Source organism: Tamandua tetradactyla, chromosome 16, assembly GCF_023851605.1.
Source record: "Tamandua tetradactyla isolate mTamTet1 chromosome 16, mTamTet1.pri, whole genome shotgun sequence".
NCBI classification, from domain to species: domain Eukaryota; kingdom Metazoa; phylum Chordata; class Mammalia; order Pilosa; family Myrmecophagidae; genus Tamandua; species Tamandua tetradactyla.
In genome coordinates this window covers 80,988,099-81,130,117 of record NC_135342.1, presented here as the reverse complement: position 1 = coordinate 81,130,117, position 142,019 = coordinate 80,988,099, and the positions used below count along the sequence as shown (strand labels likewise).

Sequence of the window (142,019 nt, the reverse complement as noted above, 5' to 3'; positions counted from 1 at the left end):
GGCGCAGTGAGACGAGCCTGACCTTTGCCCCCCTGCCGTCCTGCCGTCTGGGCTGAGTCTGAGAAGCAAGAGGACAGAGGATGGCCCTCTGGGACCTTAGCTGAGAATGTCCACTCCCATCCACGCACGCTGGCCCTGGGTCTCTGCAGGAAAGACAAGGAAGGTGGGGAACAGAGAAATGCTAGCGTTTAAATGGTGGGGGCTGTTGACCTCAACGGCGAAGTAACCTCAAAGGACGGCTTCCCTTGAAACCAGCATTACTAGGCCCCTTTCTCAGGGATTTGGGAAAAGTGCAGAGTACCACAACAATTAAGCAAGGGATTTAAAGGGTCAGAGGGTTGTCCTCGGAGACTGCTCAGTGCCCTCAGTCCACCTGGGGTCATGGGCAGAGAGTTCCCACACATGCCTGGGGCTCCCTCTAAGTCCTAGACCTGCTGTCTCCTGGACCAGCCCTCCACCAGCTTCTGGGCTGGGCAGTGTTCTGGAAAGCACTCTCCACCCCTGCCCACAGCACCCCAGCGGGGCCTCACAGCCCTGAGCCCCTCAACAGCACATCCTTTCTCACCTGTCTCCCTTTCCTGCCTCCCCCTCAGCACTCTGTCACCTCCCCAACAAACCATGGGCACCAAGTCTCGAGCTCTGCTGCTGGGACAGCCGCTGAGCCAGCGCCTGCTCTGCCACCACCAGGCCTGGCTTCCGGCCTCAGAGGAGCAAATGGCTCTGGGCAGGGGAGCCCCTTTCCTTCCCAGCTCCCCAGCTTCTTTATTGGCTGAGTAATTCTAACAATGGCAGCTGCCCCAAAGTGCTGCCCTCAGGGTTGACTGCTGTGCTAAGGAAGTGAAAGGGCTGTGCCGCAGGGACCGGGCAGCACAGGCTTAGGCCAGTTTCTCAGGCAGCTGAAGCCTCTCTTTCCCCAGCTGTAGGGTAGGAGCGCAATCACAGCATCACCAGAATTTGCTGAGGGCCTGTGCATATGCGATGACTCAATAAATGTCACTTGTAGTTATAATAATGCTTATCAGTAATATTACTAATCACTGTCTCCCCAGCAATTGCTGTATCAGTGTCCTGTAATGTGGGATGAATAACAAGAAGCTGATAGCACCGGAGTCTAGAGGAGCAGCTGGGCGGCGGTGGGGACAGCTACAAGAGCAGTTTAATGTGGCCCAGACCCCAAGCCAAGTGATTTGCAAACATGGTCTCATGGACTCCCAGCCAGAACTGAAGGTGGGTGCTTTCAGGTGCATTTTGCAGATGTGGAAACTGAGGCAGGCTCAGTAGATGAACTCACTTGCCCAAGTCCACACAGCTAATGAAGAAGCAGATCTGGGGGTAAGAATCCAGCCTGTCTGACTCCATCGTTACCCTCTACTTATTGCATCATCTTTACCTTTTTTCTAAATAAACCTCACGGCACTTCCAAAGTTAAGACCTGGCCAGCCTGTGCGTCTGTTCTCGGGGAAGCACTGACTTCCGTGACAGCCGGGTGAGAGAAAACCCATTTGTCCTCCGTTGGGTTCCTCATCTCTTCAGCTCCCTGACTTCTGGAGGAAACTCTTAGACATCCTTCAAACCCAATTTAAATAGCCCTTCTTCCATGCAGCCCTCCATGACTTTCATATATTCTCTGGTTCCCATAACTGGTGGCACTTCCTTCAATTAAAGCGCCTCCCTGTCCTGTAAGACTGAGTCTGCAGCAACCCTTCTTCCATCCATCCATCAGTACCAGATAGTACATGGGATAAAAAGATGCTCTCCGCAGGCCCTGTCCTTTAGGAGCTCACCACCTAAGGAAGGTTCTGAGACATACACTGTGGCAGCACACAGAGCAGCCCGCGAATCTGCTCCACTCTTTTCACCTGCAGCTCCAAGTCGTTCTTGGGACATGACTCCCCTCCGACAGGCTCTGCGGCCACTCTGCCTGGGGTGATCTGGCTGTGTGCCGCTTCTGCTTCCTCAGAAGGGGCCGGGAAATTTAAGATTCCTTGGGACGCAAGCTGGAGGAACCAAACTGAGCAGGCTTAAGAGAAAAGTGGAGAAGTTACTAGAAAGGAACGGGGAGTCTCCTGGGCCCTCAGGCAGGAAGATGGCAGGCCGTCAGGGAGAACTGGAATTGGGAGCAGTAGACACAGGCTGCATTCTCTATGCCGCATGTCTTGGCCTCTTCTCTGCCCTCTTTCCCTCTCCACACAGACCTCCCGTCCACATGGCAGAAAACACGGTGTCTCTACAGCTTCCAAACACATTCTGCAGGCCCAGCAAAATGGAAGCTCCACCCTCCTCCCTCTTCCAAATTCCCAGGGAATGGATGCGACTAACCAGGCTTCTGTGTCATATCAAGTCCTTGTCAAGGGAGCCTTGGGCACTGGATGGAAGCTGCACACATTTCCTGCCTGCCCTACTCCCCACAGGTGCAAGGACAGGGTCTGTGGTGTGAGCGTCCACTCACAAACGTGCCCCACAGGGGAGGGCTGCAGCCAGCGCTCAGAGCCCCTTGAATGGAAGCCCTTTGAATGGCACATTCATCTGGAGACTCTGGGGACAGTGGGGGCCCTGCCACTGGCTGCTGCTGCCTCACACTGTTCTGGAGACAGCCACGGATGCTGCGTGGGTGAGGCCCTGGCAGAGGCCGTGCTACCAGGGGTACCAGTGGAGTGTCTCCACCTGGAGGCACAGACCATGGGAAAGCGGGACATTTCACGATGCCAAAACTGCACCTGCAGGTTGGGTCTGGCGAACATGTCAAAGTCGGGTCCACGGCATGAGTTCCGTAGCAAAGACCCATCCACTACCGATGGGCTGTCCCAGGACCCCTGGGGCATCGGCCACCTTGCTGACCTTTACCCCTGCCTCTTTCCATCCATTAGGTTTTGCAAACGGAGAGAAGTGTATAGAGGCATTGGTTACACAGGAAGTGGAAGGGCTAAGAAGCCACAAGAGGGATTGTGAGGCAGTTAGAAATTAGCAGGAGCAGAAAGCTGTCACCACCTGTAAGGAGTGGTGTCCCTGTGGCCCAGAAATCAGGGCCATCAGCTGGCCACGGAGGAACGGTGACCCGAGGGGAGCTGGAAGAAGGAGACTCAGCATGAGGCAGGTGAGATGGGGAAAGGCGCACATCCCCCCCGCCCTCCACTGTCTAGTCTCAGCTAGGGTTTCCTCCTGACCCAACCTACACACTGGCCAGTATGCAAAGGAGCCTGGCGAGTATTTTCCGAGAAGAGCCGGGCCGGGGTCTGAGGACAGACTGGCAAATGCTCTCTTCCCTGGTGTTGCCCCCCTGCCCCACCCCCAGCCAAAAGGAGGAGGCGCCCTCTTCCCCCCCCCACGCCCCCCCACGCCCCCGCCCCTGGGCAGCCAGGGCCTCTCCTCTGTACCCTCCCTCCCAAGTGAAGCTGCCACCTCCGTGCTCCCTCTCTGGGGCAGGCTGCTTGTTCTCGGGGGTGCAAGATCTCGTTTCTGTCCCTGCCTACTCCATGGCGGAGCTGGCAACTTTCCTCTCTCAAGAAAAGAAGAGAAAATACGTGAACACATGTAATCACTCCACCTGATCGAACACGTTATTTTCTTTCCATGTGATAAGTTCCTTTATATCCTATGAGGTCACTCCCTTCTCCCATAAAGTTCAGCCACTTATCAGCGAGAAAAATAAGGGGACGTTAAGCCATATACAAATCTAGATGGTAATGCCACGACCCCGAGATCATGCTGCAGTAGTCAAGCACGTGCCAAAAATGGGACCACCAGCCCGCCCAGGACGCTGGGCGCGCAGCAGGCACGGGACCACGCTGCTGTTTGACCTCACTCTGTGGCTGACTCTGCAGTCTAACCCACTCAGCCACTGCCACGTCCCCCTGCTTTGTGCATGGCTCAGAAGTTGGCTTTTCTGGACGGGGTTCAAACATCTATACATTTTTATCAGCTTTTTAAAAATGGAAGTTAAAAGTCTAATGGGATTGCGAAGTAGAGAGTGAATGGTCCCAGGGGAGGAAGTAATATAGGATAAAAAGGGGGTGTTTGGTTTCAAAGTCTTCTTAGTAGAAAGTTAGAGAATGCCTCGAATAGAGAGCACTTGTCCCCGGAATGCCAGTTTTTATTATGGATATCTGGTCAGAAAAAGAAGTGAAAATGTCAAGTAGAAAGAGAAATTAGGGTGGCTGAGGACTTCCATCCTGGGAGGAAATATTTAACTAAATTCATTTTTCACTGGTTTAAGAGCAGTGGGCTTTTAGTTCAGACCACGGGGCTGGCTGTCGTGCACAGACCATCTTCTGTAATCTTAGTTAAAGAATTCTGGTCCTTTGCAGGCTCTTGGCTGAGAGCAAATATTCTGTCTTCTCTAGGGAATTTTTGCCTTCATTTGACAGAAAAATGGAAATGGAAACCTAGTAGAACTCGCGTATCTCTGGTTACCAGGACATGGTGTGCCTTTAATCTCCACTGAGTGACTGATTCCCCTGGATTGGGTGGGAGGTCTTTGAGTCAGAGAAAGGCTCAGGGTGGTTTTGACGTGTGCCTGCTATTTCTTGCATTCCATCAGGGACCCTGAGAGTGGGCCATTCTGGAAAGGAGACATAAATGGCTTACTTTTCCTTTCTGACAGTGACATACAACAGCGATTTCTCCTTCTTATTTGATGTGTTTCAAAATGTAGTAGTTACTGCAAACTATTTTCCTAATTGACCTGGAATGCAGACTAATTCCTGAGCCCTGAATTGTTTCATGTATCCCAAATTTAGAAATGCTTCATACATTCAAAACTAACTTTGCTAGGATTGCAATTTAGAACTTTGTTTAACAAACAGGAAAAAAAAAAAAAGTGAAAGACTCTGAACTCTGACCCAATTATAAATGCGTTTTAAAAAATCCTGCAAACATGGTGATAATAATCACAAAAATAGAAGTGAGCACTGACTGAGACACTTCTCACCGGCGGGGCCCCGTGCTAAGGTTGCCGCCGCTCACAGAAATGAAGTCTACAGGGGGCAATAAGAGGGGCCCTGGGATGAAACTCTTCTCTTTGATTGGAGCTCGTGGTATACTCAGGGTCCTTCACAGGTGTAAACTTTATAGATAGTTAGATGAACTCTGATATGAGTCGCTTTCATGTAATACTAATCCCACAATTTTGGCCCAAGGGACCACCACAGAAGTTTCTAATTCAATGAAAAATAGAAATCAGCACCCAACTTGTTCTTCCCGCTTATCCATCCCAGAGGCAAACACAACCTCAGGCACATGATCAAGGTCAAAGTAAACGATAAATTGTGTTGATGGTATGTAATCTCTGCAGGGTGTGGTGAGAAGGGCACATCCCTCGGTGGGCTTCCTCCCAAAACCCGGAGCCCCTGTCTAATCATGAGAAAAGCATCAAACAAACCCACACTGAGGGACAGTTCACAAACTACCTGGCCAGTGTGCCTCAAAGCTGTCAAGGTCATGAAAGATAAGGCAAGTCTGAGAAACTGTCCCAGACAGGAGGAGACTAAAGAGACATGAAAACTAAATGTAATGAGGGATCCTGGATGGGTTCCTGGAACAGAAAAAAGACATTACTGGAATAATTGATGAAATCCATATATAGTCTATAGTTAAGTTAACAGCGACATACCAAAGTTGACTCCTTACTTTTGAAAAATGTGCCTTTGCTATGTAAGCAATTAACATTAGGGTAGCTGGGTGACCGATGCATGGGAACTCTCTGTCCTGTCATTGCAACTTTTCTGTAAATTTACAATTATTCCAGAATAAGAAAAAAAAAAACTTACCCAGTATTGCTTGCAGCAAGGGCTGGCCAAGTGACCCCATTCTGGCCAATGAGGTAGAGGCAGATCGCTGCTCATGGGTCGGGTTTTTGGAAAAGCTGTTACTGTTTTCATAAAGTCTTGGCACACAACTCTTCCCCTGTGTCTTGGCACCTTCTCCACGGCTGCAGCGCAGACGGAATGCATGGACCAAGGACGGCGGGAGGCCAGAGGGAGGTCGGGTTGCTGACGAGTTCCTTTGGCTGCTGAACGGGCCCTGGACAGCCCGTCTTTGGGATTCTCATCCCATGAGAAAATCCAACCTACTTCAGCTAAGCCTGGGTCAACTTTCTACATTAGGCAGCCAAGGCTAACCGTTATTTGTATTAAGTTGATCCTTATGAAGTTGCCAATAGTTGATTGTTTTGACCCACAAAAATGGCAGTTTCGTAAGACTCAACCTAACATGGGTAATTTATTTTTCTAAATGTCATTGAACCATATTCATCGACTCTAAGGCTAAATAATTAGGAATAGCAAACTTTCTCTCTCCATATTTCTTTTTCCTTGGGGAAAAGATTTGTCCTCTGAAGAACCATAGTAATGATTTTTAAAGTTTGTGCTTTACCAAGCAGTCTAGTTGATTCAGATTCAGTGAGTCTCTCAACCTCCCACTATTGCATGCTTTAGATGCCATTGAAAAATCTGTTCTTATTGGTGTTTAAAAAACAAAAGTTCCTTCCAAGCAATTCCTCTCCTAGGTACATGCCCCAAAGAACTGAAAGCAGGGCTAACACAAATACCTGTGCATCAATGTCCCTGGCAGCTATTCACAAAAGCCAACATGTGGAAACAACCCACATGCCCATCAAATGCTGAGTGGATGAACGAGGTGAGGTCTAGCCAAACAATGGAATATTCTTCAGTCATAAGAAGGAATGAAGCACTGATATGTGCTACAATGTGGATGAATCTCAAAAACATCATGTAAGTGAAAGAAGCCAAGCACAAAAGGTCACAGGCAGCATGATACAATTTACATGAAAGGTACAGAATGGACAAATCCAGAGACAAAGGAAGTATTTGGTGGTTGTCAGGACTGAGGGAAGAAGAACAGGGAGTGACTGCTAATAGGTTTGGGGCTTTCTCGTGGGGTGGTGAAAATGCTTGGGTACTAGGCTGAGCTGATGGTTACACTGCATCGCAGGTGCACTACATACCATGGGATTGTATGCTGTAAAATGGTTAGTTTTGTGTTATATGCATTTCAACCTCAATGAAAAAATGCTTTTCTTTAATGCCTTTAAATCCATCATATATACTGACCAATGGAATCGAATAGAGTGCTCAGATATAGACCCTCTCATCTATGGACATTTGATCTTTGATAAGGCAGTCAAGCCAACTCACCTGGGACAGAGCAGTCTCTTCAATAAATGGTGCCTAGAGAACTGGATATCCATATGCAAAAGAATGAAAGAGGACCCATATCTCACACCCTATACAAAAACTCAAAATGGATCAAAGACCTAAACATTAGATCTAAGGCCATAAAACTGTTAGAAGAAAATGTAGGGAAATATCTTATAAATCTTATACTAGGAGGCAGTTTCCTAGACCTTACATCCAAAGCACGAGCAGTGAATAAAGGAATAAATAAATGGGAACTCCTCAAAATTAAACACTTTTGAGTATCAAAGAGCTTCATCAAGAAAGTAAAAAGACAGCCTGTACAATGGGAGACAATATTTGGAAACGACATATCAGATAAAGGTCTAGTATCCAGAATTTATAAAGAGATTGTTCAACTTAATAACAAAAAGATAGCCAACCCAATTACAAAATGGGCAAAAGACTTGAACAGACACTTCTCAGAAGAGGAAATACAAATGGCCAAAAGGCACATGAAAAGATGCTCAACTTCCCTGGCTGTTAGGGAAATGCAAATCAAAACCACCATGAGATATTACCTCACACCCACCAGAATGGCCATTATCAATAAAACAGATAATGACAAGTGCTGGAGAGGATGCAGAGAAAGAGGCACACTTATCCACTGTTGGTGGGAATGTCAAATGGTACAATCACTGTGGAAGGCAGTTTGGCGGTTCCTCAAAAAGCTAAATATAGAATTACCATATGACTCAGCAATACCATTGCTAGGTATCTACTCAGAGGACATGAGGGCAAGGACACAAACAGACATTTGCACACCAATGTTTATAGCAGCATTATTTACAATTGCGAAGAGATGGAAACAGCCAAGATGTCCATCAACAGACAAGTGGCTAAACAAACTGTGGTATATACATACAAAGGAATATTATGCAGCCATAAGACAGAATAAAGTTATGAAGTATGTAACAACATGGATGGACCTTAAGGACATTATGCTGAGTGAGATTAGCCAGAAACAAAAGGACAAATACTTTATGGTCTCACTGATATGAACTGACATTAGTGAATAAACTTGGAGAATTTTATTTGTCACAGAGACCACCAGGAGATAGAAATAGGGTAAGATATTGGGTAATTGGAGCTGAAGGGATACAGACTGTGCAACAGGACTGAATGTAAAAACTCAGAAATGGACAGCACAATACTACCTAACTGTAATACAATTATGTTAAAACACTGAATGAAGCTGAATGTGAGAATGATAGAGGGAGGAGGGCTGGGGGCACAAATGAAATCAGAAAGAAAGATAGATGATAAAAACTGAGATGGTATAATCTAGGAGTGCCTAGAGTGTATAATGATAGTGACTAAATGTAGAAATTTTAAAAATGTTTTGCATGAGGAAGAACAAAGGAATGTCATTCCTGCAGGGTGCTGAAAATAGATGGTAATTAATATTTTAAAATTTTAACTTATGTGTGAGACTAAAGCAAAAAATGTTTATTTGGTACAAAATTTATAATTTGAGTAGTGCATTTCCTAATATAACTTATGTAGACAGCTTAATTGAACACCACAAGTACATGGAACCTTCAGTAGGACATGAGATTTTATTGGTTTTCCAGAGTGATGCCCAATGAATCCCAGAGTGATTTGAACAGTGAATAAAAAAGTATTTGCAAAGTCCCCTTCAGGGAATGGTGAGAAAGGGGGAAAATTCAGCTTCCCCAAATTGAATTCTCGATATTCTCACAAGCAATGCAGACAATCAAAGCTGTAGGCTGAGCCCCCAATCTTGGGGTTTGTTCATATGAAACTTAACCCCACAAAGGATAAGTCAAGCCTACTTAAAATTAGGCCTAAGAGTCACCCCCAAGAGAACCTCTTTTGTTGCTCAGATGTGGCCCCTCTCTCCAGCCAACACAACAAGCAAATTCACCACCCTTCCCCTGTTTACGTGGGACATGATTCCCAGGGGTGTGGACCTTCCTGGCAACGTGGAACAGAAATCCTGGAATGAACTGAGACTCAGCATCAAGGGATTGAGAAAAACCCTAGAATGAACTGAGACTCAACATCAGGGGATTGAGAAAACCTTCTCAACCAAAAAGGGGAAGAGTGAAATGAGACAAAATAAAATGTCAATGGCTGAGATATTCCAAACAGAGTCAAGAGGTTATCCTGGAGGTTATTCTTATGCATTAAATAGATATCACCTTGTTAGTCAAGATGTAGTGGAGAGACTGGAGGGAACTGTCTGAAAATGTGGAGCTGTGTTCCAGTAGCCATATTTCTTAAAGAAGATTGAATAATGATATAGCTTTCACAATGTTACTGTGTGATTGTGAAAACCTTGTGTCTGATGCTCCTTTTATCTACCTTGTCAACAGACAAGTAGAACATATGAAATAAAGGTGAATAATAGGGGGAACATATGTTAAAATAAATTTAGATTGAAATGCTGGTGATCGGTGAGGAGGAGGGGTGGGGATATGGTATGTATGAATCTTTTTCTGTTTTCTTTTTACTTCTTTTTCTGAATAGATGCAAATGTTCTGAGAAATGATGATAAATATGCAACTATGTGATGATATTGTGAATTACTGATTATATATGTAGAACGGAATTATCAAAAGTTAGAATGTTTATGTTTGGTGTTTCTTGGTCTTTTAAAAAAAATTTAAAAATTAAAAAAAAATCCATCATAAATACATCATAATCCTACATATGTCTTAGAATTGAGATTAAGCAAAATAAGGCCAAGCTGGCCAAGGAAAGAAAGGTCTTAACATGTAGATTTTTGCACCATCAGTGCTCCAGTTACCGACTGCTGCATAATAAACCCCAAACTTTAGTGCCTTACAACAATAGCAACTCTTGACTTGGCTTTAACAGTTGGTCAGTCCTCCACTTGGCGTCACTGGGATTCCTTAAGGCTGGAGGCTGGACTCCTCGGAAGGTCTTGTCCCCCACCTCTCAGTGTTGGATGTTGGCCCGGACCTCGGGTGGGGTTGGGGCCACCTGTGCATGGCCCTTCCCGAGGCCGGGCTCCCTCACAGCATGGCAGCTGGGCTCCAAAGACGAGCATCCCGAGAAAGCCAGGCCGAAGCTGAGCCGCCCTTCACGATGCAGCCACGGCTGTTGCCAGCATCACTTCCACTGTAGACCTGCCCAGCCATGAGTGTGGAGGGCCACGGCTCCCCTAAAGGAGAGCGAGTGGCCGTCGGACGCTGCACGTGCCTGGGCAATGCAGTCCAGCACATCTGGATGCAGCAGGGGTCTGCAGTCTTGCAGTGAGAGGATGGAGACACGAAGTATGGTGCAAAGGTCTCGTGACTCACATATCACTGGGAATCTACCAGTAGTTTGGGATTGACGAAGGAGATTGTCCCTGGGTTTTCACCATAGAACTTGGGAGTCAATTCCCTGCACTGTCATTTGTGTCAAAGCATCACAGAGAAGCATTCAACAAAGGTCCCACTCCTCAGGGTTCCGTCATCGCAATGCCAAAAGCCTCTCGCCAGTCTCCTCCCACTCACACTGAAATGAGCCTCTGGGTGATTAGTGCCCAGAGACTCATTTACTTAACCACGTGCACTGCAAACGGAGTTAAAACATTAAACACATCTGTGTTTACCCAATCAATAACTTTTCCCTTCCAAACAAAAGAGAAGGAGAGAGAAAGAGAAAGAAGGAAAATATCTATCCAATGTTCTTTGGGTTAAATGCCAGCATTTTAGCCTTAGGATGGAAACCACTTCCTCCTAAGGCCAGAGCAAACGTGCCCACAAATACGTGGTCTCCTCAGGCAAAAGCAAGAGCCCGTTTTTCACGGCCCTAGAAGCCTTGACCTTTTAGCTCCCTGTGGCCATCGGGGTGCCGCATGCAGTCGGTCGGTGAATGATGACAGAGGACAGGGTTGCACCCAGAACTCAGCACCGTACGAGGCTCCCCCTGCACAGGACAGGATGGATTTCTTCCTCAGAAGCCCCCCGGATTTCTGTAATCCCACCTGAGCGGTCTCCTCTCCCGAGGCCTGGGCAAGACAAGAATCTGGGTGTTCCCCCGAGCCGCCAGCACGGAAACCTTGATAAATTCCACCCACCCTCTCACTTTTCTGTTCGCTTTAAATTTCAGCATATACGTGGTGTGACTGGATTGTGCATCCCTCCCAAATGCGTCAAGCTAACCCCTGGTGTCTGTGAATGTGGCCTTATTCGGAAATAAGGTCCCTGCAGATGTCAGAGTAGTGGTCAAAAGTTGAGAAGGGACGAGGGCCCACCCCGATCCAATGATCAGTGGCCTCCTAAAGAGAGAAAACAGGCACAGACACAGAGAGCGGGGAGGTGGGGAGCCCCAGGGCGGCCAGCTGCCCCGGGAGGAGGCAGGAGGGAGCCCCCAGGAGCCTTCGGAGGGAGCACGGCCCTGCCGGGCGCGTCATTTCCACTTCCCCCCTCCGGGGCTGTGTGAGAATCAACTTCTGGTGCCTTTAGGCACCCGTCTGTAGGACCCTGTTACGGCCGCCCCCGGAAACCAGCTCAGTGCACTGACAGAGCTCAGGGTGAAGGCCCATGGATGTTTAAAAACAGGAAAAACAGGAGAGAAAAAGAAAAGCCCGCTGCTGCTCAGAGCTGCCTGCGGAACACATGATCCATCTGGTTGACCAGTGGGCAGGTCAGAGGGCCCTGGGCCCCAGCCCTGGTGCACCCCTCTAGCCCACTCCTTTAGCCCTGAAACGCACGAGCGGATGGGCCCACTCGCCTGTGCCAAGGGAGACATTAATGTGTGCCTGCTGTTTACTCCTTCGTGGGATGTAAGGGCTGCTGGAGCGCTGCCTGTTGGTGATTTGCATCCCTACGTTCGCATTTCATCTTTGTTGGAGGGGCAGCTTTCAAACCTGTAAGACCAAAGCTTAAAGATGAAAGAGTGGCCACGGCCGGTGGTGTTCGGCCGTGCTGGGCGTCGCCCGTGTCCCCGGCAGATGGGGCCGACCGCAGGTTGTGCCTCCTGGGCCAGGCGAAAGCCACTTGCAGGTTAGAAACCCTGTGTGGGCCTTGGCTCCGCCTCCTGGCCGCCCCCACTGAGCTGGCCCCACCTCCTGCGGCAGGAACCTCTCCCAGGCGGGGGCTCTGCCTTTGGGACTTAGCCCGTTTTCAGGAAGACAAAATAAATGGGGGCTCGTTGGCTTCCATTTCCTGCTTCTGCCTCCATGGCACCTCACAGCCGAGGAGCTGCCATTTCATGGGTTCCCCCAGGAAGTGAATTTGGCTACCTGCAGCCTAGTCTGCTCCCCAACCTGAGCTCAAGACCCCAGACTCTGCAGGCCCCACAGCTCCAGGCTCACCTGAAAATTGCTGGGCTGTTTTGTTTATTCATTGGGAATTCCCGCCCAACCACGCCGTGCAGAGCCTCAGCTCACGCTACCTCGCATAGAAGGCAAGTGACGCGGGTGTGGCACAGGTGTCGGGCCTGCTTTGCGCTGGGGAGTTCGTGGGTCATCTGGCGCGGGACTAATGAGGTTATGTGAGATGTTTCCAGCAGCCCTTCCTGGAGCAGAGTTCTAGAGCAATTCCGATGATGTCAGTCGCAGTGTGGTGATGTGTTCTTCCAGCAGAAATCAGTATCTGCACTGGGCAGAGAAATATCCCTTTGCACTGCTCTGAGCCCCGAGGAGAGGGTCCAAGAGCCCAGCCACTTGGGAACTGTCCATCCTCGCCCGATAACCTTGCTGGCCTGCACTCCCACCTTTGGTGGTCAGTGGGTCCGTCCAGGCTTGTGGCGGAGCCGGCTCCTTCCTGCTTAGGACAGCTGGGCGGGTACCTCTCTTCTGGCTCCACACTCGGGGACGTCACGCTGCAGCCCAGAGTCAGCCACAGGGGTGTATTTATACCACAGAAATAAGCAAATGCTACAAAATCAAGCTTTCTACTTCCAGAGAGCCATTGTTAGATCTTCACGGCAGCCCACCAAGCCCCACCAGCCCTGGGTCTCCTTTTGTGTTAGTTTTACTCTACACCTATGACATCCCTCCACGTTAGCATCTCACTGGGAGTGCTTGTGAAATGCTGGCTGTGATCCCTCAGACGGGCAGGGCTGGGAGTGCTGCAGGGCACCTAGCTCATGGCAAAGCGCTTTCTCAAAAGAGGGGATTTGAGGAGAGGGCAATGCTTAGCACAGAACAGCGCTCAGAAGTAGACAGATTTTAGGCATCATAGATCAGGGAAGGCAGTTTATAAATCTGAAACTTTAAAAACTCATTTAAAATAGAACACAGAGAAATTTTGAAAGCAGCCGCGGTTCCAGGGGCTTCAGTGCCCGGCTCTGAAGAATTGGCTGCACGGCACTCGTCAGCTAGGGGGGAGTTCCTGGCAGCCTTTCCATGTCACCAGCCATGGGCAGCACGTGTCTGGGCAGCTGCAAGCTCTGAGCCTTGCTCCCGTCAACTCTGATAGAGAGATCAAGGCCAATTTCAGAGGGACACTGTCTCCGTGGGAGTGGCGCAGTTTCCGAAGGACAGCGAGCGCTCGGGGACTGTCCTCTGCCCACCCTGGAGCCCGGAAGGGGCTCCGTGTTGCTGGGAGTTTCCCACACAGCTCGCGGGCCTCCCTCAGGGACTTAGTCCCTTCCTGTCCCCAACAGCTCCGTCCTGCTGCTGCGGTGGGATCCTCAGACGCCTTATCAGATCACCGAGCTCAGCCCTGCTTGGACGGAGCCTCAGAGCCCACGCTCCCCGTGGAGCAGATAGGAAGCTGTGATGATCTGGGCCCAGGTGCTCTGCCGCTGGGGACACTGACTTTGCAGCACTCAGAGCACAAAAGCTGGGGCTGGCACTCGCCCTGGACACCATCCCCAGAGCCATCCCCAGACACCGCGTCTCTGTTCCATTCCGGAAAGTGCCGCAGAGTTTGGCTGAGCTGTGTCATCCGAGTAGGGGCAAGAAGTAGACACAAATGGAAGAGGGAAGAAGAAGTGGACACAAAAGGAAGAGGGAAGTTGGCTCGATTTGAGCAGCCTGAGCTGGGTCTGACCCAGACTGTGGACCTGTCATTGGTTTTCTCTCCTCTCTGTTTTAAATCTCAGAAATCCAGCTGGCACAAAATAACTTGTTTCAAATAAGCAGCTGCTGACCTCTGACATGCCAGGTGCATTCCACCTTCACACAGAGGTATCCTCAGTCCCATTTTTCAGATGAGGCTCCGAGACCTTAGGGATTTTCCTGAGATCATAAGGCTGGTCAGAGGCAAAGCTGGGGCCAAACTGCAGGCTGAAGCCAAGTGATTAGTTTGCCCGGGACACTGAAACCAAGCATTGCAGGCTGGGGGCTGCAACAGCAGACTCTACCCTCTCACAGCCCTGGAGGCCAGATGTCCAGAATCACAGTGCTGGCAGCCATGCTGCCTGTCTCCTGGCCTCTGGCACTTTCTGGCAATCCCTGGTGTCCCTGGGCATGTGTCAGCATCGCTCCATCTCTGCTCTGCCATTTGGCCCTCTCCTCTTTTAGTGTCTCTGCCAGGGTCCATATCCCATCTTGTAAGTGGCCCGGTCACTGGACTTAGGACCACCCCACTCCAGGATGACCTTGTCTTAATTTGCCCGTTTCCCATCTGCAGCAAACCTTTTTCTAGGCAGGGCCCCATCCTGGCATACTGGGGAGGAGGATTTCAAAGTCGCCACGCCGTGCCGAGCTGCACGGTCACCTTGAATGTGCGCACAGAGGGCCGCCTCCTCCCCTGGCCCCTCGCGCAGAGGCGCCACAGAGCCTGCGACCCCAGCATGCTCCAGGTCCGCCGTGAGTGCCGATAATGCCGTGGTGTAAACAGAAACGGGCACTTTACTGGGCACAGCTCTAACCCTCCCATGCCCGGCCTGGAGAGGGCCCAGCTTGTCGTTTAACTCACCACCCAGGCCTGGGCACTGCCCTGGGGGCAGCTGCTGAGTCCGTATGGTTGGAAGAGGCGGCAAATAATGCAGGCCCGCAGCTTCCTGTTACTAACAGTTTGCATCAGTGAGGTGCCTCTGTCACAGTCGATGACCCAATATTACTAGGATTCTACTGTAACTCCAGTCCACAGTCTGCATCACCTCGCTGCTGTTGGAGTGAAATGGCCGAGAGTCAGACCTCGAGGGCGGACTGCACTTCACCCGGTTCCAGGGTCAGAGGGCCTCGCCGGGGCTCACTGCGGAAAGCGGGGTCCCGGTCGGAAGAGGGCACAAAGGGGTCGTGGGGGTGTGTGGGAGACTCAGGGAACCCCAGTCCCCAGTCCCAGAAGAGCTGGAGCGGGGGCCCCCCCACCCCTACCCCCAACGCAGATACTCTTATGCCTCCCACAGCCCACCCGTGGGCCCGAGAGCAGGGCGTCCCGCACACAGGGCTGCCCTGCTAAAGCCATTCCAAGACATCTTTGTCCCTTTGGAGTCCACCCTCCCCATTGCGGCTCCAACTAAATGCCCCACTTTGGCTAAAAATCCATCCTTTTCTTCCCCCACTGAATCTGTGAGGCTGGAAGTGGCATAAAAGTTTTATGCATATCACTGTCTGTGTCATTCATACAACGTTCCACTCGTTTGATTTTTAAAAATGCAACTATCTCTTCCTCTAGAAACTAGAAGTCCTGTCTATTAGAAAACTAATTAATTAGATGGTAGATTAATATAAATAGCTGATAAATTAGATAGCGATGATAGAGATAGAAAGAGAGACATGATTAGATAGATAGACAGACGTTCTACTTTTAAAACTGTATATCAGAACTGAGCCCACCCAGATCTTGGTTTCTAATATTCTCCAGTAAAAGGAACGAGGGCTCCTTGGAGCAATGGCTGATGCTGGGGCAGGTGAGTAAATATCCAGGATGCAGCTGCAGCATCTTGTAGTGTCTGAAAGTAAGGAAGGGATCAAAAGGGAAAAAAATGACAAAGATGGGGGCCAATTGAAAGAGCTCCCACTGGCCAAAGCTGGAATGATTTGAACAATAAGATAAATAAAATAATATTGGATTATAACCTAAAGTATAAAATAAATATCCATGAGTTCATACTGGTATAAATAAATGATTGAACAAATAAATAAGTCAGGGGAAGAGACGATTCCCATGCAGAAGAATTCCAAATAGCCTGTGTGGCTGTTCCGCCCTCAGGGGGCTGGAGCTGTGCTCAGGCTGCACATGGTGTGCGGGGCGCCGAGGGGGTCGCCTTCCCGCGGGAAGTCCGGCCGACACGGCCTCTGCCAGGTGCTCAAGGTCACCCTCGACAGGGATCAGGTGTGTCGACAGGCTGGGATGAGCAGGGCATGTTCCCGCTGCGGGCGTCCTCTCAGAAACCCCCAGCCCCCGTCTAGCCAGGAGCAAAACAACGGACAAATGCCAGTGGAGGGGCATCCTGCAAGATGCCCGACCCGCCCTCCCCAAACTGGCCAAGGCCATCCAAAATAAGGAGAGCCTGAGATATGTCACAGCCAAGAGAGGTGAAGGAGAGGTGACAATTAACTGTCAGGTGGGGTCCTGGGAGAAAGGATGTTAGGGGGAAACTGTGGGAATTAGAGTTAATAAGAACGTATCACACCAGCCCGCCAGCCGTAACAGGTGTGCTGCACTGATGAGGATGCCCAGGCAGAGGACACTGGGTGGGCCGGAGGGAAGTCTGTACCACCTGCACAGCGTCTCTGTAAATCTAAAGCTATCCTAAGAGTAAAAGTTTTAGAAAACCATATCCGAGCTTAGAAAATCCTACATTTTAAATACATATGACTAAGTCTGTGTCCATCAAACCTCAGCCAGCCTGTTTCTTTTAAAACTCTCAGAGCTCATGGTCGTGGACCCCCTTCTCCCTCCCTCCTCCCGCACCCGGCAAAGGGGATCCCTGATCTAAGTCCCTTCCTAAGACCCTCCTTTCCAACAACTCAAACTTCCCTTTGGCACCTTGTGATTAAATTAACACCTGCAACCAAAAGTTCCTGCTGGTCTCCACGGAAAAATCTTCCAGGAAGCACAAATATTTTACATACAGAGGTTTGCATTTACTGTCTGGTCTGTAGGTGAAGCTGCGGCACGTCTTGCCGAGGGCAGCTGTCTGGTTGGCTCCTGTAACTCAGGCGTGGAATTGCCAACCTGGAGACTGCAGGGACAGAACCTCCGCGGGAGGGAATGTGGACCAGAGGTGCACGAAGCAGAGAGCCTGTGGGGGGCTGACGTGAAGACAGAGCTGGCAGCTTTGGTGACGAAATCATCCTATTGGGGACTCCACTAAAGCTGAGCAGAGACAATTCATCCATGCTGAGACCTGCTAAAACTGCAGATTCATAAGCAAAATAAACAATTGTTTTAAGCCACTAAGTTTTGGGGGTCATTTGTTACGCAGCAATGAGTAACCATAATGCCTGCCACATAAACGACCTGTCCGTCCTCAAATCCTTACCTTGGACCTGGTCTCAGGGGGCCCACACCCAAGGCAGTTGTGAGAATCAAAGGGATTGTGCAGCCTGTGTCTGTGCTCATGCACACAGGCATCGGTGACCATTTTGTTTACAGCACCAGGAAGCTTTGTGGAGAAGTTCAACAGCGCGCAGAGCAGTGCACCATCAGGCGAGTGTTCAGAGGCCAAAGGGAGTAGGGAGACTGGCAACGGTTAGGAAGTGGGGAGAGTGGAGAAAGTGGCTCGAACCAGACCTTTGCAAGATGCACACTGTTTCTCTTGGACTAGAGTCAGTAATTAAAATGTAACCGGAGGTACATATTATTCACATGAAATGATGCTTTACGCCAGGTCACGGCAAATTGAAATCACCTGGCGGGAGGACTGGGTGGCTGTGAGACCGTGGGTTGGGGCTCTGGCTCGGCCCACCCACCCCAGCAGTCACAGCCGCTGTGGAAGTGAGCTGCAGATGTGGGGAGTAGGGGACCCACAACTTTAAAAGACAAGGGCAGCTCGGGATTTCAACCCAGGTCTCAACCAGAGTGAGAAGACACACCTCAGGGGAGCTGCCAAAGATGGAGTGGTCTGGCCCCTGAACAGGAGCCCCGAAAGGAGGGGCCCCCTAAAGCAAGATCAGAGGAGGCCCTGGGAGCCTCGGGGGGCATGGCTGGGAGAGCCAGCAGAGCGCTCGGACAGTCCCTTCTCCCACAGCAGGGGTCTGTCCACGACAGTGCAGGGCAGCTAGGGTGTGGGATCTTCCTGCCCCATAACTAACTCTTCTCAGAACCTTCTGGTGACCCAGACACCACTCCCCACCACCCTGACCACTGCAGTCAGGCACCAACCCAGCCTCGAGCTCAGCGTTTTCCGTGAATCATCTCATTCCATCCCACCACACCCTACGGAGAAAGCATCATCACCCCCATTCTCCAAAAGAGCAAACTCAGCCCCAAGAGGGAGACACAGCCAGCTGTACAAGGAGGGCCACAGGTCTGGGGAGCTCTGCATTCGCACCCATCTCTGAGGCCAAAGCCCACGTTTTCAAACCCATTCTTAAGATGTACTTTACATACACTACACTGGGCCCGTTTGAAGTGTAGTTTGGTGAATTCAGACAGAATTTTACAGCCACGGAGCCACCCCACAATTGAATATAGAGCATTTCCATCTCTCAGGAGCATTCCCCACCAAGGGCCCCGGGCGTCACTGCAGGTTAGCTTGCCTTTTCTAGGATGTCATATAAATAAATCGTACAGTATATCGGCTGTCTTGGCTTTTTTCATTCAGGGTGGTATTTTGTTACTATTCATCTGAGTTGTGTTCATTAATAGCTCATTCCTCTTTATTACTGAGTACAGTTTTGTTGTATGGATATACCAGACTCTGTTGGCGTTTTCAGCCATGGTTAGACACTTGGGCTTTTTTCTGGTTCTCACATTGTGAATACAGTGGCCATGGACAGCTGAATGCAAGTCTCTGTGTGGACATAAGCTTTCATTTCTCTTGAGTAAATATCTAGGAGTGAAATGGCCGGATGGCATGATACATGCATATTTAACTTTAAGGGACATTGTCAAACTGTTTTTCCAAAGTGGTTGTGCCCTCACTCCCGCGTCTGTGTGTTTAATCATGCTGGATGCCGATGTGAGGAGCTGGCCACCCCGTCCGTGAGCCGGCTGAACTCGGGATAACGATTTGATTTCTCTGTCTTCTGCAAGATGACACACTGAACCATTTGATCTTAGTCGCCGGAAGTCCAAGGACTCTTTTTTTTTTTTAATTAAAAAAATTAACTAACACAACATTTAGAAATCATTCCATTCTACATATACAATCAGTAATTCTTAATATCATCACATAGATGCATATTCATCGTTTCTTAGTACATTCGCATCGATTTAGAAAAAGAAATAGAAAGACAACAGATAATAGAAAAAAATTTAAAAAGAAAAAAACTATACCTCAGATGCAGCTTCATTCAGTATTTTAACATAATTACATTACAATTAGGTAGTATTGTGCTGTCCATTTCTGAGTTTTTGTATCCAGTCTTGTTGCACAGTCTGTATCCCTTCAGCTCCAATTACCCATTATCTTACCCTATTTCTATCTCCTGATGGTCTCTGTTACCAATGACATATTCCAAGTTTATTCTCTAATGTCGGTTCACATCAGTGGGACCATATAGTATTTGTCCTTTAGTTTTTGGCTAGTCTCACTCAGCATAATGTTCTCTAGGTCCATCCATGTTATTACATGCTTCATAAGTTTATTCTGTCTTAAAGCTGCATAATATTCCATCATATGTATATACCACAGTTTGTTTAGCCACTCTTCTGTTGATGGAGATTTTGGCTGTTTCCATCTCTTTGCAATTGTAAATAATGCTGCTATAAACATTGGTGTGCAAATGTCTGTTTGTGTCTTCGCCCTTAAGTCCTCTGAGTAGATACCTAGCAATGGTATTGCTGGGTCCAAGGACTCTTTTAACGATCTTGCAGCTGTGGCGTCTAGAATCTTTCACCAAATGGGCCACAAGCTCATGGGCGCTTTGCTTTTGAGCCAGGCAAGGAGCTTGAAAAATGGTGTGGTCTGGAGGAAAGCATGCAGACTGGCATAGGCAGGACCTGGGCTCAAATCCCTCCTTTTCCAGAAATTGGCTGTGTGACCTTAGGTGGGTCACTTGTCTCTCTGGGCTTTGATTCCTCTCTGTAAATGGGATTAATACCAGCTGGGCAGGATTATTGAGGAAGAAAAGCAAAAACATATGGAAAGACTTTGATGCACAGTATATATTCAATAAATTGTGTTTATATTTGTTAATAGATAGCATTTCTCTTCTAATTAGTTTCCTAATTAACGTATGAAATATGCCTTTACTTTATCATTCCAGATGTCACTTCTACTAAATGAGGCTGCACATTATTGGTTAATAAAAGACTGTGTTTTAATCCTTCGACATGGTCTCAGATTGTCCTAGGTCCCTGGAGTTGGGGGAGCCTAGGCTAAAACCCCTTTGAGGGGAAAGGTCCCACTTAATTAGTGGCTAGGGAGGGAGTCAGGATACCGTCTGCAGTGGGTGGGTAAGCCCCACAGCTGTCAAGAGCTCTGGCTCTTCCAGCAGGGTGGCACCGCCTCACCCAGCCCAGCTCCTTCCTGCCCATGGCCCACATGCTACAGATGAGATCTTGCCCTCCTCACTAAGGGGCACCCAGGAACTCTGAGATGTCCCTGGCCCATGAGGACAGGCTCAACAGGGTTTGGGATTGGATCATCTGCAAGAGTGCCCAAGCCCCAGGCCTTGGGAGTTGGGTCTCCTGAGACATGGTGTTTGGTGCATGGCATCTACTGAGTGGGTGCTGTTAGGAGAAACCTGTAAGGAAGTGGGGAAGGTGGGAGAGGGCAGCGGGAGCTCAGCAGGCATGTGGGTAAAGCCCACCCCCACCTGATCTCCTGGGAGCTAAGGAGGATGAGCTGCATGGCTGTCCTTGAGATGGGGAGCTGGGCTGTGGCCTCCCCATGCCAGTCAGCTGTTACTGCAGGCTACCCTGTGATTTGGGCTGGAGACACAAGCTCCCAGGCCCCTCCAGGCAAGGGGGCTTCTGTCAGTCCAAGGCAAACCTCTGGAGAAGGTTGCATCAGCTAGGGGACAGCTAGTCCCAAGGCATCTGGGCAGGCCACCAACAGCCCCCACTGCAAGGCTTCACAGACCCTACTACAATAGGATCACAAAAGCACAGGATTTGTATGAGCTTCCCATTACTACAACTCTGTGACTACAAACAACACTAATGCGTCATCTCACACACAGCTCTTGAGGTCAAAAGTTGGAAATGGGTCTCGCTGGGCTAAAATCAAGATGCTGACAGGACTGCATTTTTTTTCTAGATGTTTTAGAAGAGAATCCATGTCCTTGCATTTTCCAGCTTCTAGAGATGGCCTGCATTCCTTGGCCTGTGGCCCCTTTTTCCATCTTCAAAGTCAGTGTCTTGGTTTCCCAGCTGCTAAGACGAACACCGTAACAGGATGGCTCATGGTTTTGAGGCTGGAAGTCCCAGCCTGGGTGTCAGCAAGGCGGTGTTGTTCCCCGAAGAGCCTGGTGGTCTGGGCCTTGGCTTTTCCATCACCTGGAGAAGTCGTCTCTCTTCCAGGTTCTGCTGACTTCAGGCTTCCGTGAGTTTGTTTAGGGTTTTTTTGTTTTGTTTTGTTTTTGTCTCCAATTTCCTCTGCTTATAAGGATTTCAACTGCATTGGATTAAAGCCACCCCTGCCCCCCAACCTTATGCGGTTTGGACACACCTTCAATAACAACAGCTCTAAAGGTGCTGGTTACAATGGGGTCACACCACGTGTAAGCAGGCGCTGGGACGTAACATGCCTTTTGTGGGGACACGATTCGTCCCCGCCTCCCGCCGCGGCTCCCTGATTCGGGGCCGCCCACATCTGCGGACAGTGGGGCTGACGCTGGGCCCGCCAGGCCACCCAGGACAACCTCGCTTTAAGGTCAGCTGGTCAGCAGACCTAACTTACTGCGACCTTGAGTCCCCACACCACAGTCACAGGTCCGGAGTCAGGGCGTGGACGTCCCGGGAGGCACCATTTTGCTGACCACAGGCCCCGTTTATTGATGGACAACTGGGTGCCAGGACACCTGCTAGTCAGTGCGGCCCTGGCAGGGGTGGGGGGCAGAGCTCCTGCCAAATCAGAGCTGATTAATGTCCATTGAGAAGACAAACATGCAGACTGCAGGGTGACAAGACCAGTGTTGGCTCAGGTCGCCTGCCCCTGACATGGGGACGGTCAAGGAAGGTTTTTGGGAGAGGCTTTTGGGGGAGCACTGCCTGAGCATGGGGCCAGGCTCCTGGGTGGAAACAGGGCCCCTCACTGAGGTGGGACCCCAAGATGACCCGCAGGGCTCAGAGGGACTGGAAAAGAGAGACGGCACTGGCTGCCCCGATGCTGGGGTGTCTGTGGGTGCCCCGGGGAGTGTGTCCCACGAGCAGGCGCAGCATGGCCTGGGCTGGGGAGAAGCATTCCAGCAGCCTGCAGGCCCATCAACAACTGCAGCTGGATGGGCTCACTCAGGGCGAGCAGAGTGGGATGGGAAGGAAGGAGCCTGGACCTGGGCCTGGGCCTGGAAGAAGTGCAATGTCCACAGGGGAGGGGGTGCTGCACCAGCCAAGGAGGCTGAGAAAGAGCCAGCAGAGGTGAAGGGGAGGCGGGACAGTGGGGAGCAGCATGTCCTTCCAGGAGTCTCCAGGAAGGGGGCAGGGGCACACGCGGCAAACAACACAGAAGAGAGTACCACCCGGAGGCCACTGGGCCAGGAGTGTCGTGATCTCGGCAGAGAAGTGTCAGTAACAGGGGATGGGAAGGGCAGAATTCAGCTGGCCCCAGTGAACTACTGACTGGTGAGGCCAAGCCTCCCGGGAGTGGGAAAGGTGACGAGGCAGGGGGCTGCTGGGGTGCCAGCATGGAGACCCCTGTGAGGAGCTGAGTCCAGGCCCAGCTCTCTGAGATCTCAGCCCAGCTGGCCACCATCAAGCGCGAGAAGGGGGCGAGGACACTAACCGGCAGTGCAGACTGCTCTAAATGACTGGCAGTGAAAACGGGGCGCAATAGACGGAGGGGTGTGGGATCCAAGCGAATTTCTTTTTCTTTTTTAAATGGGCGAAAAGTGCGGGATTTCAAATCAGATGGGGTGCTACCGTGATGCAAACTGGGCGACCCTTGAAAATACGATTTTACTTGAAAGTCCATCACAGAGATGCCCAGGGTAGGCAAATCCTTGAAGAGAGAAGATCCTCAGTCGCTGGGAGCTGTGGGAGGAGCGAAGGGGGAGCAGCTGCTAAGAGTTTGGGAATCTTTGAGGGGTGATGAAAATGATCGAAAATTGATTCTGAAAGTGGTATAGCTGTGAATACATAGAGGCCATGACATGTATACTTGATATGGGTGAATTATGTCGCATGTGAGTAATTTTAATACAAGTGCTTTTCAAGGGGGGTGGGCAGCAAGTAGGAAGGTCCATGTGACAACAGGACATACAATCAAGCCCCTGCCCCATGCCAGCCACTGTTCTGACCTTGAGAGACCCCTGCCACCCTTTCAAAACAGCATCAAGAGGTCGGGAGTCCTGTGCTAACAATCACATTTCACAGATGAGGACGCGGAGTCCAGAAAGGCTGAATAATTTGCCTGGGAGGACACAGCTGATTCCTGGCCCGCTGGGGACCTACAGTTGTGAGTCTGACGAGAAGCCATGCTTTGTTCCACCGCCTTCCACGGTAAAAAGGAAGGGGATGATCTGGCCAAAAGAAGTAACGTCGAGCAGGGCGGGCCCGTCAACAGAGCGGGACTGTGAGATCCAGAGCGCCCGTGGCTTGTGTATCAGAGCCAGGGGCAAAAGGCGGGCAGGAAACGTTACCGGTGAGCTGCCTAGAGGTCAAGTGTTCTTGTGGAACGGCATGATTTCTCTCTGGGAAGTAGGAGACAGGGTCACCTGCCTCGCGTCAAGGAGGTAGAGCACAGGGAAGACTGCAGAGAAAGCAAGAAGGGAGCCCCGACAGGCCATGGGCAGGGAGCTGGCCACGGGAGAGGACAGGACTGCCTGAATGCGTGGCGCATCCAGCTGAGGGTGACCACCAAGAATTTATTTGTAGTGGCGCCGTCTACCCAGACGTGGGGTCTTCCTTGGTAACCCTCCTGCCACACAGAAAAGGTAAGTGATTGAGTCTGCTTGGAGCTGGAACTTTCCAGACAGATGGGGCTGGAGTATGGACAAGCAAGTGATTGAAGCGATAGACCAGGGGACCAGGTTAAGGGTAAGAAAAGGAAGGGAAAGAGGTGACTGACTTGGGGGAGAAAGTTGAGAAATCAAGACACTGAGGGGCCCCAGTGAGGATGAGGAATTATTGCATTGGGGGTGAGTAAGGTAAAAGAAGAGGAGCCTGTGACCCAAGTGGGGTGTTGGAACTGATGATTGCAGATCTGGGGTTGATCAATGGTGACAAGTCCCAGGACACGGACACAGGGTTGGGTGGCTTTGGTGGAGTGAAGGTCAAGTCACCACAAAGAGGAGACCAAGGAACCGAGAGTCAGGGAGGTGGGTGGGCTTCCCACAAAGCTGCTGACGTCCCAGCTTGGGCTCTTGGATGAATACATACATGCACATTCATTTAAAAGGGTTACTTCCAAATGTATAGAAGCTCGTGTGTTTCCTCAATAACTGGATACTAAAAGCATAATTCCTAAAATGGGGGGGGGGGGGGGGGCATGAATGGGATATTCTGAAAGTGGAAGGGAGGTTCGTGTTCCGTGTGGTCACCTGAGCTTATTTACCTGGTTCTTGGCAACAGAGGGATAGGCAGGACAGACTTCGCAAAAGTCAGGTGAGCAGGGCCTCGACAACTCCCACTTCCAGCAGTGTGGCCTTGTAAGAAGCACATAGCCCCTCTCATTTCTCATCCTCCTCTGGCAGATGAAGATAAGAATGCCCACTGGGTAGGAAAATTACGCCATTAACCAAGAATGTGTGATACAGAAGTCCTGAAAACCCGGATTTCAATTCATTCTTGTACGACACCTGTGATGAGACATCTTACATCTCACCCCATTATAACCAAAATAGCACCCTTACTCCCGCTGACGTCACCTGGTCTACTCTTTCTAGTCTAGCCTTGTTATTCTAGCCTATTTCATTGAGAATACAAATGTGGTTATGAGCCACTAGATCGATCTCACAGTCCATGAGTTGTAGGTGCTCAAAACTAGGGTCTCGAAAGTGGACATTGATAACACTCACTTCTCCCGAGGTTTGGCCTTCCTGAGCCCCTTCCTTATCCTTCTCAAGCTGGCAGGTAGGGACGTCCCATCTCCATGAAAACAGGTCACAGTTGATGGCTCTTTGAGGGCAGCAGCTTTTTGTTATATTTTTTCATTAGCTTAATCAATAAATAAAAATATTTTTACTCTTTAAAAAACGGGCCCCCCACCCCCCCAACTGTCAGAAGGACCCAGTTCCCTAAAGTCTGATGAGCAGGTGACTCTGAGCTGGCTGCTCTCCAGCCTCATGGCACCCCCAAACCGCCCACAGCGCCTGCAGACTCTCCTCCTCCAGGCTGCCTCCCAGACCCAAGAAGTCAGAATCTCACCTCCGGCCTCAGGGCAAGCGCAGCTCCAATGAGAAGCAGGGGTGCCCAGCCGGCCAAGGAGAGCAGGGCTGCTGTCCTCACCGCCAGCCCCAGCCCCGACCCTCCTGCAGCTATGCCTCCACAGACTCCCTGCAGCTGCAGCCACCAGCCCAGAGCTGGCCCTTCCCCAGGACCGGCGAGTGGACAGAATGTCCCCTCAAATGCCACACGTACAGGAGGAGAACTGATAAAACCGTGCCAATGGCAGATGTTACGTGCATTATCTCTGGTGCTTTCGAAAATGAATAATGAAAGAAAATTAATATGAAATAAATTAATAGAAAAAACCAAAATACTGAATGAAGTCGTAATTCCCAACTCACAGGGCTAGCCTGAGGTCCCAGCAGGGTCAAGATTCAAATCCAAACTGAGACCTACCCCGGCCTTCCTACCTAGCACCTACAGAGTCCTGTCACTGCCTAATTTTAGCCCCGTGACCACCCTGCAGGGTCAGGTTTGGATTGAGGGAAAACTAAAGCTCAGAGAGGTCAGTTGACTTGCCCAAGATCCCACAGCAAGCAAGAGGCCTGACTGGGATGCAAACCCAGGACTAAACCCTGCCCATAAAGAATCCACTCTGCCAGCATGGAGGATTCTGTACAACTCTGTATTCCCAGTACCCACAGCATAGAGCAAAGTGGGGTCCTAAAGGATCCGGGGCTTGGGAAAACCCTCCGTTCTGGAGCGCTGCTACCCCTCCTGTCCTAGCTCCACTTCCGTTTCCTTGGAATCCGTGAGATGTGACCCAACTGAACTTTTTATTTTCTGTACACTTGGTCCTCGTCATGCTTCTTTGCCCTCTCTGGACAGGCACTTATTTCCCACGTGATGTGAGAGGGATTGTAAACTGGCTCTTGCAGAGTCCACATCCCAATCCACACAGGCAGAAAATAGGCCCATCAGACATCAGTTCCTCCCAAGTTTTAGAATTAGAAGACTTAGGCTCACACTCAGCCCTGCAGTGTGACTTTGGGCAAGTGCCTTAGCCTCTCTGGGCTCCCTTCTTAATCTGTGTGGCACTGGAGTAATAAGAAAGCCTCTCAGGTCGCAGTGAGGATGAAATGAGGCATAGCAAGCCCCCCATAAATACTGTTGTTATTTTGAATTGGGCTGGCTTTAGCCAAAGATGTGAAGGATCCGTTGAGACTGGGAGAGGGGGAGGCTGGGAAATGGAGAAATTAAAAGGAAAAATAGCCTTGACTCTTCAGAAAGGCACACACAGGCTCTGTGAGCACCTCTTTCCCAGCTGGGACAGCCCCGCTCCTGTCCGTGTCCTGCGCTCAGGGGAACCGGCCGCTTTCTGAGCAGCGAGCCATGAACGCAGGGCCTGGGGCCCTCGTGCCAGCCTGAACCCCTGGCCTCCCAGCCGGGCTCGATCCAGTCTGACCAGAACTGGGGTATTTTCCCGGGGCACGCAGCATTGTCTCGGCGTGGCCCGGCCGTGTCCGAGCTTGCGGACCGCGGCTGTTGAACTGACAGCTCCGCCTGGCAGCAGGCTGGGCCCGTGATTGGCGCCAGGGTTGGGAGGATGACGAAGTGCTGAAATCTGCCCGAGACAGGCGTCATATCAGATTGTGTGGCTGCCAGAGCCGGCTTCCATGCACGCAGGCGCATCCTCAGCCACCGATGGAGAGATAGGAGGTAGACATGCGGCCATCAGCCCCGGGAGCTGAGCCTGCGTGGGCAGCAGGAAGGAGACCCCGGGCTGGGAGGGAAGGCACCCCAATTCTGCTCCTGCACTGATCAGGTGATGAGAGATGAAACAGCCAGATAATTAACAGTGGGGGTGAGGCTGTCCTGTGAAAGCAGATGGAGCTGGTTTGTATCCTGACTTAAATGGATAATAGATGGATGGACAGACAGATACTATAAATGTTAGACAGATGGACAGATGGATGGATTAGATTAGACAGAGAGATGAAGGGGTGATAGGTAGAGAGAGGGAAACTGGATGGTTGGATGTATAACAGGTAGAAAGGTAGAGAAGTAAGTAGGTAGATAGATTACGGATAAGAGAGAGCAGATGGATGGATAGGTTAGATAGATGGGTAGATTATAGGTAGGCAGGTAGGAAGGTAGATAGATAAATAAATTAATAGATGATAGATATGAGTGGATGAACTTATAGACAGATACACAGATAGGAATGCAAATAGGAGGTACAGCTGTAGACGTAGATGTAGATACAGATACATAGATGTGCCAGTCAAGAAAGTATGAGCAGCAACTAGATGTCTGATTATTTTAAAGAATTACCATTCACTTCTTAGATGTGATAATGACACTGCCAGAGTCAGCTCCGGCCCAGGCCTGGCCGGGCAGCGCCCTCCTGCATTCAGTGTGCAGATCCTGTGGACAGAGGCTGCCACTCACCTCTCGGATCTCTAGGAATGGACAAAGTTGGCATGAAAAAAAGAGGAATACATTCAATCTTCCTTTCGGCGGGGGGGGCACTTTTTTTCTGTCAGATACTGGCCTTGGCTTTGGGGAGGAAAACATGAGCAGGGAGGCATTGATAGTTGCAGGTCCCCCTGGTCACATGCAGTCATTTCAATTTACTAAGTACAAATATGCAGAAGTAGATGACGTTAAGACGTTAGCTCTCTGGGCGGGCTGTGGTGGTGCAGTGGCAGAGTTCTCGCCTGCCATGTAGGAGACCCGGGTTTGATTCCCAGTGCCCGCCAATGCATAACAAACAAACGAAAAGAAAAAAAAATTAGCTCTCAGTGGCACTGGTCACACTTCAAGCACTCAATAACCACAAGTGGCAGTGGTGACCACATGAGCCAGTGCAGTTCTAGAATATATCCATTGTCATAGAAAGCTCTGCTGGGTAGCGGGGGTGCTGGGAAGTGAGGGTCTGAGCATAAAATCAGCTAGGGCAGTGGCCCAAGAGAGGCGCAAGGCAGAGTGCGATTAGCTGCTGAGTCGTGGGTAAGGGTGCCATGAGCCTGTGCGCCGTGTGGGAGAGGGGGGCAGTGGAGGCAGTCTTTCTTAGGGGGAGCCTCCTTCTCCATTGCCCTGTGCTGGTGGAACTAACTGCCTCGTGCAGAAAATATGCATTCATCAACTAATCTATTTTGTTACTTTACATTTGAGGCAGTTTCTTGTTAGCTTGTCCCCTGGAGTCTACTCTTTCTTTACTTGCCTTCCAATTAAGAGTCACTATGTCATAGGCAGGAGCGCCAGGGTTTGCATTTGACATTTCTACTTGAATCCTAGTCTAAACTGACATCCCAATGCAAGTTCCCATTCCCAGACTGCCGGCAGACAAAGCAGAGGGACACTGCCATGAACTGAATTTCCCTGGGCACTTGACACCTAAATAGCCTGAGCCCACAACCCAGGGGTGGCTGACCTAGTCACAACTCAAAACCTTCCCCCCACCCAGCTAGACCAGAGCTTGGCATCCCAATGGCCTGTTTTCTGTCGACTCTTCCAAATTCCAGATGACCTGGAGCTAAACCATATCATTTAGTTGTTTGGGTATTTGTTGGTGACAGAAGGAAACTGAGAGTGGTCCTTCTCCAATGAGCCACTGTCGCCCTCCAGCTGAAATGGCACATTTGGTGCCAAGAACATCTCCCCTCTGGAAGGAGGGAGGGTTACTTGTCCTCCACTAGGACCTACTGCCCTTGTCTCAGGTTTCAGATCAAATCCAAAACTTCTGAGATTTGAAGCAATTTTCTTTGGTGCCAAACGTACCTTTTGAAGATGGTGGAAGCCAGCTAGCTGAAATGCTGTGTAAGGAGCCTGAGGCCCCGGTGACCATCATTGAAAGATTTATTGGAATGTGGTATGGCTTGGGAAAACTCAGATGCTCTGTGACTCAGTTTCCCCACTCACCTGGTTGCTGTGGTGCTGGGAGGAGTGATATAAAAATGCGTGTCCAGGTACTAACACAGCTGGACAGGGGAGGCCTGGGCTGGATGGGGCTGGAGCTGGTGGTAACACACAGCCTCTGGGGCAGGATTAGCTTTGGGGACCGGGGACATTTGGGGTGCAGCTAACTCTGAGAGCATGGCTCTGGGCAGCAGGTGGTCAGCAGGGACAGGCAGCTCTAGTAGGTGGACAGGACCCCAAGCCAGGAGGGGAGAGGACCAAAGCCAAAAGCAGGAGGTTGGATGCAGCGCCCAGGGTCCCCTACGAAGCTGGGCTCAGGGACAGAAGTCCAGTCCCCAGAAGGAGTGAGAAAAGCTGAACAGAGCCCCGAGCTTGGACACACTGGCGAGTCCGGCCAGGGCGTGGCTGACTAACAAGGCAGCAAGAGATAAACTCAGACTGAGACCCTGGTGGAGCCTTGGCTCAAAGGAAAAAGCTAAGAGTCTAGCACGTAGAACTTGCTCGCCATATAAAAATTATGCAAAGATTGTGGCTGCTTAGCAAAGCTGGACGTGTGCCAGGCACTCCACCAAGTGTGGCTATTACACACGCCCGAGAGGCCCCGATAACAGTCAGCACACACCCGATCACTCCCCCCAGAGCCAGTCCAGACCAAACGCTCCGTAGGCGGGGGCCTGTCCGTCCTGTTTGACTGTGTATTCAGGGACTTAGGTCTCCAGAAAGGATCTGTGGGGAGGCGGAGTAGAGGAAGAAGAAAAAGGAGGAAAGCAATGAAAACGGGAGGAAAGGAAAGACAGAGGAAAGGAGAGCAGGAAGAAGAGAAGAAAGAGGGAAAGGAGGGAAAAAGGGAGATTTCAAATCCTTAAAGCCACATGGCAAACCATGTCGCATTTACCAGGCTAATGGGGAAATCGAGGGTCAGAGACTTGCTCATCGGAGCTGCTTCTCCTGCAGGTCTGTCTGGTCACCAAGTGATGCCGCTTCCCCTGAGACCGCCGTGCAGTTAACCAGCCGCAGGCCAGCTGTGAAGGAGCCCTGCTGCCCAGCCCCTGGGCTGGAGGCCATGAGTTGAATTACATCATCAGTAGATTCAAATGCTGGGACCCAGCCCCCGCCCCACAGTAACAGTAGCTTAAACAGTTTAGAAGTTATTTCTTCCTCCTCTACTGCTGGAACAGGGGCCGTGCTCTTTCCATCCCGTGGCTGCAGCAACACTAAGCACTGTTCTCGGCCACGGGGCCACCCGGCTGCGCCCCCCACAGCCACACTCCAGCCTAAAGGGAGAGAGGAGAGGAGAAGGGCACGGCACCCCTTCCTTGGCGGGCAGAGCCCAGAAGCTGTACACACCACTTCCCCTCCCATCCCATGGCCAGAGCTTGGTGGCACTGGTGACAATGGGGCTGGGAAATGCAGTCAGTTCTGGGTGCCCCTGGGCCCTGCTAAAACAAGAGGTCCTCTTTCTGCACAGGAGAACGGAAGGGCTGGGGGCCAGCCGGCCTCCCGCGCCGCAGCTCCCCATAGGGCACCCGGGAGAGGTGAAGGCAGGAACGGGCTGAAGAGGCTAAAGAAAAGGAGGAGGCAGGACTTTCTAAAAAGCCACTGCACCCACTCCATCTTCTAGCCTATTTGGGAGGTGAGACCCAGTGACGTTTCAAGGAGGCGTTATCTGTACCACGTGGAGCCGGCTCTGAGGGCGCAGTGCGTTCTAAAGACGCTGGTGTTGGATTTGTTCAATGATGACAACAGCAGCTAACGTCAAAATTTCTGTTAAATTTTTTTCCAATTATGATTCTTAATGCCTGTAAAGAAAAAAATGTGATTCTAGGCATCTCTAAAGTATACGGAAGAAGATAATTCATTTTTGGAAGTGTGGACTGGTTGAAACAACCTTTATGAAAGGCATATGGTCATATCTAATAAATCTTTTCTTAAAGAATGTGACTTAAAATTCTTCTTTGAGAAATTTATCCTGAGAATCACTGTCATAAATGTGCCAAAATAACCGTACAAGGGTTTTTACTGTAGCAGCATTTATCATAGCAAATAATTGGAAGAGACCCAAATATTCACCCAAAGGAGATTCGTTAAGTAAACTACAAACCCACAGAAAGCCATGCAGTCATTAAAAAGTAAGAAGACCCACGCACAAAATAAAGGGGAATGCCCAAAGTCTATCATTAAGTGAAATAGAACTTATAAAACAGGAAGTAAGACCAAGTCCCAGTTTTTATTTAAAAGAAATAAAAATAATAGAGTGATCTTCCTGGATGTACATGGAAATGCACACAAACATCTCTTACCGTGGTTATTCCTGGGGAATGAGAACGGACATTCCCCACTTTATACACTTCAGTGCGATTTGAATTTTTTAAATAACTGAATGTCACCTGTTTATTTAAAAAATGGTAAGTAAAACATAAGTGGACAAAAATAATTAGAATAAAATTATACTTTCAGATTCCAGCAAATGGAGTTGAATGAAAATTTAAAATAGGTGATCAAATGTGCTATACCACCATAATGCTTGAATTTTTTACAAACAAATATTATTTTGCTTTCAGGGGGAAACTACTTTAAATAAAGTAAACTGCCAACAAAATTTTTGAAGCTCAACTCCTGGTACTTTGCTGTCTTTAGAGACATTATATTATTACTATTATCAATAACAATATAATAATAATAATAAGTTTTGGTGTCTGGATGCAGTCTCCCTGTCTGCCAACAGTAAGGCATAGTGAATAATTACATTCTCTTCATTTTGGAGAGAGCACAAAGAATTTCCAGATGCCCTCTCTGCTTTGAATCCAATTTAAATAGAGAAATGTACTAAATATTACCAGTTGATAATCTGTGTCTAAACTGCTTTCTAATGACTTCGATAGAAAAAAATGAATAAATGACTCAGTATAAGCAAAACTGGGGTGGGGGAGGAGATATAAAGAAGAAAACCAACCACTGACCATCATCATCTGGATTTTTATTTGTAAGTACTAAGGAGACTTAATACACTCCCTCTCCCACTCCCCACCCCCCACTCACCCACCCTTTACAAGATCATCAGCTCTTACTTCCTGAAAGAATTGTTTTCTTCTGGAATCAGCACACCTCATTTAGAAAAATAAGTGCATTCCAAATTATAGTAACAAATCATATCCACAGCCCACTCCAAAAAAGATCTCCTATCAACATGTCAAGAGCTTCAGTGCATACAAAGAAATCAAACTGAAGATGCTCTGAGACATGAGAAAAGGCAGCAGTCACAGGCATCAATCCCAGCCCGCTGGAACTGCTGCAGGAGCAAGGCTGGTGGTGGTCACCGGGGCTCCCGCCTACTGTCCAAGCGGCCCGGGAGTGCTTCCCACGGAAGCGATGTTTTTGCAGGCATGCCTGGGGAGCCACCCGGCACAGCAGAAAAGGATTCGGAATCAACTCTTAGAACTGCCGTCAAGTCACCTATGTGACCTTGAGAAAGGCTCTGAACCGCTCTTACCCCTCACCTGCAAAGCTGCATCAGCACATGTGCTGCTGTACCAAGCTCTAGAGAGACAGAGCAAAACTGCTCAGGAGTGCCCTGACAGAGCGTGTGGGAAAGGAGGAGACATGGGATTGGAAGGTGGTCAAAGCTGGGCACCGTTGGCTGTTTGTTATCAGAGCACACTTGCCAGCTTCACCAACCATGAGAAGCACATGGTAGGGTTTAGCACCGAGCACGGAACAGGTCCCCACCTACCACACCTGACATCCCGGCTCCCGCCCAGCCCAGCCTGGTCACGTGACTTGCTTCGGCTAACAAGACGTGAGTGGAAATGCCTCCTGTCACTTGGGGAATGAGCCTGTGCTGCTTCGTGTCCTTTGTCCTCTCTCCAAAGTCGTGGTGCTCCACAGAGAGGGCGCATCCTTGACCGAAGCCCCGGGTGAAGAGCAGGCAGAGCACATCTGCGGCTGGACCCCAGGGATGTTCCGGATAAGCGAGAGACTGCTCAAAAACCACAGAGAGGATAAGGCCATTTGCTGCTGCGGTACGAGCTGGCCTGGCTAACAAGTACGAAAACGGAAATCAGGGCAAACAACTACAATAAACGTGTGTTGGCTTTTACAGCCTTCCCAATGGCTATGCATTCTCGCAGGACTTTTTCCCCAGGCAGAGACCCCTCGCGGGGGCACCTCACACCGGGCTCCCTGGTGATGGGGCATCTCAGGAGGCCATGCTTGGTACAAACGTGTCAGAGACATTTTTTTAGAAAAGTAGATTGACACATTCATGCAACAGCTGATGAAATCCTTTGACAGCTTGCACAGATTTATCTGTTAGAGTCAACTCCAATTCTAAAGCACAAGTTACATACTTCAGAGCATTTTATAAAATTCAAAAGCATCATTTAGGGCAATGACCTTTCAAGCTGGACCTCCACATAAAATTCACAAGGAAGCCTGGACAGAGTCATGCAGATAATGAAAACTCTACGCCTCTAAACGAGGCCGTGCAAATCCCCAGGGCATCGTGGCGACACGATGAGAGCATGCAGCCTCTGTGTGAAGGGGCCTGACTCCCCAAAGCATCATTTTTACTTACTTAAAGATTTGTTACAGAGAGCCTTATTGTTACAAGTCTTTAGTTGTGCTTTTTTTTTTTTCTTGTCTTGTTCAGGAGATCCTTCTCTACATCAAAGTCCAAAATAAACTCACCTATATTTTGAACTATAAGTTGTATAGTTTTGCTTATAACATTTATGTTCTTAATCAGTTTGGACTTGTGTCTGTGAGTCTGCGTGTGGTGCATGTGTCTGTGAGTGGTGTGTGTATCTGTCTGTGTGTGTGAGCGTGTGGGGGGGGCTATGTGGTAAGTTCAGGGATCCAATTCCACTTTTATTTTGTATGGATGACCTAACTCACCAGTTCACTTACTAGACAATCCCTGCCACCCTGCCATATAGAACGGCTACTTGGACATAATATGAAAATAGATGATGTGAGCAAATGCAACATTTGCATGAATTTTCATAGGTAAATTATTAGTTTTTGGTAATAGTCAGAACTCTTCTGGTTACAAAAGAGGAAACCTAACTCAGAGTGGCTCAAACCAAAAGGGGTTATATTGACTCACATGACTAAAAACATCCAGAAATAGAACTAGTTCCAGGCATGGCTGGATAAAGAGGTCAGGCCAAGCCCTCAGGATTTAGTCTTGCTCTCTCCATCTGTTAATTCTGCTTTCCTCTGTGTTGGCTCTATCTTCAGGCAGGAACTGACCTCATGGAGGCATGAGGGCTGCCTGTGCTCCTGGCTTACATCTCATCCCTCAGCGATCCCAACATCACAGACATTCTTTTTCCAGTGGTCCCATGGCTGCTGGGCCTCATTAGCTCCTATGGGCCTCTGTCCATCCCTGACCCCATCACTGGGAAGATAGGGGGATGTGAGGTAATGATCCGATTGGCTAGCCTGAATCCCAAGAACACTCCCTGACACAGAAATAAAGTTGGTTGCAGAGGGGTGGTCCCCATGGAAAATCATAGGGTTGTTGCCAGGAGACAAGAAAATGGATACTGAGCAGGCGAAACAACTGATGTCAACTTTATCACTGAGGCAGGGTCACACTACACGGGTCTCCCTTAGAAACCCCAAATGGGTGGAGACAGGCAGCTATTCATTTGCATGTGTTGTTAAAGCATCTCCTGTACACTGTTTTGTGGAAAGCAACACTTATTTCTGATGCCCTATACCACAGCGCTAGCAGGCAGGGAACTACAACTACACCTTTTGTAGTCTCCTGGCCTGCAAAGTTCTAGATACAATGTACATCCCACCAGTGAGAAACACTCAGGCAAGGTTTGGAAGGCAGAGCCCTTCTTGTTTCTCTGGCAACCACTGCGGATGTGTGGGCTTGGCAAACAGAAGTGTTTGTAGCTGTCCCTATGTTCTCTCGCCAGCCACCCATCTCAGGGCTGGAAGGCAGCCGTACCTGTCAGCATTGGTTTCCCATCATTTCCTGATTGGTTGACCCTATGAAGTGTAGCTATGGTGATAAAGCAGAAAGCTGCATGCAACCTCCTCTCACTTCCACTCCCCCAGACTTGTTGATGACTTTGCAAACACCTAATTCTCTAAATTCAGTCTCTTTCTTTTGATACACCTCAAGTGGCATCTGTCTTCCTAACTGAACTCTGACTCATGCGTTGCACTCTGGTGGAAAATTTTAAGAAACCCTGATCTATCCAAACTTCTTTTTTCTGTTGAGGAAACTGAAGCCCAGAGGGGAAAACAATTTGCCATGGTCACCAATTTGCAGACTTCTTCTCTAAGGAATCACCACCAGCTACATGTGGCTATTGAGATTTAAGTTTGTTATGTAACATTAAATACATTCAAAATTTGGTTCCTCAGGCATATGCACGGCAAGTGGCTGCAGTAGGGAGGAGGCCTGTCCCACATTAGAGAACGTTTCCCCCATTGCAGAAGGTTCCACTGGACAGAGCTAACTTCACGCAGCCACAGAATAAGTATCCATCCCTATTGACACTGAGTTTCTTCTTATTGGGTAGTCCAAATGATTCGGTCCAAATCCTTCGTGTCGAAAATGGAGACGCTAAGACCCAGCGCTACCGACTCGCGACTGCCCGTGTCCACCACCACGAGAAGCGACGGCTGCAGCCGCCCTGGCCGGGCCACCCGCCCTACCGGGCTGAGCCGCGTGGGCATCCAAACCAAGCACCTACACTCACCCCAAACAACACCCACCTCGAAAAGGAAGGTAAAAAAAAAAAAGGAAAGAAGAGGATGGGGGGGGGGGGAGGCAGATAAGTAGTTATTCTTTAGAATAACCTGTTAGCACCGATTTTCAGTGAATTTAACCAGCAGTATTTTAAAAAATGTGGCATTTGATTTGTTTGGGAGGTTTTAAATTCCTCAACTACAACAGATTTTGCATTGGACTCCGAGGATTCCAAGATTTCAAGATTAAATAGAACTTAAACAGGCTCAGTGGGGACGTGTTCCACAGCAGCCCAGTCATCCCGGCCGGGTCCACTCTGTGAGTCAGGGAACACGTCTGTGCTCCACCAGTTGGTCGCTGGGGGACAGTACCCCCTCCTGACAAAGACGTGCCAGAGAAGAGCCTTCCAAGCACTTGGGAATGAGCTTTCTTGCAAGGAGCCATGAGAGTTCTGGAAGGAGGAGTAATTCCTCCTTAGAGAACTGTTTCCTGTCTATGCTCTCCTTGAAAGACTGCCCACTGTCTCCCCATCAGGGTGTCCAGGGACTGCCCCCCTTCCAGGCTGCCACAAAGGTTATGAGGAACAGTGTTTCATGGACTCTGAAACGAAAGCTACAGAAAGAGCAAATCTAACACTGGACAAAAGCAGCATGCTTTTCTTCAACGAAAGATTTCCTCCCCTAAAACGGCATCGGAGACTGTCAGAAGCTGGGCACCACTCCAAAGGTTAGAGACGGGGCCAGAACATATAATTTTAGCCTTTTCTGATGGTCATTTCTGTCTCTGAAATGTTAAATACTGTCTCACCACAGTTGCAAAATCCAGCCTGCATCACAGCACATAAGCCCTAGCTTTGGGTCTCCCATCGTAGGAGACTATCAGAGACAGAAACAGCTCTCAAGCACCTCCCTGGGCCGGGAGCTCAGTGGCGCTCACAGAAAAGGCATGTGGCATGGGAGGCAGGAGGTCTGGGTTCAAGAGGCAGCTTTGCATCCAAAGCTGTGAAATCCTGGCTCAGCCCTCCACGGACCCCGGCCTCAAGTCCTGGGCTGCAAAAGAGGGAGGCTGGACCAGCTGGAGGGCAGAGAGGCTTTCTCACAGGCACCAAATCTTATCTCCTGGGTGGAAGCCCACAGTTCTCTGTGGAGGGGGCCGAGGCTGGGCCCGGGCTGCATGAGGAGCAGGGCTGGGAGGCAAAGAAAGAGAGGAGGTGGCGCAGAGGCTGCTATTTGCCATCGCCGGGATAAGTGACTGCTGTGTCTTTTTAGTGTTTGGTGCTAGCCCTTGGCTGCCTCTCCTTCTCTATAACAAGGAGCAAGTCCACATCCTTGACTCCAGCCCAACCCATGGGAGCTGACGCCAGGCTCCAGTCCGGGTTCGGCAGCTGAAGGGTCCCTGGTCTTGGGCGAGAGTTGAGCTGAGTGCAGCTCTCTGAGGGCTCTGGTGGCCAGGTTGCTAGGCCTGCCCGTGCACCCTCACCCTGCCCGTGCAGCCGTGGGCCAGAGGCTTTCCCCCAGGAGCTCCTGGCCTGTATCCTGCCTGAGGGCAGCCACTGACCACAGACATCCAGCCCTCCTCACCCCAGGAAGTGCCCAGGAGCGGCCCTGGGCCAATGAAGAGCCAGAGTCAGTGTGAGATGCCAGCTTCTTCGCCCGTGCCTGGGACAATGCCTAGGCCTGTTCCCTGGTCTCACCCAGTCGCTCGGTGGGCCTGAACCCAGACACCCTCAGGGATTTTCTCCTTGTCTTAGTGTCCTGTGGCTGCCATAACAAAGCACCACAAACTCAGGAGCTGGAAATAACAGTCATGTCTTCCCTCGCAGCTTTGGAGGCCACAAGTCTAAATCCGGGGTGGACAGGGCTCCAGGGAAGCTCCTTTCCGGACTCTCCCAGCACCTGTGTCCGCGGCCACCCAGGGAGTCCCTCGACTTCTGGCAGCAGTGCCCAAGGCCTGCCTCTGTCTTCTCGTGGTCATTTTTCTTCTCTGGGTCTCTGTCCAAATTTCCCTCTTCCTGTAAGGGTTCAGGGCGCACCCCAGTCTGATGACCTCATCTCAACCTGATGGCACCTGCAAGAACCTGTCTCCAGTCAGGCCGCCTTCCACGGCACCGGGGCGGGGACTTGGACTTAGCTTTGTTGGGGGGGGTTCACAGCACACCCCACTACACTCCTGATTTCTTGGATCCCCCCTTCCCCATCTCACTGCCCCAACCCTCACCTCCAGATAAACTGCCCGCGCTCAAATCTCTGTCCCAGCCTCCGCTTCTGGGGAAGTGTAACTTAGACCTGCATTTCGTGATTGAAGGGGTGCTGGGAAAATTCTTGTTTCTCTGAACTATCTGCCTTCAGAGGCTGGTTGTGTACCCCTGAATTCTGTCATTAAAGATTAGCCTGCAGGGTTTAAAGGTTGAGTTCCGGAAACAGGCAAAACCTGGGGGAAACTTTATGCCAGCACTTCCAACCTGCTCCCCAGGGAGTGTGTCCCAGGCAGCCCGGCACCAGGACCCAGTGCTGGGGACATCCCGACTCCCTCCTCTTCCTTCCCCAGCCCTTCCCCTCACCCTCATCTTGCCCCAGTCAACTAGGAATCAGGCCAAGCCTTCTCCCGCTACTCTCCCAGCCCCACCCACGCCCTCTCCCGCGGCCGCGAGACCCCTGGCCCGAATGCCCCACTCACAGACTTCCATGGGACCCCCGTGTCTGGCCTTCACATTCTGCCTTCAGAATTCCAGCCCTACCCAAGCCCCACTGCAGACCCTCCTCATGAGCTCAGACCCCTCACTTCATACCTGCACTGTTATTTACTTAATAATCTCCCCTAAATTCGTCCTCCCTTAGCTACAAAACTTATAAGAAAACTTTCTGTCATTAGTAGAACTGGAAAACCAATATTGGGGGCCATTAGGAGAAAATACCCTTGAAAATAAATGCAATGAAAACCGAACAATGCATAGTAGCATCTCACAATATTGTGAGCCACTGATTGTACACCGTGTATGGAATGTTTGTATGTTAAGATTTAGCAATAAAAATATATATATTTTAAATGGTGTTTAGCAAGTGTTCAGGGAGGAGTTATAAGCAAAACAGGGTCAAAGAGAGGGCTTTCCCATCATATAAACAGAAGTCTTGGATGAGAAGTGAAAGAAAGTAAACTCCATCTTTTAACTCAAATACATTTCATATAAGACCCAAGGTCCCACCTAAATCACCTTAAGAATGCCCGCAGAAGGGGGCTCTTGATTTGGGAAACCATGGTCTTCAGCAAGAACTGCAAATAGGTTCTAATTCCCTTCATCCATCAGGTTTTAACTCTGATCAATGATTGTGGCTGCCTGGGCTACTTCCTGAGAAGTCCAAAGCAGCGCTCTCCAGCCCCAAGCAAAAAGAGTATCGAGAGCGATTAGCAATGTCTGCCAAGGACACAGGCTGGGGGGCAGCAGAATGCACACTGCACCCTGAAAGGCCTCTGTGGTCTCTCCACGACCCACATCTCCAGGCTCCCATTGGGCCAATTCCTGTCTCAAATGTCCACTCGGGCAATTTGCTTGAAATTGTGTTTGTACCCACCATTACTGGATCTTTCTAACAACCCTGGGAGGCAGGATTTATGATTCTCATTTTACAGCTGAGAGTGGAGAAGACTCAGGGAGGTTAGGTGACTTGCCCAGGGTGGCATGGCCAGAAAGTAACAGCTGCAGCACTAACCCCGGACTCTGCCACGTTGCTGAAACACGGAAGGAACTTTCCTGGCACCCTGCGGACCTCGTCACCAGGACCTAGAACATATGTCCAGGACTGAGTCAGGAGAGGAAGTGTGCATCTATATTTATCTTACAGTCAGGCTGCTGCCCCATCTTAGGGCAGTGGCTGCACCATCTGAGTAGACACAACAAACTTGTAATAACTCCACACGGCCCTAAACCAGAAGAATATTTTTACTCTGGTGAGTCAGCCCTTTATTTGTCAATAGAGGCCAGTAAAGGACAGACTCGGGGGGCATTTATAAACATTCGGACAGCAGCCCCTGAGATATCTTAGGGAAGGCAAGCTGTCTGGAAACCCGCCTGTCCCTGAAAACGCCGCCGCCAGGACAGGCCTGCTGGACGAGCCGTCAGGGCCATGGGCTGCTGGGTGGGCCGGGGTCAGAGGGGTGTCCGGAGTGGGCAGGAGGGTGGCCCCGCACGAGGGCTCTGGGCATTCCTGCATCCCAGCTCCACCAAGCACTACGTGCAGGCAGGGTGATGGCCTCTGCTGGACCTGTGACATGGGCGTGGCAGGGACAACCTCGCCAGCTTTGCAAGATTAGAGGAGACGGTGCTCCCAGTGAGCCATCCATGATGGTGACCAGGCTGCGGGTGGGGCACGGATGGTGTGGGCGGCAGGTGTGGATTCCTTCGGTACTCATTCCCCAAGCAGGAGCCAAATGCTCGACGTGCCAGGCCCTTTGCTGGGTGTTGAGAGAGGATGCTGATGAAGTAGGTATTTAGAGAGCCCTACTGGAAAGAAGAAGGAGAGGAGGGACAGAAGTGCTGCCTTACTGCTGAGCACATCTGGGTGTGTCTACCAAAATGAAAGATACATGCACCTAGGACCCAGCAGTCCCTTTTCTGGGTATGTGCCCAAGAGAAAAGAAGGTTTTTGTCTCCCAGGAAGGGAGGTGTAAGAGTGCTCACCGCAGCTGTACTCGTAGCAGGAACTGCAAACAGCCAAACGCCGCTCGGTAGCAGGGTGAATAAGCTGAGTGCCTTATCGAAGGGTGCATGACGCAGCAAGGAAAAGAGAGTGACACATTGCTGCGTGCAAGATAGAGGGCAACACTGAGGGAAGACGCCAGAAACAGAAAAGTATGCTCTATGTGGTCCCATAGAACAAGTAAAACCAATCAATGGTGACAGCAGTCAGAAAAGTGGATATCCTTGGGGAGGATGTGGGCTGGGCACTGATCAGGAGCACAAGGGAACTCTCTGGGGCAGTGGAATATTTAATATCATGATCTGAGTGTAGATCACCGTGGTGAACAGAAATGTAAACACTGATGAACATTGGCCCTCAAGTTGAAAAAAGAGTAAGGTGCAATCACAGAAACATCAGCTCTTCAAAGTGTCTAGGGGTCCGCCTAAAGACCAGGCAGCTGCAAACTCAAAAGAGCCAGGAAGATCCGAAAAACAACCAAAGTAGGCCAGATAGAAGGCAACAGTTTGCCACCAAGCAGAACATCTGCCCAGATAGAATGTCTTTTACAATATTGATGGCCCAAGAAAACAGCCAAGGGCTGCTTGCTCCTGGTCTACAGCAAGCTTGAGTCCTCTCCATTCAGGGTCTTTGTTTCCCTAGCGGGGATGCTGGGGCCCAGAGATGCAAAGAAATTGCCCAAAGTGGCACAAATACTGGTCCAAAGCAGATCACAGGGAGTTTCCAGGATGGGCATCTTTTCCCTGTAGAATCAGCAGCAGGCTGAAGTGGAGGGACTCCTGGCCTGGTCCTATGTGCAGCCCAACAAAAAGCCCTGAGACCTCCTGGGCCCGTCACTGAACCCCGCTCAGGGCTTCGGTTTCCCTCCCAGATGGTAATGACTGTTGAGTGCTACCTCCCTGGGGACAAAGCTCCATCATCATATCTGTTCCATATCCCAGGACACCCTGCTCATGGTTGGCATGGAGCAAAGGTGGGCTCATTGAATCAAGTAATTAATCACTCATTCTTGACCACATCAAAGGCATGCTGTGAGAATGAAATGGGAACAAATATGAAAACACTTACTAAGTTTACAGAAATGCAAAGCACTCACTGGAATAGTTTATCCCAGGAAGCCAGCTGTTAGCATCAATGCAGAGGGACTTTAAGATTCAGTTACCTGAATGGGGAATGTGATTCCTCTCTTCAAGGCACTTCAGGTAGGTCACCACAAAGCAGTCAGATGGCTCTGAAATCTCTGTTTACAGACACTCTATTTTGTAGGCACCAACTAATTGTCTATATGAACTTTTACATGTAATTTTAACAAATGTATTAGTCAGGACTCTAAAAATCCAACGCAAATTGGCTTAAGCAAAAAGTATTTATCAGCTCCTTTAGCCAAACATCAGGAGCAAAATGGGCCTTGGGAACTAAAATGTTCTTTTTTCTTCTCTTCTCTTCTCCTTTCTCCCTCTCCCTCTAGCTTTCTCCCCTTCTCTTCCTCTCTATCCCTGCAGGTGTTTTTCTGCCAAGTTGCTTCTCCAAGGTCAATTCCACCCCTCCACCAAGAAGGCTGGAACCATCATTATTTTACAGGCATCGCCAGGTTTCCATTCTTTAAAAAGAGAGGCTTCACCTACCACCTCCGGGAAGAAAACTCCCAAGGTGGGCTCTGGTTGGCCCTGCACGAGTCACATGCCCGAAGCTAGGCCAATCCCCGCCGCCCGGGGCGAGGTCTACGCTGCACGTGGCTCCTGGAGGAAGCCCTGGGCTGACTGTCCAGATGGCTGGAACTTGTACGGATGTTCACTCTCTTTTTATTCTCTACCCAGCCGCCTGCATTACATCCATTTACATTTCCAGAAAGACACTGAGTGAGTGGGGGGATCAAGAAGAGAACATAAAGACTGTATTTTAAAGAAGAAGAGTGGGCGGAAGAGAAGAACAGAGAGATAAGCAGTGGGGAAGCCTCTGAACCATGTGCGGTAATCACTGTTCACCAGGCCGGCTCACATCCTCACGGCTCGCTGCCTCCGGCAGATGAGAAAACAGATTCCAGAGGGGTCAAGTGATTTGTCCAAGGCCCTGTATCTTGTTGGATTATGAAGAAGAAAAAGTCCCAAACTTGCCCACTGTCTGTCCCAGAGCGCCCCCTCCCCAGCCTGCCTCCCCGACATCAGTGGGGCACACTACGTTTCCTCTGGGTAGTTACTATTTTCCTTCAAGCTGACTCACGTTTTTTACTTTAATACTTTTTGAAAATAGACTTTGAAGCACTACCATAAATGGGAAACCAGTATCTCTTGATAAAATAAGATGTAACCCAAAGTAAATACAAGGAAAACAGAGCAGTGTCATTCTATTCTAGCTACATATTGTTACCTGCCCAGGCTCCAAGCAGAAGCCTTGAGCTATCTTTGTTAAAGGCAAAGAGGAGCAGGTGTTAGAAGTTAAAAATGGCTGGCGCCAAGTGGTTGCTGTCCTGTAATCAGGGGTGGAAGGGAATTGAGGAGGGAAAACGGTTCTCACTAGGTGACTATGTCACATGCAGTGTTGCGTCTGGGCGCCACTAATCCAAGTATGGAAATGCACATTCCCTTGAGTTGTGTTCATATTCAAGGGCTCCCTTTTCTTTACTGCCAGAGTTTCTAGTTTCCCAATTCACCAGGGATGTAACATTTCCTTCTGAAGTTGGTGTTTTGACTTCTGGTTTTAAGATGGCAGAATAGAATTATTACCCTTCCTTCTTTTGGAAAATTATCTCCACCGAAGTAGGGGCTGGGAGAGAAAGGGAAAAACAAGCCCCAGCCATCTCCACTGAAATGACGAGGCATGTGAATGGCACTGAGGGGTGGCTGGGAAGCCAAAAGGCAGCCCAAGGGGACACGCAGAGCTAAGCATCTGAGGAGGGGTGTCTGCACAGGCCCCAAGCCCTCCCGCCGCTTTCCCCAACACTGCAGAACCCCGGGAAGGCTGGGGAACTGGAGCTCCGGGGATGTTGCAAGGTGGCACTGGATGCACCCAGGGCCCTACTCCATGCAGGATAGGATATTAGCCCCCCACCATCCCTTCTGGGGATCATGATTATTTCCTCTGGAGAAATTAGAGAGGATTCCAGCTCAGGGTCCCCAGAACTGTGAAGCAATTACTGGACTGAAAGTATAAAGGTGAAAGTCAGCAGACTCGAGAGTAAGACCTGCCACCTTCTCCCCTGCTGTACCCAGCTTGCCAGCAGCCAGGCTGATAGCCCTGAACAGGGAGGGCAGGGTCTTCCCAGGAGAGACTGAGTGCAGAGAGAACCTCCAGAGTCTCCATATCCCTTGGTCATCCAACAGGGAAGCCTCTCTGTGCACAAACCTCACTCAACTTCCAAGACTACATGTGCCTGATGGCTTTTTTTTTTTTTTTTTTTTTGGCATGGACAGGCTCCGGGAATCGAACCCAGTTCTCTGGCATGGCAAGCGAGAATTCTGCCACTGAGTCACCATTGCACTGCCCCATGTGCCTGATTTTTAAAAAAAGTGACAATCGAGGAATTCTCCAATGAGAAAGACAGGGAGTAAAACAAGCAAAACAGAAAAAAAGAGAAGAATCTGCGAGGATAGAGACAATGCAGAGAGCAGGAAAAATAAATAACCCCCTTCAGAGATATTAAAATGCCCTTAAAACTGATGTGAAGCAAATTGGCCCATGAGCTGAGAATGGTTTTTACATTTTTAAATGGTTAAAAAAAATCATATAGTGAATTATATTTTGCAGCATGTGAAAATTGTAAGAAATTTAAATATCAGTGTCAATAAATAAAGTTTTATTAGAATATATCCCCAAACCACTCATTTATAACCTGACTGCTTTTGCACTATCGTGGCAGAGTCAATTAGCTATAATAGAAACTTATCGCCCACAAAGCAAAAAATACTTACTATCTGGCCCTTTACAGAAAAGGTTTGCTGATTTCTGCCTTTGAGGGTCTTAGAGGAGTCTCTTAGAGAAAGACGTCAGAGTACCCATCAAACAAGAACAGAATGTTAGTTTTAAAACTCACCCAGAATGAAAACAAGCTCTTCGGAATAAAAAGGTTTAGAATATAAAGTTCTGAAAAATCTTCCAGAGAGAAGGGCTTAAAATCTAAAGAGATGAATAATGGGAGGAGTGAAAAAAAAGAGAGAGAAATTTAGAGAAACAATCTTTGAGGTCAAGTTTCTATTAATGAGCTGTACGACGGTGGCTCAGTGACAGAATTCTCGCCTGCCATGCCGGAGCCCCAGGTTTGATTCCCAGTGCCTGCCCATGCCAAAACACAAAAACAAAAACAAAAAAATTTTTATCAGTAAGGGCTCCAGGAAGACAAAACAAGAAAACCATGGAAAGGAAATTGTCAAAGAAACAAGACAAGAAAACTTTCCACAGTAAAGGACATGCATCTCCAGATTGAAAGGGTCCACATGTTTCTCAGCACAAAGGAGAAAAAGAGCATACCAAACACATCACATATAAAATTTTAAAGGATCAGTCCCTGGTGCCACAGCCCACCTCCTCAAACTCTACCCTGCTCTTCAGCAGCACCCACAAACCCAATCAAAGACCTGAACAAAGAGGACACAGCATATTCATGGATTTGAAGATTAAATATTGTTAAAATAGCAGTCCTACCCAAAATGATTTAAAGATTCAACACAACCCTAATCATAATCCCAACAGCTTTCCTTGCAGAATTGGAAAAGCCAGTTATCAAATTTATTTGGAAGGATGGGGGGTGCAAATAGTCAAAAGCACTTTGAAAAAGCACGAAGTTGGAAGACTCACACTTCCGGGCTTTAAAGCATATTATAAAACTACAGTGGTCAAAATAGTATGTTATTGGTACAAGGATAGAAGTATTGACCAATGGAATAAAAAATGAGAGCTCAGAATAGACCCTCACATCTACAGACAATTGATTTTTGACAAGGCTGGCAAATCCACTCAACTGGGAAAGAATAGTCTCTTCAACAAATGATGCTGGGAGAACTGGATATTCTATGCAAAAGAATGTAAAAGGACCCCTATGTCATGCCATATAAAAAAATTAACTCAAAATGAATCAGAGACCTAAATATAAGAATCAGGACTATAAAACTCCTAGAAAATATAGGGGACCATTTTCAGGGTCTTGTGTGGTGTGATGGTTTCTTAGGCTTTACACCCAGAGCACAAGCAACAAAAGGAAAAGTAGATAAATGGGACCTCCTCGAAATTAAAAGTTTACATGGGCAGGCACCAGAAATCGAACCCAGGTCCTCTGGCATCGCAGGCAAACATTCCTGCCTGCTGAGCTACCATGGCCCGGCCTCAAAATTAAAAATTTGTATGCATCAAAAGATTTTGTCACAAAAGTGAAAAGACAGCATATTCAGTGGGAAATCACATATTTGATAAGGGTTTAAAAAAGAAATTCTACAACTCAACAATAAAAAGACAACCCAATTTTAAAATGGGCAAAGGCAAATACCTCTAAAGAAAGGGATAGAAAGATCAAAGGTGATGGTGGATTTATACAAATGAATATGAATGCTGAATCATTGAATTGATATTTCTTTTAGTCTCCAGTATCTTAGAGCAGCTAGAAGTAAAAACCTAAAATTGTGGAATTGTAACCCATACAAAGTCTAAAATCTCTTCTACAACGAATTGTGGTGCTGTGCTTTGAAATTTGTTGCTTTTTTGTGTATATGCTATTTTTCATAAAAAAGAAAAAAATAGGGAGGGGCAGGGTCTGTTGTATTCAAATCTGAAATACCATCATTTAAAAGATGAATCATTTTTAAAAATATTTTTATTGAAAAAACAACACACAAACACAAACATCTGAGCATACAAACCTTCCATACAGGTGTATAATCAATGGCTCACGATATCATCACATAGTTGTATATTCGTCACCATGATCATTTTTTAGAACATTTGCATCACTCCAGAAAAAGAAATAAAAAGAAGAAAAAACTCATACATACCATACCCCTTAGCCCTTCCTCTCATTACACCTGGTATTTCCATCCAACCAATATATTTTAACCTTTGTTCCCCCATTATTTGTTTATTTTTTATCCATATTTTTCACTCATCTGTCCATACCCTAGATAAAAAGAACAATTTTAACCATTTTTAAAATATGTATATCACTGATCTCTCTGGAATATATTTTGATCTTAAGAGGGAGGTTGGGAATTTTTTTCCTAAATGGCCGTCCAGTTATTCTGACTTCTTTTATTACACAACCCATAGTTTTCTGACTAATTTGAAATGCTGCCATTATTAGAAATTAAACTTCAATGTAGATTGAGGTCTAATCTAGATTCTCCATTCAGTTTCACTCATTTGTCTCTCTCTTTATACAACAATACCACATCGTTTGACTAATACAGCATATAATGCATATCAATAACTAGTGGGAAAAATCTCCCTCCATTGTTTTTTTTTAACTTTTTTATTGTATAGTATAACATATATACAAAGCAGAGAAATCAAAAGCAATAGTTTTCAAAGCACTCTTCAACAAGTAGTTACAGAACAGATCCCAGAGTTTGTCATGGGCTAACATACCATCATTTCAAATTTTTCCTTCTAGTTGCTCCAGAATATAGGAGGCTAGGAGTCTTCAATATTTTTCTATCACCACAATCAACTTTTTTTTCTTTCTTTTTTTGTGAAAAATAACATATATACAAAAAAAGCAATGAATTTCAGAGCACAGTGCAACAATTAGTTGTGGAACAGCTTTGTACAACAAAAGATTTTGTCACAAAAGTACAAAGACAACATATTCAACAGGAAATCACAGATCTGATGTAGGTTTAATATCCAGAAAATATAAAGAAACCCTACAACTCAACAATAAAAAGACACTCCAATTTAAAAATGGGCAAAGGCAAATACCCCTAAAGACAGGGATAGAAAGATCAAAAGAGATGGTGGAGTTATGAGAGAAGATAGGTTTCAACAAATGAATGTGATTGCTAAATCATTAAATTGATATTTCTTTTAGTCTCCAGTATCTTAGAGCAGCTAGAAGTAAAAACCTAAAACTGTGGAATCGTAACCCATACCAAGCTCTGAAATTGTTCTACAAGTAATTGTGGTGCTGTGCTTTGAAATTTATTGCTTTTTGTATATATGTTATTTTTCATAAAAAAAGAAAAAAATGGGGGGCGGGGTCTGTTGTATTTCATCAAATCTGAGATACCATCATCTAAAAAATGCATCGTTGTTTAATACTAAGAAAAAAGTATACTCCTAATTAAATGGCACAATGCTTTCTTGTTGCCTAGGAAAAAAATGGGCAAAGGACTTGAATAGACATTTTTCCAAAGAGGATATACAAATGGCTAAAAAGCACATGGAAAGATGCTCAACATCACTAGCTAATAGGGAAATACAAATCAAACCAAAATGAGATATTTCACACCCACTAGAATGACTACTTCAAAAAAACAACAGAAAACTGTATGTTCTAGAGAGGCTATGAAGAGAGAGGAGCACTCATTCACTGCTGGGAAAGGGAAACAGTGCAGCTGCTGTGGAGGACAGTTTGGCAGTTCCTCAGAAAACTAATTATAGAATTACCATATGACCCAGAGATCCCGCTTCTAGGTATATACCCTGAAGAGTTGAAAGCAGGGACCTGAACAGATATTTGCACACACCAATGTTCATAGTGTCATTATTCACAATTGACAAAAGATGGTAGTAGCCCAAGGGTCCATTAACCGAAGAATGGATAAACAAAATTTTGTATATACATACAATGGAATATTATTTAGCTGTAAAAAGGAATGGAGTCCTGATGCCTGTGACAACGTGGATAAACTTTGAGGACATTATGTTGAATGAAATAAGCCAGATATAAAAGGACAAACATTGTATGATCCCACCGATAAGAGCTAATTATAGTAAGCAAACTCATAGAGTTAGAATCTAGAATACGGGTTACCAGCAGATAGAGTGGGGTTAGAGAATGGGGAGTGGCTGCTTAAAACGTATGGGATTTCTATTAAAAGGTATGGGATTTCTGACTGTAAAGGTTTGGAAATGGATGGGGGTGATGGTAGCATATTTTTATGGGTGTAATTAATAGCACTGAATTACATAGGTGAATGTGGCTAAAGAGGGAAACTTTGGGCTGTATATGTTACTAGAATAAAAATTAAAAGACAAAACATATGATGGCATAACACAGTGAACCCTATTATATATGATAGACTGTAGCTAACAGTACAAGAAAGTTCTTTCATGAATTACAACAAATGTATGACACTAATACAGGTGTTAATAATAGGATGTTAGTTAATAGCATTATTGTAAGAGTTTTTCATCAATTATAACAAAAGTAACTACTGTTTAATAAAATTGGCAGTACAATTACAAAAAAGTGCTATCATCAACTTGAATAAAGTGCTGCATGAAGGCAGGGTGTCGGCGGTTCGTGACGAACAGGCATCCTGTATTTTAGGCACGACTGGTCTGTAAACCCACAACTTCTCTAATAAAAAAAAAAAATTTCAGGTTGCCTTTCCCTGGGTAGCATCCTACTGGTGAAGTCAGTGGGCTGCATTCTTTCCCTCTGCACCCCGGGCCCATGGACAGGAACACTGTGGAGCCCACCCTGGGCTCTGGGGGGTGGGGGGTGGGGGGCAGACAGGTCTTGAAGGGACAGCAGGGCAAGTTTTCTGCACTTCACAGCCCATTGAGAATTCACTGCTCACTAATTGTGAACCAAACATGAACTTTTTCAGCATGGGAGCTCATTTATACTTGGCAAAAGGCAACGTCTCATTTCAGAGCTGGGAAGGGAAGAATTTAAAGATTTAAAACACAACTCCGAAAACTCCTTGGACATCAAATAGCTTTTTCAAAAACAAGGTTTTGATGAGTTAAGAGCAAATGAATCAGAAACATATGGATTAAATTCCCCTTAAAATCCGCGTGGGTTTATAAATGAGAAGGGAAAGGGACTTGGCAAATATCTTTTTGGTTTTATCAAACCCTAAGCATTTTAAAAAGAGTGTGAGGTGGTTGGCAAATCCAAAATGCAGCTGAATTCATCCATTGCTAATAGCAAGGCTAAGAAAAGGATACCACTGGACAAGTTGGAAAAGCCATGCCAGGGTGGGTACTGATTTCTCCTCTACCCCACAAACACAGGTCTCCTTTCAACATGCCCGAGAGCTGCCAGCTGAAGACTGCAGCCAACGGTGCCACAGCTGTCCTGGGCTTTGTAATCACCCTTTTTCTTCTCGAAGGCACAGAACTGCATTAAAAGAAACTGCTAAAGGCAGCACTTCCATTTTGTTCTGGTCTCCACCCCCAATTAGGGGCGCCCTCCAAAATTTCCCCTGCAACCCATTTCTTGGAAACCAAAATGGCTCCCCTCAAAACAAAACCATATAGCTTTGTTCTCTGGGCCTAAGATGGGGCCCTGCCTTGGGCTCTGAACAGAAGCAAGCCCGTGTTCTTTTAGAATCAAAAGTCGGAACCCCAGAGGGGGTCCTGTGGCCAGCATAGTGGGGGCCCCTCTGCGCTCAAATGGCAGAACCACAGCAGGTTAGAACCGAACCGACACCAGCCGTCCCTGAAGCCAGACTTCCTCTTGGTTGAGACAGGAAATACACCCCGGACACAGGAGCCAGCTGGAGTCACATATCCAGAAGGGATGGTGCCCAAGGCCCCTCATGCCCAGACTGCACAGGCTGCACCTAGGATCGCATGCTGTGCACAAGAACATTCTAGAACGGCTGCTAGACTCCCCATGCAAGGTGTCCCCTGGCACTGTGCAAAAAAAAAGAAAAAGAAAGAAAAACACTGGTGGTCGACACGTTCCCAGAATAAACAACACACCATACCTTGGCCATGTCAGTGCTGCCCTAAAGGGCAGGGCTCGTTCCAGCATATTTACCGGACACCTCAGGAGAGGTGGATGCTGGCAGCTGTAAGAGAATGGACGCTGCAGCCCAGTCACTTAGAGCTGTGTGATGCCAGGTAAGTTATCTGACCTCTTCGTGGTCCTGCCCGTTTACCTGTGGCGGGAAGAGAATGACAGCTCCCAGGTCGAGGGGCTGCTGGGGGGATTCCAGGAGTTGGTGCCTGTCAGGCCCTTCTCGCAGGCCTGGCCTCAACCGGTGCTCACTGCAGCCATTACCACCCGGAGCCGGTCACTGCAGACAATGACCTCATTCCGTCCCCTCTCCACCGCTCCCTGAGTATCATTAGCCCTTTGAGAGATGAGAAATCTGAGGCTCCAAGAGGCTGAATAATTTGCTAACAAGTGGCAAAGCCAGATTTCCAATCCAGATAGGGCTGCCTCCTGGGCCATCCGTAGCCCAGAAGGCGCCTATTCTTCTAAGCAGACACCGCTCAGTGCCAGGCACACATCTGGGCAAGCGTCTCGGGCAGGCTGATGTACAGTCTTGGCTGGCCCACTCAGCCGATGCCTGGCACAAGCTGAGGCCCTTCTGAATCCGGGGCCTCGAGTTCCTGCGAGCTGAGTGTGGGGATAAAAATGCAGAGGGCTCCCACTCCAGTGCCGTGACAAGGGCTCCGTTCCAAGGTCTGGTCCCAGCTGGGCCACCTCGAGCCTGCAAATTCCCTGAGCCTCAGCTCTCTCATCTGCTAAATAGGCTTTATGTGAGTACGCACAGCACAGAGCTGGGAAAGTAAGTGACAGAAGGCAGCAGTGCTCTCACTTGGCAGCATTCCCAGTACATGCTAATTGACCGATAATTGTGAGCGTTTGTGATTCTGTTGTCACTTGCTGAAGCCCCAGCTTCTGCCTCCAGAAGTACAAAGTGTTTCCACCGCACATGGCTTCCTTTCCACAACCTATCTCCATCACACACGGGGGACAGGGAATCCTGCCTTCCAGAACCTTCCCAGCAGCCAGGCACGGAGCTGCCGAGAAGCACCTGCATTCCTCTGCCCTGGCTTCCCTAGGTGAGCCAGGTGTGTAGCTGCTGTCAAGTCAAAATGCTCTTGGCTACATCTGGTCACACTTCAAAATTTGGTACCGAATAAGTCACTGTGATTCCCAGATTTCACCAAAGTCAGGGTCCCATATGCGGATAATGTTTTCAGCTCAATGGGATGGATAGTAACCTCCCTGAACTTCAATTTTTCATCTGCAAAGCGGAGCTAGTAATACTGCTTCTAAAGGGTACTGCCAAGAACATAGCGAATGCTCAGTAAATAGGACTGGTATTATCAGCACTGGCTCTCTGCTCCAATCCCCAGTCCAGGTTCACATTAAAAGCCGATAAAACCGTAGGTCCAACCGTAAGCGATGGACAAAAGGATGCTTCCCTCCTTGCTCGCCTAAGATGACGAGAATAGCTTTACCGTGTCAAGATCACAAATCTACTACATTTTTAAAACCCAAAGAGGGGGCCTAGGCCCTTTGAAGCCAATGTAAATACAAATGTTTAACAGTTTATTTTAACCATCCAATGGGAACTGCGTTGCCTAAATGGATTCACATTGCCAGCAATCTCTTTTCAGGACGTGGTATTTGTTAGAAATCAGGATTTTACTTAACTAAATGTCTTGTGGTTGCCTCTGCTTTGTTTCTTAACAGGGTTGTCTTTATGTGAGTTTTCTTTGGCTTACCAATAGAAGGGTAACAGATTCCTTTTGAAGTTTTTTATTGATGAATGAGCCACTATAAATAACTCTGCGTGGCAGCCGCCCACCCGATCTCTGAAGTTTACTCTGAAATAATAGTAGCAGTGGGCAGGCAGCGTGTCATGAAATAGTTTAATGGGCTTCATACTGTTTAACGTAATCTTTACAGATGTAAAAACAGAAATACAATTACTTTAACAACTATTATTACATATTGCTTTGCTAATGAAAGCAACTTCGTGGGAAGCACTCAGGAGACAATGATTCAAGAATTTAAGGAATCATTATGAAACAGAGCGGGGAGAGGGTGCTGAGAGGCTGAAGGCCTGTTTGGTTTGAGGATAGATGGAGAGTCAGCGATGGAGCTTTTTAATTTCCCCCAAAAGTTCCTTTCTGCTGCCCAGCTTTGCCACACACACACACACACACACACACACACACACACACACACACACACACACACACACATCATAATCATGTAGCTTCTCTGGGCCGATCTCAAGCGCAGCCCTGCATATGAATTATGAGGCCCATGGAGAGTTTCTGTTGCTGGGAAAGACAACTGGTTGCTCTTAATGGAGCTCAAAGCATTTTCCCTGTTTCTCACAGTCTCTGGCCATGGCCACTGCCTCGGCTCTTTGTTCCCATCCCCCCACCACCCCCCACCCCCAATGACCACAAGTCCGGCTTCCAGTGAGCATCCTTCCAGCTTCAACTCACTTGAAAACCTATAAATCCAGAGGTCGAGGCTGCAGTTTGAAAGTTCTCCCTGTCCCTCTGGGAAGTGGCCGGTATTAAAAACTGAACCCCTGGGTCTCGTCCGCAGGGGTATAAAGACTGTCCTTCTCTTTGATTCTTCTGGGAGGTCCTTGCCTACAGAGACTCATCCAGAGTCAAGAAATGCCATTTGCTTTAGGATTTTTCTCATGAGCTGGAGCCTAAACCCACTGCACTCTGGACTGAGAGATGGGAACTCCCACTCAACCCTGAACTATATAATTTCATGCCTTGGGGCCCTCAGTAGCATTCCCACCAGTGAGATGAGGAGGTGCTGTGAATTCTAAATCTTTTGAGAAATGGCAGGATTGGACAGAGAGAAGCCAAAACCTTTATTTTAAAAGCTCAGTTGGAGACTGTGGCTTTCATGCGTGGGACGGGAGCAATGGGCGAGGCCCCCAGGGAGCAGCAGCCCTGCGTCCCCCTCCCCTCAACACGGTGGTGAGGCAGAGCCTTATAAAACCACTGCGAGGAGGAGCGAGAGAGATGTGTGTGCCAGCTGTGGGCAGCTCACTCCCAAGGGGAACGTGGGCAGGGCTCGACCCAGGAAGCCCAGATACTTCCACCCAAATGTCCTCGTCAGATACCCCCGCCACCCCCTGGGCCAAATGACTAAAGGGGGGACATAGAAGGAAACACCAGGAATAGGTAAGTGTCTTCATCAGATTATGCACCCATTCCACAAATATTTCCCGAGCCTCTGTTTTGTACCAAACACTCGGCAATAACAAGCAGGAGGGACTTTCACTTTGGCAAGAGAGTCAGGCACTAAGGAATGTTGAATCCGGCCACAAATATTTTTAGGGTGCTTACTACATGGCAGACACTATGCTGGGCACTGTAGGAACAAAAAGGGGGGCCATGAAAATGAGATCATCATAGAACTCATTGCATCATGGTTGTAGACAGATGTGACACCCATTATTGGGTCAATGATCGTTTCATTGCAGCTGTAATAAGCACTGTAAAGAGCTTCCGGCTTCCATAAAAGTGTGCGGAGGGGAAACCAAAGGCGGTTGGAAGCTGCACTGCTCGGCGCAATAGTTACTTGGTGCAGGTCACTCTTGAATCGAGATGTGCTGTCAGTGCCAAATACATACCAGACTTCTAAGACTCAGGACCAAAACAATGCAAAATATCGCATTAATAACTTTTATGTTGATTACATGTTAAAACGATAATATTTTGGATGTGTGGTGTTAAATAAAACATATTAAAATTAGCTTCACCTGTTTTGTTCTACTTTTTGAAATGCTGCTACAAAAAAAAAGTGTTAACTTGGTTGTAATGACCTGTGATTGTACAAAGAGTGTTTAAGTTCAGCCTATAAGGGAAAAACTGCTGTTGCATGCTATGGGCTATGTGTAACAGGAAAACATCAGTAATGCCACAGTAACACCAGGAGTAAATAATGGGAGGAGAGACAAGAGGTAAGGGGAGGTTTAGATTTCCTGTTTGGTGAGGGTGTGTTTACTGGTTATCTTTCTCTTGGGACCAGTGAAATTATCTAATATTGAGAGTGTTGATGCACCGTGGACTTTGGACGTTATACATGATGCCTAATGAAAGCAAGTGGCTGAAGGATGCCCTGACTGAGAAGATTGGTAAATGATGGTGCACACATACGATCGGAGTTGTGCTGCTACAAAAAGGAACAAAGTCGTGAGTCATGCCATGGTGTGAATGAACATGTGGACGTTTGGTGAGGCAAAATAAGCCAGAAACAAAAGAGCAATAATTGTATGGGCTCATTCAGAAAATGCCTATAAGAAAACAGGGGCCTGGGTTGTTGTAAGGTCTTGTAGCAGTCACATTTTTTCCGGAGTGGTAATTATTATTTCCAAATTTTGAGAGGCTGTTTTGTATATGCATAACCTGGTACTCAGAGATAATAACAGAGGCGATCAGGTCGGGATTAAGGTAATTCAGAACACAGGGGTAAGGAAGACATTGTCTGTATTTTAGAATCTCACCTACTCTTTGAAACCAAAAAAAGAAAGGTTTATTTTGTCTAGAAACTAAATTTTCTGTAGCACATAATCTAACTCAACCTGTCTGGATAGCTCATTAAATATCAAAACACGGGGAGCCCAGAATAAGAATGAGAGCCTTTAATCCTGTGTAGCTTAATACAATGCCTGGATACAACCCAGAGTATATGAAGCAGATGATCACAAAGAATTTGCAAAGTTCCTTGAGGCATGGGAGAAAAAATACGGAACTATTAAACTTTACCAGGGGGGAAACCCCCGTTACTGCGTCAAACATTAGGGGCACCCAAATCAACAGGCCAAGACCTCGATCCTGAGGCTCACTCTTGGAAGCTTATGTAGGTAGCGGAGAAGCTGAGCCTACCTATAGCTGTGCCTGAGAGTCACTTCTGGGGGACCTCTTGTTGCTCAGATGTGGCCTCACTCTCTCTAATGCCCAACTCTGCAAGTGACATCATTGCCCTTACACCTGTGTGGGACACGACATGCAGGGGTGAAAGTCTCCCTGGCAGTGTGGAAGATGACTCCCAGGGATGAGTCTGGCCCTGACACTGTGGGATCAACAATGCCATACAGATCAAAAGGGGGGAAAGAAGCTTAACAATAAGGTATCAGTGGCTGAGAGAGTTTGAATAGAGTAGAGAGGTTACCCTGGAGGTCACCTTACGTGAATTTCAGTTAGACATTGCTACCTATCATAATTAGTCAAACCTCAACCAAAACCATTCCAGCCAACCCTAAAGAACACCTGGGGTAATAGATAAGATTCTACAAAGGTTCCATGCACTAGAGTAACTGTCCAGAAACCTACAACTCCAGATGGGTCCCTGGACCTGAAAAGTCCTGAAACCTAGAAGGCCCAGCCTCTCCAGAACATCAGCCTATTCCATCTCCCTACTCCTTATAACTGATAGTCCCTTCCAACATGAAAAAGTTAGAATAGGCATAACCCAAATACCCTTAAAAAGTGGGAGAAAGATCAAAGGTGATGGTGGAGTTATACAGAGCACATAGGGTTTAACAAATGAGTGTGATCACTGAATCATTATATTGATATTCCTTTTAGTCTCCAGTATTTTAGAGCAACTAGAAGCAAAAACCTAAAATTGTGGAATTGTCACCCATACCAAACTCTGAAATCTGTTCTACAATTAATTGTGCTATGCTTTGAAATTCATTGCTTTTTTGTGTATATGTTATTTTACACACAAAAAAAGAAAACAAAGTGATGATAAAAATATATATACATTCCTTCAAGCCTCCAATGTTCTGAAGCAGCTAGAAGGAAAAATCTGAGATGATGGCATGGTAGCCCATGACAAACTCTGGGACCTGTCCTAACTACTTGTTGAAGAATGCTTTGAAAACTATTGTTTGTTTCTTTGCTTTGCACATATGTTATACTATACAATAAAAAAAGTTAAAAACTAAAAGAAACAAAATGTTAACTTACCTTTTGTAGGCAGTTCACATTATATTTCAACTGGGCAATGCTGGTCTAGAGGGTCAAAAAAGGCACCCCTGATTAAGAGGCATAATAGGGTGCTTAAGTTTAATAATTCCAAGCAATCTTGTCACAGGGAGATGAGAAAATGAAGGAAATATGACTTATAACATTAGCTCCATTCTTTTGGTTTTGAGATCTCACACAGAGGGATTATATAGGGTTTCCCAACCTCAGCACTTCTGAATTTTGGGTTAGGTAATTCTTTGTGGTAGGGGCTGCACTGTGTATTGCAGGGTGCTTAGCAGCATCCCTAGTCTATACACACTAGATACCAGTAGCACCCTACACAGTTCCAACAACCAAAACTCTATCCAAGCATTGCCAAGTGTTCCTGGGGAGCAACAACGTCTCCAGTCACACTAGGCTGAAGCTGGAATCTGTGGGGTTAGTAGCTCTCAACAATGACTGTGCTTTAGAGTCACTGGGTGAGCAGGGAGCCCAGCTCAGACTAAAGCCATCAGGGTCTCTGAGGGGAGGGTCCAAGCATGATATTTTTTAAGTTCCTGAGATGGTGCTGATGTGTAGCCTGGACCAGGGACCACCACGTGGGATAGATTTGATAGGAAGGTGAGTTTCCTTGCTTGTCTCTTTCACTTTATTATGTGAACAGATAAGTATTTGCCCTGCGCACCCACTGGTCTGATGATACAGAAGACTAAGAGCTTTTATGTCAGGTACACGTGGGTGTGCTACTTTGCTAAGGACTAGCTATGTAATCTAGGCAACCCACCAGCAAAATTTCATTAGTAAAATGATATACTACCCACTTCCTAGGCTTGTTTAAACATTAAAGAGATTGTGAATATATAGGCCTCAGCACACTTGACACATGGCAAGTACTCAATAATTGTTATCGGTCAACATCATCCTCACCATCACCATCACTATCACCATCATTATACCACCACCACCATTGTCACCATCACCATCATCATCATCATCACCGCTACCACCATCTCCACCATCATCACCATCATCACTGCCATCACCACCACCATCACCATCATCACCATCATCATCACCATCTCCACCATCATCATCACTGCCATCACCATCATCATCACCATCACCACCATCATCATCACTGCCATCACCATCATCATCATTATCACCACCATCAGCACCATCACCACCATCATCATAACTGCCATCACCATCATCATCATTATCATCACCATCAGCACCATCACCACCACCATCACCATCATCACCATCACCATCAGCACCATCACCACCACCATCACCATCATCACCATCACCATCACTGCCATCACCACCACCATCACCATCATCACCATCACCATCATCACCATCATCATCACTGCCATCACCACCACCATCACCATCATCACCATCATCATCACCATCTCCACCATCACCATCACCATCATCACCATCATCATCACCATCATCACCATCACCACTACCACCATCATCATCACCATCACCATCATCATCACCATCATCATCATCACCATCATCATCATCATCATCACCATCATCATCACCATCACCACCATCACCATCACTGCCATCACCATCATCATCACCATCACCATCATCACCATCATCACCATCACCACCATCAGCACCATCACTACCATCAGCACCATCACCACCATCACCATCATCATCATCACCATCATCATCATCATCATCACCATCATCACCATCACCACCACCACCATTATCATCACCATCACCATCATCACCATCCTCCTCCTCATCATCACCATCATCACCATCATCACCATCATCACCATCATCACCATCACCACCATCACCACCATCACCACCTTCAACATCACTACTGCCACCATCATCATCACCATCATTGCTGCTGTCACCACTGTCACCACCACCATGCAATGATAAACTGTCTCCCCTGCTCTAGCTCTGTGTGGGCCAGGGCTGTTTCCTTCACTGCTGTATCGTGGTACTTAAATAGGTACTCATTTCATGAGTGTTCAATAAGAGCAAACTAGTGACGAGTCACATACATGGTGGTCTGATAGTCAACACAAATGTCGCTTCATTCGGTCTTCAGCAACACCTTCCAGAGAGCAGACCCTAAGGATAAAAATGAAGATGATGGTGCTGGTAATGATGATGGTGGTGATGGTGGTGGTGATGATGATGGTGGTGATGGTGGTGGTGATGATGATGGTGATGATGGAGGTGATGGTGGAGACAACAGCAATGGCGATGATGGCAAACAATTATTGAGTACTTTCTATGTGTCAAACTCTGAGCTGAGGCCTTTAAGTTCATGGTCTCTTCAGTCTTTAGACAACCTAAGAGGAGGGTAGGATTACATCCATTTCACTAGTGACATTTTACTAGTGGGTTTCCCAGGTCACATAGGTATTTCTTGGGATAAAAAAAAAAAAAGCAAGCCATAGTCCATGCTCAGATCCCACTGGAAGAAATAAAGTAACAAATAGCTTCCATTAATCCTTTAAATCTGGGTTCAAATTCTCTTCCCTGTGGGGTGCCCAACCATCCAGTTTGCTTAAGACTGAGGGGTTTCCTGGGGTGTGACTTTTTCAGTGTGAAACCCTAGAAAGTCCCCAGCAAACACAGATGGGTTGGTCACTCTACTCCCTTGGCCCCAAAGACCAGGGCAGGGAGCCCTCATATATGTCCCCACAGAATTCTGCTCCTAGAGAGAAGTGATACAGTGTGCAGAAGTTCATGGGCTGCTCCAGAGCCAGAGCCGGAAGCCAAACCCAAGTTCTACTGCTCATTAGCTGTGGGCCCTTGGACATGTGCTGGGCTCTCTAGACCTCAGTTGCTGTGCTTGTAAAGGAAGGAGAACAATACTCTCTAATTCCAGAGGGACCCTGGAACATAACTGTGGTGTGCCTAGAAGGAACCCAACAGAAAGAATAAGTACTCTGCAAATAGTAAAAATATCATTAACTTCCCAAAGATCTTATTTTTTATTGGCTAATGTTTTCACCCAACTGTCTCTTCTCCCTGAACATTTTTGTACACCTTCCTATTAATCTGAAATTATTTCACACACAAAAATTTACAAAACAAATATACAAATCTCTCCTTTCCTCATCTCTCTCCATTGCCAGGCTGTCAGCATTTGAAGTGTAAAGACTGTGTCTTACTCAGTTCTGTGTTCCCAATGCTTTCCGGGTATGCACAGGAAATACTGAAGTCTTTGGTGATGATGGTGGTATGCTGATAATACTGAGGAAGTAAAAACCAATTTAGAGGGACTATATATATATACATGACACTCACACATTTACACATGCTCATACGTACTCACAAATATACACAAAGGACAGAATGTGACACCAAAATAGAGTAATGACACAGACAATGGCCTCTTTGAGGCAGGATTACAGGTGATTGCGGGATTACAGGGAGCACCGATTATAGGATTTAAGCTTTGTTTTCTTTTTAATACTTTTCTGAGTTTTCTACATTGCTTGTATGATCACATGTAACTTTTATAATGAGTGTTTTCGCAGAGGGCAGCTCCTCACAAAGACAAGGGAAAGGACTACTTCAGTCTTGGAGAGAAGCTATTCTATTCTGGCCAAATGGAAATTGCATGTAAATACAGAAAGCACAGAGAGGAACAAGTCCTGGGCTGGCCCTGATACCTGCACAGCCACCAGATGGCCTCGGCCTCGCCACTGCAGCTCTCTGCTGGCTGTGCCACACCAAGGCCAGGTCCCCTCAGCTCAGGAGCCCCGTAGGGCCTAAAAGCTGCTCTGGAGACCCTGGAGGCAGGGAGGCGTGGGGGCCACAGCCTCCCCGCTTTGTCCTCATCCCATGGGGATGTCTCAGTGAACAGCTGGGAGGAAAAGGAGAAACAAGAAATAAAACCCACGGCAAAGATTCCTTTCTCTTTAATCCCCACTCCCTTATGTCCCCGACCAGCCTGGCTCGCCCGGCAGCGGTCCCCCCTCCAGCCGCGTCCCCGGCCTGGGTAGTAAGTGCAGTGTCGGTCGAAGCCGGATGCGCCCAGCTGTGGGGCCAGCCCCGGTACCCCATCGCCCGCCCCAGGCTGCGCTTGCAAGATGGAGCTCGTGGTGCTGACTTCCAGGCCAGAAATGTGGGAAAGTTTATTTCCCCAAAACATTCCTGATTTGTAATGTGCTTTCTAAAAATGTTCTAGCTGACCAAGCCCCTGCTATATTTAGCCAGCATTTAAAAGAAATGTTTTTTACACTTTATAAGGCGGGCTACAAAATGCCTGAGTTTAGGAAGAACTGCTCCTCGGGAGGCCTTCTCTGCCCAGGAAAGGTGTGGAGCCACTGCCTGCGGCACACAGGGACCAGCTAAGTGCTGGGGGCAGATTTAAAGACTCAATTGAATCCCGAGGCCCTCAGTTCACAATGGCAAGAGGGTCAGCCCTGGAAGGGTCACTTCTAAGCTACTTGTGCTGCATGAGCAAGGCAAGAAAGGTCAGAGGGACTCTGCCCTGGTAGCGGGAAACTCACCTCTCCAGTGGTTTTCCTGCGATTTCCCGCCAGGCGCACCAGCTTGTTTTGCTTTTGGTTTCGTATTCAAATTGTTGGGTCGTCTCAAAAGATGAAACTCGGCGATGAAAAGATGAGAGAGGATCCCAGCCTAGCTGGGGTGAAGGTGGGTGGACCAGAGAAATCAACCTAAGGGGCTCTCTCCCACAGAACTGTGTGACCTAATCAGAATCACTGGCTCATGCTTTTTTTCCCTTTTTTTTACAAAACTAAGGAGTCACAAGTAGACGCAAAATGAAAGCATCTCGATGAGCGCCTATGTCTGTCACCAGAGATAGGATCTACCTTTCACTGATATGCTCGAACTAATTTAACTCTGACAACAGCTCTAGGCAAATGTCCATCATCTGATTTAGTCCTCAGGAGAGCCGGCTGAGGGAGTTGCTAATATTATCCCCACTTTCGCAGATGAGAAAAGTTGAGGCACAGAAGAGTTAGGCGACTTGCCCATGACAGCACACAGCAAGTAATGGCAGAGCTGGGTCACAGCCTCAGTCAGGGGGACTCCAAGTCCAGACCTTAAACAGGAAAAGAGGGGCAGGTAATATGTACCCCCCCCCCCCACAGGAAATTACTGAATGTTAAGGAATTGATAAGATACGAAGGAGAGAGAGCTCCCCCACAGGAAAGTGGGGTAGTAGTAGAGGGTGACTGGCGACCTGGGAAGGAGGGGGCCTGGCTGCCAGGAGGGGGTGACGGTTAATGACATTTCACATGGCACGTTATGAGGACATGAGTCAGCCTTTACAATCCTCTTGTCAAAGCTGCCAGGAGCCCGGAACCCCAGCATGTCACTCCTCTACCCTTCCGCGGGTGTGACTTAGATGCTCCCCCGGGGCAGCAGTCCTTCTTCCGTGTCCCGCTTCCTGTGGCCTGGGGTCTGAGGACACCTTCCCCATCGTGCGTTGCTTAAGAGTCAGGCCAAATGGCATCAGCTGCGTTTAGGGCACAGCCCAGGAGGGAACAAGTTGGCTTCCAATGCTCAACAAACGGATCCAAATCCATTGACAGCGACTCTGCGGGGCCTTGGCCGGCTGGAAGACGTAGAGGCAGAGGCTGTAGGGCCAGGCCTTACGGAGCTGAACCCAGGCCCGGCCCGTGTCCTCCCCTTCCAAGGCCAGCAGCATCCACTTTCCACCTGTTCAAGAGAAGACCCCACAGCAGTTCGCGGGGACACACTGGGAAACGGACCAGTCGTGTAACAGAGGCTGAGGTCAGGGTCCGAGGTCAGGGCCCATCACCACTAGCTCTGGGCAGTTGGAAGGTGGGAGAATCTGAGCTTCCAGAATACCCCATGCGGCCAGTGCTTTTGTCCCAGATGCCCTAGTCTTCGCTTGCGGGCATTCCCAGTGTGGTCAGCGCAGCTGCAGCCGCTTGGCCCACCACTGTGTTGGTGCCGGACTATGCACCCCCCCCCCCCCACCGGGCCCTGGTCCTTCACAGCCCCTCCCGGCCCTGCGGGTTGGCCCCTGTGGCCCACCTTACTTGGGCTCCCTTCGGGGCAGGCCTGGGCTCAGCCAAGCAGCGGCCTCCGCATGCCACTCACATGGGAGAGGAGTGAGGTGGGGTGTCTCTTCTCGGCAGCCCCGCTCTGACCTGTGGCTCCAGGGGGAGCCACCCCCATGCACTTCCCACTCTTGCTTGGCCAGGGCAGGTCACCTCCCTGTGGTGGTCCCCTTAACCTAGCAAAAACTGTTCCTACAAAACAGTCCCTCTAGTCCAGTCTTTTCCATTGACCCATCTCAGTGGAATTTTATGTTCTGCCCCAGGCCTGTTTTCCTGCCTGATAGAAAAAGGAGGCTGGCATCTTTGCCCCTCTGCCTCCGCTCTTCAAGAGGGAGAGCTGGACTCTGTACTCGGTCCTACGAGCGCACCAAGGGGCTTGAATCCACTAGCAGCCTATGTGTCTCTCGTTTGAGTTGGCCAGTGCGACTGGCATTGGCAGCTACTAGAAGACAGGCCCTGACCCCAGTGCAGCCCACGCCCCACCCCACCCTCGGTCTCGTTGTGGGCGCTCTTACACAGAGATCGTATCTGCCTGACCCCCCTAGAGAATATAGGGTTTGGGGCCTGTGGATAAGGCCATAAGAGTGGAGAACTTATCATTTGGCTTTTTGGGCACATTTTAAAAACTGATTAAAATGTGGATCAAAAGAAAGTGATTCTACATTTCAAAAAACTCACATTATTTATGTTTAATAATAAACTGTGCTTATTAGCACTTGTATTATAAGCAAGAATTTACCAAAGAATTAGCTCTCACTCAGGTGTGTAACTTGTTACTAGAGACGTCCCCCACCTGTGCTGGGTCACCATCAGTCCACTAATGCCTGGGCAGGCTCTGCCTTTTAGCTAGAGCAGTACCATCATAGGGGGCTGATTCTTTAACCCACACACAGGCCAGGCTGCATAAAAAGGTAGAGACCACAAGTGGAATCCCCTTTTCAGATAGGTGTAATGACATCCTTTCCTGCTCAGGTTCCCAAAAATCATAGGGGGCAATTGAGATCCTGAAGGTTACTGGCGTCTACACAAGTCAGCAAGATTCCAAGCCCACCCAAAGCAGAAATGTCATTTTCAAAGTTCTCTGTCCATGTAAAAGTCTTAGAGGCAAAGCTCTCAATGTTGGTATGCATTCCGAGATTAATTTCATACATTCATTGTTACCCTCATTATAGTAATGAAAAAAATTATCTCTGGCTAGAACTCCATAGAAAAACAAAATCTTTCAAAAAGTATCAATACTTGGGCTAAGTCAACATGACTCAGCATTGATCTCAATCCATCGGATCCATCAATACGCAAAAAAGACAAATTTCTGAGCATGAAAATTCACGTAATGTTCATTTTTTTACTTATTTATTTATCATTATATAAACACCTGCCACGTCTCTCATTTCATCAAAATACTCAGATTCGGGGGGGTGGGTCTTAAAACAAAGAGTGGAATCCGGTCCCTTTATTTAGACGAGAGAAAAGAGACACACCTTAAGATTGCATTAGTGGAATTATTCTGTTACTTCTGATTTAAGCTAAATATTGCAGAGATTTTGCTTTAAGTTTGAGTAGAAACCACTTCTTGATCTTGCTGGTCCATAATTTGAATTGATAATTAAATTTGGAACCATTAGAACAGCTATGTGGATAACTAGGACCTAATGTCCCTCTTTCTCGTCAACAGAACACACCTTATGTAGATTATCTTAAAAATGACCTCCTGGGTGGTGTGACAGTGGCTCAGTGGCAGAATTTTCACCTGCCATGTCGGAGACCCAGGTTCAATTCCTGATGCCTGCCCATGAGGAAAAAAAACCTCCCACTGTCTATTTGTCTCAGCTTCCCTCAGCAGACGAAAAGTGGGGATTGTACAGCAGAATCTCTCTTTATGCATGCAAACACACAAAGCAGATACCCTCCTGCAATTTTCTGCACCATAAAAATAATGTCTATTCCATACTTTGGGGATTTGTAACTCTAAAATACTCTCCTTTTAAAACAACTGTATTAACTTATTTGTAACTGCAGAAAATAGCCATCAAAAAAATAACAAAACACACAAAATAAACAAATCAACCCCCCAAACAAAAAACCGACACCACATCCTGCTGGCAGTGTGATTAATCTCACTTTTCTGCTGTCGAGGCAGCTTCTCCCTCCTCCCTCAGCCTGCCCACTCACCCCCAAGCGCCAGAGCCGCCCCAGGTACTGACGTGACTCCCAAACATAACCCAAGTCTCCTCTTTCCTTATGACACTGTTTGTTTATTTCTCCCAGTAATCCACTGAACCAGTCAGTGAGAGGTTAATGAAAAGACAACTTTATTCTCAGACGCTGAGAGTCTGGGATAACAAAATATCCAATGACAGCCTGGGTCTCAACCAGAGGGTCTCATCAAAGTCCCCAATGTCAAGGCCGCTCTGCAGCTCCCCTCGCGCTCCCCACCAGCCTGGGAGAACACAGCCGCTCTGCAGCTCCCCAGCTCCCCACCAGCCTGGGAGAACACAGCCACTCTGCAGCTCCCCATGCTCCCCACCAGCCTGGGAGAACACAGCCGCTGGAGTGTTTCTGGGTCAGCAGCAGATGGTTCGGCACAACTTTAAGGATGAATTTCCCGAAAGTCAGCTCTGTGCCTCCCTGCTTGTTAAATCGCTATGCTTGCCTGTAACGTCCCGTCAAACCTATTAGCCCACAGGCCCTCCTGGTTTTCAGTTTGTGTTAACCTTTATATACGTCTAGGAAAATATTTTTAAAGTTACTTTGAAGACCCAATGCATGCTACTCTCAAGAATTCATGACTTTTTATACATTTCCCTATCAGATAAAATAAAAGTTACAGGAGTTTAGGTCGAGTTTCAGAACCCCCGAAATAACCCAATTAGCAATACCACAGGCGATTGGGTGCATTTCCCAAAAGTTCCAAGCTGAACAGGCTGTGAAAATCTCAATTTTCTTAACCAGATCTTTGCTGCAGACCCCCACTTGCCCTTCCTCCCACCCCCCCACCCCACCCCCCACCCCCAGTCACCTTCTAAAGGGGGTTATTGAGTTGCAGCTGCTGGGACTGGGGGCAGGGCTCGGAGCAAGAAGCCAAGCGGCAGGCTGGAGCTGCCTGGGAGAACCTCCCTTCACGCCTCTTCTTCTTTGGGGTGCAGAGGGGCCCCTTCAGCAGGCACCAGCAGGTTTCCATGCCTCCATTAACCCATCTCTCTCTCTCCATCTGCTTTTTGTTTGTTTGTTTCACCAAACTTGTTTGATTAAAAGTAGCCTTTCCCTACACCATTCTGGAAAATATAGCAAACCCCAAACCTAGATATTGAAAAAACATGGAACTCAAAATCTGAGGTTCCTGAGGCATTTTCCCTCCCCCTCTGGCCCTTCTGGTGTCCCCTGAAATCCTCTGATCCCTTAAAAAGAAAAGCAAAAAGACAGGACAGCCAGTATTGTCGTTTACATACAAACATGTGTATCGACTATTCATACTGCAACAAAACACCGTATTATATATAGTGCACTTTCTTAACAGAAATTAATAGGAACTTTCGGAAAGGTAATCATAGTGGAAGAGTCAAGCATTTAGGCAAAGGTTAAAGCGTGTCCCTTTTTACTGTCCAGAAAGAAAGAGAGAACTTCTCTATTTAAAATAAAAGTGTTCTGTCCTTGGTGGTTCCTCAATTTCCATCTTGGCTTTGGTTTTAAATCTTGCCCAGGCCCTCCATCTCCAAGGAAGCCTGAAAAACTGGGGTCACCACTGGCGCCCCTGCAACTGACTTCAGGGGTAAATCCAGCTGGGAGCACCCACCACCTAAAGAGGTTGAAGCCAAGTCTTGGGCCAGACACCAACCACGGAGCTGGCGATGGTCAGATGGGGGATCCCAGATGGAAACCACACTGTGTCCGCCTGTCCGGCCCTCGGGTCGTCTGGGCGCTGGGGTGCCACAGGGGCTGTGGTGGGTGGGGAGATGGCCCGGGAGGTGACCCCAATAGGCAAGGCAAGGTCGAGGAATTGCTCCTGCTCAGGCTGCGTGGGGATGACGATGCCCTAGTCCCCGCGGGGCCGGGTCTTTTAAATCTCCAAAGCCCACACTTAACGATCAAAGCCGCAGCGGTGTCCACGGGCAAGCAGAAGTTGCTGACACCTCCCAGAACCCCACCCGTCAGCAGAGGGAAAGACCCTTTTCCAAAGAACGTGATTCCTTCCCCGCGGGTGGGAGCCGTCTCCGGTCGCCCCGAGAAGACTGAGACCGGGGGCAGGGGAAAGAATCGCGCCACTGCTTGCTTTACTGGAAGGGAAACACCGTGTCCGAGAGTTGCAGAGGGAAATAGGAGAGGAAGGGGATCCCGAGCTGGTAAAAGCCCCCCTGAACGTGCGGGTCGAGCATCAGGGACGCGTTGAAAGGCGGGCGGAGGCTGGAGGAGGGGGCCAGAGGCGAGGTGCCCGCACAGCCGCCCGGGCCCGGCTTGGATCCCCCAAGGAGCTCGCCCCCTCCCGCCGGCCGCTGGCTCTGCCTCCCCGCCAGGATGCTGTCTATGCTGAAACTCCCGGGTTTGTCGGCGCTTTTCGGAGAGTTGCGGGACGAGGGGCACGGAGGAGACCCCGAGCTTGGCGCCGTGAGCGCTGGCGGGCCGACGGCCACGGCCGGCCACCGGCGGGGTGCCGGCGGAGAGGGGTCTTCCGGAAGGGGCGAGGGGCGCGCGGGCGCTCCCTCCTGGCGGGGGGTCGCGGGGCCCGGACGCCCGCCCCCGCCCCCGCCCTCGGGCCGCGCGTCGGCGCCGCGCTCGTGCGCCTCGGTGCGGGCCCGCTTGGCGTCCGGGGCGCCGGGGCCCGGCTTGGGCTTCCTCTTCCGCCGCCGGTAGTTGCCATTCTCGAACATGTCCAGGCAGCGAGGGTCCAGCGTCCAGTAGCTGCCCTTGCCCGGCCGGCCCTTCTCGCGGGGCACCTTGACGAAGCAGTCGTTGAGGGACAGGTTGTGGCGGATGCTGTTCTGCCAGCCCTGCCGGTTGTCGTGGTAGAAGGGGAAGCGCTCCATGATGAACTGGTAGATGCCGTTGAGCGTGACCCTCTGCTCGGGCGCGTCCTGAATCGCCATGGCGATGAGCGCGATGTAGCTGTAGGGCGGCTTCTGGGGGGGCTCCGCCCGACCCGGGGCGGCCAAGGCGGCCGCGGGGGCGAAGGCCAGAGGCAGCCCGGGTCTCTCGGGGCCGTACAGGTAGAGCAGGGGCGGGGCGGCCAGGGCAGGCAGCCGGGGCCCGAAGAGGTGGCTCATGGCGAGCGGGAGCCGGCGCTGCGCTCCCCGCGATGCAGGCGAGGCCGGGGCCGGGCGGCTTAGGGACTGCGCCGCGCGCCAGGAGAGCCCTCCCGGGGAGCCCGCCGCGCGTCCGCCTCCTGCGCTGCCGCTCTCCCGGGCCGCTCCGTGCTCTGTCCCGCCTTCATGGCTTCACGAATGTTAAATAATTGTTGTAAGTTTGCTATTATATGTTGACTTAGCGCTGGAAAATAAATTGTCTATGATAAACAGTCGTTGTGTTCTCAGCCCACCCACATTAATTAAAATTTCATTGCTGAAAAACTCCAAGCTTTTCCCTCCACGTGTCTTTTTGATACCAGCCAATCGGTTTCGGGGCTATTCCTTCATTTGTTTATAGAATTAGTCTGTTGATAAGTCCGCCCACCCAAGTTGAATCAAGCTGTGTTTATTTGGAAAAATTTCCGGGCACCCAATATATAAACGCACTGATCTGATGTTTGAAATATCACGTCCACCCCTTGACGCTGTAAGCACACACAGTCAGCGAGGCAGGATGTGGACCCGGTGGCTGGGAGCTGGGTCCACGGGGCCAGAAAAGAGAGGTGGGGGGAGGGTAGTGCAGGGGTGAGCTTTATGGCCAGTCTGGGGGAGTCCAGTGACCTCTGGCCTCCCACAAAAGCTCTCTTCTTCTCCCAGGCTTAATAGGAGATAGAGAGATGGCACCCTACATCTAGTAAAAATGTCTTCAGAGATTTGTGAAAGCTTTTGGATATTGGAGGAGGAGGGTTTGTCGATCCAACGTTTGGGGGATCTGGTGGGAAGGGGAGTAGCCCTCCCCACAAAGACACTGGGCAGCCCTGGCTCCAGGAGGGGGCACTCTCTGAGGGTCTCGTAACCCAGAGGGAGGCAGTGGAGCCTCCCAGGGGCCCTGGGCAGGAGGATGAGCAAGTTCCAGGAACACTGCTTCTCCCTAGCAAACTCATGGAGCACTAAGACCTGGAGAGAGCCAGGGATGCCTGGTCCAGCGCTCTGTTGAAGGAGGTTTAAAAGTAAGCCCATTTGGGGAGTTAGGGGCAAAGCTAAGGACTTTTTGGTCTGGGTGAGGTTATAAGCGAGGAACACCATAAAAGGGGAATTTGGCAGCTGGCGGAGAGCTGGTATTTGTGAATGCGGGCCTGTTGCTTTATATTCTGTGCTTTCCTGTTTATAACAAGGAGGGGGGTTATAACAACTTTACAAGTGCACGCAGCTGGCCCATGATTACATTAAGTATTTGGGAAGCCTGCTTGTCTCGCCCCCCCACCCTGGGGTGTAAGCAACCCACCTCCGGCTCATTTTACATTTAGCCACGTCACAGTTTGAATCAAAAATCCTGAACGATGCTGCCTGAGTTGCTGCCTGTTCCCCTCCACTCCACCGCAGTAATGGGGGCCGGGGAGCAGCGTGACCAGTTCCTCTTTATGATCTCCAGTGAATATTTTTTAAAGGGGAAAAAACCCTCCGGATAACTGAATTTGTAGTCATTGAGTAATTTTTGCAGCAATGGCAAAAAGGAGAAGGGGCGAGGACCTCAGGTGGGCATAGAAATGGCCTTGGATTTCTCAGCTGCATGAGGAGGGGCAGTGAAAGTGCACGGATGGGGGAACCTCTTTCCCTGTCACAGAGGGTGACATCACTGTGGGGATTGGTCTGGGGAGTGCCAAGTTGCCCCTGGACACAGATAAGCACAGGAGACCCCCCCACTCCAAAATGGGGAAGCTAGAAAGTAACCATGTATTCTGGGGTTTTCAAATACCCAGGCTGGCGGAATAAATAGACCTCAGGAAGCCGGTAAATTTGAAATATTGAAAAGAAAGTCACAACCAGGGTCGAAAAACCGGTTTGGATGCAGGCTCGGCCCTGGGACACCTCCGGGCCTCTCTCTGCCACTTGGCAGTTCTCCTTAGGCCCAGCATCCAGCCCAGCCTGACGGGCCCTAGGACCTGGGAGTGGCCCTCTAGCCAGGAGGGGGCGAGGCGACGTCCTTTCTCTCAGGATCCCTCCCTCTTACCAGAGCACCCCCTTTCAACACTAGGGTAAGGAGAACCCCAATGTACGAGGTTTTACCACCGGCAAACCCCACAGTCTCCAGAACCCACCCCGCCTCTCTGGACCTGCGTGCCCCCAGCCAGTTTAACTCGGAATTCAGCTCCATTTCCAGCCTCAGCGCCCGCTCTAATAGATCCAAGCCAAAAGACAGACGGGTCACTATGCACCACTGCCCCGACATGTGCACCCCGCATCCCTCCCTGAGTTTCCCCGGGCACCCGAAGCCCATGACGCACAGTCCTGCTTCTCCCGACACGCGCACCACCCGAGCGCGTCTTCCAAACTCTTAAAGCAAATCTGAGCTTGAATTTGTACAATAAACACCGCCCAACTTGGGAATGGGCGGAGACAAGCGCCGCTGAAGAAGGGGTGGGCGGGGCAGGGATAGTAAAAGGGAAAACATCTCCGAGTTCGAGTTGCGCCTTGGAGGGGCACACCCAGCCCCGCGTGTTTGCAGATGTTTTCAACGTCTCCGTAGAAGTCCCGCGTCGCACTCCAGCCCAGCTGGACCACGGGATGCATCCTGGGCTCCCGAGGGGGGGCATTTGTAACTTGAGCCCAGGAAGCGACGTAGGAAGAACCCGGGGAGCGTTCCGGGGAGCGTGTGGTCCAAGCCCCCAGCGTGGGAGCGCGGCTGCGCCCTCGTGCGGAAGCTCTGCTGGGAGAAGACCGACCCGAGGCCCTGTGGGGAGCCTGGGAGGCAGCGGCTGTCGCGGAGAACCAGACGGGGACATCCTGAAAGTGCCCTGCAGGCTCACAGACCTCCAGATCCCTGAAAGCGCGCTCCCTTCTGCGGTCGGCTGCTGCTGAGCTAGGAGAGCCCTGCAGGAAGGCGCTGAGGCCGCGGGCGGGCTCCCGGGCGCCGTAAACAACCCCGGCTGTTCCATGTCGGGGCCGCGGGGAAATCGGTCCAACGCCCCAGGACAAAGCAGACGTGCTCCCTGGGGAGACTGGAGGAGGGGTCCCAGGCAGTGGGGGACTAAAGAAGCCTTCAGGGCAATAAAGGCCCTGGGGAGTCTCCTCACCCCACACCCAGCCCCAGGCAGCGGCACAAAAGGCAGCTGCCCTTCCCCAGCTCCTGCACCACCTCTCCAAATGTCTGCGTCACTTTTCTAAGCATGAAAGACATTTAATAGACACGTACGCCTAAAATTCCAAGTAGGGAACAGAGAAAATTCTAACATGGCTGCCGATATGTTGGAGAAGAGAGGGGGAACGCGCCGGGATTAGTGAAGCTGCTCATTCACCCCACAGCTGCTCCCCAGCACCCTGGTGCTAGTGGCAATACTGTTACAATGTTAACACCTGGGCTGCTGGGAGCACTTCCAGGGGCCCACTCTGCTAGGCGCTTTGCTCTATTAAGTCATTCCATCCGCACAGCAAACCTAAGAAGCCCAGAAGCTTCCATCACTCCCATTTTGCAGGCCAGGAAACCGAGGTCCTGCAAGAGAATGCACATAAGGAGGCATACCAGGAAGAGCTTTGAAGACAGGCACTACACGTGTGGATGCTGGGAGCCTTGCAGAAGGTCGCACCTGAATCCTCCAGGCAACTGTGGGAGGTAGGGGCAATGTGTCTCCCCATTTTACAAATAAATGCCCCAAGATCCCAGAGGCAGAGGAGGATTGTAGGCTACCCCATCTTCTCCAAAACGGGGTTGTCCTGCGTCAACAGGGGCTCAGAAAGAGGGAGGGTGGCTTGTGCACAATGCCAGAGAGGGCACCCAAGGTGGAGAGGTCTCCAGCAGTGCCAGAACTGCAAAATTTCTGATATCTGCAAGAATCCCAGAGTCCTCAGTTAGGACCCCAAATATCCAGAAGCCCCAATCCTGTCCCCTCACACTTGAAAAGAGCAGTGCAGTTTCCAGAGCAGGCAGGAGCAGGGAGGGTCTCCTGGGTTTCTAAAGAGAAGTGAGCTGGGGTCCTGACACAAACACAGAGCCAGCAGGATTCTCCAAATTGCTGACTTCTTATAGCTCATCTTGTTACCAGAAAAAATTTTAGAGGGTCTACACAGAAGCACTCAGGCTCCTGCCCTGCCCTCTGTCCCCCAAGCATCTCAGCCCGATCTATACCTTTGAGTCCCAAGAATCCCTTCTCTTCCATTCTCTAGATACATCCTAACAGCTAACAACTGAACCCGTGCTGTGGAACAGGCACTATCTGAAGGACATGTGTTAGGTTCCTTCAATAACCCTATTCAATGATCCTGTCATTTTTCAGTTGAGGAACTGGCCCAAAGAGCTTTCAGGTGCCCGAGGACACCCCTGGATGGTCTGCTGATAGGGGCCCGAGCTGGTGCGTGCGCAGAGATTCAGCCCTTGAGAGAGAGACTCCACGGGGCAGCACGCCTCTGGAGACCACCTATGGCAGAGGAAAAGCCAGTGCCCCAAGGGCTGCTAGGAGAGGCGAGGCCCCAGAGCCCAGGACCACCGGCTCTGGGTCAGAGAAGCCTCTCTGGCAGTCCCCCAGAGAAAGCCAGCTGTAGCCCAGGAGACAGGAGGGCTAACGAGCCCTTCTCAATGGTCCCCAACTCCATTTCCTTCAAAGGACCTTGGAAGCCAGCACCCCTGTCTCCTCACTACTCCACCCCCCATTTAAACTTGTCACACGCAGCCCCAGGAATAAGTCCCCAGAAGCCTGACACTGGAAAAACTGCAGCACCACGGAAGAGACGCTCTGGAATCAAACTCCACGTGAGCGAAAACTTCCGCTTTCACCATAAAGCAAGGATGTTGAAAAAAACAAGGGAGAGGCTTGCGAATGTAAAGGTGGGTGGCATCTGCCCAGTGCAGTGTTGTCCCCGACAGCAGCTGCCTGGCCAAGCCAACAGCCCCTGAAGCATCCCACACCCTTCCTTACATGCCTATGTCAAAAAGCAAACATTTAAAATGCCTTCGCGAGCTGGAGCCCTGCGAGAAAGAGGCGGGCAGGGAATGCTCAAAGTTTGGGAAAGCATTTCAAGTATGCGGTGCAGGAAGTAGGCGCTAACTGGGAGGTGGAGGGCTGCGGGTCCCAGCGGGTCCTTACCTATCTGGAGATGAAGCTTTCACTCTCATTCCTAGGCCGCATCTCAGAAACAAGATGGCAGATCTCTACTTACCCACCACCTTGACACTGAGGGTCAGACAGGAGCCAACAGGACTGTCACCGATGCAGGCGCACCACCCCTCCCCCCAAAAGCTTGATTGTGCTAGTTCACCAGTGGAGGTCAAACTTTCTTGGCATCTCTTCCTCCGTGCACATCAGGTTTATGGTTATCAATAAATTCCCATCAGCCCATCTTGCCCAACACCCCCGACCACCTCTTGTGGATTTGGGGGTAGGAGTGAAGGGCAAGGAGTGAAGTGCTCAGCCAAAAGGGCTCCGTTTCAAGGGGACAGCTGGGGACTGTGCTCTCTGCACTTTCAGCACAGCTCAAAAACCCATTCCAGCATGTGGTGACATTCCAGGCAAGCTCAGGGTGAGAGGGAGTAGATAGACCCCAAAAGATTTATGAGTTCAGTGTTGAAGTTCCCAGGACCCTGCATTGTCTTCTCCCTCTAACTTCTGGTCTTCCTTTCTCAGTGAAGAGGAAAAGACAGCAGGATAAATGAGGGAGCATTTCAGAAGCCTTGTGGTTGGGGGGAGAGGGGTAGCCTGCAGTGCTGTTACACTGGCCTGGTCATTTCACAGATGAGAAGACCGAGGCCAGGGTGGGGAGAGTGGCTTGTTTACTGTTCACGAAACTGATTGAGAGCCTTGAATTCCTTGTTTACTGCTCATGAGATGCAGGGTGCAGTTCACAGCCGAATCTGACCTCTGCAGGCACAAGCGCTTGAGCAAGGACAGTGCCTGGGCTGAACCCAACTTGTGTGTATCCTTTTTTCTCCAAGCAGTGAGCTCAGAGTAACGCGTTCAAATCTTACAAGAAGCCTGAGCACAAGGTGGCTACTCCAGCCTCTCACCTCTCCAGCACCCGGAACTTGAGGGATGCCCAGAGGCCACGGTGTCCACCTCAAGTGGTCCAGACCTACCAACAGTGTACCCCGGTGGAGTCACAGTCTGTCCAGCCAAAAGCTAGCTCAGGGACACCGGTTTCACTCTACGGCAAATGGAGGGTCTCTGCCATCTCGTGTGAGCTGCTTTCATTTTATCTGCAATAGTTTTTTGAGACTTTCCCAACCGTTGCTTCTTTCTGGGTCCGGGAGCAGCGCGGTCAGTAGAGCGCAGACCCGCAAGCCTCATTCCTTAGCACTGCAGGGCCGCCCCGACCCGGAATCCCGGCAGCCAGCGGCGGGCACTCCGGCTCTTCCATTCTTGCCTCCTTTCCCCAAACCTGAAAGGGCCTCCGGAGGACAGAGCAGCCGAAGCAAGGACGCGTCATGTGTCCGAAGCATGGAGAGCCTGGGCCCAGTGCGCGACCGCCATTGCGAACTGAGCAGCAGACGCGCGGGTGCGCCGGGCAGACGCGCGAGCAGCCCGGCAGACGCTTTGCCTCGCGCAGCGGAACCTTCCCACCCCGCTGGGGGAGAACCAAATACCACGGAGGCCGCTAAGCCCCTAGGTACGCGGCCCGCCCCCCCCCCCCCCCAGGGTACCTTACGCCGCTGGGGGCTGCAGAAGGTCTGGGCTGAGTGAGCCCTGAGCGCAGCACGCAGCACACGGGACCTGGCCGTCGGGCACTGATCCGCACCAAACCCGGCCCCCGCGACCTCCGAATGAAGAAGCCAAACCCAGGGGAGGGTGTCCCGGGACGCGTCCAAAAGCGCCAGGCCTGGCCTGGCTCTCTGCTCTGCCAGGGATTTGAATAAAGCCCTAAATATTATGCCCTGAATTGTGCACGTTCCCAGAGAATTATAAGGACCCCTCACCCTGGCCTCCAAGCCGGGCCCACGCAGCCAGAGACTTCTTTAAGAAGTCTTCCCAAAAGTACAAAAGCCCAGTGTGATTTAAATGGCAATGCTGGGTCTTTCAGCTCACCCCAAAACCACTCCTCTCACCCTTTCAGTTTCCATGTGCCTCTCAGGCCTCTTCACTAAAATGGCACCAAGGGCTCCAAATCTTAAGAGGAGGTCAAGTTTTCAGGAAGGCATCTTTGTAACATCTGGGGAAGGGAAAAATCCAGCTTGCTCCGGGTCTAGAAGGGGCTCCAGTGCAAACAGCAAGAGCAAAATGAAACCGGAGTGGCAGAGGTGGTCAGGGGCGCAGAGGAGTGTGCTCTCCCTGTCTGTCTCCCTGTCTCTGTCGTTCTTTCTCCTCTGCTTCCTCGACTGGCTCAAGAGCCAAGGTGTGCTGGTCCGGAGGCCTGCTGAAAGCCAGACTCCCGGCTCCTGCGCCGGAGGACAGGAATAAAACAGTCCCGGCCTTCACATCCTGACCACTTGCCCACTTTGGTCCTACAGATGAAAAGAATCAGTGATTGTACATAGGGGGAAAGGAGTACACCTCAAACTTTTCCCCAAGCCTATTTCCGCACAGTATACAAACAAAATGCTGGGTTTACAACAACGGCCATACCCAGCTATGCTCACCCGATGCCACTGCGCCAAGCAAGCTCACCCCTCGCAGCGCCATTGCCTTCACAAGGTGCCTTATGCCGGCAAGCATAGCACACCTGCTGGGGTGGGCCTCGGTGAAGCTCTGTCCTCAAAACTCACACACACAGGCCAGCAGGGCAGTTGTGGGTTTCAGACAATAAACAGATAATAAAGCCATTTCCCCCAGCTACTTTTCACAAAGGCTAGGTTGCTATTTTAAAAGAAAACAATAATAAAGATAAGCTATCAAAATTGAAAAGAAAAATAGGTTTCCTATTATTTAAAGTTTTTAATAAATTGAGAAATGTATAATTCAGAAAGCGTTGTTAGTAATTTCTGAAGGGCAGTGAGGTTTTAAAATTTTTGACTGGGAAGATGCAGAGAAATATTTATAAATCAAATTCAGATTTATAATGGTCTGTCCTCCACCTCTGATAAGTGCGCTGATTGGAATGGGACTTAAACACTACGGAATCCTCTTTGGAGCTTCCCTGGCCCAGCTCAAATTCTTTTCTGGAAAACCACTAAAATCTGCATTTTAGGAAAGTGAAGGGAAATTGGGCTCACCCTCGGTTGTAGTTAGCAAATGGGAAATGTTTGTTCTCCCTGCTTCTTCACCACCAACCCAACCCCCCACCCCCATTGGGGATGGCTGGAAATTGAGATGAAGTGGCATTGTTTGTTTTGACAATTCACACGTTTTTCTGCATTTAATAAAATTCATTCTTTACAACAAATGACCTGCCTGCAGTCCTTTGGTCTGCTTCCATCCAACAGGGATGGTTTCTCTGATTTCCCTGGCCAAAGTGAGATTTTTTTTTTTAGTTAATAGAAAACTTTTTCCATCCCTAAGTAAAATTAAAGAGGACTACCCCCTCTTCTGTGATCATCTGCGTGTCACACGTACACCCTCCTGTATAACAAAATTAATCAAAACAGGTGGGTTTGCAAACACACGTCGTTTTCTTTAAATGTGAGAACACAAACACACTGTTGGAACTTTGGGCAGAAAAACAACATGGATTTATTTTAAGGTAAGTACAACAATTAACACAAACACAGGTGAAGTTAATTTTTAAAGTTTTTTTTTTTAGGAAGGCTGAGGGTGGAATCTACTATACAAAACCGTCACACTTTGTAAATTAGAAGTATCAGATACTTGACTTCTTTCTCCACCAACAACAAAAAAAATAAATTATTTTCTTGTTTGGAAAAGACCTAAAACTGGGGAAAGAATGATATCGCATAATTGTACAAGAAAAAAACACATAGATTTCTTGAATTCAATTTGGCAGTTAGAAATGGTGGGGCAAGATGAAAAATTATCCAGTGAACTCAACTTTAAATATTATATTAATGGCTCTGAACAAAAAAAAACAGCCTGATTACACATCCACACATTTGTACAGCACTGTTAGAGAAGTTAAAAATTACACACAGCACATCTGTTACCTGTAGGGATCCACATACACCTACGTGGGTCTCTACAGAAAGTGATTACTGCGTCGCTATGGGATTTGGTCCATAACTTAACTTTGGAAACCCCGAGTCAAGCAGCACACAGCCATCCTGCTTACACGGTAGGGAAGGGAGATTTTAAAAAGCAATATTCATTTCGTCGGGCTGCGTCCCTTTAGAGGGCCTTTCTGGAATCTCAGAAACGGGGCGGCGAATTTAAGTTACCTGCACCTTCTCAGAGGGCTGAGGGCTCTGGCGCGCTCGCTTGCTCTCTGCTCCGAGTCTGAGAAAACGTTGGTGGGCATGCTTTGTTTCTTTTTGCGTCTCTGCAGCCTTAACTCTGCAGCTTTAACTGAGCGGGCTGGGGGCAGGGATGCGCCTGGGGAGTCAATATTTGGAGCAGTCGTAGGAGTAGGGGGCTGCGTGGCGATAGAGAGACGGCGCGGATCTGTAGGGTAGCTGACAGCTGGCGTTGCTGCTCCCCTGATGCTCCCCGAGGGTCGAGTTCTCAATCCCCAGCCGGTGGGAGCTGAACATCTCCCGGACGTTGGGGAAAGTTTGCTGCTGGGCCGCGAACGTGTGGCCGGAGAGGTGGTTCAGTTCCCCGCTGTGGTTGAGATACCAGGAGGCCGCCTGGGCCGCGGCGGCCCCGGGCTGCGGCGCCGGCTGGGGCTGGGGAGCCGGCGGGGGCGGCGGTGCCTGCGGGTGGTGGTGACCGTGATGCTGGGGGTGGTGGCCCGCGGCCGCGAGCGCGCCCTCCTGGCTGGCGGCGAGGTTGAGGGCGCTCAGGGGCGATGTGGGGCCGCTCGGATGTTCCGAGAGGGCTTCGTCCAGGGCGGGCGGGACGCACATGTGCGCTGGCCGCTCGGCACCGGTGTACAGGCTCATGGCGCGCATGCTGCACTGGTAGCCGCCGCCGCCCGCGGCCTCCAGGCCCTGAGCGCACGGCTGCCCGTAGGCGGCGGGCGGCGCGGCGGCGTAGGGCAGCGCCAGCGGCGGCACCACCAGGCCCGCGCGCCCGGCCGCGGGGCTTAGCTCGCCGCCCGGCGGCGACGTTCGCAGCGTCATGATGTTCTCCACGCTGAAGCCGGGCAGCCCGTTGGGCGCCCCTGCGTGGTGCTCCGGCAGCGAGCCGTCGGGGGAGCCGGCGGGCGTGGACGCGGCGCTGCGCGGACTCCCCTGCAGCGCGCTCTCGGGGCTCAGCGTCTCCACCTTGGTGATCACCGGCAACGCAGGCGACGCTGCCTCGCTCTTGATCACCACTTTCTTTTCGGCTTCCTTGGGGGCGTCCGCTAGGGGGGGCCCGGCCGGGGGCGGCTCCTTGAGGGGAGCCCGCTCCCCCTTCTCCTTGGGCACGTCCTTCTTCTTGAAGCGCCGCCGGCGCCGCAGGAAGCTGCCGTTTTCGAACATGTTATAGGAGTCCGGGTCCAGGGTCCAGTAGCTGCCCTTGCCAGGTTTCTTGTCGTCGCGGGGCACCTTGACGAAGCACTCGTTGAGCGAGAGGTTGTGGCGGATGCTGTTCTGCCAGCCCTGCTTGTTCTCCCTGTAGAAGGGGAAGCGGTCCATGATGAACTGGTAGATGCCGTTCAGGGTGATTTTCTTCTCCGGCGCGTTCTGGATCGCCATGGTGATGAGCGCGATGTAGCTGTAAGGGGGCTTCACGAGGTCCTTGGGCGCCGCGGGCTGGTGGTGGTGGTAGGGAGCGTAGGAGCGGCCCATGCCCGCGCCGTACTGCTCCGGGTGGCCGGAGTAGACGCCCATGGGGCTGGCCATACTGCCGTAGCCGCCCGCCGCCCGGTAGTAGTTCTGCTCGCCCAGGTAGGGCACCACTCCCAGAGCGTTGGGGTCCGACACGGAATAGCGCGCCTGCATGCTGCGTCCGAGACGGCGCGCCACAGCCTACGCGCACGGACCGCGGCCGGAGCGAGCGAGGAAGGCCCTGCGAGAGCGAGAAAGGGGGAGAGAGAGGAAGGGAGCCGGTGGGGGGAGCCCCGGGCGCCTGGAAGCCTCAGGGGCGAAGCGGAGGAGGCGCCAGCGTGCCTTCGGGCGGAGAAGGGCGCTCGCTTTCAGCGGACCGGGCGGACCAGCATTCTGGAGGGCGCGCCCCGGGCAAGCGCAGCGCCGGCCACTGCTCGCTAGCTCCCGGGACTCGGCGAGTGGCAGCCCGGGCAGGCGGGCGGGCGGCCGGGGGACGCGGCGGAGGCACCAGAGGCGAAGTGGCCGGAGGCTCACCCCTCTCTCGGAGAAAGGAGGGGGAAAGGTGGCTTTACAAGGCCCACCCTCCCCCCCGGCAAGTCCGCAGCCTCGAGGGTCGGCGAGCCGGTGTCCACAGTGGGTGCCCCGCCGAGCCCGGAAAAAGAGGCAGAGTCCCTTTTAGGGATTGGGAAAAGTTTCAAAAGTCTTCTTGCTGAAAGCTGGTTTTTACTTTCCGCAGGCCACGCCCCTTCCCAGAACTTTGGGCCAATCGTCGGGCAGCTGTGGGGAGTTGGCACCAATCAGAGCGAGGGGCGCCGGAATCCTTCGGCTCTAAGACCCAGCCGCGCCGATCCAACTTTTTTGCAGCTCACTCTTAAAAAGATTTTTTAATAAAAGACCTATATCTTATTAACATATATTTCTTATCATATTTTCTTTAATGGGCCCACGCTGCCCAAAGCAAAGAAAAAAGCACTGATCATCTGCGAAAAGTTAATTTGAAATATAAAATCGAATTGATTAATGCAGGCCAAATATCTCCTCGACGATCTTGTAAGTAGCAAAATTCAGGGACTGTTTTTCCTGTTAATGAGCGATGAGACGAATAATCAGATTTTCTAATTACCCGGGTCCAGATTTAATGGATTCAAAGCAAAACGTGCTGGAATCGAATCGAGTGGGGTCTTCCCTGGAAGTTGTCATGATTTAATCAAATGATAATTGATAATCAACAGGGGGGTTCCTGTTCAGGGCCGTCAAGAGAACCCTATAAAGATGTTAGAGGCAAATTATAGGAATTGCATTCCCTGCGACCGCATCCCAGGAGTCAGGCCCTGGCGTCTGCACTGAAAGGTGGGACCGGGAACTTGGCAGGACCCTGATGGCCTAATTCTCGAAGATCGCCCTGAGTGCGGTAAATCACCCGCGTCCTCCAAAGCCGTTTTGTGAGGCTTGGGGCGCAGAGGGAATCGATTCAACTCATTTGCCCCTGTTCTTCTCCCGCGTAGACGCCAACAGTCCGCCTACTCCAGCTTCGCGGCGTCTCTCCCTTTTCCCAGACACAAGTTCCCGCTGGCAAGTTGACTCCCGTGCTGCTCCCCAAAGACGGAACAATGCAGCGACCCACCCGACCCCAGGCGGAGCCGGGGTTCCTCTGCCCGCGGGAAGAAACCCGAGCCGGCTTTGCACTGCTGCTTCGCCCGAAGACCAGGCGAAGCGCGCAATTAGCGCGGCGCTCCGCGGGCCCCGCGCGGCAAAGCTGCTCCCGGCCCAGAAGGGCAGCTCCGGCTGCTGCCACCCACCCCAGGGCCAAGTCCCTACCTCCCGCTTCCGGCAACCTGAATTTCTTTTTTTTTTTTTTTTTTTTTCCCGTTGGTTGGTTTATGATAAGATGAGTTGGGGAGTGGGGTTCCACGGGGGCGACGGGACAAGCGACTCCAAGCAACCGGCTAAACGCACCTCGGTGATTATAATATTCGGAAGTGCTCGCCCTTCAAATATTCGGTTTTCTCCTTCCTTCTAGGAAGCCCGGGCAGTTTGTTTATTTGTGAACTGATTTATTCATTCCTCAACACCTCGGAGAACTGATCCCTGCCGGCACATCCCCTGGAGAGAGAGACACTCCTTGAGATAGTCTAAACGCTGGGCAGAAAGCAACTGGAAGTGGTTTGTCCGGTTGCGTAGGGGAGGAGGATTTCAGATAAAATATTTGTATTTCAGGTTTTCTTTTCCCCTCCCCACCTTTCCATCAATCGCTTATTAGATTTCCCAGCAACAGGGTGTGAGAGAAACTACACCTCACTCGACTTTGGGGAGGTTAGTAGAAGACATTGGGACGGTGCCTTCACTGTCAATAAAAGAACAAAGAAAAAATATTCATGTGCATTATCTATGAATGGTATCTCCAAATAACTTCAAAATAAAAAAGAAAGTACAGAACAGGTTCCTACTATTTTGAATATTCTACTTCTAAAATACTATATTTTTTATGGGTGCTATGGGTCCCTTCTCTAACTTGATGCTGTTTTTTTAAGAACAATTTTGTCTCTCATTTATGCAAACATGAATGGCTTGAGTGCTCTTTCCCCGAACTCCCACCACCACTTTTTTTTTAACAGCTCTAGTATTTTTCATGTCAATCTTAAAAAAAAAAAAAAAAAAATGGTGGTGGTGGTGGGACTCTGGCAAAAAAAAAGTACTTTTCTCCTGGAAAGCATGACAGGAACCCTGAGTTCCTCTCACCTTTTTTAACTGGCAATGCAAACTATTGATCAAAAACACTCCTCGCGGTGTAAGCTTCCTGGAGGAATATTAGTTACTGTGCTCTTACCAGATGTTGCGTGTTTTTTTTTGTTGTTGTTTATTTGTTTGTTTGTTTTAAAAATACCTCTATCACAGCACAAGGCAAAACAAACTAGCTAAGGACCATGAAAAATGAATTCCAAATGGCAGTTCCTGCCCTGGTTTGTATTTACAAGGGTGTCCAGTTTTAAACCAATATCATCTGAAAAGAAGCAGGTTGAGTTGCCAAAAATATATATCATTTGCCCTCCACCCCAAGTGGGAGTAGGTGGGGAGAAAGCATAATAATCAAAGCAGAGAAGGTGAGAGAGACATTTTCCTTTGCTCTGGAATTAGGTTTCTTCTCTGTTCAGTAGGACTCCAAGACAGTTGTTTGTTCAGGTTTTTAAAACAACACCTTCCACACACCTGGAGTTTGTAAAAGCCAGGTTTCCTATCTTTTCTTTAACCTGCCAGAGTATTTTGGGTTGGGGGCTGGGGATTTCTTGCTGATTTCCCTCCTTTCTGACCTTGTGCCAGTAAGCTGAAAGGGGACTTGGGACCCAGATGGTCCCGTGTGTTACTAAAATAATAAGTGATGATAAAGGCAGAAGATATTCAAGTTACTTTCCATCCTGAGGAGTTTGCATTTTTCGCCTGGGCTCAGTGGGGCTCCCGCCACCTGGAAACTGCTGGGGGCAGACTTGATAGGTTTTTGGTGCCCTCTTGAGGGCACAAGGCGAACTATCCTGATAAACGAAGGAAAAAAAGAGAGAAGGGGAAAAAAAAAAAAAAAGACCCATTCTGGTTAAAATGAAGGTACTGACACCTTATGGAGGAACCTTGGCATTGCAAAGTAAGAATAAAATAACTCTCCCATATTACAAAAGAAAGAAGGTAAATAAAGTGTGTGTGGTGCATCCCTTAAAAAAAAAAAAACAAACCAAAACAGCCATTTTCCATAGCTTTGCAAACTGTCAAGAATATGATCTCTTGGGAAACAAAAATGTCTTTGAAACTGCTTGTGGAGCAGGAATCTTCTTTAGGGAAGCTTGCTGAGGTTTCAAGCAAACATAGTCTGTGCCTTTTAGGTGGCTAGAAGTCTAGATTTATTTTTTTCCCGTGTTGTTGAACAAATTGCCTCCTCAATGTCTTCCTGCAGGAGCCGGCTTTCAGCTGGGCACATGTGGTGTGGATTTCAGGGAATTCCTCAGAAAGCTGTTTGTCTGTGATATGCCTTTAACAAGAGGACAAGAGGAGGTCTTAAACAGGCCTTGGAGGCACAACAGAGAACTCAGAATGAGGACAAATGAAATGAGGACAATTTTCAATTAATTCATTTCAACACCCTTCAAATATTTCTCTCCCAGTCTCACAAGAGGCCTTAGGTTTTAGGAAAAGGGACTAACTATATGAGCAATCCTGGGCTTCCAAAAGCTCCTTGAGAGCCAATGAACTCTTGGGCTAAGCAGAACCCATGCTGGTTCCACATGTGATCTGGCTTCTAGAAATTTTCTTTTCCAGGACCAACCTGCCCAAGTCCATTTTGCCAAGCCTGACCTTTCCAGGAAATGAAAGCAATATGACACTTTCACAAATGGCAGTAACATGAACTACAAAAAGAGGGGTTAAGGACTATTCTGGGATAAAAGAGATTGAAGCTTGATGACTAAATATAATACTTGATTCTAGGTGGGGGAATAAATAAATCTTATAAAAGGCAGGTTTGGGGAAATCTGAATCTGAAATGCTTATTAGATAATGTTTTTTTTTCCAAATTAAAAATTCTCGAGTGTGATAATTACATGTGATCAATTAAAAGCACATCTGTTTTTAGGAGATGCGTGTCAGTATTTAGAACCTATATTCATCATCTGTGCACGTTTTAAAAGCTTCAACTAGAGAGGAGGGGAGAGAAAGATAATGCGAGTATAATAAAATGAGAACAACTCTGAATCTCATTGTACTGTTGTTGCAACCATTCCGTAGGTTTAAAATTTTTCAAAATTAAAAAATAAAAAAGGAAGAAAACCACCTTTGTAACTCTGAAAATAAAAAAGAGAGGTGATGCCAAGTAAAACTTCTTTCCATGGAAGGAATTTCAAACCCTAATATGGACATTTAATGACCCAGCATAGCCCCACACTCCCCTTTCCTTGCCTCTTGAGAGTTTCTGAAAAACAACTCTCATCAGCCATGCAGTTGATCACAATATCTTGCAATTGGTAAAAGACAGTAATAAGATGATTCTGTAAGCACCTTCTGAGTCTTAAAATCCAGGTAATGTCACAATCAATAGAGCCAAAGATGCAAAAAATTCAATAGACTAATGTAGGTATTTCCAGAACATAATATGAAACATATCGATTTTTAAAGAATTAATTGCCTGTTGCTCCATGCTGCCTGTTTATACATATATCCTGTTACCCTTGTCCTTACTATTGTGTAATGATTTGCTTACAGGTACCAGTGAGTTTAGTCTAGCCTGTGTTGCAGTAACATATATCCCACATCTCAGTGACTTCATCTAGGCCAACCCCAGCCTTTGCTCATCGAAGCTGTTCAAGAATCTGGGCTTCTGGGGGCTTCTTTCTATCACATTTCCACTGTTGTCTTGGAAGAGGGAAGAGCAGAGGACCCTGTCCTGGGACTTGAGGCACCAGTCTGCATGTGGCACATCACCCACTCGATAGCTCACTGGCCACATGGCCCGACACACAAGGGACAGGAAGTTCAGTCTTCCCATGCCCAAGCAGACAGGTAAGCCCACATGTGTCCTGTCTCCTGAGGCAGGTAGCAACTGGGCATTACTTCTTTTTTGGCAAAGAGCACAAGAAGTTTTTACTGAATGAATATATGACTATTTCCAAGAATTCCCCCCTTAGTATGGAAAGGAAAATGGAATGTGTGCATACTACATGTCAAGCACAGTGCCAACTATTTCACACATGACATCTACTTAATCTTCTTTACGGGTCAGTACTGTTAATATCATAATTTACAGGTGAGGAAACTGAGGTGCAGAGATGCCAAATCACTAGACCATGGTCTTTCAGCTTCCAACTGTTGGGATGAGGTCTCTAAACCCACCGCTGCGCTGCCTCTTTGAGATTATGGTTTGGACCCTGGAAAGTACTGAAATGGAAAACTTCTATATAAATATAGTGCATACAGAAACTTACATACATACACTTATATATGTGTATATTTGGTCTCATACATATATATACACAGTCATTAGTGTCTACATGAAGGCATGACTTCTGAACACATGCAACTCAAAGTCTATGAAATTTTTGCTTTTTATATCACCAGCTCGACACCCTGCAATTAACCCTAGGCAGTAAATAGACTCTTTATCAGAACCCAACGAAGCAGACTACTCCCAGGCAGCACAGAGAGAGCTCTGAGTATTTGGGCAAAGGGAAGCAGACAAAAAGGGAAGGAGGTCATTTGCAGGCTGTGGGACAGGTATGCTAAGCCTAAGAAATAAGCTGGACTCAGAACCAACAATCAGGGGCAGGTACAGGCAGTGTTTAGAAGTGACCATAGGGTTCAGTGCAGGAGCTTCACTGAGGCAGGAACTGCATGAAGCCCCAGCGGAATAGTCAAAGGACTGAATGAAGGCAGGGATTCAGAGCGGCTCTCCCATGAGACATGAGACCACGAGAATGATGGTTTTTACCTTTTAAGAACTGGACGAAAGCCAACATGCTCTTCCGTCAGAACACACACAGGTGCAACAAAATGTCCACTGTCTGTCTGGCCTTGACCATGCGCAGGGCCTCTGCACTGGCTATGCCCTCAGCTGAGCCCCTCACCCTCCAGGTAATCTTCGCCCAGCTCTTAGCTCCTGTGTTACCTCCTCTGGAGTACCCTCTCCCCACAAGTTCCTCCCCTTCCTGCCACCCCACCCTCTCCTTCTGTTTCTTTTTCTCAGTGGCACTAACCACCCTGTCTGGTGTGATTTTACTTGTTCATCTACTTCCTGACCCCCTCAATCCCATGAACTTAAGCACCAGGAAGGCAGGCAGGGATCCATCCAGCGTGTGCATGGCGACATCCCAGCATACCGCTGCTGTGTTCCATGCAGACTCCATGCTCAGAAATTATGAACTGAATGACTGGGTGAATGGATGTCACTTGGGGGCTTCAGAGACTCCCCCCAAAAAACCATACCATTAGACCCATTTGTGGTTCAGAATTCAAGCCAAATATTCACGAGCACTTATTTTAGGCGGATGCTGCACGTGGAATGGGAAAGAAGCATCAAACGCTCACACACTGCAGCAGACACCTGGCTGCCTTCGAAGGGGCTCAGGCACTGACAGGCTGAAACTATTTGTTGTTGAAAACAAACATGTAGGATTTCTCTTACCGTATTCCAGGCCCCGATCTAAGTGCCATGCTCACCTCTACCCATCCAATCCCCAGTTGTGCCGCCATCCCCACTCTGCAAAGAAAGAAAGCAGAATGAAGCACAGAGACGGTCAGTAACTCACCCAGACTTGCCCAGCCAGGAAGCTGCAAAAACATGAGTTGTGCCACACCAACTCTGCATTGACCCTGCGACTGCTGTCCTCTCTCCCTGTCCAGAGGGCCTTCATGTGCCGGGGGAACCAGACCAAGCCACGAAGACTCCTAAGAAGATTCAGAGGCAAGGAAAAAGAGCAGTGTGACTTTCTTGGAGACATCAGCAATTAAGCCGAGCCTTGAAACTCAGGTAAAGGAAAACTTCATACCCAATGGCATTCTTTTCCCTTGACACTTTGGATCACCAGATCTAGCAAATAAAAATACTGGATGCCCATAGATGGCCTGGGACAAGCTTATACAAAACAAGTATTCATTGTTTATCTGGAATTCACATATAACTGAGAATCCTATATTTAATCTGGCAACCCTGAATTTTGAGGGGGGGGGAACAGTTCTTCAAACACCTTTTGAGTTATCAGCTCATTAAAGCATCTGATATTTCTTAAGTAGTAGTCAGAGCTTCAAATAACTGTGTTTTATTATAGCTCACAGTAAAAGGGGAATGCCTTTACTTTTCTTTGTAATTGCATAGTACCAGATATGGGAGACATCAATGGATTTCTACATTTTGAAATATGGAAGAAATGATATTGATTTTTTAAAGTCATCACTGTCATGTACATGGCTAAAGATACCAAAATCACAGTATACCTCCAAATGAAAAGAATATTTTCTTGCCACATCCTCTCTCACTCACAGAGGAGACGGTCTAACCCATTTAACTATTTCTTCTGGCAGTTACTAATGCGTCTCAAAAAACAGATGCTTTGGGGTGGGCCACAGTGGCTCAGCAGGCAGAGTTCTTGCCTGCCATGCCGGAGACCCGGGTTCGCTCCCCGGTGCCTCCCCATGCCAAAAAAAAAAAAAGATGTTTTGGCCTCTATTTCTTGACTTGGCAACTAGAAATGTGATCAATTAGCTTCCATGATCAATTAGCAGGTGCTTCACTGCTAATTAGCTTAATCTCTAAATAATAGCGCATTTAGACCTCTAAAATACGTGTTACTTAAAGGCATAGAGGGAACCAGTGAAAGAACTAAAAATAAATCTCTATTGGACAGCTGGTGGAGGGGAGGAGGGAGGAATGGGTAATGCCTGCAAAAGGCTCCAGTGTCCTCAGGTGAACTCAAATGCTAATGTAAAATCTACACACCATTTGACTCTTACGCAATATGGATAACCAGAAATAATTTGGGTCATGTTTTAAAACGTCCTTTTTTCACATAGGAACCAGCCAGTTCCTCCTAAGTAAACGTATCACAATCTCTAAATACGTTTATTCTAAATAATAAAAAATAATAATAGAGCCACCATGAAAAACATGCATTGAGCTGTGTGACCTTGGGTAAGTAACTTCCTCTCTCTGAGCTTCAGTTCCCAACTCTGTCAAATGTAGGCAGTTGATATCTGAATTAGAGCCTGGGGACAATGCGGGCTAGGGCACACAATAGGCTTCCTTGCCCTCTGTCCACCTGAATTGTTCCAGTATCTCTTCCAGCTGAGACCTCCTGGCTTCCCACTGTTTCCATATGGCAAAGCATAAACATCTTAACCAGGGAGTCATGGCCTCAATTTGACTGCCACCTCCACACACACCTCATCTCTCAGCCAGATTGCATCCCACCCAGCTCGATTCAACTTTGCACTACTCCTTCCTGGTTTTGTGCATCTTTTTCCCATCCCAGACATGCCCACCTCCCACCCCTTTTAACAGGTCTAAAATCCTACCTCAAATCTGGGTGATGATGACCGGAAGAAAAGGGTAGGCTGCTAAGAATGCTTCTAACAAAGTGGCGAGCCACAGATTTGGTGGAAGGAGAAATAAAAGTGAAGGTTAATTTGCAAACTCATAACTGTACCTGCAAGGAGCTAGAAGCACTGGAGTTTTGAAGGAACATGCAGGGAGGAACTTAACTCTTGATGTGGCAGCACCTTGGGTGAGTCACTGGACCTCTTAATGCCCCGCTTCTCCTTCACCCCGATAAGGACCATTATGGAACACCAAAAGGAAGCCTATTGTGTGCACTAGCCCGTGCTGTCCCCAGGCTCTAATTCAGATATCACCTGCCTACATTTGACAGAGTTGGGAACTGAAGCTCAGAGAGAGAAAGTTACTTACCCAAGGTCACACAGCTCGGATGCATGTTTTTCATGGTGGCCAAGCTCATGCCTTTTCCACTATATTCCTTCTAGTCAGGTTCTAAAGGAATTGTGAGAATTCATCAGGAAATGTCTGTGACACACTTTAAAATCCTCAAGTGGCCCACAAGCAGATTCACATATATGACCGAGTCCAAGTGCCCAGCAAAAGGACTGACTGTGAGGGATTTGGGTTCAAACTTTAGAGCATCTTCTTTTCACCAGAGAACAAGTCAATTTCTTCTAAGGGGTTTCTTGCATCATCGTGCATTATTTTAAAGGCCCAAACTTTCTGAGTCTCCTTTATTTGAATAAATATGAAGTTAAGGGACTGAAGGGAACGGCCTTTCTTTCTAAGTCACCTGCTTTCTAAAGGTGCCACTGGCAGCTTGTCCCTGGAGTCTCCTTCTGGAGGGGTGTGCTGGGCTGTCCCTCCAAGGGACTTGATCTATTGGCAAATGCGCTGGTCCCTGATTGGCGAGGCCAGTACACATCCCCAGTGCCAGGGCTAGGCCTTCTTCCATACAACACTCTCCATGGATCTATTTTGTTTTCCTGGAGTGGAAAAGACCACCAGCTCACGGAAAGATTGTATTTTATAAACTCCCATTTGCAATGGGATGCCAGGACTCCTGGTAAAAGAAATGGCCTTTGGACGTGTTTTTTTTTTTTCACCGATTTAAATCCTTGTCACAAAACGTGTGTGCAATCAGATCGGACATAAATGTGAAAATGGTGAGAAACTTTCACTCTCATTTAGAACTAAGGCTTCTTAACTCCTGTACGTATCCAGGCTTTGGACACCACCTAAAAGCGCCGTGCTGCCACCAGGAGCCTCGGGATTTGCAGTGAAGCAGATCCCAGCTACACGGAGCTCTGGCATTCCCTGCCAGGTGACTTTGGGCAAGAGGAACATCTTCGAATTTCCCAGTATCTCTGCAGGACGGTGTTACCAGTCACATTTTTTGGAGGCTTGTGTGGCAGATTATATTTGATATGACTTCGATGACGCTCAGCCGGGTGACTGGCACATAACTGCATTATTTATTACTAGCTTTAACGGTTTACTATCATCCATTCATTACGCTCTGATGAAGGCAAAGGGCATAGAACCAGTTACTGTGAGACTCTGAGTGAAGTTACCGGGAAGCTCATCTTCCTTATCTGTAAAGCAAATAACAACAATTGGCCACGAGTATGCAGTGAGAAAGTTAAGAAATGACTGGACAGGTGATTCTGAGGCGCTCTCCCTGCTGGGGTGCTCGCTACGCTGCAGGCGCGGCGCTCAGGGTACGCATTCCCTTGGGAGGTGGCCCCTAGGGTCGGCGTTTGCCCCCGTTTGGGGAGCGCGCCGCCGGAACGGGCCTCGTGCGCGTTGCTAAGTGGGGCCCGGGGAGGGCGCGGCCTGGGCTGCTCCGCCCAGTCTCCGTGCTGAGTGCCTGGCACAGCCTTCACTGCCGAATAAGCAAGAGACCAAAGGAACCAACGATGGCGCCAGGCAAGGGCAGGCGGGTGAGCCACCTGAAGAGTCCGTGAGGGCTGGGCGCAGAGAGCCCTCACCCCAGGAGCGCTCCAGGCTGGCTTCCCGGAGGAGGCGGCTGGGGGGGGGCGCGAATCGGCAGTGGGCTCTGACAGGGCAAGGGCTTGTTCCTCCCTGCAGCCTCAGCGTCTGGCAAAACACCTGTCCGAGGAGGTTCTCAAACCTTTCCTGAACGAGCATGTGGAGACCAAGAAGCAGGCACGAGGCTCCCCGGCGAGGGCGCGTCCACCTGGCATGCGCATGCGCGCCCCCACCGGCCTTCGCCGTTATCTCGGCGGGACGGCTCCCTCACCCCGCCCTTCCGGCCAGTGCGCACGCGCGGAGAGAGACGTGAGACGGGGTGACGTCAGCGCGCGCCCGGACTGCGCGTCACTCCGCAGGGACGGCGTCGCCATGGAGCCAAGGGCGGGTGAGGGGCGCGGCGGGGGCGGTGGGGCGCGCGAGGGAAGGTCCACCCGCGCGAGGGGCGCGAGTGGGCGTGGGGAGACCGCTTGGGGCTGGCGAAGGGCGCGGAGGGGGCTTCGGGGCTGCACAGGGGCAAGCCCAAGTCTGGGCGGAGGTCGGGTTTGAGGGAGCGGCGGGCCCGACCCGAGGCGTGATCTTGGCGGGTGGAATCCAGCCGATGGAAAGAGGAGCGAGAAGGGCCGCCTGCGGTTCAAGTCTTCGCAGCCCCCCTGGGGCCGAACTCTGCCGCACTCGCCCCGCTTTACAGCAGGGAGCACTGAGGCCCACGGCTGGTGGCAGGGGCAGCGTTCGAGACGAGTCTCCCTCTAACCAGCGCCTACTCTTGGCGAGCGCTTTCCGGGCAGCGGGCGCCGTGTCAGGCCCTGCTTTGGGCACCGGGAAGGCTTGCTCTCGAGCCCCTGGCCCCTAGGAGGTCACCGTGGGGTGGGGAAGAGGCTTGCCGACTGACCGCAGGGTTGCCTGGCAAAGATAGTCATCGGTGTTAATGTTCATGGCATGCCAGAGTCTGTCCGATCCAGGTAGGACAACTGTGGACAAATCCACCCCTGCCCTCTGCCTGTGCCGCCTGTTGAGAAGGTAAACAGCGCAGTCAACAGATGGTCTTGTGCTAGGAGCAGTTCCCGCCCAAGATAGAAGGATGAGTGAGACCCGCGCGGAAGAGACAGGGCTCCAGTCTACTGGGACAAAGTGAACAGGCAATTACAAAACAGTGCAGGCATTTCGCACATTAATACGTGTCACCTTTTATTATTCTGATCATTTCCCATGTTTATGTAAGTTTCCAAGGGCAAAGACCTGCCCTTTCCTTTTATTTCTCTGCTCCCCTTCCACTCCCCATTAGCCCACTGCTTTATAAATGAGTCACTTAAATGTTTATGATTGATTGACTCTCAAGAGCAGAGGCCACAATTTCTACATTTCTCGCGTCCCATGCAGCATCCTGCACAGCGCTGGAAATATTGCAGGACCTCAGGGTTGTTGGTGAAGGCAATAAATGGACTAAACTTCTAACAGTGCCAATGTAATTGTTTCTGTTTGATTGGAAAATGAGAGACAAAAAACCAGTGAGCGTGGTCTGGGTTCTGAAGTAGGGGCATCATCTGAAGCAGAGGATGATTCCCTAAGGAGGCAGCATCTGAGCTAGACCAGCAGGGATGGAAGGGGCTGACCAAAGTGGAGAAGAGGCAGAGGAGGAATGAGGGCTGAAAGGAAATGAGAATTGGTGTGTTGAGGCCAGGGAACAAAAAGTGAGTCTAGAACTCAAAGTGAAGGGTAATGAGAGATGAGGCTGAAGTGGCCAGCAAGAGCTTTGCCTGCATTAGCTCATTCGACACACCCTGTGATAGGGAAATCCACAAGGGACGGAAGCGGCATGTAGGGTGGCGGGTGACTTGTTCTCAGGGTCCACTCTCTGAAGGTGATGCTGGAGCTGGGCTTTGAAGAATGTGTAAGAGTTTGCTGGGAAGAGGTGCAAACATTCCAGCAGAGACTATTGTTTCTCAGGCAGGAGAGTGCAGGAAACCAGTTCTGTGGTCTCAGAGGGGTGGCTCCACCCAGGCTTACAGCAATATAATCTGGACCTTCATCTTTAGAGACACCTGGTCCATTGGCATACCTAGATCTGGTTTTTAAAGAAGTTTTGAGTGATTCAGATACACCATTGAGGTAAAAAAGCACCAGCAGTGTTTGGAGAGGGCTCGAGGAGGAGTTAGGCCCCTTACCTAAGGGTGTAAAAAAGTGGTGGCACTTATGTCTAAGAGCTCTAAAAAATAAATAAGGGTCAGGGGAACACACTTTGGTAAGAAAATTTAGCAACCCCCAAATGCCCACCAATGGGGGTTGCTTGAGTAAATTTTGGCCTGTCCATCCAATGAAATAATAAGCATCTGTAGAAATGAATGAGAGAGATTTTTAATATAGCAATATGAGCTGATCTCTGAGATATTTCATTAAATTTTTTAAAAAAAGGCAAAATGTCGAGCAGTATCTATAGTGGACCACCAATTATGAAAAGTCAAAAAGAGGGTTGGGCGGGCCACGGTGGCTCAGCGGGCAAGAGTGCTTGCCTGCCATGCCGGAGGACCCCGGTTCGATTCCCGGCCCCAGCCCATGTAAAAAACAAACAAACAAAATATAATAAAATAAGATAATGTTTAAAGATGTTTCCCTTTCTTCCTCCCTTCCTTCCTTCCATCCTTCCTTCCTTCTCTGTCTTTCTTTAAAAAAAAAAAAAAAAAAAAAGAGGGTTGAGAACAAAAGCATTTCCTTGTATGACTCCTGAAATACCTGGGGAAGAATCGATAGGAAACACAGGCATTGGTTGCCTTGAGGCAAAGAGAACTGGTGATAACTGGCAGACAGTTATGAGAGATGCTTTCCATTATATTTCCTTTTGTGCTTTTTAAAAATCCTTTTTTTAAAATTTAAGGTTTTAGAAGGTAATTTATTCACATGATTTAAAATTACAAAATTTTATATATTTTGGTAAGGAACCCACCCGCATCTCCAAGGCACCTCCTGTCCAGTGACCCCCAGTATGGCAGTGGCAAGTGCCCTCTCTAGCTGTGGGGCTGCTTCCTTGGGTGCCTTTTGAGCAGTCACCACTTAGTTAAGGCAGACTTCAAGAATTGAGAGGTTCAGTCAGCCCCTCATTGCTGAGGTGTTGACATGTGCCCTAGCCACACACGCTGCATCCCATAATCTATGGGTGAGTTTCAGTTTTTTTAATACACTGCGGGTTCGCTGAACAAGAAGAGGTATACTCTCAGCTCCCATTCCAAAGATAAGTGTTCCCTGAGCACCCCGTGTGTTTGTGTCCCTGCTGAGACTCTTAGATAGACTAGGGCACCTAGCACTCCTCTTCCTTGATGAGTTACATTTGGGCGCTTAATCCACTCTGAGGTTGGTGGCGATAGCATGCAAGATGACCATAGGGGAAAGCCTTTGCTTAACAGCTCACAGTGTTGCCATATAAGAAGTTGTTAGGAAAATAAATTGGGTAGTAGATAGCAAAGTGAATTGCAGCAGACATCTACACAAGTACCAGGACATCCTTTTGGACCAACAGAAATGAAAATTCCATAAAGCAATTTAAAAAGTGTTCATAGGAATATACTAGACTTTTAAATTTATTCTCTTCTTTACTAGAAGCTGATTTTTCTATTTCTCCGCCTCCAAGAGGGGCAAATACTTTATGCAAATTTTACTAGTATTGCCCAAATCAAATAATTAAGAAGCGTATTTGTTGCTTAAAAATGCATTTCCAAAGTTGAATATAGAATAAAAGATTCCCATGCTAATAAAATGAATGGTAGTTGGTAAACCAACGTAATAGCTACCTTACAAATTAAACTTAGCTGATTTATAGCAGAAGTAAACTAATCCTAGCTCTAACTGGACTGAAGAGACTATCAAGTTATAGTTCCTTTACCTCTCAACAGAACTTGTATGTCCAAACGAAGACTCTAGGAATTCTTGGCTACATCATTTGGGTTGTGTATGTTCTCCTGTTAAAGCTCAGTAGAACCATATTAAACCCGACTTTATTAATTTGTCATGAATATAAAACTCACCATTAACCCTGACGTTTTGATACACAGATCGGTAGACCTAGATTCTGTTCTGGCCTGGTCACTAACTTCAGTGCAGACAGCTGGGAGCATCAGCGTGGAGCAGGATGCTAAGTAACCTGTGTCTGTGTGCAGGGTGGGATTCCTCTTTTCTTTATTAATAAGTCACACCTTTGGTTGCAACAGGTATCTCTAAACAGGGCATTCGGGAAAAAATTTGGGACTACCTGGAATCACAAAATCTAGCTGAGTTCCCCCGGCCTGTGCATCACAGAATTCCGAACTTCAAGGTACTCAAGCATTCCCAGAGTATCTACATGTAAAACAGGACACTCCTAACTGAATAGCACTTGGTAGTACAGTGCCGGCACTGCTGCACGGGGCTTCGCCTCCAGTGAGCCGGGAGCAGTGGTGTGAAATCAAAGCCACATGTGTTTAGAGATGTCCCTCATTGTGTTACTTCACCATCACCTGGGTCGGTGTCGGTCCTGCCTTGCCTGTCTGTGCAGGCTCTGTTGTTTTGGGGGAAGGTGGCCCTAAGGCTGTTGTTTACAGTTTGATACAAAGTAAAGTGTTAATTATTTATCCTGGCTGGCAGATGTTACTCTTGTGACTTTTCCCTGCATTGCTTCCCCTCCCAGCACCCCACCCCCCAGCACCCACCACCCCACCGAGCCATATGGGGTGAAGGAGCTCTTAGAGGAACCCTGGCACTTAGTCCTGTGAAGAGCCACCGAGGGCTTGCAGACCCTGACCACACTGGGCCTGTTTCCCAACAGTTGGAACTAGGAGATCATCAGAGATGTTTGTTTATGACAGTGTTAATAGACAAAGATGTGCTTGAGAGACGCAACATTACACAGACAGGTTTTAATTTTTGGCATGCATTTTTTTCAAGAGGTAAAAACAAACGATTTGCTTGCCTCCACCCACTTTTTGCCTGGACATTCTCTGCCCAGACCTGGCTTCCCTAAAGCAAAGTCCAGCCTTTCTCTGGTCCTCAGCTGAGCTGATTCTGAGACAAGCACACACATCCTTGCCCCTTTGAAAGCCTGCTTGTATGGCTCAGTGGTTATGTTGTTTTGTTTGGGAGTTTGTACCTAGGGAGAAAAATGTACACGAATTACAGGATAAAAATGAAAGGTGTACAGAGTCATTTTAAACATCTTTCAAAAATGGCTCAGTTGGGAGGGGGTGGGGCCATTCCAGATTAACAGTCGTGTGTTCTTTCTTAATTTACATGGTGGTCACAAGGGCATACTTATTTTGTAAAAATTCCTCAAACTGAGCCCTCAGGATATGTACATGTGGAGGGATGTATGCTTTATTTCGGTAAAAATTAAATTGGGTTAGACTTTTCTCAATTCCCTTTCTATCCTGATTGCTTTCTTAGGTGTTTCTGTGGGTGGCTAAGAGCTAGCCCCCACTGCCTGTCTGGGTAAAATGCTGGCCTAATATCCACCCATCCTTTCAGTAACATGCGATTGCATTTAAAAACAGGGTGCTTCTCGGGCTGCTGAGCATTTCCCACGTTTGCAGGAATTCAAAGTGGCCAGAACCATTAAAGTAAATCCTGATGCTCCCCAGAAAAATGCTCGCTTCTTCGTCCTCGAAGTAAGTGCAACTCTGTCTGTTTACCTAACTAGGGGTCTTATGTGGCTTGCCAAAACATCAAAGAGCTAGAAGCTTTTGCCAGAACACAGGATCTTAAAGTGGACCCTGATAAACCTCTGGAAGGCGCTCGACTGCTGGCCCTGCAGGTAATCCCACTGCCCCGAGCTGGACGCTTGGCTGCTGACATGAACATGTTCTCCAGGAGGCTGGTAAATGTGCGCAGTCCCCTGCTTAGAAAGGTGGTGCTTCTGACTCCCCCGACCCAGAACGTGCCCTTGGAGCTACTTTTTCCAAAAACAGTCCAGAAGTTGTTCTTCTGGTCAGTCAAGTCCTGAATGTTCCTAAATTCAGAGATAATGGATATTCAAAATGATGACTTTGTGGCATTCTCAATTCTGATGTGTCTCATCAGAAGAGCATTATAATATGTTTGTTTGGTTTTGCTACATTGATAATATTAAATTCTTTGAAGCTTGATAACCCTTGAATGATAAGTCTGATAAGTGTGCCCCCCAAATATAGACAGAATTAAAGCAATGTTTCTCAAATATAGGGGCCTCTTTCCAAGAATTAATTATCTTAGGGTTGATTTGAATTGCTGTAATTTGATTTGATACGTGGAAAAATAACCCTAAACGTTAAATTCAAGCAAAGCTATAAAAGCAATAAAATTTAGTTAACAGATCATTCATGTAATGAGTGATATTGCTTTGCTGAAACAAACCACTACTCCTCAGGTGCATTTGGCACTAAGTGTTACCACGTAGGCCCTTGGGCATTCAGCAAGCTGCCTGCTGCCACCCGCTGTACAATGACACAGTCCCACCCCCACTGTTGTCAGATCAAGCTGCTGAGCAGCCTTGTCTATGCAGGGCACGTTTTGTTCCTGATAGCAAATGAGTAACAGGAAGTATTTCTACAGGGAGTGACAGGAGGAAGTGGGGTCCTGCTTGGGGTCTTTAAATGATCTCATGGATCACTTTGCTGATTTCCATTCAACCCTAGAAGAGCCAGGCTCCCTGGTGGACAGGGCCTCCTATGCAGGCTCCTCCAGGAGCTTCATTTCCCCACCAATAAGTCATTTTGATGATCTAGAGGTGATAGCAGCAGCAGCAGTGAAGCGATGAAGGACCAACAGTGAACACTGATTACGTACAAGGTAGAGCTCTAAGCACCTTTCCTGTGCTATGTCTTTTACGTCTACCAGTAATCCTCTAGGAACTATTTCCATATTTATTCTCCCATTGCAGTTGAAGAAACCCAGATACAGAGAGGTGAAGTAACCTGGCCAAGCCCATAGTCAGGCAGTGGTGGAGCTGGGACTCTGACCCAATAGCCCAACTCCAGAACCCTATGTATGTGTTGAGGTTGGAGGCAGTCTCACCTATTAGACCCTCAGCCAACCAGCTCGAATGTTAGCCAAGGCCACCTGCAAGAATGTTGCAGCCAGATGGCATGATGTCAGGGTTCCTTGCTGTTACTTCATTCATGCACCTATTCAGGGAAGTTAATGGGGGAACTAATGAGAATCTCTTCTGTCCAGCACCGTTATGGGCATAGAGATGTCCTGGTGAAAAACACACATGTGGCCTCTGCTCTCTAGCTCTGCTAACAAGCTGCTTGGGAGTTTTTGCAAACTTTATTGGCTTGAGAATCACCTGGAAGCAAGTAAAGATGATGGTGATGCACATGGGCACAGGCCACACCCAGAAACCCCAGGGCCTATGGGCCTGACAAGGACTCTGCTTCAAGTTGCTGATCAGTGGGGAGGGGTGCCTGAGAGTCTCACATGGCTTTTTCCATCAAGCAGGTTTGAGAGCCAACATCTTGGGCAGCCTTTCTCAACCCTGGCCACCCATTTGTATCAGCTGGGGAGCTGTAGAGACTATATATTCTGATTCAAAGCCTCTGGAGTGTGAGTCCTTAAGCCTCCCTGGGCTACTCTAATGCATAACCAGGCTGCCCTCCACCAAGCTAGGGGATGAGCGGCTTCCAGAGAAGTACAAGAGAATCCAGAGGTAACAAACGAATGGAACCCAAACTTTTGGCTCACCAAAGGAGTGAATGTGGTAATTACATCTGCGTAGGTTGAAATGCTGTTCTCTTGTTGTTAAAAACCTTTAAGTAGGACGGGCCACGGTGGCTCAGCAGGTAAGAATGCTTGCCTGCCATGCCCGAGGACCTGGGTTCGATTCCCGGTGCCTGCCCATGTAAAAAAAAAAACCTTTAAGTAGCCACACTGATTCTCTAGGCTCTGTTATTGACCTCAGGTTATCTCCTGCACAAAAAGTAGAATCAGCTCTTTTTAACATGAAAGATTTTATGAATTTTTTATTTCCTGTGGCCTCCCTTGCATGATCATCAGAGATGGCCTAGAGCCATGGTTCTCTAACTTGAGTGAGCACCAAGACCACCCAGAGGGCTTGTTAGAGTGCTGGGTGCTAGGGCTGCCCTCAGAGCAGGGATTCATTTCCAGCAAGTGCCAGGGGCTGCTGCTGGCCTGGGCCCACGCTTTAAACTCCTGCTTGAGGACTCCCTAGAAGGCATTTGAGGAGTAAATGAGAGAAAAGGGCCATTGACTCAGGTCAATACAAAGTAGTTACTATAATGAGTTCTATCTCTTTAGACTGATATTTATTGAGCAAATTTTAGAAATGTTTGATGGAATAGCATTTTTACGATGTGGTTAGGGTAGACTGTTTTCAAGGTAAAAAAATCATTGTTATTCTGTGCTGCTTCATATTGAGAACAGACACAGGAAAGTTACGATTGGGATTGATATGAAAACCAATTTCAGTTTGGATTGGCATTGTCATCTTTTACCTTTAACAATCTTGAAGGGCAGTAAAATAGGGTTAGCAAGTTCAATAAATGCCTTGCCTCTCTTTGCTACATAGCAAGGCAATGCAGCAAAAGGGCTTGAAGTAAAATTGACCTCCCCCTTATTTAATTGGTTTTGCAAACAAGTAATTTCCTTGACATGCACCAAAAATGTAGGTAATGGTAACTTGCTTCCCTTCCTGAAATGTTAAAAACACCTACATAATACAGAAAAGTTCCTATGCTTTATTTTGTAATTATCTATCCTCTTTCCTTTAAAAGAGCAAAAAAACGTTGCTAGTTCCAACACCCCGACTGAGAACAGGGCTGTTTAATAAGATCGTACCACCCCCTGGGGCATCCAAAGACGTCTTGAGAAAATGTGCCACCTCTCAGGTAAGTTCAAGATAGCAACACCACCCTTTAGAAAGAACTATTCTTCTCTTCCTGATGAATTAGAATGTAAAATTGTACTGTGAAGTTGACATTTCTTTTTTTACAAGGCAACTTAATGGAGATGCTAAGCTGTTTAGCAATCTGTCAATAAGGAGCTAGGTAGAAACAGTATGAATAAATTCCATTTGTATAATTCAGTTTCTATTTTGCCCCAAGTTGGCAAGTTATAAATTCCCTATTACAAAAAAAGAAAAGAGAAACAAGTTATCTGGTACTCCTGCACCCTCTAGTGTTAGCAGGGTGCTAGCTCGTGGTGTTTGGTATTGCGTATTTTTTTCTTACTCTGAGTCTTTTCATCAGTTGCCACCAGAACAGCTGGGGAGGTGGGTGGGGTGTGTGAGCTGCCTGCCCTGGAGGCTTGGATTTAGAAAATGTGAGCCCAAACGTGACTGGTTCTGTTGTTTTCTGCTGTTTGGCACAACGTGGACCCACAACTACAGCTTGACGGTTGGGAGGTCCCAATTAATCACCTATGCAGATCCTACAAGTCCTTTGTCATATCACTTTTCTAGCTGTGACATCGTACCATGGTCTTCTCATGCAGGATCCTTTTCTGTAGAAGAACTGAATGTTGTTTTTTCCTTGTCATCTGAGAATCACGAACACAGTTCTACCTCCCTGCTCTTGAATACCAACCTCCATTAATTAGCCAAATAAGTGGATATTCTTCTAATACATTTTATTTGGCTAAGTAATGTTTTTTAAGTGAATATGCTATGCATAAAGATGATGTCCTCCAGGAATTTATATGAACAAATATGTCTATGCAACATTTATTGGCTTTTTTTTTTGGTACTGAATATGTTAACTACATTATCTCACTTGATTCCAGCAACAGTTCGATGAAGCAGGCAGTATATCCCTGTTTGACAGATAAAGAAACCAATGCAGAGAGAGCTCAAAACCTACCGAAGTCATACACCAATAGTGGATTTGAACCTAGTTCCAGTTGACTCCACAGCTGTGTTCTAACCACTGTGCTCTTCTCCCTCCTCCCCAAAAAAAAGATTTATTAAATATTATGAAATTAATGCCTATTGTTTTGTTCCGTCCATTCTTTCTAGCCCCTTTCCTAGGAAAGAATTATCATAAGATGGTACATTTATTTGTTTTAAACAGGAGATTGATTCAAACCTGGAGTGCCCCCTGATCGTTGACAATAAAGCAAGAAAGTAGCTGTGGTTTGAAGCTTTACAATCTGTGTCTCTATTTCTAGGGTGTGCGGAACTACAGTGTACCGATAGGCTTGGATTCCAAAGTCCACGTGGATTTAGTTGTCGTGGGATCTGTTGCTGTTTCCGAGAAAGGTAAGATTAAAGAACATGGACCCTCAGCTGCAGCGGCTCGCCTGCGGGTCGCTGTGCTACGAGCTCGCTCTGTGTCTGCTGAAAGCCCATTGTGAGGCCCACTTGCTGGCCAGATGCCTGGGCTCCCCAGACCACTACCTTTATCATTCCCTTGGAGAATCAACTCAGCACCTCTTCCTAGTGACACCTCCTGACACTTTGACAGTGTTTTCACTTTGCTTAGCAGGAAAAATAAAGTAAGATGACTCTCAGCAGGTGGTGAAAGGTTTTCTCTCTGTTCTTAAGCACACTGGAGATGGAGCTGAATTTATTTGCAGTGTGTCTGTAAATAGTTGGTTTTGGAGGGGCTCCAGTCAATGGAAAAACATTTGGTTCTAAACCTTGTTTGTATTCTGAGGCAGTAGCTTCCTCAACAACATGGCGTGTCCCTGACACTTCCTGCCAGCCCTGATGCTGTGGCGAGAGGGCAGAGTCACCATGCTGCCCTGTGGGGTCCCCTCTGCTCCTCTCTGCCTGGGCCCCGCTGGGTGCTGTTTGGACCCAGTCTCCTCCAGCTGCGGCTGGATGAGGAGGCTCCGGGGATCTGCCCACCAGCAGACGTGTGCTCACACAGGGCGGTGTGGGCTGCCACGAGGAAAATGTGCTCTCTTGTCCTTTCTTTCCCAAAACACCCTTTAAAAATTGATCAGCTAAAGCCAAAGTCCCCTTCCTTGGAGAAAACATTTCCGTGAATAGCTGGGAGGAAAGGCTCTCGGGCATTCATTCCAGCCCTGAGCATCATGTGTTTGAATGTTGGTCTTAAATATCTTCACTTTCAAGTTGCCCTTTCTTTTCTCAGCTGTCTCTTAGCTGTTAGGGGAGGTGGTGTACTTACTTATGTCTCACTTCCTGTGTGTTCCTGGTCATAATCCTGGATCGTTATCGGCAGGGGTTAGCATGGGTCAGCACCCACATGGGCTAACATGGGACTAGAGAGAAGCAAGTCTCTGCCTCGGCCCATGGGGAGTGGGAGGGGCAGGCATTGCAGGACACACTCGGTGCTGTGGACAGAACTCAGGGCTGGTGCTAGCAGAGTTCAGAGGAGGGACCTGTGACCCCAGACAAGGCATCATCTCAGACTGCGCTCAGAGCTGGGGCCCCCATAGCCCGGCGTATTCAAGTCAGATGGAGTGGGGGAGAGCTTTCCAGGCAGGGGACCATGTCCACATGGCACTGGCATTTATAGATGGGGGCTGGGTGGGAGAGGGCTTGAGGCCACGGGATTTGGGCTTCAATTTTTTGCAGTGGGAGATCAGCTAAGGTTGCCTCTAAAAAATAATAATAATAATCAAGATTTTCCTTTTCTAGTTCAGAGATACATATAAATAAGAAAATAAAAACTGTCTTATAAATCTCATTACCTAGAGAAACCCTTGTTGATATTCAATAATAATAATAAAAATAACTATGAATATGGTTAGAAAATTCAGATAGTACAGAAATGCATTTATCTGTTTTAGTTAGTAAGCTGCCGGAACTCAATGTACTGGAAATGGAATGGCTTTTAAAAGGAAGATGTATTAAGTTGCAAGTTTACAGTTCTAAGGCCAGGAAAATGTTCAAATTGAGGCACCAACAAGAGGTTACTTTCACTTAAAAAAGTCTAATACTGTCTGGAGCCCTGATGTCAGCAGGGAAGTCACCTGGCTGGCAACTGCTGGGGTCTCTGGCTTCTGGACACCTCTCTCAGCTGGGAGGACACATGGCGACATCTGCTAGCTTTCTCTCCTCATTTCATAGGGCTTCCCCAGGAGCATTTTCCTTCTGCATCTTCAAAGATCTCTGGCTTTAGGGGCTCTGAAGATTTTTCAAAAATGGTTCCCTCTTAAAGGGCTCTAGTAATCAACCCCATCTTGAATGGGTGGAGGCTCATCTCCATAGAAGCCATCTAATCAAAAGTTGCCACCCACAAATGGGTGGGTCACGTCTTCATGGAAACAATTAAAAAGATCCCACCCAGTAATACTGAATGAGGATTAAAGAGCATGGCTTTTCTGGGGTACACAACAGTTTCAAACCGACACATTCTTTGGACCCCAAAAAGACATGTTCTTTCCAAATATAAAATACATTCATTCCATTACAATATCACAAAGCCTTAAACCATTTTAGTAAAAATACAAATATAATACAAAGAAATAGTACAAAATCTCATCAAAGTCAGCAATAAGCATGGTCTATCCTAAGTCAAAAAAAATCTCCTCTAGCTCTGGACCTGTAAAGCTCAGAGCGAGTTATCTGCAGCCAGTATACAAAGGAGGGACAGTCATGGGATACTCACATCTATACGGAGAAATGGGAAGACACACAGGGGTCACTGTATACAAACAATTCCAGAAACCTACGGAGCAAACTCCATTAGATTCCAAAGTCTGAGAGTCATTTATCTTCACTGCTTTAGAAAACGACAGTGCCACCTTTTCCAAGGGCCTACGCAGTGGCCCAGCTCTCTCCAAATGCAACCATGGAGGACATTGGAGAGACCACCTTTTTCTCAGCTCCACCCTCTCCAAACATCAGGGCCACACCCAGGCTCTCTGTCATCTTAGTGGTGTGTGTGAACATGTGAGGGCACATGCTCAACCCCTCCAGGACAACGTGGTGGCAGCTGGGCTCTCCCCAGTGCCCATGGAATGTGTTCCACCCTCTCCAAGGCCTGGGGCACACACTCTGCCAGGACACTGAGGTGAAAGGCCCACCCTCTGCCCTCAGGGCAAACTCACCCTCTCCAGTTGCTTGGGTGCGTCTGCTCTCCTGGCCCAGGGTTTCTTGGCTTCAGATCTTAGCGTCCTCTAAAATAACTTCTGCCTCTGAAATTATTTTTCCTTCAGTTTGTCCCTTTTAGTCCAGACTGGCAGTGGTTCCACTTATACAGATCCCACAACACTCTTGTTGGTTTTATATGTAATGGGCAGGGATCATAACCATCAGACAATAGGACTTCCCGCAAATCTTCTTGGATAACTTCATCTCCAATCCAGACTTTTCCAGAAATAGCTGACTGGTTCCATGTTTGGTTAAATCCTCAAATGGGGCACTGTTCTCTGGGGTCTCCCTTTCTGGAAGCCCAGAATTTTCTAGACCATCAATTTCTGGTTACTTTATCCCCAAGAGTTCAGTTCTCAGCTTATCTCTTTCCTGTTGCTTTTCACTATAAGCTGCAAGAAGAAGCCAGGTCACACTTTCCACATTTAATTCAGAAATCTCTTCTGCTAAATATCCAAGTTCGTGGCTTTTAAAACTGCCTTCCATCCAAAACCAATTTTGCCAGATTATCTGCCATTTTAAAACAAGGGTCATCTTCCTTCCGGTTTGCAATCATTTAAGGCCTTATCAGAAGTAGCTTTAGAATCTACAGTTCTACCAACAGTCTCTTCAAAGCATTCTGGGCCTTCTCTATCAAGCTCTTTACAACTTTTCTAGATTCTTTCCCTTATCCATTTTAAAAGCCGTTTCAATATGTTTGATATTTGCAAACTGCAGCACCCAATTTCTCTGGTGCCAAAATCTGTTTTAGTTTGCAAAAGCTGCCAGAATACAATATACTAGAAATGCAGTGGCTTTAAAAGGGAAATTTATTAAATTGCAAGTTTACAGTTCTAAAGCCATGTCCAAATTAAGGTCCCAACAGGAGGTTACCTTTGTTCAAGAGGGGCTGTCCAGAACCCCTCTGTCAGCAGGGAAGACACCTGGTGTCTTCATGCGTGTGTGCCAGCACGTGTGCATTGTAGAGAGATCTCTGCACTTACACGTATCCTTTTATTGTTTCCATATAAGGGCTGGTGGTCCCTGCAGAGCTCTGGCTTCAGTGTGAGAGGGGTCCCCGGGTTCTTTTCCCTCCGCGCTAAAGGGTCGGCATCGTGTGGAAGAGCTGTGCAGCGCTCCAGCACGTGGTGGGCCTCAGGGTGTGCAGCTGACCCTTACTCGTGGTCATCGCAGTTATTTCCATCGGGATCACAAGAGCGCTTCTTAGTCACATGGTCAGACTCTGCTTTTGAGGACTGCCAGTGGCTGACCCAAACAGCACGTTCTAACTCTCAATGGCTATTTCCAGCTGCTCACCAGAAAGGCTGCCCAACTCACAGCCGACAACTCCGTGAGCCTTGGCCCCTCCCACTCCCTTGCCAATCACTATAATTAGCAAACTGCTTCCTTTTCACCACTCTATTAGTGAATATGGATTCTCATTTGCCTCTTAGCTTGCATTTAATTATGAGTGAAATTAAGCATTTTTCTTTTGTCCACTCTTCATTTGCTTGTCTTTTCCTAAGAACTGTTCATAGCCTTTGCTCTTTTCTGTCACATTCTTTTTCTTGTTTCTCTGGATGCGTGGCTGATGGTTTTTAGTAGTGAAAGCAGCACGATCAGATCTGAGTCTTTAAGACCTGTTGGCAGGGATGCTGTGCTCTGTGTGACGATGCTGAAGATGTCACCCAGAAGACAGACTTCCTGAGACATCCTGGCCTTCCTAATGAGAAGAAAACATGGGTTTTCTTGGGAGCCAGGAGGGACTTTGTGTTCGCTGCTGTGCTGCGTTCTTGTCTCCGGAATAGTTGACTTCACCAGAGAGACCTTTACAGTTGAGTTTGGCTCCTTTGACTTCTGGAGTCCTTCCAGTATCCCATCACGAATTTTCATAAGAGTACCAGCCAGGGGGGTGAATATACAACTGTGTGATGATATTGTGAGCCATTGATTGTACACTATGGATAGACTTTATGTGTATGAAGATTTCTCAATAAAAAATTAAAAAGTAAAAAAAGAGTACCAGTGCTGTTTAAACTCTTCCTTCTCTGGGAACCATGGGATTGAATTGGATAACTAATTAGTGCTTTTCAGAAGATGGGGCTATGCCATCTGAGATGAATCCCTGATTTCAGAGTTTTGGCTTTCCCACTAAGATAAGGAGATTAAAAATACTTTGCTTTTGCTAGAAATTTCTTCTTAGTCTTCATTAAAATTGCTTTCATTGTTTTTAAATGTGGATCTTGCTCACAAGGAACTCATGTAAACCTGACTCAGCTTTCTTCCATAACCTGTTTAATGTGTTCAGGGCCCACTTTGTGGGTTTCAGTCACTATATGTATTCAGCCCACGGTGCAGGCTCTTCATATGGGAGAGCCGGGGCTATAGGGTTCAATTTCTCGATTGAAAATGTGCCCCTGAGGGATTCCCAAGCACACAAGTGCTGATTCTCTGCCTTGTCTCCTAGGCTGGCGGATCGGGAAGGGGGAAGGATACGCTGACCTGGAGTACGCCATGATGGTGGCCATGGGAGCAGTCAGTGAGGGGACACCAGTGGTCACCATCGTCCATGATTGCCAGGTGCTGCTGTGAAAGGGCCATGGGAGAAAGGGGGGGGGGGAGCCACCTCTGCTTTCTCACTGTGCATGTGTTGTGAGTGGCGTTGATGGGCTACTCACTGGGTTTATCTGGTGGCGAGGCGGTGAGCCTCCCCCACAGCGAACTCTGGGTGCTCCTATAACAAGCATCTTTTTCCTCCTGAGTGCTGCTGGCAGACAGCCGGGTCAGCACGCCCCGCCAGCTCCATCTTCCACCCCTGTCGGACCAGGTGGTGGACATTCCTGAAGAGCTCCTTGAGGACCACGACCTCACAGTCGACTACATCCTCACCCCAACGAGAGTCATCTCCACAGGGTGTGCACGGCCAAAGCCATGGGGAATCGCATGGTCCAAGGTAGGACACTGCTGGGTGCCGGGGGCGGGGGGACACGGCCTCCCGGGACTGAGTCTCTTCCCTGGCATAGCAGCTGTTCCCAGACCTGGAGTGGCCATACTTTATCATCACCCATACAATTGGAATAAGTTAGCTAAGAATAAAAATTTCCGGGGGCAGACTTGAGAATCTAGTTGAAGGACCTCTGGGATTCTGGTAAGACCTGGACTGAGGACCTACTTCTCATTACGACCACCTGTCAATGGCAGGAATGGCCAGGTTGACTCAGCAGGCTCATGTGTCGAACCTGTGTTTGGCGAACTGTTGTTCACTTTTAGGAGTAGTGTCCTACAATCCCAGCTACAGTGTGGCCTGCCTGGCCCTATCTCATTAGTTTTTCCCTTAAGAAACCTAGATTTCCTTGCTGTGTATCTATAGCTCCAAGGAAAACTCAACTGTGTACGGCAGTACCCTAAGCTTTCATAAGTTTTATGCCTTTATAATTTTTGTCTCTTAAATAGGGAATGGTGCGCATTGCAATTTAGTCTGTTGTAGGAATTTGACCTCCAGAAACCATCCTATAGATTATAATACTGTTTCTGCTTGCAAAACTTCTGTACTGAACCTCATTGTGGGCCCCTTCCGTGACTGCGCCCACTGACCCCACCTTCCCACCCACCAAGGTGACACGGGACTGGCATGTTGTGCAGCATAAGTTTTAAGGTGATCGTGTATGTCATGAAATTAAAATACTTTTACTAAATAGTTATTCGTGACTTCCATAGCAGCCCCCAAGTAGGACTTTACATTCCTGAGTTTGGGGTACAGTCTGAGGGGTGATGGTGTGTGGTCACACCCCGTGTGGTTAGAACCGGGCATTGCGCCTGCCCACCTTTTGGGGCCCATGTCAGAAGTGCAATTATAACTAACCGACCCTTTGACCAACTTTGTGCAAAAAGATGTCTTAAATGAGCCGTGTATTATTTAAGTGATAACTGCAATTAGAAAGCTAATAGATGTTTGAGCATGGATGACGTTTATGGAAAATAATATGTTCCCTTGACTTTCTCTGCACTATTCTCTGAGCCTGCATACAGATATATAGTTATTTCACCTTGGTCACTTGGAAATATCTGAAAGCATTTTCATCAGTGAGTGATAAGCTTTAGTCTCATGCAGGAGACTTAATACTTTTGGTGGTGGTAGAAATGCTTTTAGTGTTAAAAGTTATCTTTAACATCTTTGTTGAAAGATCTTTGCCAGCATCTGCTCAAGTACATCGTAGCATTCTAAAATGAGGGGATTTTAAAGACCATCTCTCCCAATCTCCTCATCTTCTAGCCAAATAGAGTGAGACCCTGACAGTAAAGCAAAGTATCCAAAATTATAAAATATCAGTTTGTATCTGAGTGATGATTAGAAGCTGAGGCTCCTCTTTTTAGGTTAGGAAACAGATGTCTTGAGAGTCAGATTTCTAATGTGTGGTAGACTTAGCAGGCATTTCTAGGGGATAAATGTTCAAATTTGATCTTCAAAGAGAATATGCATTTTTAAATGACTGCCATCTATGCTTCACTCTTCAGTGAGGAGTGATTGTAACATAAAAAAGAAAATCAAATTTGTCTTATACTATTTTTTGAGAATAGAATGCTTAGTTACAGAAGGGCAGAAAATTTTTACGTTTGATTAACAGGCAAAATCTTCCATTTTGCATGGAAAATTGACAAAACGTAACAAATGTCTCTAATTGTCAGCCAGAAAAAGCAGAGTAAAATGGCTGTGGCCTCGTCGGAGTGTGGCCGTACCAGCCAGTTGGCTTGCAGAGGATGGTTCTTCAAGGACAGAAATGGCAAACAGCTGGGAAAATGCCAAGAACCACTTCTTAGGAAGATTTTTTTCCATTTAGAATTTGTGGAGGAGAGCAGAAGAGTGAGGTGCTGTGCAGCTTTGTCATTCCTTACCAAAAAAAATACTGCTCTTGAAATGAGCAATTTTATTTAAAGGAACACATTTTCACTTAGTTCCTATGTGTGGATAAAATATTTTTAATATCCTTTGGCTGATTGTCATTTGTCCCTGTACCAGCTCAGGTTAGCTGTTCCCTGTGATATGAGTGAGGTTATATTTTTGCTTTACACCTAGTTTTGCAAATGGATTTCTGCTGCAAAGGACCAGGTTTGCTGAGAACACATACATCATCTGCCTTAGGAAAACCTGTAGCTTCACTGGACAGAACCCTCTGGGCCTTACAGTAATTTGGGGGCCGTAAGCCAGCACAGCTGCTGCAGGGTTATGGCGGTCTGCAGTGTGGTACTTCCTGGGAGGGCGTGGCCACACCCCCCTTCCCCAGTGGAGGGTCTGGCTGGTGGCTCCCGCTGCATGGGCTCTGACTGGAGTGCCAGCCTGTTCTTCATGTGCCTGCGCGACACCTTTTCTCCAGCTGTCCTTGCGGTTTTAAATCTGATCGTACTCAGTAGGAACTTGAGATGGCGTTGAAAATCTACTGATGATCAGTTTAAATCTGTTTTTAAATATTCCAAAAGAAGACAAGGTCTGAACCTTTTACAAAGGTAGGATGGGATAAGGGAAGGAATTTGACTGGTTGGACTTGGATCCTCTTTGGGATTCCATGGGACCCAAAGCTCCTGGGATCCTGGCCTAGTGAGGGCGAGTCAGTTCAATATAGCTGCCAAGGACCACGGAGGGAAAATTCCTTTTGAGAACAAAAGAGAAGCTACTGCGTATGAATATCTCCGTAGCATAGATATGATTTTTGTTTGTTTTCTTTGCATCTCAACAATGGGAAACAATAGAAAGGACAAGAATTTATTTGCGAAGTGTTTCCATTAAGTGGTTTTTCTGTTGAGAAGCCTGAAGCAGGCCAGGGCCCACTGCAAAGGCTGCAGATGCACACTGCCAAGGGGGCGGAACCATGAATGATGGAGCAGAGAGTGTGTTCTATTTAGGATGGGGAGAGAAACCAGGTATTAAATTAATGGGGTTTAAGAGCCTTTAAGTTTACAAGAAGGTGCGTGACTGTGTTTAGGTGTTTGTATTTGGTTAAATGTTACCCTGACTCATTGATTCTCAACCTGGGGCCCGTGGCCTCTTGTAGTTTGCAGGCTGATAGTAGACTTTGGCTGCACAGTCCCTGGGAAGTTGTATGCAAAATTGTGGGTGAGTTTTTCTTGGGAGGGAGCTCCAGCTTTTCTCAAGGGTCCCGATAACTGCCAAGGTTATGAACCATTGCTCTAACTTGTGTGTTGTTCTGAATATAATTAGAGCACTGATACTAATTATTTCTGTAGAAGAAAATAGAGTTGTCTAACTCATGTGCTATTCTGTGCTCTCACTGAGCCTCGTCTATGGGAAGCCCCACGGCAGGGCCATGGCTTGCCTCTTGGTAACTGTGCTCATTTACAAGCCATAGGCTTTGCATCCAAAAGAAAAACAAAAAATGCCTGTAAAGAGTGAGAATTGCCAAAACAGACTAAACATGTCTATCTAGTACCTCTTTGCCATGTGACTCCTCAAATGACATGAGACCAATTGTACACAGGTCACAGTTGCTCACGTTAACCTATTTGGACAGCCAGGGTGGAACCACACAGAGCTTCACATCTCCAGGTGCATTAGTCCAGGTCCTCTCTGTTCTAATGGGATCAGCGAGCTGAGACTAGTTCTCAAAGGCAAAAACTTGCCTTGTATATTGGGACTCTCCCATCACCCACCTTGCTGCATGTCCTCAGGAAATATTTGTTGACTGATTAGACCAGTCGTGATAAAGCCCCTTATTACATTTAGTAGTCCTGTACAGGTGAGATTTAAAATTTTGTGTAGTATGTGTTATTTCATAGCTTGAGGACCCATTGCTAGGAAGTTCTTTCAGAGGGAGCATTCTGTTTCAAATTTACCCTGTTTCTGCATTTCAGCTGTGCCTTGAAGGGTTTGGCCCCTGAAAAGCTGTCCTGTAGTGGAGGGATGGGGAGGAGAAGGAGACCCCTGTGGCTCTCCCAACGAAAGATACAGATGTAGGGAGGTGGGGTACAGAGGAGAACCCCCAGTTGGGGGGTAGTTAGGGGAGTTGCTGTGCCCCTGTGATCCTAATATGAGTGCCCTTCCCTGGCAGTTCTGGGCAGGAGACCCTACCAGAGCGCCCCCGCTTCCTAGGCTTCTAGGACAATAGGGAAAGGCCACTGCATTCTGCCAGCTGCTACAGCAGCTCCCCTGAGGCCCAGATTCCACCTAAACCAGGTGCTCGACAGAAAACTGTTCAGGACCATGGGAATCCCACTTCCCTGAGGCCAATTCAAGCCATTCAACATCTGATCCATTTGTCAGGTAATGAGAGGTTTCTCATGCAAGTGTCCTAAAGCAGGTGTCCCCATGTGACTTTGATTTCTTCTCCCTAGTGACCAAGTTGCATATTCTTTTGGACACCCTAAGAATAGCTGGGGCTACTTTGACTTTTTCAGATCAGCTGTGAGATGATGGAAAAAATACCAATATTAAGAAGTCTCCGCTGCCGAGAGAAGCAAGCTGGGAAAGATGTCAGCCTTCAGGATGAGCAACGGTACCTTCTGGAAGGTGGCAGCCAGCAGACAGCTTCCCAAGCAGGACTCCTTCCTCGAGCCCATACTGTGCATGAACCCCCTGGCTCCCTGCAAAGGGAGGCCACCCCTTCCCAAGCCCTGGCCCTGCCCACCGCTACCGTTTTCATTGGGAACCTCCCCCAGGACGCCCGAGTGAGCGAGCTGAAGGCTGCCCTCAGAGAGCGGGATGTGGTGCCCCTGGAGCTCAGCTGGCAGGGCCCTCAGCACCGGGCCTTCCTCTCCTACAGGGACCTGGCCTCAGCCCAGCGGGCCATCTCCTGCCTGCAGGGCTTACACCTGGGCGCCAGCATCTTGAGAGTGGAGCTGGCCAAGCCCAGAGGAGCGAGTGACCTGGGGGGCAGCAGAGCCCGGCCAGAGCGGCAACCCCTGCACTGCCCACTGCCTTCCACGGGGCTCACTCCTGGCCACTCCGGGCTATAGGAGCCTGGATGTCCCATGCTCTGGGGCTACTGCAAGCTGCCTGTGAGCTGGAATCCATTCTAGGAAGTCATAAGCCTTTTATCTCTTGATGAATAGGGAAAAAATATTTTTCAAAGTGTACAGGAGACTGAAAACCCTCGTTTGTTTAGGTACCACTTATCTGGGTCGTTTAGCCTGTCTGCATGTGGTAATTGTGCTGGTTTCTCTGGGAGGGTTTAGAGGGCTGGCAGTGGTTTAGGAGAGCTGACAGGGGTTTAGAGAGCTGACAGTGGTTTAGGAAAGGGGTGTCCTGGAGCTAGGAGGAGGGCAGATCAGGGGCAGCAATAGGGGTAACCCCCCAGGATCCTGACGAGGAGGGGCCTGGGCAGGCACCAAGTCCTCGGGGAGTGCTCTTGGGGCCTGGGATCCTGGGCCTGGTGCTCCTCGAGGGGAACAGGGCGGGGGTCTGTGTTCAAGTCGTGAAAGCCCGAATGGTCTAGCCCCAGGGAAACACCACCCATTGGGGCTCCTAGCATCCCCCGGTCCCGCCCCGTGAGGGAGCGCATCCAGCAGAGCCTGCCTTTGGGAGAAGCCTGGCCTCTAGTCCTCGGTGCCCCTCCAGCCCCGTCCTCCCTGGAAGAGTGCACTTAGCCAGGCAGCTGCCCAGGGCCCGGCAGGGGGCTTCATCTTGTGGGGAGACGCTGGCTTTGAAAATGAGTGCTACCCCCCTTCCTAGCCCACATCACATACAGACAAAAGTCTTAAACACCCACATGCTCCCATTTGCCCAGTGCCTTGGGTTTTGTTTTTTCCTCCGGCATGCTGGATTCTGGCTGAACTGTGCTTTCTAAACAGAAACGCTTTTGCAGTTGATCCTGGGCAAAAAGTCAAAATAAGCATTTAAGTGGAGATTTTATTTTTTTCAAATGTATATGGGTTGGAAATTTTCATTTTTTTAGCCAGAGGGTCTTACTAAGTGTATTTTAAGCACATTATTATGCCTCAAGTGGCAAGTCTTGCATGCACTTTAAAGAAAATGTTCTTAAGACTCGTGCCTTCCCTCTGGAGCAGCATTTCCTTATTGGCTTTACAATGAGAACACTGAGGAGGCTTTGGAGAGAAAATCTGGGCTTAGAAGTTAGCTTTGCTCGTTCAGTACAGATTTCTTTTCCAAGTTGCCATGAATGAAAACGAGGGGTAGAAAGATCTTAAAACAGGCAGTGACCTGGCCTTGGAACCTCCAGGCTCACTCTTCCATTTGCCTGCAGTGCCCCCCTGGCCTCCTGCCAACACCCCCCCATACCTGGCTGGCTTCATTTTGTCATTGGGTCTTCAGTCGGGATGTCAGACTGCTAACTGCCCACCCATCCAGAGTAGCCAACCCACTCCGTAACTCATTGGCCTGCTTTATTTTATTAAGGCCACTTCCTGTATTTGAAACGTTTTATTTTTTGGTGATTGACATTTTATTTTTTATTTGCCACCATTAAAATAGCAGCTCCAAGAAATCAGGAAGCATGTCTTGTTCATTGCCTAGTAGCTCAGAGAAATATCCCCAGTAGCTCAGAGAAAATTGGTAAAGAGTAAACAGCTCATTAAAAATGTATTCTGTGAACGAATACCCTGAAGCCGAGAAAGAGAAAGCAGATCCTCCTGAATCCAGCCGCAGACACGAGTCAGACTTGCCTCATGCTATTGAGTTATTCAAGTTATAACAGTGACATTTGTATTAGAAGAGGTGGTGTGGAGGAGAGACTTAAGAAGATCAGAGAAATGGAGACCAGACAGTGGAAGCTAAAGCTAATACTATGGTATTGAGGCAAGACCACAACAATATTGAAAGACTTAAAAGAAGAACTTCCCCAGGCTGAAAAAGGCAGTGATCAGAGCGAGGGTTTATAATCGAGAGGAGCAGGACTCTCACCTGGGGAGGAAGTGCGCCATTATTGTCCTGCCTGGATTTTCAGTGACAAACATGGTCAGAGGGCCACCTTATGCATGAAAAAGAATAGGTTGGTAAGAGGGAAACTCTTAGAAAATAAATACATAATAAAATTTTAAATTTAGTAGTTAGACTGCAGGTAGCACAGATACAGTTAGTTGGAAGAGTAAGTCAAGTGACTCTTTCCAAAGCCAGTGAAAAGGGAGAAGGTAAAGTTAAGTGGGAAAAATAATCCAATGTCAGTATGCCTTCAGCTCACGAAAGATTTGACCTCATATATTGCAGAAGTTCTCAGAGTGCCAAAACAAGGTAGACATACAAATCAGTGATTTTCTCATGCAGTACCAAAAGTGAATTAGAAAATGCTTTTAAAAAATGCAGTAGCAACAGAAACTAGTAAGTACTTGGAAAAAACACTAGAAATGCAGGGCTCATATGGATAAGATCACAAACGTGTCCTGAAATAGAGGGAAGATCTGAATAAAGAGATGTGCTATATTCTCAGAAGGAATGGTTCACCATTGTGAAAGTTTTCATTCCCCCTAGATGAAGACAGTCCATACATCACCATAAAAATCCCAACAGGAGTTTTTCATGGAACTCAGTAAGGTGAATAGTAAATGCTTATGGATGGCCAAGAATGAGGAAAAGACTTCTGGATGTCAGAACATAATGCTCGAACTTCAGTTCTCAAGGCACCCTAGCATCAGTAACTGGGCATATCATTAGAACAGCCTGGAAAGTAGCAAAACAGCTGTGAATTTAGAATATCGGAAATGGATTGAGAGCTGTGCTTATTGTTTTGAAGGGTAAAAAAAAAAATTTGAATTTCTAAATCATACCCCAAAAATAAATTCCAAGTTAATTAAATATATAAACAAAAAGAAATGTAAAAGAATTCAGAGATCAAAATAGAATGTTTTTATAATGTCGGGATAGGAAACAGTTTCATAAGCAAGACCCTAGATTTAAGAAAGCAGTTATTCCATTGTCTCCCTTAGAATGTCAGATTTTGGTTGGTACAGAATCCAAATGAACGCACCAAGATAAATTATCTGAAGACTACTTCTCCAAGTAGCAAAATCAACTAGTCTCTTTTCTGTAGTTGTTTAGTATCATCTTTGTAATGCAGCTGACTTCAGCCAACAAGGAGCCTCGTGGCATTCAACTGTATACAAATATGACCAGTAACTCCAGCTGCTCCTGTAGTTTGAGTTGATGAAACATTGGCATGGAAGAAATCTTTTCCTCTGCGTTTGTTTGAGGGCAGACACTCCATCTGGGTCTCTCTTGTAAGAGAAACGGGGAAGTCTATGGGACTGAATTTCCATCCTCAGAATGAAACTCAAGCTCTAGTATTTCGTCTCTTCCAACCTTCCTTTGCTTCCGCACATCTTCACACCATACGCTTTCAACCAGATGGATGGAGCGCGAGCCTGCTGCAGAGCGGAGCGCCTTCCGCCCTCGCCGCTGCGCCCTGCCCTGGGGCCGTGGGGCTGGATGCAGGCGTGACATTCCAGGGATCCACGTATATATCAGGCAGGTTTCTTCATGGCTGGTTCCTGTATTTGGAGTCAAATCTGAATGATATGAACTGTCACTATTTGTACTTTCAGTGAGATGCAGTAGGAAGTGCAGCAATTAACTACCCAGACCCACCCATCTTATCATCTTACCATCTTTCCCATTTGCGTGCTTCCTTCCTTCCTCTCTCTGTTTCTTTCTCTCTGACTCTCTCTCCCCTTTCTTCTCTCTTTTTTTCTTTTCTTCCTTTCTTCCATCTGTCTACCTACCTACCTCTTATTTACCTACCTTCCTGCCTGTCTGTCTGGGTTCATCCTGTTTAGAGTTCATTAGCAGCTTGGATGTGCACAACAGTCATTTCTTTTGGTTCAATTTGGGAAGTTTCAGCCATTATTTCTTTGACTATTCTCTCTGCCCCTTTTTCTCTTGCTTCTTCTAGGACTCCCACTGCATTTACTAGTGCACTTGATGGGGTCCCACAGGCTCCTCGGGCGCTGTTCACTTTTCTTCATTTCCTCTTTCTGCTCCTCAGACTGGGTGGTTTCAGTTGTCTTATCTTCAAGTTCACTGACTCTTCCATCCACTCCACTCTGCTTTGAACCCCTCTAAGGAATTTTTCATTTCTGTTACTGTCATCTTTCACTCTGTTTGGTACCTTTTCATAATTTCCATCTCTCCATTGCTAATCTCTTTGTGTTCAACTATCATTTTCTTGATTTCCTTTAATTCTTCATCCATGTTTTACTATAGTTCTCTGGGCATATTTAGAATCATTTTTTAGAAGTCTTTGTTCACAGTATCCCAGGTATGATCCTCCTCATTGATGGTTTCTAATGTCTTCATCTTCCTCCTTTGCCTCCAACACTTCTTGTTTCTTTGTATGCTTTGTAATATTTTGTTGAAACCTGGACATTTTGATATTTTAATGTGTTACCACTGGAATTTAGACCCTGAGTCTGTTTCTTAAGGTTGTATCCAGCTAGTCTTAATGACAGAGCTTTCCTTTAGTGTCAGGAACTAAAGAGAAGGAGGAGGAGGAGAACTCCTTTTCCAGTCTTTGCAGATTGGCCTGTGTAAATGCTATCCAGGGCTTACCCATACAATGAGTTTAGATAATAGTTGGAGACCAAAGCATAGGGGCCTCCCTGGCCTTCTGAGCATGCATCTTGTCTTGGGCATGCATGTGTTCTAGAAATTTCCCTGTTTACATTGACGTGATTGTCTCCTTTTCCATAGGAAACAGTTTCCTCATGGACCTGGCCACTAAGGATCCCTCAGCTAGAAATCCCTTGCTCCAAGCAGCATGAAAAGACTGCTCTCCCACAGCATTCTGTAGGAGAGGTCAGTGAACTGCCCTCTACACGAAAGGCATGTTTTGGGATGGTGAGTCCCTCAGGCTGCCACCAGCAGAGTAGGCCAGACACATGCTCCTGGCATGTGCATGAGGGCTACTCTGCTCCCTCCAGAACCAGGACCAGGGATCTGGGAGCCTGGGCCGGCTCCAAGTCAAGTCCGTGAGGGGCAGGGAAGAGCCAGCCAGGGCACCACAAGGTCCACTCACCTGCTTATTGTTGTCCTTTAACAGTTTTCTGAAGCACTAAGATGTTTCTCAATAGCACTGTTAGTAAATGATTGGCCACTGTTTCTTGGGGTCTTAAAAAGCATTTTATGCTTTTTTCTATTGTCATTTTGTTTTCATGATAATGCACCCCAGGAAATGGTAATAGTATTTTATGGTGGGGTTTTTTTGTTTTTTGTTTTTCACACAGAACAAGATATTAATTATCTGAAATGCTGGTGCATATAACAAGCTTAATTAGAGGAGGAAACAAAGGGAAACATTAGATACTGAAGTGGACTTTTGGGCAGGTGTAAAATCTTTAAAGGTTTATGACAAAATTATTCATAAAGTCTTCTTTTTAGTTCAGGATGTACAGCTTTCCTTTTACTGACAGTCTTCACTAATAGTTCTTAGATTATGAAGTTCAGCTCATCTTTTGCCTGTCAAGTTAAATAAAAAGAGAGCAAAACACAGTTCCTAATAAATAAGGGTGTTAGGAATTGTTTTCTTTGTACTTCACATGTATATAATGTTTATATTTAAAACATTATTAAGGGCATCTTAATTTTTAATTGATCTTAATTTTTAAAACGTTCTTGACAATGGAGTCTCTTGAATTACAGATCATAGTAGCTTTATAAATGATCAAGATACATGTACAAAATTTCAGATGCTCTTGGAAACACATTTTAAGATATAGTATATATGATATATATTTCTTTTGGGGTTTGTTCATCCTGTTGGGATACTGAAAACCCATATCTTATACAAATAATTTAGCCTTTGATAACCATAGCTTGAACAGATCACAAAGTTGGAATTTTCAAAGTTTTCTCAGTAGGCTTCCAGTCCAGATCACTCAAAGACATCTTTTGTCCTAAGATGAACATTTTGCTTATTTTTTTTCTCATTACACAGTTAATATCAGTGGGCTCTTTGTGGGCAGTTTGTCTTGGTCATGACTTATTCTTGCAAAACCATTCCTTACTGTGAAGCAGATAGGAAAGATTTTCCCCAATGCAAGGAAAATCATCTGGGATCAATAGCAAATCAAAGGCATAGGTGTTTCAGGACATTCTTGAAAAGAGGTTTCACCAGTCCTCGGATCCTTTTTCCTTTTCTTCCAGCTGTGCAGTCACTGCCCTGTTCTCTTCCATTCTCCATCTGCAGAAGGTCACTCTCCCCAGGCATCACGGGCATCTGCAGGCCACTGCTCTCCACATGCAGCTCGGTCAGCACAGACATTTCGGACATCTTAAAATCTGCTCAACTGCTAGCTGGTAATAGTGTTCTCATGTGCATAATGAAGAAGCAGAGGCCCAGGGAGTAAAGGGACTTGCTCCAGGCAGGTGGAATTGGAATTGGGGTTGGGGTCTCCCAAGCGTGGTCTGCTGTCCACAGGTGCGCCTGAATCTGATCCCAGGTGGAGCGTCATCCTCAGAATGTCCGTGTTGAATCTGTACGGTAGTACGCAAACAAGAAGTGACTATGATTCATGAGTTTCCAAGGTCTTTTCTTTTTAGATGAGTATGAATTTTAAATCCCTGAAAACTCCATGGCTTAGGGGTCTCACTCTTACGATTCTGAATGGCTGAATTAATTTGTTTCTAGAACTGTGGCAGTTTTGCTCTACAGAGTCCTTTTGCCCCCTTTGACCTGGTGCTTATTCTCAGAACTGTTTGCAACTGTTAGCATCCCTGTACTGTGCTTCCTTCTTCCTGACTCAGCCAGGCTTCACAGGGGCTTGGGGGCATAATCATTTCTGGAACGTTCATGGCTTACACCTCGTGTCACGCTTACACACACAGGTGCACGGCTCCCTTCTAGTCCATGGCATCTGGCCGCCAGTGTGGGCTAGTCCAGCAGTCACCATGCCCTTTGTCACATTTCCCGCTGGCCAAGCCCCCAGCACACACCGTCTCGTTTCATCCTCACTGCAACTCTATGAAGGGGGAAAGCACTTTGCCTGCTTTGGGAAATGAAGAGGCTGAGACTGCAAAGGAGGAAGTGACCTTCTCCAGGCCAGGCAGCCTGTGAGGGCAGAACCTCACCTGGTATAGACGGCAGCTCCAAAGCCAGCACTGCATCCCCTTCTGCTGCTCTCAGGCTCACACTGGCCCTGCTAAACTGGCAGCAACTTGAGGGCAGCATCTGTGCAAGTCAGAGTTCACGCAGCCCTTAGGTAGAGGAGCACTGCAAGAGAAAAGCAGCGGCTGATAAAGCTTCAGGAACCTGCCCAGTGTCACAAACCCAGGCACTGGCTAAGGTTGCAATTCGGACCTTGGTTTTTCTGCCTTCAAAAGCTGCGTGGGTTTCTGAGTCATTACTCCTTCCTGCAGCCCCCTCCCTGAACTCGCCCACTGCCCCTGCACCTTTGGGCAGCAGATCTGCGGGTGCCCTGCCCACTGCCTCTAGGGCTCTGTTCTCCCAGTGTCGGGAAGATTTGGCCTCGCTACTTCTCAACCAGGGACCCATGCTTCTCACCCCAGAATCCACACAGAGGAAAAGCGGGTGGTGACTGCAAATAAGAAAGGCTCCAAGGGACAACATCACCAAGAACCTTCATGGAGAGAACCAGTATAGCCAAAGCCACCAAAAAAGCCTACCTTTGGGCAAAGAAGTATTGGAGAGAGGGTAAAATGTCAGGTGAAAAGGAAAGTAAAGAAGAGAAAGTAGTTATCAGGCCCAGGGGCACCCAGTGCCAAGAAAAAGGACCTGCTCCACTGGCAGCTGCTGCAGGCATTGAAGCTATCTGAGTACTTTCATAGCTGAGCCCCAGAATCTCACATTTTACGAGACCAGGGCTAGCTGACTGTATTTTGAGCAAGATAGAAAACTTTCTGGCTTTCTGCCAAAGCAACAAAACCCAGGACTCCTTCCCTTCACCTCTTTTAATCCTCCCAGGTTGTCCTCCACCCCTCCCACAGCCCCCAGGAAGCACCAGGCTTACATGTGACTTTGCTGCCAACATTTCAGTTCTCATACCCCCTGCCCCCTGCAGAAATAACCAGATGATGTTCGCTAAACTCACTTCCCCTTTGTCTGCACTGTCTGGATTCAACACGACCAATATCCTAAACAGAACATTAACCCATCAAACTTAAAGACCTTCCACTCTGGTCATTTCCAGAACATTTTGTGGGGTCTGCAGAAGTCTTTCTTCAAAATAAATCTTACAGATAACTATATATATAAACAGGAGGAAAAGGCTAGTGTTTGGTGAAAGCACACTCATTGCTCAGCAGCATTCTTCAATGGGCCCTACCTGCCTGCCTGTCCCACCCCCAACCTAGATCTCCTTTTCTTTGACTTCTCAGCTGGGGGGAGAGGGAAGACATTCTGTAGTAGGAAACTCTGCAAGTTTGCAGGCATAGGTTCTAAGAAATCAGTGGCTCTGAACTTGGGACACTTGCTCCTAGAACCCAGCCACCCCGTGGAGAGGAGCCAACAGCCAACACCACCTTGACAGCAATGTGGGTGCACCATCTTGGAAGGGCTTCTCTAGCCCCGTTGGACCACATGGAGTGCTGTCCCCACTCTGCAAATTCCAGAGACAAGAATGAATGAATGATTGAGTTGGTTTAAACCAATTCCTCAGTAAGAATCAATGGCATAATTTAATTTATATTCATGGATAATTATATGAATATATAAATTATATGATTTTTATATATAGTATTAATGATATAATAATACATAAATATGTGCATAAGTAAATGCATAACTTCATATAATCTTCAGTAACTTCTGAGGAACAGCTCTCTCAGATGAGCTGACCGAGGTACAGAGAGAGGAACTGTTTGCCCCTAGACCCGCAGCAGATAGGGAGTGAAGCCAAGATTCAAATGCATGGTACAAAATTTATATTTTGAGTAGTGCATTTCCTAATTTAACTTATATGGGCAGTTTAAATGAACACCATAAGTACACAGAAGCTTGAATAGGCCATGAGATTTTATAGATTTCTCCAAGTTTGTGTGATGCCCTGATAAATCCCAGAGTGATTTGAAGAGTGAATATAGAAATATTTGCAAAGTTCCCTTGGGGGAATGGTGAGAAAGGGAGAAAATTCAACTTCCCCATTGGGAGAATTCCTGATATTCTCGCAAGTGGTGGGGACAACCAAATCAATAGGCCAAGCCCCCAATCTTGGGGTTTGTGCATGTGAAACATCCCCACAAACTACTTAAAATTAGGCCTAAGAGTCACCCCCAGAGAACCTCTTTCATTGCTCAGATGCAGCCTCTCTCTCTCTCTCTCAGCCAACACAACAAGCAAAATCACTGCCCTCCTCTCTCTACATGGGACCTGACTCCCAGGGGTGTAAACCTCCCTGGCAACATGGAACAGAAATCCTAGAATGAGCTGGGACTCAGCATCAAGGGATTGAGAAAACCTTCTCAACCGAAAGCGGGAAGAGCGAAATGAGACAAAATAAAGTGTCAGTGGCTGAGAGATTTCAAACAGAGTCAAGAGATTATCCTGGAGGTTGTTCTTACACATATAGCTATCTCCTTTTTAGTTTAAGGTTATTAGAGTAGCTAAAGGGAAGTGCCTGAAACAATAGAGCTGTGTTCCAGTAGCTATGTTTCTGGAAGATGATTGTATAATGATACAGCTTTTGCATGTGACTGTGTGACTGTGAAAACCTTGTGTCTGATGCTCTTTTTATCTACAGTATGGACAGATGAGTAAAAAATATGGATGCAAAATAAACAAATAATAGGGGGAACAAATGTTTAAAAATTGGGTAGAAGGAAATATTAGTGATCAATGAAAGGGAATGGTAAGAAGTATAGGAAAAAACTAGGGGGAACAAAGGCTAAATTATATTGGGTTGGGTGTACAGGTGGTTCAGTGGTAGAACGCCCCCCTTTCATGCAGGAGGCTCAGGTTTGATTCCCGGACCATGCAACCCCCCCCCAAAATATATATATATAAACTATACATACGTTTATATAGGATAGATGGAAATACTAGTGTTCAGTGAGAGGGAAGGGTAAGGGGCATGGTATGTATGAGTTTTATTTTTATTTCTTTTCCTGGAGTGATGCAAATGTTCTAAGAAATGATCATGGTGATGAACATACAACTATGTGATGATATTATGAGCCACTGATTGTACACCAAGTATGGAATGTTCATATATTAAGAATGTTTGTGTTTGTATGTTATTTTGTCAATAAAAATATTTTTAAAGAAATTCAAATTGCAACCAATCACAGACTAAGCCAGAATTATCCATGTGCCTTTCTTCACTGGGGATTGTCCTCACCTTGCCATCTTAGGTAGAAAGAGATAGACAAGACCAGGGGTGTTTTTTTAGGAGCGAAAAGCAGGGCCCACCAGAGGGGTTGGGTGGTTTTCCTTAGGTCACACAGTATGCCAGTGGCAGCTGGATTTGAAGCCCAGGTCGGTATGGCTCAACAAGCCTGTCTGAGAGGCTCCCGGCAGTGTCCTTGGGTCACGTGTACCCTGCACCCTTAACTTCTGAACCGCGCACGCCAGCTGCCCCTGTTGAAAGCCCACCGTGTGACCGGCACCATGCCAACTTACCTCATTGCATTTTGTAGATAAAGAAACTGAGGCATGGAGTTTGGTGGCTTCTTCCCTGGTGCGTGGTGGAGCTGCAGGCCAGAGGATGTGAGAGCCGCTCCCCCGGTGAGTCCCCAGTGCTTTGCCAAGTCTCTGTCGTCATCCAGGGTTTTTACTAGAGACCTCCTGGGCCGTCTTTGAAATGAGCCAAGAGTTTTCAATAGCAGAACCCTTGCCTCTGTCCCTCTCACAGGCAGAATTTCTCCCCTTGAATGGAACCTTTATTTTCCATGCACATTAATCACGAAAGGTTAAACTGGGAGTTTATGTGTACCCTGTAATGTGGACATTTCGCACTTTGGATGGTTTGGAAGTAATAAAGCTCAGCCCCCAGGTGTTGAGCTGGGTGCAAGCTGGGCCTCCCCTCCACCTTGGAGGGTGCAGTAACTCATTCACTCTTACTGGAACCCCATGAAGCAGGTGCTTTACCACCCCATTTCCCAGGTAAGAAAGGTGGGCGCTTATGTGACTTGAGTAAAGTCTCAGGGCAGAGCTGGCATCCAGCCCTGGAGCTTCTCCCCAGAGGGGAGGGAGAAGCCTGTCCTCTGCAGAAACATTTCATCCCTCGTCTCTTAACCACAAACAGGGTTTTAGGGCTCACTTTAGAAGCCACGGCGACTTGTTGCAACCCTAGAGAGACTGTCCGGTGGCTGCAGAACACAGCACTGAAGCCACACACACCAGGGTTTGGAAGGAATCCACTCTGCTGAGTCCCTGCTGTGTGTCTTTGGGCAAAGTGCGTACCTTCTCTGAGATTCAGTTTTGTCACCTGTAAACGCTTCCCAGCTTAATAGCTCGTTTAAGCCCTACAACAATGTTTTGAGTGGAGTTCTTTGGCCAATATCCCATCTTACAAGTAGGAAATCTGAGGCATGTAGTGAAGCACCTTCCCAGCCTCACAAAGTTGGCATGAACTGGAGCCAGAATTGAAACTCACGGCCTCTGGCAGACAACCACTCTGTCACCTGCTTGTCCAGGAACCTCGGGAGTCTGCATGTGTGCAGGGAGATGTCCACTGGGGCCAACATGGCCATCCCAGGGATGGAGTTTGACATGATTTTTATGTGCTTCTTTTCATTTTCTGAAGTTTATCTTATTTTAAATAAGCTCTATCATCTGTACAACTAGAAATGAAAAAAAAAAGACTAATTAATTTAATTTCTCTCTCCCAAGTCAAATGCCCCTCTTAAAAAGCCAGAGCTTCTGAAATAGGGAATTGGGTTCATTTGGGCACAGCTGCTGTGGGCATTCTGGTGAAATTTATTTTCCTTGATGCGCTTTATTTTGGGGTTGTCCCAACACCACTTGCAGGAAGTGAACTGCAGGTGGCGCTGCCTCCTCGTAGAGAACCAGCCAAAGGGGAAATCCCCCGAGGAGCCTCCCCCTGTGGGATGAACCTTGAAGCTATAAGCTTTCTCTTCGCAGCTCCATGGCTTCTCCTCCCCGGACCTTTGTCCCTGAGCCCTGCTTCCCGGGGGCGGGATCATGTGGCATTTAGCCTGGCCCTGGTGGCGGGGCTGCCTTCCTTTGGCCTCTGACCATTCTGCTGGCGGTACTGCATCCACCGCACAGAGAAGGCCCTCTCTGCTCCCCACAGGCAGGTGCCCACGCCGAGACAGGGCAGGGCAAGGCCAGGGTCTGCCACTGCCGCCGCCTGGAAAGCCCAGAAGCACCTGCATGCATCGGTGGCTTGCTTTGGGAGATGTTTTCAAATACAGCAATGTTTTTACCCTTTTCCAGGGGACACGTGAGAGCCAGAGCACTTCCAAGAGGCCACAGACCCCAGACAATGATGTAGACACAGGGTGAAGACATGTGGCCCATGCCTTCCCCCTGGTGGGGTACCGTAGTTTCAGTGAGATGCTCAGAGAGGCTGCTCACCGTTGCTTCTTCAGAGGCCAGGTACGGCCTCCCTCCCTCCATTGCCATCCTGCTTATAGGAAACAGGGCAGAAAATCAAGCCAGAGGGTGTCAGCAGACACCTAGCCCCAGAGATTTGTCTACTTAAGACAGGCTTTCTCTTTTCGCTCCCTCTACAAGCATCCTACCTTGGACGGGTTGGAGGTGGTGAGTGCTGCAGGGACTTCTAAAACATGGGGGTCTCGAGCGCCACCACCTTTCTGCCTCTGCTAGGAGAGCTGCGTCTCCCCACTCCCCAGACACTCAGGATGACCAGGTGACGCTGTTCCCGCAGGGCATCAAGAAGATTCCAGGGGTCCTGGAGCAGGGCAGGGGACAGAGCCACATGTGCCGCCCAGCTGGCCTCTCGCCTTGTGTTTGGGGTCCTCTTCTGAACTAAGGGGTCCCAAGGAAGCAAAGGAAACTTTTGTAGGGGGTCATGGTGGGAACCCGTGGCTCATAATTGGTTCTTATAGGTGGGGGGAAGTGAAGGTCAGGGACTGAGCTGGGGCTGCTGGCCCAGGGTCCCCAAACCCTCCATTGAAAGGAAGGGAAGGGGTCTGAGAGTTGCTGCATTTGGACCAATCCCCTCTGCTGCCCCTGCCTGTTTCCACCTCCCCCGTGGAGGCAGAAAGCCAGAGAGGTTAGAATTTATGGCCACCTTTAACTTTCCTCTCTTCAGCAAGGGCCGGTAGCTGCAGGAAATGGGCATCATGGAGCTGTGGAGCATCATTAATGGTTAAGGGCATGGGCTTTGGAGCAGAAACTCCTGAGTCTGCCAAATTCTGCCTCTTACGAACTGCCCTGGGCCATGTTACCAGACCTCTCTAAGCCCGGTTTCTGCATCTGAAAAGCGGGACGAGTCCTCGGACCTGCCCAGTAGTGTTGCCCTGAGGTTGAACTGCAGCGAGGCACATGAGGTGGGCTGGTCAGGGCTCCTGGCTGCGCCTCCTAGGTGGCTGTCATTCCCGCGAGTGTCTGGTCCCTATGGACCTGCGAGCCTGACCCCGGTGGCCAGCTGGGGGCAGCAGAGCCTGCGCTGAGCCCCGCGCCCTGCACTTCCTTAGGACCCCAGAGGGCTGGAGAGCAGAGGTTCTTAACTTCAACACTTACCAGGACCACCCAGGAATCTCTTCAAGGTCTGGATTCCTGAATCCCCCTCTCAGAGTCCAATCCAGTAGTTCTCAGGGAGCCACGTGTGACCTGTGGTCGGAGCAGACTCGTCCCCCCACCCCCAAACCAACGGCGAGGTCCCCGGATAGCACTCAGAGACCCACCAGTGGACAGGCAGCCTGTGGGGCCCGAGGGCTGGGCTGATGGGGCCTTCTGACCTCCTCTTCCCCCTCGGGAGCCTATAGAGCTCCCCACTGGCTTAAAGGGGAATGAGGGTGACATTAGGAGATTCAGGGGGTGGGTCCATATCAGAGCCCCCACATCCCATCCCACTATTAAGATTCTGTCTGGACCCATAGTCTTCCTTCTTGAAAGCCCAGGGGGGGTTCAGTGGTTCCCAACCTGGGTGGTCATCAGAAGCCCCTCTGGGGACTTTAAAAGTATGAATTCCTGCACATCTTATGGCACCCACCCAAGAACAACCCCCAACAGATCTCTGGGGAAGGAAGATGGGGAAATGCATGTGGCAGTCCTGTCTGGTTACCCATGTGCCAACTCCTTACCAGCGTTGCCTCATTACCCACCTGCCCCCGTAAGGCCTCACTAGAGATGAGGAGACCGAGGGTCAGAGGGAACATGGCTTACCCAAGTCAGGAGGTGGTGTGTGGGGGGATCTAGCACCATCTTTCTAGGACCTCAAGCACCTGGAGCTCAGCTCTCAGGCGAGAAACCAGACCTTTGCATCTCCCACTCACCCCCCTCCCTCAACTTTCTAGTCCTACGTAGTAAAAGAAAACAGTGGAACCGAGAGCGCCCCGCGAGGCCGGCGCCTTGGCATCAGAAGTCCACACCCCGGACGCCTTCCTGACGCCTGGCGCCCCGGGCCTGGACAGGGGCCCTGGGGCGAGCTCCAGGCAGCGAGATCTGGCCCTGGGCTGCACTTTTCACCTGTCCCGGGCTGGGGGAGCCCCGAGGTCGAGCCGAGGCCCGCGTCTGAGTTCCAGAGCCTTCCAGTGCTTCGGTGCTGGGGGCTGCAATGGCGAGCAGCAGGGTCTCCGGTGCGCGGATGCCGTTGGCCCAGCGCGGAGAACGGCAGCGACTGCGGGCTGTGTGACTCGCGAACAGAAACCCTACTGCCTACATCCTCTCCACCACCCCGCCTCCGGACCTGTTAGTATTGGGGGGATTCCATACATTCTGAGCATCTGGACTGCACCGTTCCAGGGCAGACCCCCTAAAGTGTGTGCAGAGAGCTTGAATCATTTCTGTCGAGGCTGGCTCCGGGCTAGATAATGTCCGTCCACGCATGCACACCACCAAGAGCCTTTACATTTCAATTTTAAGCTTGCAAAGTGCACGTGCCAGGCACAGTTTTGTGGAGGCTCACGGCGGTGGGAGTTCCGCCCCACAACCCCTAGGTCAGCCCGGGCCGAAACGCGCCCGAGGTAAGCTCCTACCTAAGCGAGCGTCGTGTGCGCACAGCAGCGAACGGGCGCGAGTGCCGAGGCGATTTTGCCGGCGGAATCCGGCCCTTCCCGGCTTGTCCGGGGCCAGGCGCTCCCCGCGGGGACTGCTGGATTCTCCTCTCATCCGCAGGCCCCAGGTTAGGCCGCAGCAGATGCCAGGCCGGTCCCCGCGCTGCCCGGGCCAGGTTTTCCTGGGCAGGCCCCTGGGCTACTTCCCACCCTGCCGGGCCGGGCCGTGCGCGCACCGGGAGACCCCGCGGAAATGACGGCGCCGCGGGGGAGCCGACCAAGAAGCGGAGGTTCGCCGCCGCCCGGGACTCTGGTCCAGCGGCGCCAGAAGCCACACACCACCAGGGCGCGCGGAGGCCTCTGGCGCGCCGAGCGGCCCAGCGAGTGGGCGCGGGGGCTGGCGGCTCGCTGGGGAAGGAGACGCGGCGGGCGCCGGCTGAGCCGGCGTTGGGTTTCTCCTAATCAGCCCCACTTCCCCGGAGCCTCCGTCCTAATTGGGGAGCAGTCTCGGACGGAGGGAGGCAGGGGGGCTGGCTCTTGCGTGCAGAGGCTGTGTCTGGACGCGAGCGCAACGTCCCCGCGCTGGGGGGACTCGGGGGCTCTCCTGACCTGGTTTCCTGCGCGCTGGTGGGAGACGGGATGGGGAGGCCGGAGCACCGCGCCTCCGCCGCCGGCTGCGAACCCGCTCCCGTGCCCCCGAGGGCCGGAGTCTCCGCCACTTTCCAGTGCCCTTTATCTCGGTCTTATAGACAGCTGTTAGTTCGGGACATGAATTGCCCGGACGAGTTTATTGATAATTTTGATGTAACAGAGCTCCGGAGAAATTACCCCCACGTCCAAAATGTCAAATTTGAGAAGAGCCAGGTCCGGCGGCGCAAACCCCACGCCGCGGAGCAACTGCGGTGGGTCTGGAGCGGCCCCGCCAACAATGCGACCCTATTTTGTGTTTTCCCGGGTTGCCAGAAGTTGGCATAGGAAAGGGCGGTCAGTAGATCCCTCAGGTTAGTTTTTTTTTTCCCAGAGGGGAGAAAATGTGATTTAGGGGTAAATGTTACGGTTTTGGAACCGTGCAGTTCGCTTTGCTGCCCCGCCGAGGGCCCTTTTCTTGCTCAAATGTCACTCGTTTCTCGATTGGGGAAAAACACGAATAAGGCACCAAAGACAAAACAAGCAGCAACAACAAAAAACCAACAAAGCAAAACAACTTAAAATTATGTCATGATTTATAACACCTAGATTTGGAAATGGTAGTCTGAAACTCAAAGTTAAACTCAGTGGTCCATTGGTCTTGGGTGGCAAAAAAATAGTTTCAAAAATTACATACCCATATATACATTTTCATATGCCTATATATGTATATATAGGTATTCTATTTGGTTTTCCCTGTTGAAAAGAGGACCACGGTCTTTCTTTAAATGTTTGATTATTTCTTTAATAGGAGAAATGACATTTAAAGGGGGCAGAGGGCTCTTAAAAAAAAAAACCCAAGCCAAGAAAAATAGTTATTCTTGTCCAGATTTCACTTCAATGTAAAATGACAAGTGAAAAGGGAAGAATTAGCCAAAAAAATGTTTTAAAGAAAATATAGTTACAGTCACCTTGATTTAAATTTCTTTTTAAAGGAAGCCCCTCCCCCCAAGGGCATTTTGGGGGTAGGAATATATTCTGCAATCCCAACCCCAATAAAATGCTCATGCAGTTTTATTTCTAGTTGATACCATTTTAACCACCATGTACAAATGTTATACATTTTTATTTTTCTTTTTTTAAGAAAAAAAATACACAAAAGGCCAAACATCTTCAAATTATCATTTTTATACAGTGCAGAAGGAAATTTAAAATACGTGTCACAAAAGCTGCACCCCCGCAGCCAAAATACTGGGGAAAAAAAAAAAAAGAAAAAACGGAGGGTAGTCCTTCATTATATATATATTTATATAAAACATATGGAAATTTGTTTTTACACAGATCGGACTTTGTTTCAAATTTACAATGGCTATCTAAACAACAAACTCTACATGGCAAATATTGCCAACAAAGTTACACCATTAATACTGATAAACGGAGGAGCCTATGCGCTGTTTTGGTTACTCGGGAAAGAAAGTAGAATAAATAACAGGATGAACCTTGCTAGACTTTTAAAAAGTGCCTTAACCTTTCCAGATCGCCGCAATCCTGACACCCTCGGCCACCGATCACCTCCTCCTCGGGCCAGAAAGTTTACAGTAGAAATCGGGAGACCGCGGGTCTCGCGAGGGGGGAAAAGAAAAATACCCACGGAAAAAGTCAAAATAAAATTCAAAATAAAACAAAACAGGCCGAAGAGATGGAAAGAGAGGAAGGCGGAGGGGGGACAGAGGCACGGAAAGCCGCTGCTTCTTGGCTCCTTCTGTTTTTTTTTTAAGATGAACAGTGGCTTCGGAAATGCAAGTTGTTTGCAAAAAGGTCCACCTGTGTTGATCAGAGGAGCCACTGGAAGTGGGGGGGGGGGAGAACGCCATCTCTTGCCCCCTCCAAAAAAAAAAAAAAAAAAAAAAGGCGAGACTTGCGCATTCCAAGACATTCTTCCCCGGAAAATTAAAAATTAAAAGATAAATACTCAACCCAAAAATAAAAGTATTTGATAACGATTGGTCTCACATGTTTGTTTTTCTTCTAAAACTCCTCCTCCATTTTTTGCCAATGAAGGGGGGGAACCTCAGCAGAATTCTTGTTTAGATTTTGAGGGTTTCCCCCAACTCAGCACCTTCTCAGCCGGTTTCAATCGGGTCAAAAAAAGATACTATCGGCCGGCAGCTCAGCAAGTCCACCGCCACCGTTTCTTTCATTTTTGGGGGGGCGGGTTGGGGAAGGGGTGCTGACCCCAGCGCCGGGCCTTCGAGTTGAGGATTCCTTTCCAAATAATCCGGTTGCGGAGGAGTCAAACCCTTTTCTTCTGCCGATGGATATACCTCGACAATAAGGCAGTTTCTTGCGACGTTTGCCGAGAGGGCCCCGCGGCGGCGGCCTCACATCACGCACGGCTTGATGTCTTGGTAGGTGACCTGCTGGTGGTAGTAGGACCCGCCGCCGGCCGAGTGCATGGACGAGGACGCCATGGCGTTGAAGGAGAAGACGAACTCCTTGCGGTCACACATGCTGGGCGACTGCGAATGATACCTCGGGATGCCTGCAAGGAGGCGACAGGAGGCGGGGGGCAAAGTTAGCGTCCGGGACGCGGAGTTGCAGGCGGGCCGCGGCGCATGGGCCAGGCCTGCCCGGCTCGGACGCACGGGCGCCGCCGCCTCCCCGCGGCCTGGGGCCGGCACCTCTGCTGGGCGCTCGAGGGGAAGCCCCCAGACCCCCCGGACCAGCTCTGCCCCCTGGAGCGCCCGCCGCCCGCACGTCTGCCAACGCGGGCGCCGCGCCCGGGGCGGGGGCTTCTCGAATCCGAGGGGAAGGAGCGAAAGAGGCTACACTGGCCCTGGCGGCCGAAACCCCGGCGCCCTCTGCCTCCGGGGCCGCCCGCGGCCTGCAACCGAGCCCGGGCAGCCGCCTCGGAACCCCAAAGGCTGCGGGGGTGGGGGCGCCGGAGAGCGAGAGGCTGGTGCGGGAAGCGGCGGAGCAACCCGCAGCAGCGAAGAGCGGCTTCTCCCTGGGAAAGGCTCCTTGGAGAACAGAGTCCCCCGGGCAGGGAAGCCACCAAGCTGGGCGACCCCTGGGAGGGGCAGCCCTCCCGCCTCCAGACCCGGCTCCTGCCTCCAGCGGCTGCTGCCAACTGACCCCTGACAGGAGGCCTCTGTTTAGCTCACTCCTCGCTGTTTCCAGAACTAGGCCAAGGAGGTCCCTGGTTGGCACTCCAGTGGGGAAGTTGGGGAGCAGATGGGACATTTTTCTGTTTTCTCTTTCCCAGGGAGGAGTGGGAGGGGGCCGCAGGGGTTCTGGCTACCTGAAAACCGGCCAGAGAAACAAACAATCTGGGGTCCTGCAAATGCTGACCTTACTTCTATCAACACACACACAAACATGCCCCCCGGACTCAACTGCCCCTGCCAGGCCCTGGCCCCTGAACACTGGGCGGTGAGCCTCGGCAGCCGCCCAAGAAGCTTTGGGCCTAACGCTTCCTCTCCCAGGGCCGGCTCTGGCAGAGGCATTCTGTCCCGCAGCCTAGAGCAGCCCCTGGGGCGACCGGCAGGACAGTGCGGGCCAGCTGGCCAGGTTTGGGACCCCTGATCCATTCCTGAGGCTGAGAGCACCTAGGGGATACAAAGGGACTGAGAGCAGTGGGGTTGGGGACTTCCTGGGCAGAATGGGGCCTACCTGGCCAGGCCTGGGACAGCCAGCCAGCAGGCAGCTGGGAGCCGGGACACACAAAGTGAAACAGCAATATCTGGGCTCAAACTGGGAGCCACAAGCTGCACTCTCGCCTCCGAGGAGATGAGGGGAGGCTTTCTGGGGGGCTGATGCTGCCCTGGCAGCATGGAGAATGCACCTCATAGGAGGGCTCCCGCCCAGGTCGGTGGCCCGGCCGGTGAACGATCCGCAGGCCCACGCGCAGATGCCCCACGCCGGGCACCGAGAGCAGCCGGCGCCCTCCCCACTCACCTTGCAGCTCAGCTGGGGCGTTGTGACTGTTCTGGTGCAGGTACGGCTGCTCCAGGGAGTGCGTGGAGAGGCTGCCGGACAGAGGGTTGGCGGCGGGGTTGCAGGGGGACAAGGGCTGCTGCTTGATGTACGAGGCGCCGCTGTTGAGCGCCGCCGAGGCCGAGGGCGGCCAGGCCGCCGCCGAGCCCGAGTAGACGGCGTGCGGCTCCATGACCCCGCCGGCGGCGGCCGGCAGCAGCGGGGAGGCGGGCACCGAGCCGTCGTGGTGCGGGTAGTCGGCGGCCGCCGCGCCGCCGCAGCTGCCCATGTACGCGTGGCCGCCGTTGGCGGGCAGGTGGGGCACCGAGTGGCTGGGCAAGGCCATGCCGTCCACGTTGGCCGGCAAGTGGCCGTTCATCATGCCCAGGCCGCCCTCGAGCGCCAGGCTGTTGGGCGGGCACGAGAGGCCGCCGGCCGAGCCCTGGAAGCCGTAGGTGTCGGGGAGGTGGTTGAAGCCGAGCCCGTTCATCATGCTGTACATAGGCTTGAGCGCCTGGCATTTCCTTCGGAAGCCGCGCGGCCGCCGCCGAAAGGAGCCCTCCTCGAACATGAACTCGCTGGCCGGGTCGATGGTCCAGTAGTGGCCTTTGCCGGGTCGCCCGAGGCCCTTGGGCAGCTTGATGAAGCACTCGTTGAGCGAGAGGTTGTGGCGCACGGAGTTCTTCCAGCCCTGGTAGGAGCCGCGGAAGAAGGGGAAGCGGCTCTGCAGGAACTGGTAGATCTCGCTGAGCGTCAGGCGCTTGGTGGGCGAGCTCTGGATGGCCATGACGATGAGCGCGATGTACGAGTAGGGCGGCTTCTCGGGGCGCCGGATGCCCGCGTTGGTCTTCTTGGCTTTGGAGGGGCCGGACGACGCGGGGTCCATGGCCGCGCCGCCTCCCCCGCCGCCGCCAACGCCGCCGCCGTGCGGTGGCTGCTGCTTGTCGGGCGCGGAAGACATCGGGTGGCTGCTGCCGCCGCCGCCGCTGCCGCCGCTGCTCTGCGCCGCCGACGAGCCGGGAGGAGGAGGAGGAAGAGGAGGAGGAGGGCGAGGGGGAGGGGGCTGCGCGCGCGGGGCCGGCTGCACCTCTGCCGTCATCGGCGGCCACTTCTCCCGAGCGAGCCCCGGCGCGCCCTCCCCCGCCCGCCCTCCCCGAGGAGCCGCGGGATCCGCCGGCGGTTGGCGCAGAGCCCCTCTCTCCAACTCCCTCCTCCCCCTCCCCTCCCTCCCTCCTGCGGCCCTCCCCCTCCCCTCCCCCCGCAAGGGAAGGAGCCCAGCGGAGGCTGGGGACAGCCTCCTTCCAGCCCGGGCGGAGGCCGCAAGGAAGCGCCCCCCCCCCACGCCCCGCCTGTTTTGGGGGGGAAGGCGAAGCCTCGGCCGTGCGCCCCGCCGGGAGCAGCGCTCGGCCCCCGCCGCCCGCGGCGCTCTGCTCCTCGGCTCCGCCCGAAGCCGCCCTCGCCCTGTCTCCGCTCGGCGGCGTCTCGCGGCCCGGAGTAAGACCACCCTCCCAGAGTTCCCTCCCCTGCCGGCCCCCCTCCGGCCCCCGCGCGGGTGGGCGCTTAAAGGGCCCCCACCCCGGCCGCCCCGCGTCTGCCGGCAGGACCCGCCCCTCCTCCACCAACCTGGCGAGCAAGTGTTAATGCGCCCTCGGCCGGCGAGTCCGCCGAGCTACGCCCGGGCGCCCGTCTTCCCGGCCGGGGCGGCGCCGCGGAAAGCGGGCCCCGGACGCCGGGCCTTCTCCGACACGCGCAGCCCACTGGCCATTCGCAACTGCCGCGGCGGCGGCCGTCAGTTCGTACCCATTGCGGGCACAGCCGGCTCGGCCCCGGGCCTCCCGGCCGGCCGCCGTCAGTCCCCGCGAGGGCCCGCCTACCCACTCTCCCCGCCCCGGGAAGGACTGCACAGCGCTCGGGACTTTTCCGACTCGCCCAGCAGCGCGCGAGCGGGCGGGCGGGCGGCCGCCGCGGCCAGCTAAGCGCCGGCGGAAAACGAAAGCGCGGGGCCGGTAGTGGTGGCTTTGTGTCGAGCGCTGCGGCCGGTGGGGCCCGAGGGAGAAACGCGGGCCGGACCAGGCTGAAACCGCACAGGCTCGGCGAGCGAGCGCCCTCGTTCACTCACTCACCCCTGCACCCTCGCGCGCGCGCACTCGTGCCCTGAGACACACACTTAGCACGCACACATGCAGAGTCCGATGCACAGGCAAACGAAGTAAATGGCACAGGTTGGGGCGTGGAAACCCCCCGTGCGTGCTTATCCACTCACGCTCCCACGGCCACCAGGCCTGTGCGCGCCCACTAATGCGCGCCCTCCCGCACACGCAGCAGTCCCATATGAGTTTAAATTTGCACCCCCACTCAAACGCGTGCACACGCCACGCTCCTATCCGAACCTACACGTAGCCCCGTACCACCCCACCCCCAACTCTGAAAACCCGCCTTGTTGGCCACGAGGACCTGGCGTCCCCACTTTCCAAAAGCAGGTTCCGATTTCCCCGTGAGATGGCAAAGGCCCTTGGCAGGATGTTTACACGGTTCAACGTAAACATGTTCTGGGGGATTCTTTAATAATAATAATAGAGAATTCCGCGAGTGCGGGGGGAGTTGGCCTAATGCCCCTGTGGGCTCGGCCTGCCGCCGCCGCCGCGGGGCCTCTGACAACCGCGCGCCAGGCCGGGTTCCGGAAAGCAGTCGGCGCGGGAGGGGAGCAGGGTCAAGGCGGCCCTGGCGCGCTTGGCCGCCCGCCGGCAAGGAGCTCGCACGCACGCCTGTCCCCGCCAGCCTCGCGGCGCGGGGGTGAGGGCAAACAGAAGTGGGGGCGGTGGCGCCGAGCGCCGAGGGCAGAGCCCCGCAGGAGGCCGGGCGCAACGCGGCGCGCACCGACCCGGGTGAGTGCTGCTTCGCCGCAGATTGTAAGGAGCGGGCCTGGCCTCTCACGCCAGGGTCCGGGATCGGGAAGGGGGGGGGGGGGCGAGCAATCATTTCGCGTGTCCTCGCGAGGAGCCAGGCGGACGCGCCCTGGCGCGAGCTGGGGCGAGAGGCGTATGTAGGCTCCAGCGTAGGGGCTCGGAGCGCGGCCCGCGGCGCATTTCAAAGCCCGCCGGCCTCTCGGTTTCTCCTCCTCCTCGTGCCCCGCTGGTCCCTCTCTTCGCTCCGACGCCCTGAGCCTCCGTAGGAGACGTCTCGTCGCCTTTGGGGCGCCTGGCATGTCCGTGCGAGGAGCTGGGGAGAGGCTCGCCGGCGTCCAGCCACCTTTCTGCGCTGCGCTTCCGCTCCATTCTCGCGGCCTCGGCTCCGCGCGCGGACACTCGGGTCGGCCTGGCGGAAAGGGTGAGTGATGGCCGTGACCGCGTTATTGTGTGATTGTGCATTCGCGCAGGTAGACACACAGTGGCGGGCCCATCCTACTTCACACAGTCCACCCGGCATCCACACCCACAGGCACCGCCAGTCCCCTGCCCAGGCTGGCCTGTGCGTTCCAAGCAACACCGTCCACGCAGCTCAGGCGCCCGTAACCTCGGGCCGACGCACAGGTCTACCCACGGACTGGGGCACACTCAGTAAAGCGCAGACAGCGAGATGCATGCCTACACGCACACGGTCACGCACTGTAGGCGCATCCACGCACATCCAGCTGCACATGCACACGCAATCGCGCGCACGGCCGCTCCAACACGCGCTCTTACACGCATTCTTACACTCGCCCCCCCCCCCCTTTTTTTTTTCCGCCAAACGGCAGCTGCAGGCGAGGAGGCCCCGGCGGCGCCGGGAGGGAAGTTCCCGGGAAGGGGTCGCTACCGCCAGCTGCCGGGAGCACATCTGGCTTTCAGAAGAGAAAATCGAGCAGGGGAGGCTGCCTGGCTTCTGAGCTGTGGGGTGCAAAGCGCACCCCCGCTGCTCCCAGAAACTGATAGTAATGCCTCCCTTTGCTTGCTCCCGCCCCCACTGATGGGGCATTTGCAAATTGGAGGGTCTCTAGACCATGAAGACCTATAGAGCCTTTTTCCAGTAGCGCTTTCCTCCTTCCTCCTCAGGCTCTCTCCATTTGGGGGTGGGGTGGGGTTGATGCAGAGTCAGATTTTGCTACCCCCCCCCCCCCAAGTAAATGTTCCCTCCCTTCTACCTCCTGCATATCCTCGTCTCTCTCCGGTACCCTTTGCGGGCTCCTGTGTTTAGGGGAGGGGGCTTCCGACTTCCTGGTCCCCCCACCTGGCTGCTAATTACCTCTTAGGTTCTGCCAGCAACACAGACTCTGCAGGGAAAGGACAGAAGCCACCGTGGAGAGCGCGGCTGCAGGGGCCTCAGGAGTGCAGAGGACCCAGGCTCTCCACCCCCTATCTCCACCAAGGTGGAGTAAAGGTGGGGGTGTGAGAGAAGGAGAGGGGAGAAAAGCTCCCAGTGCTGTAATTTGTAGGGGACCCCTCCCTCAATTCCAGGAGAAACCACAGCCATAACAAGGGCTTTTACACATGTCCAGAGACTGAACTCTGGGCTCTTAAGATGTCCCTAAAGGTCTTGCCTGATCCTGTACTTTTTGGATGGGGAAACTGAGGCATGGTGCGGCGTCGGTCTGGGCCAGCTTGCACTGCCTCCTGTACCCCCAGGTACAGAACACAATTTCGCCTTCCCTCCCAGGTGCCCCTCTATGGGCCAGGCACGGAGAGAGTGTGCCTGTCATTTCCCATGCTCCTGATATGGAACCGGAGAAACCCTTTGGAGAATGTAGGGTTAGAAAATCGTAACGGTCCCATCACAACCATAATAGTAGCATCGATAATCGATGGCCGAACATGCATCAGGGACGGCTTGTGGCTTCATGAACTCTCCCCTGGGTGTTTTTGAGCTTTCTCAATTTTGAACCCGTTTGGGAAACTGTTGAAAACTATGACTTCCCCTGCCCCCAATCCCAGAAGGCACATACATGAGACATTTGTAGAATGCTTTTCCAGGCTCCCCATAAACTCACGACCTCCACCGTTCATGACCCCAGGACCCTTGTTAAAAGGCCTCAAAGAGGCCAATAGCTGGGCATTGTCCCCTGCTTTATAGAGGAGACTCAGCCAGGTTGCCCCAGGTCACCCAGCCAGCGAGAGGCAGAGCCAGGACCGGAGTGTTCTAACAGCCCCTGGACCCTGGGCTGAGGATTTGCAGTGGACAGACCAGACAGCCCCTCTGCTAGGCGACTCTGAGTCCCCTGGTGTGGACTGGAACCGTCTCCCACTTAGGGATGCTGCAGCAGCACTTTGTGCCTTAATTTCTTCGCCTACAAAGCGGGTCTAATACTGGTACCTATCTCTTAGGACTGTTGGGAGGATTGAACAAGACTGTGCACGTGAAGGATTAGCACAAGGCTATGCAAATAGACAGACAGACAAAACCCCCAGGAGCCCAGCCCCGGGGGCGCGCTGGGGAAAATGCAGGCCGGGATCTTGGGCAGATTTTTGCTCGGAGCTTCAAGGTCCGTGCAGACACCAACCCCCATCCCAAATCAAATCTGCCCTCAGTGCCAGCCCCAGGAATCCCAAAATCGGGGGGTGGGGGGTGTAAAAACAGACACGCCTGCGACGTCCCCCTCTCCCCAGGCCCAAGGTATTTTTACTGGCTAATTGCTTAAGTGAAGCCGCCGGGGCCGCGAGCGCGCCGTAACCCGAGCAGGCAACCAGACCCAGCTCGGGTTGTTCCCCGGCCGGGCGCGCGGGCGGGGGCGGCCGCCGACCACCCACCGCGAGGGCAGTCGCCCTGCCGGCCGCTGCCGCCCCTGCTTTGCATTACCCCCGCCTGGCGCGCCCCCGCCCCTCCCTCGAGCCTCTGCGAGGCCAGGTCCCAACGGTGACACGAGGTAGGGCAGGCCGGCCCCAGGCCCGCGGTGGGTTCCGGACAGGAGGAAGCCGTCGGCATGGGGTGGGGGCATCATGGGGAGAACTCGGGGTCCGCAGAGGGAAGCAAAACTGACCCGTCTGCTGGAGGGGCAGGGCAGCATGTTTGGGGTGAAGATGCAGTCCTGGGGACAGAGATTCTGGTGAGAATCTTCAGAGTCGGGAGACAGGTGCCCCATGGGTGGATTATAAAATAATCCACATACAACATACCCAGGATATTTCTCTGCAGGCTACAGATGTGCAGGCATCTTCCTGCATGCTCCCTGCAGAGCACTGTCCCCAGAGGTGCCAGCCCTGCCTGGGGGGCCTGTCGGGCGATGGGAGCTGGAGTGTGCAGGAAAAGTGTTACGTGCACGGAACAGAGTGAGATGTGCAAAGATTATAACGCGTTTGTATGCTGACATGCTAGGATGCGTGGGGAGTGCATGAAAAATGAATATTTTAAGATGTGAACAGTCTAACACGTTATGTTCACAGACGGAGTCCAATATGAGCTACGCAGATTATTATAAAATGTGTGCCGGGCAGAATCTTATAAGATGCGTGTCGTTTAGCCCGGCAGGCACAGGATAAATAGCCTGGGGTGTGCACGGTACAGAGTATCCTGGACACAGAATATTAGACTCTGCGACAGCCTCAGGGAGGACCTACGGAGACCGCTGTCAGCGGGCAGCGAGTTCCCGTGTGTGGGACCTGGCACCCTGTCATGGGAGCTGTGCCCGGGCCCCGGGTGTTTCAAGGAGAAGGCGCTACAAGGTGACCGACCCTGTGTCCGCGGACACTCCGGGTGGCCCGAGAACGGGGCCCGGACAGGAGGCTGGGACACTCTGCCGCGCAGGAAGTGTCGTTTTGCAGGGCCCCCACGGCTGGCGGTGGCTGCAGCCTGCTTGGTGCCCGCCCTGAGCCGGTCAGGAGCCCCGCAAGCTCACGGAGCCCAGATAGCACGGGAAGGCAGGCTCCGTTTTGCTCTCCACCCAGGGAAGCCAAGAGACCATCCTTTGTTGTCTTTGGTAGCAACAGAGTGGCGTTTGAACGCTTTGTCGCGCTGAGAAGCGTGCGCGGTGGCCCAGGGATGGCGGTTCTTGGCCTGGTGTGGAGGTGCCACTAGCAGTCCCGGGTCCGCGAGGGGCAGCAGGGAGCTCTGCGCTGGGGAGAGGGACCCTCTGCGTGCAGGCAGCACGGGGACAATGCGGGAAAGAGGCATGCAGAAGGGTGTCAGAAGAGGTCCCTGAATCTTGGTCCCTGATGCCTGGGTGTGACCAGGGCCCCGGATTGCTCCTGAGTATGAGATGCACACTCGCGTTTTGGGGTACCGTGCCCACTGCCACCTGGCCAAACTCCAAATCAACGTTTTCCCGTTGTTCCCTCCTGCTAGTAGCAAGCTGGATTTCGGGGTGCCCGAGCTGAGGAAAAGGAAGAAGCCACACCCCCTGGCCTGCTGCTCCCTGTGGCACAGAGGGGGTCACTCCCCTGTGGCCACCCCGGGGGCCTCCAGGGCCAAGCTCGGTGAGCAGCTATGCCCAGGGTTACCCCAGCATCCAAAGCCTGGCAGTTAGTCTACCCTAACCTACGGAGAGGTTCATATTTTGGTCAGGGAGGAGAGGAAGGCAAAAAAAAAACAAAAACAAAAACAGTCGTGTGCTGCTGCAGCCCTGACCTTGCCCCTCTGCTTGGCCCTTTTACTCGAAAGCACACATTTTCCATGACGTTCTTCAATGAAGTATTTGACAAAGTTGCAGCCCAGGAATTTACAGCCCTCTGCCCTGCGAGATTTTGGTAGTTATCTGGCATTTGCAGCCCATGATGCTCTGAGAAATGGAAAGCAGCTGCGGGGAAGTGACGCCTCCTGGCTGGCCGATTCGGGACGCCCGGCTGGGACCCGCGTCCTTTCCTCCCGCAGAGGCAGCCTCCGAGGCACTCAGTGTATTTTTATCCCACTGCCTGGACAGTTGAGCTCTGAAAGGTGGCAAGAATATTTCCCTTCTAGTGTGTGCAGGGGGATGCATGGCGAGGGAAAGGGCTCCTGGGGGTTATTTCTGAGCGAGGTATCCACAACTGAAGAGAAAGCAATGACACAAAGATGAGGCAGAGGGAGAGAGGGATAAAGAAGAACTATTTATTCCTCAATGGGATTGCAAAAGCTGGGGTCCCCGGAGGAAACAAATCCTGAGATGGAGGAATGGGTGGGTAGAGAGAGAGAAGATAAAAATGAAATGGGTTTCCAAAACAGCAAACCAAAAATTAAAAAAAAGAGAAAGAAAGAAAGAAAAAAATGTAAATTAAATTTCAAGGGCCAAGCATTTTATTTTTCTCAGACTTAAGAGAAGCAGTAAGACACATTCCCTCTGCGGGGCAAGGGGGGAGGGGAGCGCAGTCCGAAGAGAGCGAAATGCAGGACGCAGAGGGCCGTGCGAAGCCGTGAGGTGAAAGGGGAACACGCTCAGGCTTGTTTCTTAATCAAAAGCAGCACTTCATCCCCAGAAACCTGCCAGTGTGTGCACTCAAAGCCGGTCTCCATCTATAGCTTGCAAATGCTCTGTCTTTCTCTGTTTAGAGGTGTTGAAGATGAGGAGAGCAAGCGAGTGCTTTTAGGGAGAGATGAAAAGCCGCTCGACCCGGGCGAGGCTGGGCAGGGAGGGAGACGAGGCGGGAGGAGGAGCCCTACCAGCCACGGACGCTGCCCACAACCCAGCGTTTGCCGGGAAGGCGGGAGGTGGCTCTTTCCCAGGTCTGGTGTGGGTCCTTTTGTCCCAGCCGGGTTGTAACTTGCCGCCCCAGAGACCCCTCAAATGATTTGCATTTGGGCGTGCGTGGATTTGCAGGGCCCATAGACCCGAGTTTTTGCAGGATCAGTGACCAGCCACATTGGGCGTGCAGAGTGGGCGAAGGGGGCACTGCCCCGGGCGCGTCAGGGGAAAACCCTGCTCCAGGGCGGGGAGCCGCTGGGGTGCTGGGCGGTCTGCCCTGTGCACACGGAGGAACAGAGAGGCTTCGAGGGCCAAGAGGGGCCAAGATCCACCCCCCCCAACCCCGCTCCGCAGACCTGCGGAAATTCAATCGTCAGAACCCAGAGAAGCCACAGAGAGACCCCAAAAGACACACACAGAGTGGGAGGGAGTCAGGGGCTCCCACACCCCAGTGGGGATAGAGCACCCCGGAGACTGGGAGACAGGACCGCCGGCCTAGACTGGGCTGCAGGAAGAGCTCCTTCAAAATTTAGTGACCGTCGAAGGGGCCAGGCAGGGAGCCGCGAGCCAAGCGGAGGGTGTGAGAGACGAGCGGGAGACAGGGCACCACCTCCGGGACCTCTGTCCACCTGGACACACACCCTCTCCCTGACATCGATTTCTCTGTGCAGGTTTTCCCACACGTCGTCCCGCTTAGCCCTGAGGCTGGGCTCCCCAAGAGTGGTTGGGAAAGGGTCTTCGTGGGGGGGGTGGGGGTGCTTTTCGATGTCCCAGCGGACCCCGGGCGGGCCTCTCTGTGGCAGGGGCTTGGGGCCATGCACAGAGTACCCAGCTCTCAACCCTCAGTTGAGCTCTCAGCCCCCTGCCCATGCGGGAAGAGCCCCCAGAGGTGAAGGGGGATCTGACCCTGCCCTGGCATTTCCTGGCTCTGAGTGATGGGCAAATAAATGATTTTACCTCTCACTGCCTCGGTTTCCTCACCTTAGAAAGGAGATAACAGCATAGCCCAGCTACCACCGAGCTGTCCTGGGGACCGGACAAACGCTGGAAGTGTTCTCCGCATGGAAGTGTTCTCCGCAGGGCATAGAGAGGGGGGCACTATAAATGTAGCAAATTGTTGAACCAACAAATACAAGTGTGAGCACTTAGCAGCAAGGGCTTCCTGCCCGGCGGAAACTTAACTCCACTGCTGTGTGACCCTGGGTGGGTGGCCTTACCTCTCTGTGCCTGTTTCCACCTCTGTAAAAACAAGAACAGTAACAGCACCTCCCTTTTGGATAGTTGAGAGGATCAGATAAGTTAGTAGTTGTTGGCTGTGGTTATTATCATTGGGGGTGCAAAGCTCCCGTGAGCCTGACTCTTCGGGGGCGGGTGATCTCCAAAAGCCTGTGTGTGTCGCCAGCCTGGGGACCTGACTTGACAGGACCCAAAGGTTTCGTGTTGTTCATACAAGTGGGAGAATATGAGAGCAGCCCAGCTGGCTGTGTGACTCTGAACAAGCCCATTCCTTCCCCTCTGGGCTCCGTTAAGCCCCCAGGGAAATGGGAGGCCGGCAGTGTGGACAGGGCAAAGCGCCGGCTTTGGAGAGAAGAGATGGGGCTGGAGAGAGGCCTACTCGGGCCCTGTGACAACTCAGGTGAGAATCCCACGCTGCGGCCACGCTCGGTCCCGGGCCCCACTCTGCAGCTAGCAGAGTCCCTCACGATCTCCCCACCCGGGTCTGATTCCGCCTCCCTCTGCCACTGCTGTGTGACCTCTGTCAGCTCCTTGGCCTCTCTGAGTCTCCTTTTCCTTATCTGCGTAAGGCATAGAGAGGGGGGCACTATATTGGTGCCTGCCTCCTAGGGCTGTGGCTGGGAGTAAATGAGAACAGCATTATCCTTAAAGAGATGCGTTGAGCACTACTGTGTACCAGAGCAGTATAAGGGGTTGCTGTGATTAAGTCCATTTCACAAGCAGGGAGCCAAGGCCCAGCTCAGGGGCAGACAGTACAGGCTCAGTGTGCCTGGGAGCTGTCTTAAGAGACTTCCCTCTCCCCTCTCCAAGTACAGGCCCTGTGGGGGGGGGTCCCCAACTTTGGGCTGCCCTTGACCAGCCCAGGAGGGGGACGAGGAATGGGCCTCCTGACCCCGACCTAAAATGCGAGCGCTCTGCTTGGCGGTTTAAGTGGATTTAAACCCCCTCGCTCCCGGATTCCTGCCACACCTAACAACAAACTCAGAGCCTTGAGCCGCAGGTCCTACCCTCTATCCCCACCCCACCCCCGAGCAGGGGGCTCAAGGCCTCCCTGGCAGGCCCCCCCCAACTCACACCCCCAGCGCTTCCCCGGCACCCACTCCCCAAGTTTCTGAGAAATGCGGGGGGGCGGAGGTGAAGGTTGGGGGCAAGGCTCGGCAGGAACACCTCTCTCTTTCGGCAGTTTCCCTTTGCTGGGGTGGGGGCTCATTTAGCCCCTGGACGGCTCCCTCCCCGGTGACCAGAGAGATTCTTATTCATGGCTCCTTTGAAATCGGGGCTGGAGGAAGAGGCCCTGGAAGCATCAGCCCAGGCGGCCAGAGGGGTCCCTGCCCCACCCCACCCCCAAAAGGTCCCTGAGGGGGTTTCCTCCAAGTGGGGCCCCTGACACGCCCAGGCACCGTATCCCCACCCGTGGCAATTGCAGAGACCCCTGCCCGGGCTTCTGCTTCTGCTCAGCTTTTGTGGAGCTAGTTGAATGTGCTTTGTCCCTTCTCACTATTATTATTTTCTCCTCTCACTCGATGCTCACTTTCCTAGCAGCTGTCGATCCTGTAGAATTTAAAAATCAATTTTTGGCGAAAGCTTAAAGTAGCTGTTCAAACTTTCTAGTCCTTTTATTTTGAAACTCATTTTCTCAATG

The 142,019-nt window shown here is 49.7% G+C and overlaps 4 protein-coding genes and 1 long non-coding RNA gene across 8 annotated transcripts; 1 reads left to right on the top strand and 4 right to left on the bottom strand.

Moving 5' to 3' along the window:
• Positions 1-65,944: 65,944 nt before the first annotated feature.
• Positions 65,945-68,171, bottom strand: FOXL1 (forkhead box L1). The gene has a single exon (XM_077133668.1). It carries the CDS (start codon positions 68,169-68,171, stop codon positions 67,185-67,187), a length of 987 nt encoding a protein of 328 aa, XP_076989783.1. The 3' UTR covers positions 65,945-67,184.
• Positions 68,172-76,219: 8,048 nt separating this feature from the next.
• Positions 76,220-79,102, bottom strand: FOXC2 (forkhead box C2). Its single transcript, XM_077133667.1, has one exon. The coding sequence runs from the start codon at positions 79,087-79,089 to the stop codon at positions 77,605-77,607; it is 1,485 nt and encodes a 494-aa protein (XP_076989782.1). The 5' UTR covers positions 79,090-79,102; the 3' UTR covers positions 76,220-77,604.
• A 2,521-nt stretch (positions 79,103-81,623) lies between these two features.
• Positions 81,624-90,211, bottom strand: LOC143659880 (uncharacterized). The gene is made up of 3 exons (XR_013163800.1): positions 88,731-90,211; positions 86,072-86,146; positions 81,624-82,930 (listed from the first exon to the last, which is right to left on the bottom strand). It is a non-coding gene; the product is annotated as an uncharacterized LOC143659880 (long non-coding RNA).
• Positions 90,212-90,238: 27 nt separating this feature from the next.
• MTHFSD (methenyltetrahydrofolate synthetase domain containing) lies at positions 90,239-111,008 on the top strand. 4 transcript variants are annotated; one of them, XM_077133236.1, is made up of 8 exons: positions 90,239-90,317; positions 94,129-94,232; positions 95,589-95,702; positions 98,659-98,772; positions 100,049-100,139; positions 105,391-105,503; positions 105,751-105,876; positions 110,331-111,008. In XM_077133236.1, the coding sequence occupies exons 1-8, from the start codon at positions 90,302-90,304 to the stop codon at positions 110,886-110,888; spliced, it is 1,236 nt and encodes a 411-aa protein (XP_076989351.1). In that variant the 5' UTR covers positions 90,239-90,301; the 3' UTR covers positions 110,889-111,008. The 4 variants fall into 4 exon arrangements, with proteins under 4 accessions (XP_076989351.1, XP_076989352.1, XP_076989350.1 ...); XM_077133237.1 differs by lacking the exon at positions 95,589-95,702 and adding an exon at positions 95,443-95,556; XM_077133235.1 differs by lacking the exons at positions 90,239-90,317; positions 95,589-95,702 and adding exons at positions 90,368-90,891; positions 95,443-95,556.
• A 15,635-nt stretch (positions 111,009-126,643) lies between these two features.
• Positions 126,644-131,554, bottom strand: FOXF1 (forkhead box F1). The gene is made up of 2 exons (XM_077133233.1): positions 130,561-131,554; positions 126,644-129,145 (listed from the first exon to the last, which is right to left on the bottom strand). The coding sequence occupies exons 1-2, from the start codon at positions 131,537-131,539 to the stop codon at positions 128,985-128,987; spliced, it is 1,140 nt and encodes a 379-aa protein (XP_076989348.1). The 5' UTR covers positions 131,540-131,554; the 3' UTR covers positions 126,644-128,984.
• Positions 131,555-142,019: the final 10,465 nt, after the last annotated feature.

Bases quoted from the DNA above. Each gene is read 5' to 3' on its own strand.
- FOXF1 (XM_077133233.1), bottom strand. From the start codon at position 131,539: ATGTCTTCCGCGCCCGACAAGCAGCAGCCACCGCACGGCGGCGGCGTT. The intron at 129,146-130,560 runs GTGAGTGGGGAG...GCCTCCTTGCAG, and splicing joins CGCCCCAGCTGAGCTGCAAG to GCATCCCGAGGTATCATTCG.
- FOXL1 (XM_077133668.1), bottom strand. From the start codon at position 68,171: ATGAGCCACCTCTTCGGGCCCCGGCTGCCTGCCCTGGCCGCCCCGCCC.
- FOXC2 (XM_077133667.1), bottom strand. From the start codon at position 79,089: ATGCAGGCGCGCTATTCCGTGTCGGACCCCAACGCTCTGGGAGTGGTG.
- MTHFSD (XM_077133235.1), top strand. From the start codon at position 90,858: ATGTTCATGGCATGCCAGAGTCTGTCCGATCCAG. The intron at 95,557-98,658 runs GTAAGTGCAACT...TTCCTTTAAAAG, and splicing joins CTCGCTTCTTCGTCCTCGAA to AGCAAAAAAACGTTGCTAGT. The intron at 98,773-100,048 runs GTAAGTTCAAGA...CTCTATTTCTAG, and splicing joins GAAAATGTGCCACCTCTCAG to GGTGTGCGGAACTACAGTGT.